This window comes from Arvicanthis niloticus, chromosome 10, assembly GCF_011762505.2.
Source record: "Arvicanthis niloticus isolate mArvNil1 chromosome 10, mArvNil1.pat.X, whole genome shotgun sequence".
In the NCBI taxonomy this organism is placed as follows: domain Eukaryota; kingdom Metazoa; phylum Chordata; class Mammalia; order Rodentia; family Muridae; genus Arvicanthis; species Arvicanthis niloticus.
This window is the reverse complement of record NC_047667.1, coordinates 59,402,722-59,546,900: the sequence shown is the minus strand read 5'-3', so window position 1 is coordinate 59,546,900 and position 144,179 is coordinate 59,402,722. Positions and strand designations below refer to the sequence as shown.

Genomic DNA, 144,179 nt, shown 5'->3' with positions numbered 1-144,179 from the left:
TGAATAATTTTGTCTCTCATACTAACTCTTTGTCTGGAATTATAAAATAATTGAGTCTAACACATGTGTAAAGCACCTTTGCAGGATGTGCTGAAGACCACGGTGTAGCCGCTGCTTGGGAAGAAAGGAGGTGCAGGTTGCACTAGCAAGATCCTTCAGATGAAGGAGGTTTCATTGCTGGTATAATTGATTCTGCTCACTTGATGCTGAGTTGTGGGATATCAAGGCTCCTTGGGGACTTTCTGCCACTGTGACTGACCCATGGGGAAGACTTCACTCATGAGCTCTCTGTTTAACAACTGAACTTAAACTTGGGTGGGCACTGAGTGGGACAGGATCTTGAAGGACTTGGGAGAGGAGAAGAGTAAGATCAAGTATATTTAAAATTTAAAACTGTTTAAAACAAAAATTGAAAAGGAAGGGCTGAGTACAGCAATGTGCCTATGTAACAGTGGCGATAGCTTTCATTTGTTTGCTTTTGCCCCGTGACTCTGTGTGTGTGTGTGTGTGTGTGTGTGTGTGTGTGAGAGAGAGAGAGAGAGAGAGAGAGAGAGAGAGAGAGAGAGAGAAGAGAAGAGGGGGAGAGGGAGAGGGAGGGAGGGAAGGGGAGGGAGGGAAAGGGAGAGGGAGAGAGAGAAAAGAGGGAGGGAGGGAAGGAGGAAGGGAGGGAGGGGGAGGGAGGGAGAGAGAAGAGAAAAGAAGAGAAGAGAAGAGAAGAGAAGAGAAGAGAAGAGAAGAGGGGGAGGGGAGAGGGAGAGGGAGGGAGGGAAGGGGAGGGAGGGAAAGGGAGAGGGAGAGAGAAAAGAGGGAGGAAGGGAGGGAGGGAGAGAGAGAGAGAGAGAGAGAGAGAGAGAGAGAGAAGAGGAGGAGGGGGAGAGGAAGAGGGAGGGAGGGAAAAGAGGGAGGAGGGAGAGAGGGAGAGAGAGAGAGAGAGAGAGAGAGAGAGAGAGAGAGAGAGAGGATGTGTAATTTAGTTACATTTTGAAATTTTAAAAGCAGAAAAGATTGGCCAGCTATCTGAAGTAAGTAGTATAAGATCCCATTTCTAAAACAGTGATAAAATGCCGGTACTGAATTCTTTAATGGTGTTTGGAGTGATTTACACCAAAATTTGTTGGTTTAATTTTACGTTCTTAGAAAGAGAGGGGAGTAAAATATAAGACTAAATGAAAACACACACGAACGAAAACTCCTGACAAACTGGGGTAGCATTTCCAGGGAGAAATTATCTGAATAAGATGGCTTCCATAGCCCCACATGTTATAATATTACAAGTATTATTTATGCTCAAGGTTAGCATCTGTGTGAGGAAAAATAGAATCATGAGGCAGAATCAAGCAGTTGTTATTACTCATTGGTTTGTGTTTTAAAGGCACACACACACACACTCCCTTTTTGTATCTGGCTCTGTTTGATACAGAAGACACAGTGTCAGGGGACTCTCTGGGACTAAACTTATATACAGATGTTTAAATCATAACACTGAAATATGGGAACAGTTTTGTTCCCATCCTTAGAGACTGGCCCTGGCTCTCTACTGACAAATTGACTTACTCAATCCCTGATTTTTTTAAAATTTTGGTTAAATTTTCCATATGCATCATAGCAATTGAAGGATTTTATTCTTGTATCTAAACCTGTTGTCAAAAACAACTCTTGCCTTGTACCCTCTATTTTGTTCAATGTGAAATGCCTGAGGTCCCTGGGGCAAGCACACATTGTTCAACTGGACCACGCCAGACCACAGAGAAAAGAAGCTCTGTGACCAGGCAGAACTGGCTGATTCAGAAGCAGAGATATGAAGCTATTCCAAGTGGGGGGGGGAGGAAAGAAGAGGAGAGGAAAGGGAGGGAGAGAGGAAAGGGAGGGAGGGAGAGAGGGAGGGAGGGGGAGGGGAGGGGAAGGGGGAGGGGGAGAGGGAGAGGGAGGGGGAGGGGGAGGGGGAGGGGGAGGGGGAAAGGGAGGGGGAGGGGGAGGGGGAAAGGGAGGGGGAGGGGGAGGGGGAGGGGGAGGGGGAGGGGGAGAGGGAGAGGGAGAGGGAGAGGGAGAGGGAGAGGGAGAGGGAGAGGGAGAGGGAGAGGGAGAGGGAGAGGGAGAGGGAGAGGGAGAGGGAGAGGGAGAGGGAGAGGGAGAGGGAGAGGGAGAGGGAGAGGGAGAGGGAGAGGGAGAGGGAGAGGGAGAGTTGAAGTAGAAGCAAAGTAAAATGGGGGTTCAGCAGCCAATAGCCTTCAGGAAGAAAGCAAAGTTCAGGACTGGAGTCATCCAGATTGGTCTGCAGCTGCTCACAAAAACAGTAAGGTTTTCTTTCCTTCTCTCAGAGTGGGAACAGTGTCAAGACATATGCATTTGTACAAGATTGTTGCAAGGGGCAAGCAGGATAGCTCAGTGGGTAAAGAGCTTGCCAGGCAAACATAAGGGCCAGGGTTTAGATCCCCAACCCATAAGTAGAAGTCAGCTATGGTGTCATTCACTGCACTGAGGAGCAGAACTAGATAGATGCCTAGGGCTTATAGACCATTTAGATTCATTGGTGAATTCCAGTGCCCGTCGAGGAGGGAATCTGTCTCATGATTCTGAGTAGAGGATGCCTTGACCCCTCCCAATGCAGAAACATGTTGCCATGTTATACAGATCAACATTCCCAAACTGTTCCTTTCTCTGTCCATGTGGTTCATCTGCCCTGTGCAAGCTCAGAACAAAGACAAAAATCTCACAGACTGCTTGTAAAGGCTTCATTCACGGAGGCTGGCCCCAGGGCTAAATGGGTAAGTCCTGCCAGCCACCAAACCTAGCCTGTAAACATGTGCAGCATTTTCCTAAGCAAATTGCTTCCTTAATATGGTAAAATCTGCAGCAGCCAAGGGGAAAAACCGGTGATCTCATAGCCCAAAACTGATGACGGAGTCACAGCCCCATATTCCTGAAAAGCACTTGGGCTTCTGTTCTGATCAAACCAGAAGCAAACAGGAGAGTCAGTGGGGCTTGCTATTCACCACTCACTCTCAACAAACTCTTTCTCCTGCGAGGCAGAGAGCACAGTGGTTTAATTCACAGCTTGTGGTGTTTTTTTTTTTTTTTTTTTTTTTTTTTTTTAAATACTAAACCATTCAAATGTTTTCTATATTAACCAGCGGATCTAAAGATCCACAGGGATAAATAAACTCAGTGAGCTGGCCTTTAGTGGCATAATGACTGCTAGTTATAAACAGTAAACAAGACATAATAACCACTGCAAGCACAGGAGATTGCCCAGTCACGCGGGGGCATAAATCATTAGCTGAATAACCTCAGCAGCAGTGTCTCCAAAACAAAATTAAGCCGACGGTTCCCCCTGTGGCAATAATGAAGTACTGTAATGCTGGTATAAAGAAAGAACCCAGAGAAGAAGTCTTTGTTGCGCCTTGGAAATGATTGAAAGTTAACGTCCCATAAATAACTGTGCAGCCCAGTTCTCATCTCAGCGAAGCCCTTTGCAGGGGAGGAGGGCTAGGGAGGAGGTTGTTCTCTACTCCTGTGGACACCGAGATAGGCACCGCGCCTGCTCCCCGCAGTCTCCACAGCTAGTGTGTGCTGTAGGTAGGGCATGGAGCCGCTGACGTATTACCAATCTCAAAATGACAAATTTCTGTCAACTGTAAAGGTAGACATTGTTCACTGATTCAGAAAGAGCCAAAGGAATGCGAAGCTGAACGCAGGACAGAGAGAGGACAAATCTCCAGCTGGCCAGGGGCTCTCAAGCTAGATGGCCAATAACCTGGAAGGGAACAATTTCCAGTTCTGACTTTGGCCACAGAACCCAGCCATATGTCTTCCACATTCATTTTGCTGAATGCTAAAGTTCCTTTAGAAAAAAAAAAAAATGAACTGGCTAATCACTTGTTTCTCTTGCATGAAATTGGCTATGGGACAGCATCACACAAAAGGACTCCAGGGAACATCTTGATCCCTGGCTGTGCTGAGTCAATATCTTGTATTTCTCACTCCAATTTCTTTATCTGTTTCACAAAGTCAATATAGATTTATCACCATCTCTAAAAAGGAGAGTTCTGGGCAAACCACTGCGAGCACACTGTCTTATAAACATAGACACATTTGTATCTTTCCACAGTGCCGGGCTTTATTAAATAACAATCAGTTCACAAGCTATGCTGGTTTTATTGGCAACATTTGTCAAGTAGTCCCAATGTCTCCCGATAGCTGACTGAAGAAATAGGTTCTTTTATTCTAAGCTCAGATCACACATTACAACAATAATTATGCTGTACACACATTACACAGTAAATATATCCATACTATATAGACACAAATATTTATGTTAGGTTACACATGGATACCACCGCAGAGTTCGCACTGGACAAATAGCAAGCAGAGAGAACACTCCAAACAGGCTGTGTCACCAGTGAAAGCAAACCAACCTGAAGACCCTGGCATGCTGGGACGTTCTCTGCCTGTTAGCCCTTTAAAGCTAACACCAGGTAGTCAGGTGACAGGTTAGCAGAGTCACCACGGACCACTACAGTATTATGTGTTCCAGGTGAGGAATTTCCCCTTTCCTAAGGCTAGGTTCTTTCCTGATATGATTGAAATAAGCATATGTGCTTAGATCATCTGGATGTACATTTATTGCATATGGTGGCACACTTTCTCCTTCCGGGAATAAATCATTCATCAGCCTGTGCCTCACAGGCAGACAGGTGATGCCATTTGTATGTACACTGAAGTGCACAATCATCCTTTATCTTCAGTTTGAAGTCAAAAACTGCTGGTGAAATGGTGTCTCTCAGGGCAGGGCACAGACTATTGTTTTGCACAACACAAGGTGACAGAAGCAGAGTGGAACCTGATCTCAGCTCTGGCAAAGTGTCTTTAAAATGTCTCAATGGTAGAGTTTACTTTAAAGTAGCATTTTAACAATAGACACTGATTTTAGGTTTCTACCTGTAGGCAGACTTATCTTCTATAGTGTGCCATCTGTAAAGTTAGCTACTGGCTTCAGAGTCTCCTTAAGTAAACTGAGATTATGTCTGATTTGATTGGATAGGAACCCAGACTACAGTTTTACAGATGGCTTTCACAGTACAGACTCTCCAAAGACTTAAATTCCTAACCCTGTCCTTCCTTCCCTGCCCCTTTCTATTTTGATGCTTCAAACATACTGTCACTAACAGATCAAAGCCTATGCTTCACTTTGTTTCTTTGAATATTTGTATTCTCCTTTATTAGTCTATAATGAGGAAATATAAATGGAAGTTTCACCACCTCTCTGTTCTTGTAGGAATAAGGCTTTTGTTCATGAGTTATGTAACCTCTGATCTTGCGTTTCCCTGTAGGAAGGGATCACCCAGTAGCATAACCACACCACATATTTGACTGTGGAACAGAAATGAACATTTGCATGAAATGGTGAGTAACATGCCCAACTTAGGCTCAAAGACAGGTCAAAGCCAGATTGTAGGTAAAATTACAAACAAAACGTTGTTCACCACTGCTCCCTGCTCACCTCTCCTAGCCTCTCAGAAACTGGAGGCAGGAGAATAAGGAGTCCAGGGCCAGCCTTGGCTATATATTGAGTTGGAGGCCAGGCTGTGTTTACAAGAGCTATGGATCCCTTCCCCCACATAATGGAAAAACAAAACCCACAATCTATCACATCAGGTCACACTTGTTAGTATTACTGCAATAGGGAAGGGAAGAAAGAAAAATAGTGAGTATTAAAGAGAATGTAAGACTTTCAGTGTCCACACACTGGTAATCAGAATGACAGTGTTACAGCTTTTTTGAGGAATAACTTGTTACTTCTCTAAGAAGTAAACATAAAGTTTCCATACAACCTCAAAAGTCTGGCTTGCCACAGTAGCACATGCCTTTAGTTCCAGGACTCTGGAAGTAGAGCCAAGTAGGCCTTCAGGAGTCCTAAGACCAACCTGGTCTAAATAGCAAGTTTGAGGCCATCCAGGGCTACACAGTATCTCATAACAAACAACCAAATAAATAAAAACAAAAACAGCCTAGCAATTCTATTCCTAGAAACATACACGTGATAAAGAAAATGAATGTCAAGCAAAAACTCTTGTGCAGATTTTGACAGCAGCACTCTGCATCAGAGTCAGAAATGACTCAAACATCCATGGGCTAATAAGAAGAACATTGTACACATGGCAAACAAAATCCATGGCAAAACATTAAGTAGCGGTATGTCTATACCATGGATGATTTTGAAAACACTGTGCTAAGCAAAAGAAGTCATACATGGAAGATCAAATAATGTATGATTACAGTCACAGGCATTGCCTGGAAAAGACAGACACACAGCCTCAAAAAAGGTGGTCACCAGGAGCAGATCTGGGAACATGAAAGACTGTGGTTTACTGATAGAAAAGGAGTTCAATTCTGAGATAAAAGAAACGTTTTTGCATGAAATGCTGATGGCAATTGTACAGTTTTATAAATATGTAAGAACCACGGAAGTCAATTTAGCTTTGAGCTCTTCTGCAGCTGAAGCCCTTAGAACTTTCAATGTCAATGGTCTTAACTTCTGCTTTCTCTCTGCTTCATTCACACAACCTCTCTAGTGCTACTGAGACCCACCTAAAAACCTAATCCATATTTCCCATCAAATGCCTGTTAGATAGCCTGGTTTAGGATTCTAAATGCTGACCTGAAAATAAGTTCTGATCAATCGTGTCCCAGCAGCCAAACCAAAAACCAAGGGTCTTTGCACTTTCTCGGATTCTTCATTTGAGATGCATATTTTTGCCAAGCAAAATAGTCTATTGCATATCAGAAGGGACATGTAAAGTCATAGTCTGAAGTCTTAGGGAAAAAACAGTTAAACAAGGAAGCAGGTTTCTAAAAGAAGACTCTATGGCTTCATTCCTGATGGTATTTCCATTCTGTCCTAAGCTTGATCTATAGACTTGTTTTTAAATATCACATTATAAGTCTGCATGGAGCCATACAGACCAGCCTGTTCATTTATAGCTGCCTCCCTACATTTTTGAGACCTTTATATTACTGGGTAAAACCTGTTTCATGTTTTTGTTTTGTTTATATTTCTGTTTCAGATCCTTGGACTAAAAGAACCAGATACAACTCATTTTTGAAAATGAATTATTTAGTCATTTCTGATGTAGAAGCTCTGCTGCTGTTTCCAGACTCTAACAAGTTGAGGCTCCTGGATTGCTCTCAGGGCCTCTCTGGCAGAAAGGAGTATTCTTTCTTCTGTCACTGGCAGCTCAGCACACAGAGCCCATTCATGACTTACTGTCATTAAAGCCTTGACTTCAAGATGGCCTCAACTAGATGTAAATGTTTGAGGAGAGGGGGGAGTGTGGAAAGACTGACATCCGCCTGAACCCTACAAACTTGCTAGTGATGGCGCTGATGACACCGCACATCTGGATGCTTTGCATCATCCTGATGATTGATTTGAGTTTTCCACTCCTCACCTAGACTCTTGGCACCGCATGATGGAGCTTTGAGACTCACCAGGCTTTAGCATTCTCATTTCTACACCTTGGCTCACCTTTCTTCTTGGCTGTCCTTACCTGTGACTCCACACATTCTCAGGCCAGCTGCACTGAGCTCAAGCCGTTAGTTCTTTGAGTATTAGGTCATGCTCCTGGTTCTGGTCTCACCCCTCCCCTAAGTCACTTCATGTTTAATCCTCATAGTTTTTATGATGCAGACATAACCAATACATAACAAACACCACCGCCCAGAGAAGCAATCACCAAGACTTAACGAATATCTCGCTTATGCTTAACATGTAAACAGTTCCTGAGCACGTGAATTATGAACTTCCTATCTAATCCTACAATAAGGTAGCCAATTCCATTTAGCAAATTTTATATTTCTGGAAAGGTGCAAAGATGTCTTCAAGGCTACAAAGATTAGTTAAGTCCCATTCATCATCCTCAGATCAATTCAGTACTACGTAGAAGTGAGTCTAAATTCGCACCAACTTGAAACTGTGGTGTTCAAGAAATGTCCATGCCTAATTTGAACAGATGAGAGAAATCCAATTCATTAAACTCTTCCAAAGCAGCATACGTTGACAGGAATTTAAACTGAAAATCATGATTATGCTATAGCTCCCCGGGAGCACTAGCAGGAGAAATCACAGACCCTCTTTTGTCAAGAGTTGAGATCCAGGAAGGAACACAACTATTGTCATGGTTCATTTTTTCCCCACACACTTCCACAGTGACATACCAGTTTGTTGCACTGTGCTGCGGCTAGGCTGAGACACAAACTCCAAAGCAACCACTTTTGAGTGCATGTGACAGCACAGCATGCTGGAGAACAACCAGCCACCGATATTCATGTTTTTATGTTGGAAAGAGCCCCTCAGCAAACTAATCAGGGAAACACACACACACACACACACACACACACACACACACAAAGAACTTCAAAGCAAATATACACTAAAATAACTGTAAATTGAAAGGTTCCAAAAAATGAATTCTCTTCCTTTGGAAAAATTTGTCTTGAATTATTTGCTTTTTAAGTTATGTGAGGTCTCCAGGAAAAACACTTGTCTCACAGGAAAAGCAAGAGCCCTGCACTAAAATTGTATTCCCACAGCTCTGCCTTATGGTCCGTAGGGTTTAGTCAGAAAGAGTTCTTTATTACGACACACATCCTCTACCAAGGAAACAGGATTATTCCTCTCACTATATCTTTTATTATGCCTCTCTTCCTGTCTTAAATATCTTCCCTCTTCCTACCCACTAATCCAAACACAAGGCCTAGCTTCAAAGGCCCACTCAAGAGCCACTCCAGGGCCAAGGGGGCACTGCCTTAGAGGAGAGTGTGTTTGAACTGGATCTTGGAGATTATCTAGCTCAAATATTTCCCAACTGTGCAGAGTAGGCCCTTTGGTGCCTTTGGAAAGAGCATTACAATGGGAAGGGGCGGGACAGGCAACCATGCCCGGGGAGAGGGGGAGGCTCACCTTCCTTACCATTCCCAGACAGACAATAAGTCGTTTCCAGAGCTTTGGGGTATAAAACCCCTAAGTTTTGTAAAATAAATAAATAAATAAATAAATAAATAAATACATAAATAAATACATAAATGATAGAATCGAGTCTGATGCATAGAGAACTTTTCCTGGCTTGACAAGGAATTAAGAAAGCACGGTATGCTTGCTAACATCTTCAGATCTGGGGCCTCCCACCCCAGGTATACTAGAGGTCAGAGGACAACTAGAAACTTGTCTTTCTCTCTCTTTCTTCCATCTTTTTGCCACTGTGTAAAACAGGCTAGTAAGGCAGTGGATTTCCGAAATCCCCAGTCTTTATTTTCTATCTGTGGGCGTGGCTGAATTGGGGTTAAAAATCCTCACGGAATGCATGGCTTTGACATGCTTTCTGGGGATCTGAAATCATGTTGCCCAGCTTGTGGCATGGGCACTGATTCATATGTGCCATTAGATAGAACAGCACTCAGAAAGCTCACTCGAGGCTGAAAATGTCACAAGCTGTATCTTCTTAGAAAGCATTCTTAGTTCACCAGTGGTAGTGAGCACAACTGTGTTTTGCATAGAAAAATAAATCCATCTTTCTGGCTCCACTTGTCTTTTTTAATCTTGTCATGTTTACAAATTGACATTTAACGAATAGTTAATTTCCCTGTCTGAAATTAATCTTTGTTTTTAAGCCTCAACTCTTGTATGGGGAGAGAACATTCAAAAATGCATCAAGGTATTTCAAAAAGTTCATCTGACTCTCTACTCCTCTTTCAGAACCTTAATCTTTCCTTGGTTCTGATCCTTTGGAAACACTTCCTTTGCTTTTAACAAATAAAGGGAACAGCACACTGCATTTTCTGCCTTTGTTGTATGTTTGTTTGTTTTGGGAGGGTTTTTGTTGGGTTTTTATTTGTTTTGTTTTGTTAAACTTTTTTTGTCCCCAGGTCCATTTTCTGATTCTGTATCACCTTGTTCTATAGAGTATCCACTATTGCCTTCTCTCTCTGATTCCTTGATATGCTTTCTGGTGGTTTGAATAAAAATGGCCCCCATAAGTTCATAGAGAATAGCACTATTTAGAGGTGTGAACTTATTGGAGGAAGAGTGTCACTGGAGGTAGGCTTTGAGATTTTAAATGTTCAAGTCAGTCCCAGAATCACTCTTGCTTTCTGCTACCTCTCCAGCACCATGTCTGCCTGCATGCCATCGTGTTTCCTGCCATGACGATAATGGACTCAACCTCTGAAACTGTAAGCCTCAATTAAATCTTGTCCTTTATAAGAGTTGCTGTAGTCATGGTATCTCTTCACAACAAAAGAAACCCTAAGTAAGACAGGTTCTTTATTTCATTTATTCATGGGTATACATGACTCTCAAATCAACTTTTCTAGGAGTGTTTTCTCATTAGTACTTCTAGATTAGAGGAAGAGAATAATTTTATAGATTTCAAGCATTTTACATATGCCCTGTTCCACACTACATTTACAGGACAAGTTGTTTGTCTACACCCTAGAACATGGCTGCTTGGAGCCTGTGTTGGCCCATCTATATTACAACCAGGGCCTTTGAATCACTTATTCAAATATTTCTGGTTGAATCTGCCTTCAGGTTTGGGTCACTTCTGGAATTTGAGAATATACTCTTGCTGTGGGCAGTGCATGCCCATGTCCTAAGGGTGGACTGTTAGTGAGAAGGAGGATACAGACAGAACTTGAGATTGTGACATGCCTGACGCATACAGGCTGATTTTCCCTTGTGTGAGGCTTGGTGAGACTTTGCCAAAGCTATCTACACATTTTAGCACAGATTCAAATGCACACACTTGCCTTCAAGACTGTTGGAAAAACATGTTTGTCATGAGGGGCTGAGTCTGCATGGTATTAAACAGTTTTCAGCTTAATTTACAACCTTTGCATCTGTAGCATGGCATGCGTGGTCCTCCATGTACATTCGGACTCAGAATCTACTTGGAATCTTGGAACAGGCAAAGTCTTGGGCCTTTTCAATTTCCTGATAGTATCTTCATGGGGATCTCACATGCCAAAGGAAACATAGGAAATTCCCTTAAGTTCTTCCTTCTCATCTTAAATTGCCTGCCCATGTTTGAGTCATCTTATAGTTAATGATACTGCTGTCTACTCAGCCACCTGTTAGAATCATGCTCTGCCACTAAGCCATGCTCCAGCCCAAGAGACAATCTGCAGTTTACTACCTGCATCCATGTCCTGCCGAAGCTGATGTCCTTTAATGTCCACTCAAGTCCTCCCGCTTCCTAGCCTCCATTTACTGTCCACGTTTTCACTGGGATCAAGTTCACATTCTCACCCTGGTCTCCACCTCCTCCCAATTACCCAGAAACAAATTGCTCTTCATCATTTCAAGGGTATCCCACAATGACCCTTGGCTTCCCCTCCAACACCTTCTTTCCTGTAATCGATTTTATCTCTGATTTTTTAATAGCCATCCTCTCAGTCATACGCATATGCTTCATTACCAACTAGTCCAGACCCCTTGTTAATCCCAGACTATTTGGGAATTTATAAATCGACATAAACCTTCACATGCATACACAGTTACTCACGATACCCTATCTGGATTGTTACTTCTTTTCTTATTCTATAGTAACCCACTTAACTATTCCAGGACATTCAGCCTTTGACACCTCCAACAGTTATACTACTACATCACTTCTTTTATGCTCAACCAATGTGTTTGTTATGAAGTTCTGATATTATATGCACTTTATGTATAAATGTCTTCCTATTTCTTAAATTCAAATTCTCTATATACAGTAACTATTATATTCATTTTTATGTATGAAATCATATATATTCACTATATATTCATATATATAGAATATATTATATATATTCATATAGAGAGAAAGAGAGAGAGTATGTGCTTTGCATATTACCTCATGCATAGTAAGAGTTTTATAAATATTAGCTTTGAGGGCCAAATGCAAACAGAGATTGCTTTAATAAAACTTGAGACAAGTGATGCACTGTATTTATTTGTAAAGCAAACTGAGAGCTTCTTTGTTCTTTCCTACCCCATTCTGCCACTCGCAAACATTGACCTGATCACCAAATTCTAAGATTTTTTTTCTCCAAAATGGGTTTAACATCCTCACTGGAAACCACAGTGGTAATGTCTGCAGAACCTGTCAAGAATTCTGATAAAACACAGAACAGCACTGCACGCCTTATTACAAAGACAGGTGTGGTCTTCCAGCCTGAGCCAGCACCTGCACAGTGTCAGTCCTCAGAGAAGACTCACACGTGTCCACCACAGCTTCTCTGAGTCACTTATCACCCATGTCCACCACTCCTCGGATGGAGACCATCTGGAATTGCAGAGTTCTCTGCTCTCATCTCTTGCATTTTGATCACCTGCCCTGACATAAGCCTGGTGTCATTCTGTGTTTATAGTATGTCTCCTGGGCAGTTTATGGATCTGTTTCTGGCATTTCCCCTAAAAGTCATTTTGGGAGTCACAGCATGAAGCAGGGATGGGGGGATCCAGCTTCGGCTGTTTAATTTTCTGTCATGGGATTTCCATATCCTTTTGACTTTGGGAACTGGTGTCACTAAAATGCTAGATGTTTATAGAATACACATGAGAATACACATGATCAGTAGAGCCCACTAAACATCTGGATAATCCCAAGAAGTGAATGGCTCCCCATTTCACAAAGGACTTCCACGTACTTGGTCTAATTTAATTCTTATTACAATCCTGTGAGGTACATTTCCTGTCTTCTACATTAAATAAAGATTCACAAATTGTTACATTCTTTCACGGTCTCCCAGAACTAGTAAGATTCAGTACTAGAGGCTACCTCGTCCTATAGCTGATGATCTATCCTATAGAGTAACATATAAGAAGTAGCAAATCATCAGAAAAGCAAGTAGTGTCTGTGTTTCAAACAAACCATGTGTATTTTTCTTATTTGCAGAATTAAGTTGTTTCAACATACATAATAAAATAGACTTGGGAAAAAGTACAGTGCAGTCAGAAACTTATCCAAACTGTAGTGTTTTAAAATGATCTTACTATTAACTGGTGTTTGTGATAAATTAAATGGTTGGCAGACCATAAGTAGAAAAATGCAGATTAAAGAAAAGGAAGGACTTATCCTGGTCCCTATGATGTGCTTTACAGCTGCCAGAACCAAATACTTAATTGCTCCACCCTATGTGGCAGTTGCCAAGGGTTATATACCAGGAGTCCCCAAAGCCCTGTGTTTTGTTCTGCTTCTCACACTATGTTTGGTTTGCCTCTGAGTAAAAGTTATTTAGAAACTTTGCCAATATATTTTTTCTTCCTATTGAGGATGCACGGAGATTCTTTAAACAGTGTGGACTTAAATCTCTTACAGATATTATCTCTCCCATTCTGATGGCTATTTTGCTCACTATTGTCCTGCACAAAGAATCCACAGGAGAAAATAACGGTGCACAGGAGACCTACTGAGTGAGCCCATGCTATCTGATAGTGACAGGAGTGAAGAACTGCTGCTAAGTGTTCTAGAAGCTTCAGGTGAAGAGTTGAGAATGTTTTTCTCCTCATAGGCATATTCCCATACCTTAATACACAGGTCAGATATGAGTTATGACTGTTAGTTTTAAAATGCTGTTGAAATCCCAGCTGTATTCCCAAAGTGCAGGGACCTAAATATTAATGAGCAGCAGATTGTAAGGTAAAGGTGTTTTTAAGCCTCTACCTCAAAGTAAATTCCTTTTTGTTATTAATGAGGAAAGAATAACTTCAAATGCATAGATTTGATAAAGAAATAAAATGAAGCATGAAAGAATAGTGGCATTTAGGTAATTATTTTGCCCAATGCAATCATGAAGTTTAGAGATGGAATTTGGAGACACAAGTCCAACTTTATTACTTTAGCAGTGTTATTTGTTAGCGTTAATGTGTAATGTAGTAGAATGCCACTATATTCAGCCCCAAAAAAGAAAGGAGACATGGGAACGACTGAGTCTTCCAGTTGTGTCCTTTTTTTCTTTCTTGATAATTAGAATTTATTTTTTATTGGATATTGTATTTATTTACAATACAGAAGTCATCCTCTTTCCCCATTTCCCCTCCCTAGAAACCCCTATCCCATTCCTCCTCCTTCTTTATGCTTTCATACCATTATAATTACATGCACGTATTAAAGTCAGTTCTAGGTTGAGGATCTAGCAATCCAATAGATGCAAATAGTCAAGGAACAAGCAATACAGTAAATGCAAATAGTCAAAAATAAAAAAGCAAGACATTAAACCCAATTCCGTGAATACTCCTGTGATCACTGTTTCTAAAGGCTTATCAGGATCACCAAAGTATCTGAGCCTACCTTCCCTCTCCTAGCCCAAGGTTATTTTCATGTCTGAAGCCTACTTCCTTGTTCCTAAAACTTGGATTCCTGTATAAAATTATTTCTTTGGTCTAGCCTAATATTTAGGTTCCTGCCTGAGATTACTTTTTTGTTCTAGCCTAAGATTTAGATTCCTACCTGAAATTACTTCTTTGTTCTAGCTTAATGTCAGATTCCTGCCTGAAGCCAACTTCCTTGTCCTTAGCCAGTGTCATATTCCTGCCATGGAGCCCATTTCCTTGTCCTTGGTCCATGTCAGATTCTTGTCAAGCAGACCCAAAGGCTCTCCACCTCTTCCCCTTTTTTTATTTCATTAACAAGACTGAGCCTGTCTTAGGTTGTTCTGACAAGAATGACTTTCTTACCCATCATGGAATATGCATCATCAAAAGCTGTGCACTTCTAGCTTAGGTTGGTAAGGCTCTGTGCAGAATCTTACCTGTCCTTGGCTTGCCAGCCTGTTAATTTAATAACTCTGTCTGGGGGTCCATTTTCAGGTTTGAGCCATGTACTTGGCTGCCAACATGTTGATATTGTTGAAGAAAGGTTTTAACACAATGGGCAGGAATAAAAGTATTCCCAGGACAAAAAGGGCTATCTTGATGAAGCTATATATGCCATTTAAGAATGCTGCTGCCCTGTGAGCTTGCTGAGTGCCCTGATAATGGTGACTGAAAAGCTGTATTGAACGTAAGTTCCCAACCCACCATTGCTTACCTATACCCCTGATCAGACAAGCTACCTTGCCTCAAGTTCTTTGACCTTGTGGAAGAGAGAATAAAAAAGAGAAATTATAGTGCCTCTTATATTGTTATTAAATGTGACTAGTTATTCAAATTCAATCATGGACTGGTCTAGAAATCAATCCAATATTGAAAATAATAGTCTTCATTTGAAAGTCTGGTTCAGGACATTTTCAGAGACATATATGGAAATTAGCTGAAGTTCTCTATGATGTTATGTTAGCAAGAGATAAAGTTGTGGCAGGATCTGGATTTCAAACAGGTGTTAGCCCATGTATTAAGACTCTTTTAATTGTCAAGTTAAAAATACTTTTGTTTCTTCTACAGTGTTTAATGTAAGTAGCATTGATTGTACACATTCTAATTGTGTTTGTGTTTTAAAATCCAGCATGTCAGTTATGGAGGTCTATCAACCAGCTTTTGTTTTAGTGCCCTGAGTATCACAGAATGTTGGTATTCTAAAAATAGCTTGCAAGTACTGAAAGAAATGAGTCAGGCTTTAAGCTGAAGCAAGAGGGTAGTGGGCTTGATTATTGCTGGTATAACAGCTTTAATTACATTAATTGCTAGCACCACTGCTTCTGCAATTGCAGAAGAAATTAAGACACAAGAAATTAAGACAGCCACTTTTGTTAATCATTTAGCAAATAATGTTACAAATGTGTTGAATATACAAGAGGATTTAGATAGGCATTTGGAAGAACAGATTGATGCTCTCTATTCTATTCAAATTACTGGAAAGAGGTTCAGAATTTAAGGGTAAGGAGCCATCTTGAGTGTCATGCCAAATAACATTGGATTCATGTTAGTTCTACAATTTACAGTGGTAGTCATTATAATTAGGAAGAAGTTTAATGACACTTGCAGTGGATTTGGCATAATTCTAACACCTCTCTCGGATGTTTTAACAATACATAGTGAGCTTATGAATTTCAAGAATGCTGCTCTCCTGAGTGTTGATGCAGTAGATACTGCAGATAAAATTACCCATGGCCTGAGGTCAGTATTTCTATTTTGGTCAAGCTTCAGTTGTGTCCTTCACCTCTTTCCATCTATAACTGTCACTCCTTCCTAAGTTTCTGTTTGTGCCCTATGTGTGCAGGACCAACAAATGCCAAAAGAGAGTGTCAGATCCCCCAGAACTGGAGTTACAGACACTTGTAAACCTCCATGAGTTCTAGAAACTGGATGTTTGGCTGATGACATTAGCCAAAGAAGAGCCGATCTATCGTTGGCCTTGTGGAGTCTAAGCCAGGGTGGAATAACACACAAGCTGTGGGTCATCAGCAAATATCTTATACCTTTTTAAGTTAACATATTTTCGATGTGCAAAACATTGGGTGTCATTATGGATTTTCTTGTGTGCATCCAATCTGCTTTAGTAGTCTTCAGCCATTACTCTGTCTTGCTCTTCTACCAACCCCTTTCCTCTTCCCCAAAAGTCTCTTTTCTACTTTAATATTTTTAAAAGTTAATTTCTGGGGAACCGGAGAGATGGTTCAGTGGTTAACAGCTCTGGCTGCTCTTGTAGATGACTCTGGGCCAGTTTCTTGAACCCATATGAAGGTTCACAACTGTCTATAACTCCAGTTCTGGGGGATCTGTCACTGTCTTCTGGCCTTTGTGGGTACTGCACACATATGACACACATACTTTATACACACAATAATAAAGTCTTCAAGATAGATTCTATATTACACACGAGAAAAAATGTAGTGATGTTATTCTTCTGTATAACTGAATAAAACACTATTCTGTATACGTAATCTCATTTTTTTATTCCTTTCACCTGTTGATGGGCAGCTGCCCTTGTTCCATGCCTTGACTGCAATAAACATGAAAGTGATGGTGTCTCTGTGGTGTGCTGACTGACATCCCTTCAGGTGTATACCTACAAGTAGTATGATTGGATACTATGGTAGTTCTGTTTGTAGTTCCTTGAGGAACCTCCATACTGATTTCCACAGGAGACACCATAATTTACATTCTCACTGTGAGTGTTTATATATTTCCCAGCATTTGTTGTCACTTGTCACTAGCTATTCTGACTCTTATGAGACAGAATCTCAATATACTTTTCTCGGAGACTAAGAATGTTGATTTTTTAATATACATTTACTGGATAGACCCCAATTTCAAAAAATTAGAAGGAAGATTACTTACAATCTCTCTTTCACACACTTATCTTCATCCCTCTGTTGGACCTTTCTGTTTTAGGATAGGTAAACAACATTCCCCAATTCATCACTGAATTAATAGCAGCAGTAATCATTGGGATGAGATATTAACACCTTTCTGCCCCAGTGGACCTAACTCCAGTCACTCCTACAACACATCTTGTGTTTCTACAACATATATTCATTGTGTGTCTCCTGTATTCTTTCAGCCACTTGGAAAATACCAAACACCAGTGCCCCTGCCAGAATAATTCAACCCATATGTGACAGCTAAAATTAACATAATCTCACGCTCTCTTTTAATTCTATGTTCTCATTCTCTGCCTCTCAATAAACAAATCCCTGTTGACAGAGAAGCGTTTTAATTTAATTTACACACCTGGCTGCCATTTGTGAAAGCTGGATGATTTCTTCCCAAGGAGGCTGGACCACTGATGCACAGTCAAAGTGACAGTAAGGAGGGAAGAGTACTTGGTACTTGTCTCCCCACAGTTTCCCCAAAGTCTCTTTTTCACTTATACATGAATGTATCACACAAGTCAACAACATCTTTTGCTAATGGCAAAAAATGGAATGCAAATTGTTCATGTGGGTTAGGGATGATTTGAAACCATATGAGCTAAGAGCTACAAGCATGCCCATGCATTATTAGTAGAATAAACTTCTTGTGTCAACAAAGGAGTCCAGTTTTTCCAAGGTAAATGAATAGATTCTAAAAGCAGTGGGCTTCTCATGATTATAATTAAAAAATGAAGGCAGAAACAAATTCAATCTTTTCAGGATTTTTGCTTTTAAAACCACTTTCTGTAAAAATCATGTAAGCCAAAGCATTGACTTACCTCTGATTCTGCAAGTTCAGTGGAGTCAAATTTAACCTGGACCCATCTTATATTTCTATAGCCACTTTATTATATTTATACAGGGCTACAAAAATTAATTAGATGATTTAAGTAAGTCCACTATCACATATATTATGAGATCTGTGTATGTGTATTACAAAGTCCTGCTGGCTGCAAGCTCAGCCTTTTATCCACTTACCATGCCAAGGTTTCTAGAAGTTACTCACTGAGCATGAACACACAGACTTTCAATAAGCTTTCAGTAGGGGAAGCCATCCATGACCTCAAAGAACCCCTCTGTTAGGCCAGAGAGATGATGAAGGGTGTCAAGTCACCAGCCTCTCTGCATGATGGTAGATCATGCTGCCAGTGTACACGTGGTAAAGCTGCAGAGTTTGGAGGTGGCTGGGTGAGTAAGAGGCCATGAGTTTCTACATCCACCTCATAGAATATACCAGCTAAGGAACCTGGGAGATGTACTATTTCCCAATCCAAATGCAAGAATGCATGAAAATTTGTAGCATCTGGACATTGACCTCTCAGTACCTAAGTTACTCCTTAGCTGCACTTGGAAATCTCCATTTAACCTGCCAGCTCACAGAATATCTGAGTGAAGAAGAAAGCTTTAAAATTATCTGTGAGCAGTAAGGAGCGGCAGTGCACAGTGTTAATTCCAGCATTTGTATGGCAGAGGCAGGTGGACCCCCATGAGTTGAAGGCCAGCCTGCTCTACATAGTGAGTTTTAGGCCATCCATGGCTATGTAGAAAGACCCTGTCTCACAATTTTGATGGATTGTGTGAAAGGGTGAATATTGGTGGCTTGGGAAGCATGTGGGGCTGCCGTGAGTTCTGATTCCATCACCTATAAGTTGGGCTGCATTAGGCAAATGGTTTAAATGCTTAAGGCCCAACATTGTTTTTATCTATGAAATGGGAATGATAAAGAAATGATATAAAATACAAAGTAACCTCTAGCCACTCCCTCAGAATTCCGCCTTTTACAGTTAGAATGTTTGTGGTCTTTAACAACAGGAACTGATTTGGGCTAACCTAAACAGAAAAAGGGATACTCTGGCAAGATGTCAGTGATGAATGAGCAGAGAGAATGGTCCTCTGGCAGAAGCCAAAGGAGGTGATATGCTGGAGACAGAATCCCAGATGCTATTGGCAGATGATTTTTTTTTAGTTAGTTATTGTTAGTAATATGTATGTGAGTGGAGCGTTCAGAGGTCAGAGGGCAGCTTTCCAGGAATCAGTTCTGTCTCAGCTTGCTGAGGAAGGGTCTCTCTTGTTTCTGCTATGATGTATACTCCAGGTTAGCTGGCCAGTAAGCTCCAAAGCAAAATTTCTGGCTCAGCCTCCCATCTCATCCTAGAAGAGCTGGGGTTGTGATTGTGTTCCTGCTTTGGGCTTTTTGTGTGAGCTCTGGGAATTAAAATCTTGTTTGCAGGCTTGCATAGCCAGTGCTTGATCCACGGATTCATACTGTCAGCCTCCACTACTAGATACTTGCAGATTCAGTCCCGGCTGCTCGGCCTTTTCATGTTGATTGGTAAAAATTTCTTACTCTCCATGCAAGAAAATCTTGTGAGGTAACCTGTGAGCATAAACTTATATGCTACACAACTGTAAATATAGATTCCTGGAGTTCCATAGTCCAACAGAAATCTGTTGCCTATTTGATAATACCTATAAATTAGAATGCAATGAGAGAGGCCAGATAAAAGCTGTAAGGGTTAGGAGAGACTGTAAAGGACAAGCATTTAGTTTCAGGCTACTATATTTTTAAGGGTCTCATGAGCTTCTACAGCTCCAATTTGAGGGGACCTGTCACCCTCTTTTGGCCTCCAAAGGCACTCGACTCACATGCACAAACCCATACAGAGTTGGGATTCCCAGACTGCAGGTAAATTCTGAGTTAGTGTGTCAGCCTGCCTGTAATTCTAGCTTTAGAGAGCAAAAGCAAGCTGGCTAGGAAGATTAGCTGTATCATCCAGCTCTGCATTCAATCGGGAAGCCCTAACTCACAGAATAAGACAGAAGAGCAAATAATCAAAATATTACTGATATCAATCTGAGGCCTCCACACATAGCACATGTATACATACACTACCAAACAAGCAAACATTCACACACACACACACACACACACAAGCATTCACACACACAAGCAAACATTCACACACATAAGCATTCACACACACAAGCATTCACACACATAAGCATTCACACACACAAGCAAACATTCACACACATAAGCATTCACACACAAGCATTCACACATACATACTATATATATATATATATATATATATATATATATATTAAAATTATATGTGTGTGTTATACAAATACAATAAGGATTTACAAAATAATACAAAATCAATAATGTATACCTGAGAGATGGCCCAGTGGGTAAAGGCACTTGCTGCCAAGTCTGACAACCTGAATTCAATCCATATGATGGAGGGAGAGAACCAACTCTTGCAAATTATCTAACCTCCATATACGGTGAATATGTGCACACACACACACACACACACAAACTCACAATGCCATAAAAATCAGTAACAATTTCAATAAATTGAAACGTTTTACTTGTTAAAGAATTAATTAGTTTAAAAAAATCTTGTCAAACTGATTCAAGATGCAAATCGATAAAACTGATGAAACCCCATGAGTATGGAAGGCTGGAGTTGGGTGTTAAATCTTCCCCAAAGTTAATACTATACTGGGCTTATCAAGCCTGTTTTCCTGGAGTATCCCAGTATACTGTAGCTCCTCTCAATATAGGAAAACATAAGCTACCTCCTAAGCCACCATTTGAGACCAGCACTTTTCTTCTCCTCAAACCATACAAACATGGCAGAGAACATACCTATGGTTCATTCTTACAAATAAGTCAAGTCTTTGAAAAATAAGCACACCAAACTGAATGAAACAATACTAAAAACATAATCCCCCAAAACAAAGTTCCACTTTAACATAAATTCATGAGTCCATTTACATTTTTTAAAAATGAACGAGTCCTACACATCAAACAAACAGAATAATTTAGTCTTCTATATGGACAAAGTAATGTGTAGAACATAACTTTATTCATAAGAGTGCTGCTGTGGAACAGGAGTCAAAAGGTTTCCTTAGACTCCTGAGATGTCTCTGGAATCAGGACATCATGAAGCACGGGAAAATACCAGAGGGATTCTCTTCAGAACAGAGGCAAGCATGCTGTGTATTGTTTGCCTGTTAGTCAATATTTACCTAAAGAATAGTATCATCAGGTAATGCAAAAATGCAAATATACACAAAAGGGTTAGAAAAATTTTAAATTATCATATCTTTAAATAACATCTGTTTTCAAGTATCAGAGAATTTAAAGAAATGATTAGGGAATATGGGATTCAGAAAGTGAGCAATAAGCAAGACCAGTGTGTCAAAAATGCACTGTATTTCTATAGATCACTAATAGTGTGGATTTATAATTTATATTTTTACGCGCCATTAACAGTGTAGATGCATAATTTTAAAATGTGAGATTTATTTTCATATCAGCAAAGAGTATCAAATAAGACTGGAAGCTAGACATAATGAGATAGATTCAAGAATGGAACATAGACAACCAATTTAAAAATCTACTAAAAATTACAGGGGGTGAGGAGATGGCCCAGTGCGTGAACTGCCCACAACATAACATGAAGGTCCCCAGCATGTACAGAACAATCAGGAAGGATAGCATGTACACCTGTAACTCTAGTACTAGGCAGCTGGGTCAGATCGAGCTTGAGGACTCAATGGTCAGCCATGCTAGCCAAACAAAGAGTTCCTGATTCAGTCAGCAACCCTGCCTGAAAAAAAAAAATAAGGTGGAAGGCGATAGAGGAAGATATCCAAGGTCAGCCACTGGCCTCCATAAATACACAGACAGACAAGTTGACCTCCACATACGAGTACATATACAGCATAAACCACACACACACGAGAGAGAGAGAGAGAGAGAGAGAGAGAGAGAGAGAGAGAGAGAGAGAGAGAGAGAGAGAACACTAACTGAGTCACAAGCATTCATCTCTGCTTCCTGGTCCCCTCGTCATACAGAGCTGTCTATTTTTCACATGCTCCCACCTGCATGAATCGCTTCCAATTCATCCCATGAATCTTTTCTGGCTTACATGGTCTCACTCTGGGATTCTGTCACAGTGGTGCAAAAGCTAGCTAACAAACACAGCATGACAAGGCCAGCGTTCAGAGTTTTCTGTCGAGCTCTGTTCAGAGGGATTATGCTGTTTAGCTTCTTCATGCACACTCCTCGCGTCTTTGTACTATCCATTTCCCCTGCTAATAGTCTACGGCTGTCTGTCATTGGGCTTTCTTAAGCTAGTTTTTCAAACTTGTTGCTAGCTGATTCAAAGATCTTCTACTTCTGTAGGCAGTCAGCTATTGGATGTGCTTTCCTGTTAATTGTGTCCTGTGTGCTTCATATCCTCTCAAAATCTGAAAGAACTGTGACAGCCACACGTTCTCCAGTCTTCTCAGCTCTGACTCAACCAGGAGAGCCCTTTTGTGGATAGGCACCACATCCTTGCACAGCATACTGAAAGAACAGGGTGTTCCTCCATCCATCCCCCACCTCAGAGAGGCCACGAGCTTAGAACAGTTCTTTCTAGATGCATGTTGAGCTCTGATGGCTGGGTCAAAGGCAGACACAAATAAACTGGATCCTGGGCTGAAAATTCCTGACGTAAGCACAAAATGTTCCCCTTACCTCCTTGCTCCCACTTGAGGATTCTCAATTCTTGTCCTTAAAAATTCTACTCTCTGTGGCCCATTCCAAAACATGTTTAATTTATCTCAGGATAAATTCCATGCACCGGTATTTGGCTAAACTACCCTAGGAAATCCTAATGGGCAGCCATAGGTAATATGTTGTCTACACTGAATCTTCAGTTTTCCTAAGACCCTGTATGGTATAGACTGTTGTTCTTTTCATTTTCTTAGAGCTCAGCGCTGCACTAGGACTCAACCCATTTTTCACCAGTCCCTTGCAACCCAAACTCACTAATCCTCAACATCCCTGCTCTCATGAGGACCAATCCACAGGGATCTCTGAACTCTGGCATCAAAAGCTTAATCTATAAAATGAAAATAATATACACACTTATCAAAAATGAGAATTTTATATGTCTCAAGAGGCATCAGTGTGCAAAAAGACATGCCATACACTAGGAGAAAGTATTTGCAAATCAAATATATGCACAAGAATTTGTACCCCAAATATGTAACAATCTTCAACTACCTTCCACAAGGAAAACAGACACCAAGTAGAATTGGAAAACTTCTCTGGATGAACAGTCATTAAGAAAGTGTATTCTGGGCTGTAGAGATGGTGTGGCAGTTGTGGTAGAGGACCAGAATTTGGTCTCAGCACCCACCCACAAGATGACTCACAAATGCCTGTAACTCCAGCTGCAGGGTTTCCAACACCCTCTTCTGCCCTCTGAGGGTACCACAGCACTTAATATACACACATAGAAGGAGGTGTACAGACAGACAGACATAAAAGTTACTAAATTAAATAAGAAACTCAGGAAAAGAAAATGAGAACCAAGCTTCTCCCAGACACCATCCACGTTGTAATGGCTCACCTTCCTCACAGTCTTGAGGACAGGGAATACGCAGGAGGCGCCAGAGAAGCACTTTCCTGGGTTTAATCCATGTTAACTAACTTCCTCAGATAAGAAGAGAGTTCCTAGCTTCCATTATCATCTTGTTATAATAGTCACGGAAAAGACTTAGAGAAAATAATTATATTCTACTACAAGTTATTATGTTTTCCTGGGGTGTATGTTTGCATCAATTTTATTATTGCATTCCTCTCCATAGGAATCCATGAGGGGGGACAGCTAAACGTGCAGTCATGGCTCCTCCCCTCCACATATGTTTCTGATTTTAATTTGGGTTCTGTCTGGATGAATGATGGAGCATGACTCTACAGCCTCAATTTTTTTTAGGAGCCTGATTATTTTATGACACAAACAAGCTTTACAAAACAAAGCTAATCTACACCGTATTGAACAGAAGTATCCCTTTACTTGTAACCATAAAGTTTAAATGATTTGTGCAAAGTGCACGCAACTGACAGCCGGGTCTCACATCCTTTTCGTTTACTCTTAAAGCAGAGCATGCCCTTCGATGCACCAGGCCTGAGTGTGCATCTTAAGGAGCTTCTCTCTGCACATCATTTCCTCGCAGCAGCTTTGCAATCTCCATCCAAGTTGCAAATCAGTGGATCTGTCATCATTTCTTAGAACGTGTTGTTTTCAACATGACCTGCTGATTTTCCCAAGTGCTCACTGTTATTGTGGAGTCATGGTAGCATGGCCCATCAACCCTTTTTCTTGCTTTTTGGCCCCTGACTCCCCAGATTTTCCTTTGACCTCCACCCAAGTATACAGCCTTGCATCATTCTTTTTTCCAGATCTCTCTCTCTCTCTCTCTCTCTCTCTCTCTCTCTCTCTCTCTCTCTCTCTCTCTCTCTTTGTTCTTGACTCAAGTCCAAGGAATTTTGCATTTCTTGACTTCTCCCAAGAATAAGAACAGCTACTGGAGAAGAGCCGAATCTTCAGAGTCAAGTCTTGGTAGCAAAACTCCCTCACACTCAGAGCAACCTCACGATGGCCCCTCTAGTTTTTAGTCGTCTGATGTGGTGCTATTGAGAAACTCACACTAGATCAAAGCAGTGGCATTGCTTGTGTGCTGAAAGACAAAAGAGAGAAAGCTCCTTATAGTTTTATCCTTTATTTGACTTATCTCTGTTACTCCACTAAACAGTAAAGTGAATAAATTACCTATTGGATGGATGGATGCATGGATGGATGGATGATTAGAAAGATGTGATACCTACTTTATCCGTCTCCTGATTTCTCTTAGATACCATGTCTAGGAACTATGAACCTTGACTTTAACCTGGGTGTACATTGGAATGAGTAGAGAGTATCTTTAAAACCACGATATGGAAACCACACTTCTCCGAGGTCTACAATAGAAACTGGTGGTAGAAGCCACGACTCAGCATTTGCAATACGGAGTATGGAGTATGGCCGAAGATGCAAAGTACATAGACTGCTACATTGGCTGTGCTGTAACAATGTCTGATGCTTTGCCAATGCTGCTTGGGAGAGAAAGGGGTTGTTCCGGCTAGTCATTGGAGGGGACACAGTCATTCATAATGGCAAAGGCACAAAGGCTCTGTGGCAGTGAGAGGAAGCTTCTCGCATTGTCTCTGCTGTCAAGAAGCAGGGAGAAAGATCAGCTCAATGACACGGAGGGACGTCACACAGAAGATCAGCACTTCAGGGGCCTACTTCTTCCAGCAAGCCCCTGCTTTCTAAAGGTTCTAAAGCTTCCACAAAACAGTGCCACCCACTAGAGAGCAAGTGTTCCAACCCATGACCCTGGGGCACATTTCCTATTCAAACCACAGTTGGTCCTAAGCACTAGCAGGGCCTTTACCACAGCAGTCAGCAGGTGCAGTTCCTTTCTAGGACTGCAGAGTCTTCTTAGTAAAGAATCATCATCTCTGGTATCTTGTATTTATTTCATTTTGTTTTATGTTGGGCCAGAGGCTTCAGACAGTATCATTTACATACAATAAGCACTTAATAAATGTTAAATTAATGAAAGAGGATTGTAAATTGTTGTTGAACCCCTCAGATAATTTTGTTCCTATTATTCTGGTCAAAAAAGGCTTTCCACAGCTGGTTGGGATAAAAGAATATAGTTAAAATTGATTTTTTCTCTTCTGAGTATTTAAAGTATTGGGTGTGACTTTTAAAATGCAGTAATGCCAATATATCTATAATAAAATATTTTCAGGATCAATCTTTTGCTAGTAAGAATAAAATAATTTAGCAAAAACTGAATTTTTGCTTGTTCTGAATATTTAAACTATTGGCTCTGAATTTTAAAAGATACTAAAGTTAGAATATATCTATTATGATAAAATGTTTTCAGTATCTATCTTCTAAGTCACATTGGGATAGTATTTTATTTAAAATAAATAAAAGAATATACATTCAGGTAACTAAATTACCCTGTAAATTCCACAAGACTGAATGAATATGATCCCAATCCAAACTAGTTGGAGCCTACTTTCCTCTCTAAATGTTTTTTTTTCCTGTCATACCCAACTCTTGATATTACACAATTTCTGTCCTCTCCAACTCCTACTAGCTGCTGCCATGATAAGTCCAATAAAAGCTGTTATCAGGAATACTCCTCTCCCCAGTGATAACAGAATCCACTGAATCTGCTGGAGAAGGGTGCAGTTGCTTTAAGAGATGCAGGTGATTGACAACTCCTGGGATGACACCCAGAATTTCACTCCAAACTGGTCCACCTGGGGAAGGGGATACCTATGCCAAAACAAAGAAGTAGCTTCAGAAATGTACCGAAACAGCTCTGTCTCAGGCCACTCAGACAGACCAGGGGTAAGATCCATTACCTTCTCTCTATGTAAATCTATTCCAGTGTATGTCACTGACTTACAAAAGCCATGGACCTCATAGGGATGTGAATAAAAAATGTCTCCACAGGGTCAAATATTTGGACATGGTGTTCCCAATTGATGGCACTGCTTATGAATTTGTAGAGACTTCAGGAGGTGGAGCCTTTCTGCAGGAAGTATCTCACTAGGGTAAGGGTTTGAGAGTTTAATATCTCACCCCTTTCTTTTTCATAGGTGTGAATAAAGATGTGATCTCTTGCTTCCCACCCCATGCATCTGCTGTCCGACCTCCTCTGCCATTATAGACTCTTCTGAAAAGCCCAAATAAGCTATTTCTTCTCTAAGTTCTTCTTGGTCATGACGTTTTCAATGCAGGCAGACCCTAAACCAATAATTTCAGGAGTCAATCAACCCTATCAGAGTCTGGAATGGATTCTGTTGGCTCCCTTTGAGATTGAAGAGAAAACCAGGGCCTAAAGAAAGTCTTGGTACTCTAAGACTAGTAACTTAGGATCTCCTGGATATAGGACACTGGCTCATCACTGCACAGTGAGAGCACTGAAGTGTCAGAGCAGCATGAGAGAAGCACTTTGTCTAGGACTTTGTAGTCAGATCCCAGCCCAGAATGGCAAGCTTACTGACAAAGGCAGAGAACAGTATTCATAGCTTCGAGTGGATAATCATCACCTAGGTCTCATCTCTTTCTTCTTTCCCCTACCTTTGTCTTTTGGCCATAAAAACTGAGCATTGGTTGACCTTGTCGAATCTGGAGTTTGTTGGACAATCTTGGATATTAGGCATTTTCTACTGAAAATTACTAGTTTGGGTGGCAGCACTATACCCAGACTATCAGAATTGAGGTGGTGACTAACCTAGCAGAGTTTGGGTAGAGGGAAGCTTAGCAGGCTGTTAGCTGGGATTTGTTGACACCTGTTAACCTGGATCTGTGCCTAAGCTGGTTCAAGGGGTTTTTTAACCATGAACTATTGAGGGTTTTTTTTTTCTTACACTGAATTTTCTCTCAATAACCACAAAAATTCAGCCTTCTTGGTGACCTCCAGGACTTCTAGTCAGTCTTACCTTTATGTGTGCCAGGATGGCCACAGGTTTACAAGGTTGTAACATACATTTTGTTTGCATCATGTAAGTTACATTTCCACACTATAGCTTTCTATTATATCCACTTTGTTGAGTGTGAGAGAGTGTATTATAGCACAAGCTGACCTCAAACTCACTATGTATCCCAAAATGACCTTGATCTGTGACTCTCTTCCCTCTGCCTCCGGAGTTCTGGAATTATAAATGTGTGCAAGTAGCCATGGTTAGTTTATATGGTACTGGTGATCAAAGGTCCCAGGGCTTTGCTGATGTTTCTCAAAGACTCTGGAAACTGAGCAATATTCCAAACTTCTATTTCTTCTTTGATCTACTTTGAAGTTATTTGTTCATCTATCTCATCCATGTGACGTGATGTTCATAAAATGTATCTTTATCCCCCATACATCTCCCAGTATTCTTTCAAACACTGTTTCTATGAAATCTTCATTAAATCCTTAAAGCTTTCTGCCACCCAGCAATGCCTTGCATGTGGGGCTTCTCAGACTGCATTGGAATATTTTGTTTTTACCTCTGAAACACTGAGACCTCTTCAATAACTAGCTTAACCCTTAACAGGTCTTTCCTCACTCCCAGCTAAGACCATCTGCACACTATAAAAGGTGTCCCTGGGGGGCAACTTTAGCATAGCATGGAATAGAACCAGAATCCAGCTCCATTTTTTTTTTATTCAAATCCCGTGCTCTAGTTTAAGACTCATGGATCTCATATCCGAGGGTTTTATTCCTAGATATTTCTGTCTTACCCTTTAAGGTTGAGCCCTCATATGACTCTTAATTTTGACTTAGTATTTGCCTCTATTTGAATGTCTTGCTTGCTCTTCTACATTCTGGCCAGAAACACTCAGCCCAGCCTCTAAAGACGGTAAGTACGGTCTTGTACATCACTGCAAGGCATTTTGACAAAGCAAATAAATTTATCTGATGTTTATAAAAATTTTCCAGTGAAAGAGAACAATGGCTCCCTCTCTATAAAAACCAGCTTCAGGTCTGTGCTCTGTAGTGTCTCACAGTAAGGCATTTGCTATTCAAACCATGAGGTTATCCAGGAATAAAACTCAAGGCGAGAAAATGAAAAAAAAAAAAAAAAAAAAAAAAACCCAAAGAACATTTCAGGTGCTAAAAAGATGTGAGCAGTCAGAACCAGTTGTAGAAATGCCCTGGTCATCCTTTCCTCCACATGCTGTCCTCACCTTCACACTGACCCCTCTGGGTTCTGCACATGCTGTGGTTTTCTTAGACCCTTGGGTGTGCTATAAACTCTACCCAGAACAGTTTTTATTCCATGATTTTTTTCTTGGTCATGTTATTTCCTCTTTCACATTTCTGGCAAGGGCCATCTCCTCCTGGAATTCTTTCTTAGCCCATAGTTGAATACAGTGTTCTTCTTGTTAAAGATACTTTTTTGTTGATTTGATTTAAATTCTCATTAGACTTTAAGTTCAATTCAGATAGAAATTGGGAGTCTAGACATACATGTATCTCATAGATGATGGTGCAGCTTTTATTTCATGCTCAGCAAAGTCTTTTGTTGAATGACTATTTGAGTATCGATGATGCATATCATTAACAAACAATATGGTCATCCATATGGAATATTAGTGGGTAGAAAACGGGGATCTAGGCAGGTAACAAACACTGGAGAGTGATAGCAAGTAGTGCAGCATCCTACACAGCACGGGTCTGGAAATGCGAGGCAATGAAGAAAGGATGGGCAGTAAAGAAATGACAGACATGGAGACACAGAAAAGCTGGGGTCATGAGGGCTACCCACACTCTGATGGAGATATACCACCAATGGCTATAGCCAGAACCTCACTGCATTGAGTACATAAAGCAGGGAGTAGGAGGTAGCTGGTCTCAGTAGGAGGCTATAGTCATGAGGGAGGAGAAAGCTGCCGTTGCTAGATTTTTTACGCACTGGTCAGTTGTTTATAAATACTTATAATTGGATATAGAAAAGCCCTGCCTTTCTGAACCTGGGGAAAGCCTTTCTTGAAGTTTTTGCTGACTTCTTATGAGTCTGATTGCTTTGTGTTAGAAAGAACGGAAAATAAGAAAATAAAGCTCCAGAAGATAAATAGTGATGGGCAGACAGACAAGATTAAACCAAGAAATTAAGCTCCTGCTCCTGTGGGTGGGAGACTCAACAAGTCCATAGGTAACTAACTCTATCAAGGGAAAAGGGACAGACAACATGAGCCATATGTCTGTATGTACATGTTGGGCCTTGGATGAGGTAACTCCATTTAACCTGCGCCCATCAACCACAGAGGACACAGGTAGAGGTCTCCACCTCCAGAGATTTAAATATTAATGAGTTATCTAAAGGCCAGGGGTGTAGCTAATTAAGTTATTCCCTCCCCTTTTCCCCCTCCCTATAAAAGTCAGGCTCCCCTGGCTTTTGGCGGGGAGCGCTCATCATCTACATCCACTTACCATGTCATGAACAATAAAAGCTTTGGGAAACTCTACGTGTCTCCTGGGCCTGCCGCCGCCAGATTGCCAGCTTCTGGAACCCCGAACAGCAGCCCCCCCCCCATCAGCCCATGTGAATGTGGGACCCTCCGCTGGCCTGCGGTGTAGGAAGCGCGCCCCTGACCCACTGTCAGACCACCGTGGAACCCCGCCGCCGGACCTCCCTTTCCCCGCGAGATTTCTTCCCTACATGTACATATGTTCTATATGTACATAGAAGATACCAGGAAGGAATGAGTTCTGAGAAATGTGTAGCAATGAGGCTTCACGTGGGCCCTGGTGTTGCACTATATGACCAAAAGCAATGCATGGGAGAAAGTTTCTTTATTTGAGTTTAAGGTATAAGAAGGAGACTCCACAATGTCCAGGGAAGCATGGCAGCAGGCAGACAGCCAAAATAGAAAGCTGAGAGATCACATTTTAATCGCCTACAGGAAGCAACAAGAGCTGAGAGTAGGTGAGACTATACACCCTCAAGTCCTGGCCCCAGTGATATATTTCCTCTAGTGAGACTCAACTTACTCAATATTCCATAACTTCCCCCGAGATCCACAATTAAAAAGAGAAATAGACTTTATCTCACCTATACATAAGGTTAGAATGACTTTAGAGGTCATGAAGTAAGAAAGTGCCTATAAGGCAGTGTTGGGAGTTAGGGGTCAAGGGTCAGGGGTTAGTGGTTGGGAATGGCAGGAAGAGACTTTAAGGGGTGAGGAGGTAGTAGAACATGTGTTCTATGACTGAGGGACTACTGAGGGTTAAAAGTCAGATGAGGATTGGGGTGGGGGTATGTGGAGGAGAAGGTAAAGTTGGGGTGAGATCACCAAAACTAAGACTGTATAACAAACACTGATGAAAACCTACTACTCTGCATGTTAATTTTAAAAATATGATTTGTTTTTAAAAAGTGTTTGAACAAGAATATCCTGCATCAGTGGACAATGCTTCCCTCATAAGACAAGGGTTATTAAATGAAAATCTCATTGCTCAAAGGCAGGGTATTTCACTGGGAGTTACTGGTCAACGACAGGGAAGGGTTGCAGGGCACAGATATCCCAAAACACAAGCCATTGTTGTTCTTGGCTCCCCACTATAAATAGATGGTAAGACTTTGTTAATAAAGACAACATTTATGGGTTACAAGACATGAAGAAAGCAATCTAGGACTGGCTTGAAAACTTCCTACCTGTTGACTAGCTTTCTACAGTGCCACAAGTGCTATGCAGGCCACTGGGAGAGAAAAGTCATCTATGGTACCCATCCAGCCATCCCTGCCTAATACAATATTGACCTGCAATATACAATATTGACCTTCCCAGAAAGATGTACTTGCTCGTTCAAAAGTGACATGAAGACTGTGTTGGGCAAGGGCGAACCAATCACTGTACTGTTGGATCTGAAGCCTGCTTCATATGAAAGAATCCTTGTCTGGTACTGAAAATTTTTTCAGGAGTTTGTGGCCCTAGGTAGGCAACTGGATATGGTGTCAAACTTCCTTCTAAATATTTGTGTATACCTACAGCTTCATCTATTCCTCAACCTGGGCCAGGAAGTCTTCTTTTGCGGTGGACTGCAGTTACTGCTCATAACTAATTGAACGTGCTGAAATAAGTTGCTGCTAAATGCTTAGTCCTAAATGTGTATCTCCATCCCCACCCACCATGCTCAGGGAACACCAAGGGAGAAGAAAGCCTGTGAGAGCAGAGAATGGGAGAGATGCTGTGAACTGCAGATGCCCTTAATGGCTTGATCTTGCGCAGATACCCATAGCTGAGGTAAGTTCATGCATTTGATCCTCAAAGAAGGCAGCATTCATTAGACTTGGTAGGTTTACATGGATGGGGAACATGTTGTGAGTGTCTGGAGGAAGTGGGAAAGAAGTGTTGGGAGTGGAGAGGAGCAAGGCACATTGAGTCCCTGCGAGGAAACAGTCGATGATAAATAAGAGATGTTTTCAAAAGAAAACAACAGTCTGTACATAAGACAACTAACTGTGAGTAGGTTGTCTGACTGACCTTGGGGAAGCACAGGGGACCCTGACTCCGTTGTCTGATGGCTTCTGGGAGCTTCTGTAAGAAGATGAAACATTATTTTGACTGTTAAGTACCCAGCAATCAAAATTGTTTCAAATTAAAACCAACCAGAAAAGGGGTATTTATGCTAGAGTTGGAAACTGGGCTGTAAAACTTTTGTGTTCAGGAATTCTCCAAAACTATAAAGCACCCAGCACAGAGGACGTGTCATCTGTGAAAGTGAACTGAAGCAGGGGAAGGACTTTGTGCTTTAGCAATGGGCAAAAGGACCAAATGCCAAACCACAAGGGAGACTTGCATGTTCTCCTGACAGAAGAGCACAGGTACAGGACACTCTGCCCAATACATTCTAACTAGAATGGGGACATTTAATATCAGTATTGTGAGAGGAGACAGGAATCTCAGCTCGCAACCCAGGGATGGTTGTCCTGGGGAAGGTGATGCAAGGAGAAAAACCAACACTGGGCATCTGCTTCTGGAGAACGCAAGAAAAGTTTGAAAGTTGGGTGGTAAAGGCTCCATTGAAGAGACTGGCAACTGATAAGTAAACACATACCTCAGGCCCAAATAACATCATTACTGGATTTGTGTCAGGCTGTGGCACTGCATCTAAACCTCTCTGGTGTAACTAAAGGGATCATTTAAAAGGATCAATAAAAGAACCCTTTAAAACAATAGAGCAAACACATTCCACATGTTTTAAGAAAAATAAAACAAAATTAGTTAAGATTTAAGCTTGTTTAGGTCTCTTATGCCAGGTTTGATTAGGAAAAATTCAAAACAGCAGTAAACATTATTCTTCATAAGTAGGGAGAATTTAAAACTCAAAAGGATGCAAGCAGTGTATAAGAGAGCTGATAGCCTTCTAGTTACTCTGTTTAGTATAGATACACTCAAGGTACATGCACGGGAGTGAGTCATGCACACGTGTGTGTGTGTGTGTGTGTGTGTGTGTGTGTGTGTGTGTGTGTGTGTATGTGTACAACTTGTGGTCTTATAATTAAGATTCTACTTTCTATAATACTACTCTTATCACAACCAACTTTCCTCTTTGAGCTTCATTAAATATATCATAAGGATTCTAATTGTATAATTTTATGTAATAATATACCAACAAGTTACATGATAAAACATACATTAAACCATTAAAATACACGTTAAATCTTGTAGCCACACATAATGATCAGAGAAAGCAGAAACTTAAAGTCCATGGCGTAAATCATTTCTTCCCTAGAAGTAAGTTATCCACCTGAGGAGTGAGGACACAGAGGCCTGGGAACTTCTGAGGCTTTTCAGGTCACAGAGCTTAGCACTTTGGCTTGCATTGGAACCTCTGGGAGCTTTGATCTCTCACCATTTATGTTACATAGCCATTGCGTGAGCAGAAACATGCATGCACACTGGTGAGATCTCAGTTAAAAGTGTGTTTTAAAGTACACCGTATGAGAAGAGGAGGCTGTACCTGACTTGCACAGGTGGCAGGGAGACGCTAGGGAAGCTGGGAAAGTCTTACCTGGAAGTGGAGATACAATTTGCTGAAGTGGTGAATTGGAGCAAGATAGTTCTTATAGAAATATAAATCCATGCTTGTGTGAGATGGCATGCAACTAGGGAGAGAAAGATAATGAATAGTTATCTGTGGTACTCAAAGGGGAAAGAGAGACAGAAAGAAAGTGAATGAGAGAGAGGGGGAAAGAGACAGAGAGAGAGAGAGAGAGAGAGAGAGAGAGAGAGAGAGAGAGAGAGAGAAGCTTTGCTACCTGGCCTCTTTGTTCCCATAATAATGACTCTGAGACTTTCTTATTTATGAACAAATGCCTAGGGCATAAGCTTTGGCCCCTTCCCTGACTGGCTTATAACCCATAGAACCCATTTAGTCTAGTCTATGTCTGCCGCACACTTGGTTACTCTCCTCAGTGTCATGCATCTGATTTCCTCAGAGTTCAGGGTGAATCTTCCAGTGTGACTCTTTTACAGAATTTCTATCTCTCTCCACCAGATGTCCAACCTTCCATTTCCTGCCCCAGCTAATAGGCCATCAGTCTTTTATTGACAGGTGATGCTCCCACACAGTGCACAAGAGATTCTGTCTCTCTATGAGTATGCATGGGTGTACAGACATGTGTAGAGAACAGAAATCAGCACTGCTGCCATCACTCACTGCCTGACATTTTGAACCAGGTTCACTCACTGTACCTGGAGCTCACCAATTTGGCTGAAGTGGCTGGCCAATAGTCAGTAGAGACCCATCAAAGCCCCTCTACTACTGGCATGATGAGGGTCTTGCCTCTGCATCTAGTTTTTACTCAGATGCTCAGGCTCATGTAAGCACGGAAATAGTTGAGCCATCTCCAAGACTGTGAATTAATTTATTTTCATGGTTTCCTGGAGATGAAGTGAGCATTCATTTGTCACATTAACCTCTTTAAAGTGTAATAAAAAATCATCCCTCTCAAGTGCAATAACCCAGCCCATTAACTTTAAGAGAACTAAACAATTGATATTTGTGGGAAGCGGCTCCACTCACCTTTACAAGGTGGCGCTTGGCATAGGCATTGCTTGAGAGAAAAGACAACTCCATATATGGAGTTGTATGCGCTAAGAGGTCTGGTTACCCGATCACCCCACCTCGAATCATTGAGAATGGCCAATCACCAGTGACTTCCTGGCAGCTGCTGGTAGGATTAAGGCAATGCTTATAAGGGGCTGCAGGAGCTGGGGAGAAAAGGAGAAAGAGAGAAGAAACTCGCTGTACAGTGATAGCTGAATAAACCGCTTGAAGAAGAACACGGTTGCCATTGCCTTATTCCTCGGGTCGGACATAGGTAGCGACAGATATTGCTCTGGAGGTAAATCCACAAATGGATAGCATGATCACCTGATCATTTCAAACTGAGCAAATGAAATGAAATATTGAACCAGGATCATCAGTTTGAGCTACTTGAAATTAGGTTTAAAATCTGTTGTTTTTTTACACCTTATCTGAAGAATTCGGTCTTAGAAATATTTTGTCTTCTTAGAGAATACAGATTCTTTGCTACTACTAACTCTCATGTCTTTTCACAATCCCTGACTTTACATCATGTGATATGGCCTGTTTTCTCACAAACACTTTTCAGACCAGGTTTCTCTTTGTTATAGCTTGTCTGTCTGTTTCTTTGTTTTCCAGAGACACAGAAGGCAAAGAGTTGTATGGATTTGGAGGTGGAGAGGGTCTGGGAGGAGTTAGAAAAGGAGGAGGAATTAGGGGAAGGGAAAACATAGTCAAAATAGATTGCATAAAAACATTTATTTTCAATAAAATTTCATCATCCATTTAAAAAAAAGAAAAGACGGGGTTTGTTTTAGCCCAGCTGGCCTCTGACTCACTAGTTCAGGATCATGCTGAACTTGTAATACTCTTGCCTCCACTCCCAAGCGCTGAGACTATAGACACTGCCAGTGCCACCATGCCCAATTTATGAGGTTCTGGGGGGTAGAATCAAGGACTCTGTACATGCTAGGCAAGCATTCGTCCAACTGAACAACAACCTCAGCCCAGATCCAATTCAGGCTGGCCTCAAAGTCATGATCTTCTTGCCTCTGTTACTACATCTCTTCCTACTGGCATGCACCACCATATCCGCCTATAATATTTAATAAGAATCAAACTTCAGATAACACTATAGTGAAGACAGACTGTTAAGATAGATTAAGTATCAACATACTAAACTCAGCCATTAACATTTTAAAATCTATCAGTTATCATGTTTAAAAATGCTGAGCTTTGTCTCATTTCTCCTAGATATGAGATTATATTCTTAGTAAAACAGTTGATGTGCTTTGAAGTCTCATCTAAGAAGACACAGCGGCTAATGTTCTGGTGTACAGTTAGTGCCCAGAATTAAATGAATTAGGCAGTTGATATTGAGATTGAGCAAATTTAATTTTTACTTCCCATCACTCCCTGAAAGTCAGCCAACACACCACTCCTATTTAACTCATTAATGTTTGCCTGCAATGAAACTGGACCTTGGTTTTGAAAGCAAGATGTTAGGGTATTTTCTATGTTTTATTTAGAAATAGCTGAGTGGAGTTAACAGACAACAGTCTAGGTTACCTTACATGGATAGTTGGTTTTCAAAACGTCAGAAGTCCACAGTATTGACGTTACAAACATTTCTGTATTAATGTTCATTTTGATTAGAGACCTGTCTGCTCCTGACAGCTTCCTGTATTGGATTCTAAGAAGAAATTTAGCATCTTTGGAGTTACTCCAGTTGTGGTGAGACAGCCACTAGGCAAGAATTGTCTCTTTCCATCTACAGACAAACTACTGTCCAGAAAAGGACACCCTTGCAGAATAGTTGACTGATTATATCTGCCTAGACAGAGTAATCAGCCCTTAATAATTCTGCATCACTAGGTCTGTCAGATGATCCTGGGCCAGAAGGCTGAAGATCAGATGCTCCAGCGTTTTGTAGTATAGGGAGTGTCCAGGTATTCAGAGGTCTCTATAAATTGGCTAAGTTTTAGAAGCTATGCTTTGTGCTTCCCATAATTTTAGTTAACTCAGCCATTCTGGATTTCTGACAGGGTTGAAAACTCATAGTCTCATAGCCAACCCTGGCTATTTACTTTGAGAGAAAAGATCTGAGTGGATGGTTTTCAGCTGACATTTATTCTAAAGCCAAGGAAAAAGCCAGTTTCAGAACTAAGTGTTTTAGTTAGGATAGATGACAGAGGTTCTGGTTAGTCAACAAAATGATGGACTGGGTATTAGGACTATCTTGTACCTCACTGGTACAAATTGGCATAATTATGCTCTAATTGTATTTTGAGAGAAAAGTTTTATTTTAACAGGAAGGGTGGGTGATATGTAGGAGGAGCTAAGGTGGGAGGAGTACCGAGAGGAAGAGAAGGAGTAAGGAGAGGAAGAGGAGAGGAGAAGCTAGGTGATGGGGGCGGGGGGGATATGGAGGCAGTTGTTCACATGTCTCCACCAGTCAAAGATAGTTGATATATCTAGGTTGGGTATTGGGTTACACTTCTGATTTAGCATTACCAAACTTATAAAGCCTTTGATTAACTTTTTAAAAAAGTGTATAAAACCAAAAAGGAAAAGGGGGCATAGGATAAGGGTTTTCTGGGGGGGCGGGGGGGGATGGGGAAAGGGGATGTCATCTGAAATGTAAATAAAATATCCAATTAAAAAATTTAAAAAACAGAATCTGAGTTATTTCTATCTCTGGAAAGCTCCTAGTTACCAGTTCACAGGAACTTCCACCCACCCACCTCACGACACCACCTCCCTCTCACACTCTGCCGCTGTCCAATATTTATAATGAGTAAAATAACAAGAAAAAATTCAACCTCTTGTCTGATTCTCTCCACAGACTGGGAGTTGGAGGGCTCTACCCAGTCACTCTGCAGGGCTGCCCCTTGGTAGGTCCCGGCCATCCTAGCACAGCCTCAAGCTGCTGGTCCCCACAAGTGGTTTCCATGACACTATCATCTCTCCAGGGAAATGAACCAGTCAGAACATATACTTCTACAACCACCAGTTTGCCTAGCTGTCAACCGAGGACAGATCCTTGTCAAGCTGCTTTGCTGTAACAAAATACTATGAGCTACATGGTTTACTGTGGAAGATCTGTTGTCTGACAGGGGTCTACATGTTGGTTCATAGTGTCTTCCCGTACCTAAGGTTTAAGGAAAGACAAGGAAAAGGCTCTCCCAGGTCTCCTTTATTACATTACATCCTATTTCTTACATTCTATTCCCAACCTCTAACTTTATCACATTAGTGTTATATCCCAAACCTGCTTGTGAATCTGGGTAGGATATAGACACATGTTCTTTGAATCCCTCATTGTCTACTAAAACTCAACTGTTTTTTTATGCATAGATGTTTTATGCATAGGATACATCTATTCCATCTCACCAGCTCTGACTTCAACCCTCATGTTGAATCCAGCTTCTCATTCATCTATCAACTCAATTAGACATGAGTAACACAAGAGCCTGATTCATCTAAGACACAATTTATCTTCAGCTATAAGCCTGTGAAGTGAAACAAATTGTGTGACTCCGAAACAGGGTAGTGACAGCAAGCATAGGACTAATTATCTTATTCCAAAAGAGAGAAAAGAAAAGAAAAACAGGGATAGCTGGTTCTAAGCAAGTCCCCAACCTAATAAGGTAAGCCCCATGAGGCTTTAAAGCTGGAGGATAATAATCTTTGGTTTGATCTTTGTCCCTGCTTTCTAGGCCTATTAGCACAGCAGTCTCTATATTTAGACTGTTCCCTGCTTACAGCACAGTCTTCCACATAAGACTACACATGCTTTGGTTTTCTTCCAGAGAAAGATCCCAGGTCCATTGTGTCTCTGAATTACCACATACACACACCTAAAGGGATTCAAATACAGAAGCTGTATCTATCATAGATCCTTGGCTAGTGGATATTGTTAATCTAAGATGTTGCTTTTGAAAAATATAGTATTGAGATGAAAAGGAAGCTGGTCCTTCCAGGACTCCTGGACTACTGTATTTTTGTGTGGAGTCAAGTACAAGAAACTTATATGTGTTTTAAAGCACCTTATCTTTAAGTTTGGACAACACCATGCTTGTGCAAAATGTACTATGAATCCATTCACCCTCCTCTGACCTCTAGAGCCCCTAGCACTTCTTCTGCTGATCCAGTTTCTCTCTCCCAACTAATCTGCCCCCTAGATGCCTCCTATGCTCACATCATATCGAGAGAGGAGCTGAGATATGTGTGTTTGTGGAGAGAAGTCCTAGAGGAAGGAAGACTACAGCACACATGGGAAGAAAGGGTTTAAAGGCAGGGAGAGATAAAGAGCAGGGAGGAGCAAGGGTTGACAGAAGTCCACAGAAAGCTAAAGATGGATGAAAAGGCAACATAGAAACTAATTTATAAACTAAATCCTCCTGAGTGAAAGGGAATCTCAAAGTAATTTTGATTTGCATTTCCACAGTAAGGATGTGGAACACGTTTTAAGTGTTTAGTAACTGATTTTACTTCTTCTGTTGAGAACACTTTGTTTAGTTCCATAGACTTTTTTTAATTGACATATTGGTTTCATTGATGTTTGGATTTTGGGTTCTTTGTATATTTTACATATTAATTCTCTACCAGACATAAAGCTAGTGAAGATTTCCTTCCAGTCAGTAGACTGCTGGACTGCCCCATCATGCAGTTGACTATTTCCTTTGCTATAAAAAAAACATTTTTAATTTCATAATGCACCATTTTGTCAATTGTTGGTCATATTTCCTGAGCAACCAGGATCTTATTCAAAAGGTCTTCACTTTTACCTATGTCTTGTGGTATACTTTCTGCTTTGGCCTTTTGCAGTTTCAGAATAAAAACCTTAAATCCACATCCTCAGTAAGAGAAACATGTTGAAGACTGAACCACACATTTATATAAATTATACTACAGAGGTATAGTTATAAAATCAACATGGCACAGAACAAACACAGACGTCAATAGACTAGAAGATTCAGGTGTAAGCCTATATAACTACAACCACCTGTCTCTCTCTCTCTCTCTCTCTCTCTCTCTCTCTCTCTCTCTCTCTCTCTCTCTCTCGATGCCAAAATACACATTTGATGAAGAACGTGTTGGGAAAGTTGGATAGCTACATGTAGAAGAATGAACTAATGAAGGTCTCTCACCCACCACAAAACTTAGCTCTCTAACATAGCTTTAAGTTACCTAGTATTCTTCTTCTTGCACAATCTAGCATTGTCCACCCAGGGTCGTCTGTACTTTTGAATACAAATTTTGGAATTTTGTTTAATATTCGTGTGAAGATTGTCATGAGAATTTTGATTAGGATTGCACCAAATCTACACATTACATCCTGCAGTTTGGACATTTCATGACATTGATTCTTTCAATCTGTGGCCATACCATCATCTTCTAGTGTCTTCTTCAACTTCTTTTTTCAGAGTTTTACATTTTCACTGAAAGGTCAGCTTGCTTTGTTAGATTTATTCCAAAGGACATATTTTTGTCTTTTATGAATGGATTATTTTATACCTGATTTATTTCTCAATGTGTTTGTCATTTGTACACAGAAAAGCTACTTACTTTTATATGTTAATTTGTTTGGCCTGACTTTTGAGACAGGATATCTCATTGAGTTTGAGATTACCATTTTGGCTGACCTGGTTGGCCAGCAAGCCCTGGGGATCCACTTGGTTCTCCTACTCCAAGCTCTGGGATCTCAGGGGAGCATCACTATCACCCAGGTTTTCTGTGGATCCTGGGGACTAAGCTCAAGTCTCCATGATTCTTAAGTTATTACTTTACATATGAAGTCCTCTCCTTTTCATGGTGTTGGGAATCTGATTCAGGCACATATGCTTACTAAGCACATGCTACAACTGAGTCACACCCTAGTAACCTTGGTATGTAGTCTCCTTATAGGCTTTAGTGACATTAGAAAGAGTCATCAGAAAACCCTTGATTGCCAATGACAAACAAAGCCTAGTTAACCCGACCTTCTTTTCCCCATGGAAGATCACTAGTAGAAGTAGAAATGTTGCATTAAGACTTTACAGGGAAGCTAGAAGTGAACATGATTATCTTCTGAAATATACTGTTACATGAATACTAATTATGTACATTACATCATTTCTACAGATTTTCTCTAGTAGAGTCTTCCCTACCTTAGAAAACCAACTCAAAAAAAAAAAAAAAAAAACCCTACAATACTACACATAATTAAAGTGTGGTAAAAATATAACATACATCCAATTTTGTAATAACTTAATGCAGGGGCATGTTCCTTTTAGTCATGATCCACATACTTTATTTATTTTAAATCTGCCCCAACTCTAGGCTTTAAACAAAATTAAGTAATGATAAATGAATCCAAAGAATATGTTCCCTTAAAATGATTTAAATTCAATGTACTGAATAACTTCAACCTCAACATTTTAGATTTTAGCTTCTTTGTAATTGGTCCAAATTCCCTAAGGTTTTAAGTGTATTTGAATTATTCTGTGATGAAGTTGATTACTTGAGATTAAAGAGCTAGATTGGTAACCTCATTGCAATACATTACAATGATCCGGGCTCCACACAACATATCAAAATGAGACAGTAAGGAAATTGAGAAAACACACTATTACAGAAGAATAAACTGGAACAGGCTCACCAGAAAACGTTCAAATATTTTGCTGGATTTGGGTTTTGTAAAATTCTTAAATATGTTTGGCCTAACACGTTTCCCTTTAATTCCCTTAATATGCCCTGTGGATTTCCACAGAAATTTGAACCATATGTTTCGGATTCGTTTATACTTAACTCATCAACATGTTTGGGGAGAATAATGTTAAGCACAAAAGCCTCACGGACACTCTCTGTGGGCTCTTTCATTTTATGGTAAACAACTGGAACTGGAACCCAGAGATCCTGGGTCTTCATTTAATACTCAGACTCCATCAAGAACAAGGGAGTTCTTAACTGGACCGGGCACACTTTGCCTTTGACAGTGCCTTGCTCCAAATCTCACAGCTGGGAGGAATTATTTGGATAGTTCACTCTGCTCTTGTCACTTTCGCTTTAGAGAATGTAAGTCTTTGATGCTGTCACACTTGTGGAGTCCAAGCTCAATGACACCCCATCATCTCTTTTTGTTTTTGTTCGGATAAATGCTGCACCTGCTCAGCTTGCTCTGCCGAAATGCAGAGAATTAAGCAAAACACTTTAGAAATCCTGTTCACGCCCTACCCTCTACAGTCTATTTGTGTTTGCAGAGAGGAGGGGACAGAGACAAAAATTACTACCTGGCTTCCTCTGGTGTCTGTTTGAATGAGTAGAAAATTATTTAATGGCTGTTTTTACAAGTTGATTATTCTCGTCTGACTCCATATCATTGTTACAGTATGGGACTGGTCTATTTCCTTCCCCTGTCAGCTCCAGGGAGCGTACCCTAAGGTCCATGTCTAGTTGTTTAATGGCCCAACATGATGAACACTGGCTGTTTGTTCTCTGCCTGTCATCTATCACTTTGCAAAGCTTTATTTCTCTCAGTAAGATGGCTGGCACCTCAGTGGTTATTTTAGAACTCACTCCTGTTTGTTTCTTCCTCCTGGATATTCCTCAAACAGCTGTAGATCTCAGCTTTTCTGTACTCTGTAAACAGTAGGGATAATCTGCTTACACTGGTATCTGCTTTGTCCTCTGCCCAGTCCCAGTACCTCCTCCATGATTGAACTTCAATCTGTCCCTGGTACTTCTAAAAAAAATCCTTTGGAAACAAGATCTGGGGTCTAAAAGCATTCCTTTCCTTCTGCTTCTCTCTGCAGAGGCAAAAATTTCCTCTGGCTTAGGTGTATATGTAATTTCTGTATAAGAAATGTAGAAACAAAGGATTAGCACACTGAATGAGAATAATCCAGAAGAAACTCTTTCACTAATTCTCCCAGGAATTAAAGAAAGATGAACCAGGTATGTGTGCTATATAGACAAAGAACAAAAGAAGGAGTCATTTTTCAATCCACAGCATAAAATTTACCTTCTGAGTTTAACAAATAAAGGTCTTAATCATCTCTTTTTTTATGAAAGTAGAGTAGAAAATATAAGGGGTTGAGGGTGTTGTGTGTGTGTGTGTGTGATTACAGTGAAGGAGTTTGCAGGAACAGGGCCTGAGCACCTCATGTAGTAAACATTTCTGGCCCAAGGTGTTGTGGAAAAATAAGACACCAGGGATGGAATTATACTGCCCTGTTGGGGTCCACACTAGCCCCACGTTGGGGCAGCCAAAATAAATGTTGCAGCCCAGGCAAAATGTTGAGGCCCGGGCCGACCCACATTTGGGCGGCCACTGTATCCCGGCCCAAGCTGCTGCTCCGGTCTGTGGGTTGGGGTTCAGCAAGAGCGAGGGTGAGGGCAGACTCAAAGAATGGAGACCAGACAGGGTGTGATTCAATCCCGTTTATTCTTCAGTCTCTCTTCCTCTAAGTGTCTCCTGTCTGATTCTCCCTCTATAGTCTCTCTCTACTGTCTGCCTCTGCCTTTTATATGTCTTACTTCTAAGCCACGCCTCTAAGTTACATCTTTAATCATGCCCTTAGGTCTTGTCTCTAACTCTGATCTCTATACTTCTAAGTCATACTCTTAAGTCACACACCTTTAATCTCACACACCTTTAATCTCAAGGTATCTAAACCAAGATTATCGGAGTGTGCTCAGCTGTTGTAGGCTATTGTAATCCAAGTCACATGTCAGGGTATATGGCTCAAGATGGCTGCAAAGCTGATAGCCGCTTTCTGCTAAAAGTCGGCCCCCAACACTGCCCTCCACTTATAATCATTAAGGAGTTATTTCCCCATCTCCATAAATCATTCTCCCTATTAAAATCGGATTCTGTTAGGCCCCACTCCTAAACAGGGAGAAACGAGTTCTAGAACATTGATAAGTTACTGTTATTAGCTTTATCTTTTACAAAAAATATTTTAAAGATACATTGTACAATATGATTAAAAACACGTCACTGTGCAGGTAGATATTATACACATGGCACACAACAGTGGGAAGATGGCATCGGAAACCTTTTGGTTATTATCTGTTTTGTTTTAATGAAGAGATGTCAAATGTATCACCATGCATGGACCTAAGCTTTTCTTTAATTCCTTTTTAGTATAGATCTTTATAAGCTCAGCCACTATGCCTCAAGATCTGGATTAAAGGCATGTATTGATCCAGATCAAAACCTGTGTCTTTCTTCCTGCCTTAAAATCCAGATTATATGTGCCCTCCATTTCTGGACCGTAGTTCATTCCAGATGTAATCAAGTTGACAAGTAAGAATAGCCATCACAGCATGCAAGCATGCAAAACCGACTTTGATGTCTTGAACCTGTATGAAAGAGCTAAGTGTGATGTTATACACTTATAATCCCAGTGCTAGAAGTTAGAGACCAGTGGATTCCTCATTTTAGGTCTCTAATGTTGAAGCAGAGCTTATCATAGTCTGCAAACATATATTTAAAATAGACGTGAGGGAATGAGGGACAAGCAAAGCAGAGTAGTAGCTAACTCAAATCTAGGTACTCCTCTCAGAGCGTGTTCTGTGCACTGTCTCTGTCACTCACACATGTTCAGTGTTGTTCAATATGAATTGTCAGGACACATCCAAACCTCTAAAGTCTTTCATATGTTATTGATAAGCATACCAAGAGATCTGTGAGACCTAAACTTTTCCTCTGCTTCAGCATTTTGTTTAGAAGACTGGTCATATCCACAACTCCAGACATACATGGGAATTTGACAGTAGAAGTTTTACCATAGTAGTGAATGATTAGGGACTCTCTGAAAATAGCAATTAAATAGAACTGGGAATTTCTTATACATCTGAGGGCTGAATCAGATCCTGGGCAAGTTACCAAAACAGAAGGAAAATGAAAATAGTCACTCTATCCTGTGTCATCATGATGGGCCTGGAGTCGGTTTTATGAGATTTCTTGGGCAATAGGGCAACTCACTCTCTTAGGCTTGGGCTAGAAGGACAGCAAGGCTCACAGCTGACAGGTGCTTTTCTTCCTCTTCTCAGAACAGGAAGAACTATGATCCATTTGTTTTTCTTGCATACAACAGGGTCTTTCTTACCTAACTCCCAGAGTTTCATCTGCCAGAGACTTAGTCCTCATGGTGACGCTACTGAGCTAGGATGGCACTTTAGGCATGGGCAACCTCAGTGGAAGTCTTTAGATGAGTGGCTAATATGCCTTGGAAGAGAACAACAGGAACACAGTACCTTCCATTTGCCATTTTATCTTTTATTGTGCTTTGCTTGTTTTGATTTCTGGCAATGAGATGAGGGATTATGCTTTATCACATCTCCCAAAGAACAAGTTAAGCAAACATGGGCGAACCTTCCAAAATCATGAGCCAAATAAACCTCTTTTTCTTCAAGATAATGACCTGAGATGTTTGTAGTTGTGACAGAAACTCACATAATCGCTACAGTGGTGACACCTAGTTATCACTACATGGGACACGCCATGTGTGTTTTACAATATGCTTGGTCTCAGTAAGACTTGAGGAGTGTCTATTTGTGTAACCAATATAATGGAGCAGTTGGGAAGGAGTTTTACTAATGTTGCCGACATGGACCACACACTTCACATCTTCTGCATGCACTTCCTGAAGACCCATTTCATGCCATGTTCTGTGGGGAAAATGAGGGCCAACACACGGGCGTGGATCTCTGTTGTGCTGTGGGTCCTGCGTGTCTTCTGTTCTTTATGGGTGCCATAGGGAGGCGTGCCTCTGGAGAGAAGCAGAAGTGCATATGGGAAGTTCGACTGAGGAGATTCCGTGCAGGGTACTGGGCAGATGCTGTGCTGTGAGAAGCGGCTGAGGACCCTCCCAGCGTGGAGAGTCCTCACTCAGTCTGAAGTTTCACGGGGGGTGGGGGCAGGTCTCTTGAGTGGGGATCCCTGGGCCAGAAGACACCCAGGGACCAACTAGCCTCCATTCTGAAGCTCCCAGACACCGTTGGGAGGCACGGTAGAAGGAAGACGAGGCCCGCAAGCCGAAAGAAGCGAGGGAGAGAGGAAAGGGGTGCCCCAGACTGCGCCCATGGAAAGAAGGTTTGGCTACTCGCTTGGCTGAAAGACAGCTGCTCGTCAAGCTTGCTTGATGAGGTGGGCCTCCACGGCAGAACTCCACAGCAGGCCCCAAAAGACACGCGAAAGTCCATAGTTCCATAAGCTTTATTTTCATGGGGGGATGTAGATGGTCTGGCGGTACCTCCACTTAGGTCAGGGGGGACCTGACTTAAATAGGGAGGGGAGAGAGAGGAGGATCTGGGAAAGAATACTTAATTAGCTATTCCCTTTGGCCTTTAGGTATCTCATTAATATGGGAATCTCTTGAGGCTGAGGCCTGTAGTCACGCCCTCTACCTGTGGAGGGGCTAAATGGAGGTCTTAGACTGCATATCAAGACCCTGGGTTCTGGGGACATCTGAACACCTCCCATTGTCCCTGATTTGTCCCATTAGGGTCCGGGTTCAAGACCTGTGCCCACTCAAGAACAAAGCTATCCTTACACGGTCCCACAATGCACCAGTATAATCCCTGCCATGTGGTGTCGGTCTCTAAGACATGTGGAGAGAGTGTGGAACTGGGCAAAAAGAAAGAAATCAAGGCAGATCCTAGCCACAAGATCTGGTGAACAAACTCAGGTTATAAAATCCACTATTCTGAGGGACCAACTGAGGCCTGACTAAATCCTTGAGGCAAGCTTTAACCAAATTCTTTCCCCCAACTCGATTAGACAAATTGTTTTCCAAAATAAACTCTTAAATGTGATTGACAGAGTGAAAAAAATATGAACCAAAATCTGGTTTCAAAGATGAATACTTCAGTACAACTCAGCATGTATTTAAAATGAAATGTGAAGTATTCCTATCAAGAAGCTTCAAAGCTCTACAAGTGAAATTGTTTGACCTGCCTGGCAGCAAAATAAATACAATGGGTGGTCTGTTTCAGGCCCCTGTCCAACTCCAATCACATTACATTTTCATAGTCTCAACATTTAAAAGCTGCATCGCTGTTGTGTCAACAATCACATATGGGAACATCTCCCAAACACATGGCAACCAGCATGCTATGCAAACACGTTTGCTCCATGAGCCAGAGTCGCTGATTTCTAGAAAATAAAACCTTGCCAAGTGACAGGAGGATCTGCATGTTACAGCTCAGAGCTCCTTCATTTGAAACATAGCACACGGGTGTGAAGAGTGAGGATCTGCTCCTTGAGCAGTCAGTCAACGTTCCAGAATCACGAGCATCTGTTTTCCACCTCAAATGAGAGAGCAGGGACTAAACTTCCAGGTCTCCAGCCTTGCAACCAGTCTGCTTCCCGCTGCACTAGATGCTCAGCTCAATATCTCATACCACTGAAGACTGGCATACAATTAGTATGGACCCACCAATGTTTTCCCCTTTTCATTATCTATAAAGCAAATAATGTCAGACAGAAAGCTTAAACTTGAGTCCACAAGCTTTCTGCCATGGATTTAAATTAATTGCTTAATTTCCCCAAACCAATTTTATAACCTAGAATTATTTATAACCTAGGTCTATTGAAGAGGTTTTCAAAGGTGTCTAAGAAGATTACAAATTATAAACAGTGTACAAATATATTAGTATTATTAATAAAAAAAACATTCTCCCCCACTGGGATTAAGAATCAGTGGGGAGTGGTAATTGCTGCCAAGACAGATAACCTGAATTTTCTCTGTGGACCCAGGTGGTGGAAGGAAAGAACCAAGTCCCGTGGACTGTCCTTTACCCTCCATGATGTACTGGGATAAGATTGCGTGTGTGCACGCACATACACATAAACAAATAAAAGAATTAAAAACTCATATTCGACTAAATTTTCTTGGGAAGCATAGGAATAATAATCAAGCGTGTAGCTTGCCCATGACTTCTGAGGCAGTGATCAGTGGCACTTTCTGTTTGCTGGTTCAGTGACGACTTCCTAGCAGAGGCTGGAACCAGACAGATGTTCACAAAATACGTCACTCTACTTAAGCCACAGATAACTTGAGCTACGCATTTTCCACAAATGTCCAAATCCTAGTGTACCTGCTGGCTTTGCTGGCATGAGTAAGGCCCAGTGAACAAATGCAAGCCTATGACACTTGTGTTACCTGTTGCTCACATGTTGGCTAGTTAGTGACAGATTTTGAATAGAAAGTTGAGCATTGTAACCTTTCTTTGGTCCAGTCTAGAGTATGAAAAGTTACACTTTAGCCTTCAGGGTGGGGCTTGCTTATTCTTTCCCATTTATTGAAAAGTCAGGAGACCATGGAGACACACAAGGCCAAGGAGCTTGCTGCAAGTTCATCCAGTAAATCCTCTCCGGGACACAAAGATCCTAAGGGAGGGCTCTCCTGCCAGACCACTTCCTGTGTTACATCCTGAGGCCTCCACATATTTTGGCCTCTCTCTCCAGCAAGCCCTTCCCTTTACAGCTGGTCTGGCTGACAAATTTTCAAACTAAAAAAAAAAATACATGTCAGAGACATTTAATTACCAAATTACCACTTGTTTTGAGTTGAATACTGCCTATTTCCTCTAAATGGATGCCTCTACCCCAAATGGCCAAATACCCCAAATCAGCCGCTATGTGAATAGATACGGTGTCTTTGCTGGTGGAATCGCATTGGGAATCTCAAGTAGAAAATGGTCTAGGATTTAAGAGTAGGGGCTACATAAGATGAATAGAGTCCTTACAAGAGGAAAGTGAAGGTTTGGGCATAGAGCCACAGAGGAACCAGAGATACAGAGAACATGATGTGAGTACAGATGCAGTCACTACCATGATGTATAATCCCTATGACATCATTGCCTGTGCAAAGAGAGAACATAAGTCTGTACATTTTGTCTTAGGGGCCAGGAGGGCCCAGCTGACACTTAGATTTCAGAGTTCTAGTCCTTAGGTCTGTGAACAAACACATTTGCCTGTCTAAGCCACTGTGGCATCTTCCAGGGGTCATGTCTTAAGGCAATTCAAAGAAATTAAGGCCTAACAAGACTGTTTATTCTATAAAAAAAAATAAAGAATCAAAGTAGAACAAGTAAATCATGTTCTACATGGAGAAAACCTAGCGTGAATCACGCTGTACACAAGGAAAGCACCAGCTAGAGCTGCCCAACATCCATTCTTGCTTTTGATGCAAGATCATCTAATAATTAGAGCCAAGTTGCTTTAAAGCATAGCACCCCTTACCATAGCATAATTCCATATAATTATGAAGCAACTGTTCTTCAAGGTCACATTGAATAGAGATCACATCTGATGAATAGTTCCATGAAAATAAAGAAAATATTTTAGGAAAACTATCAGAAAAGTCTTCCATGAAGTAATCATTTCAGAAATTGTCCTCCCTACTCTTGGTAACTGCTCATCTATGTTGCTTGGTCCGGTTATAAATCTACTGCACAGTAAATTTCATTTAAAATATCTATAAATCCACATATTCCCATAACCTAAGTAAACAGAAATCATCAACTAATTTAAAATTTTCATCAGGTCCATTCATACCTTGTTGAGTATATTCTCCTCTGTAAACACAGAAAAAGACCCTGGTTTTTAACTTCTTAGGAAGAAGAAAAATGAGTTCAAACATTTTATGCTTGGCACAGGTAGTGTCCTCAGCAGGGCGTCTATTACTCGTGCACAGCTGTGGCTGAAGAAAACCTCAAGGTGTGATTAAATGGTCTTTTCCTATTATCATCCTTTCAAAGTGTTCAGTTGGAGCACAGCCATTGTTCACAAAATCTGCTCACCAGAGGCCACTACTCCAAAGGACCAACCCCTGTCCTCTCCATGCCTTATAAAAGTCAGCTACTGATACTCTCTCCACAGCCCAAGGCTTTTCTACATGTCAGTTTAGTAAAGGAAAACATGACAGAAACTCTGTTTGTGTGCTTTTCACATCTTGTGACTTCCTATGAGAAGTTTTCCCCACAACACAAACAAACAACATCAGGGGAAGCCCTTCTTCCCTCCTTGGCTCTCTCATTCCTTCTTTCTTTTCTTTCATCTTCAGTCAAAAGATTTTTATCTGCTATCTTGTTGTAACCTCTGTAAGTCTCCTCTCTCTCTCTCTCTCTCTCTCTCTCTCTCTCTCTCTCTCTCTCTCTCTGTGTGTGTGTGTGTGTGTATGTGTGTTTGTCTGTGTATGTGTGTGTTAATGTATAGTGTATATTTGCATGCCTATGTGTAGTGTATATGTGTATACTTTATGTGTATGTATGTATGTATGTATGTATGTGTGTGGTAATATATTTGTGTGTGTGTGTGTGTTTGCATGTGTGTGTGTGTGTGCTGGTGTGTGTATGGTGGGATGAGAGAGAGAGAGAGAGAGAGAGAGAGAGAGAGAGAGAGAGAGAGAGAGAAACAGAGACAGAGACAGAGAAAAATCCAGTTCAGATGTTTCCTCACTTAATTATTTTTCCCCTTTATGTTTACACTGTTGAGATAAGATCCCTCACTGAACCAGGAATTTATTGATGACTAAAACAGCTGGCCAGTGAGCTGTCGGCATTGTGTTGGGATTACAGGTATCCAGCATTTTCCATGGCTGCAGAGGTTCCAAACTCAAATCCTCATGATTGCCCAGAAAGCACTTTAAAGACGGAGCCATCTCCCTATTCCCTCATGTGGCTATCTCTTGCTTGAAGTTGTCTCCATTTGCCTCACTGCCTGGGTTGTTTGATGAGTCTCATTGCAATGACTGCCATGGTCTCTGTCCAGGTAACTGTCAAAAGCACCATGCACCTTATGACATTTCCAGCTCAGTGTTCCCTCGTGGTTCCTCAACTGGTTCATGGATGAAGGCTGTCATTCTGTAAGACCACTTCAAACTGTTTATTCTTAGTGAGATATATCCATCTCCCTTAACTGCAGTACACAACTTTGCAATTGGTCACTTCGCTTGCTTTAGATTCAAATGTCCTTTCTTGTGTTTCATGAAGACTCTTTAAGTATCATCTTCCTCTTTGGTGTGAAACACAGATCATCTTCCTATCCCACCCTTACTAATCCAACCAGCTCTTGAGACCTCACACAAATACTTTCTTTGAGGAAGCCTTCGAATGCTTCTGACTCTCCCTCCTCTGATCCTCCCTGTCCTTTTTCACACCTCACTTTCTATCCTTCTGCTTCTCTCAATATCTTCTCAACACCAAACTGTTTCAGAAACCGTTTTAGAACTGTTTAGAAAGCCAGACATATTTGTCATTTTTGATTTAAATCTTTCCTTTCGAAGAGTACACAGCACAAAAATGGTACCCTTACCCATCCAAACGATGCACCTCACTTCTTCTCAGCATTCACATTTACAATCTCCAAAACAGGAACAACAAATCCTGTATTCTTTCTGGTTCTAGTTCTCTTTTCGTTATGAATTTGAGGACAACGTAGATTATCTTCATTGCAGTTTCTATATGCACTTATGATTAAGCAGTAGTGGTTCCTTCTCTTGTCTGTTTTCTTCAATCCTTTGTTTTTCTTAAGTATCAACCTCTTTTCCATGTCTTTTCTTCCTAGACTTGACAATGGAAAGATAGATAATAGATAGACAGGTAGAAAGAAAGAAAGGGGAAAAGAAAGAAAGAAAGAAAGAAAGGAAGGAAGGAAGAAAGAGAGAAAGAAGGAAAGAAAGATAAAGATAAAGATAATAGATGATAGGTAGGCAGGTAGACCAATAGATAGATGATAGGTAGACAGGTAGATTGATAGATGATGATAATAGATAAATAGATAATCCATAGATGATAGGTCAATAGATAGATGATAGATAGATAGATAGATAGATAGATAGATAGATAGATAGACAGATAGACAGATAGATACATAGATAAAGCCATCTGTCATTCATCTCTAATAGGATCTTACTATATAGCCTAACCTGGCCTCAAACTCCTCAGATACCCAAAACTCAACTTGAACCTTATGAATTTTGGTCTGATTCTGCCTTATAAATGTTGGTCTCACAAGTATGAGACCTAGAAACTCCTTGTAACATGTGCATCTTAGAAGGACCCTGTTGCTTTCTCAGCTCCTCCACTTCCTGCTCCCTCATTTGTGAGTCCTTCCTTGTCACTGTTGTGTTTCTCTCTATGCCATGAACTCTCCTGAAAGTTTACGTGATGAAATCATATTTTTAAATATCCATTTTTCCCAGACACAATTAGTGTTTATTGTCACCTGGACAAGATCTGGAGTCACCCAGGAGACAAGCCTCAAGCCTAGCTCCCAGGGTTGATTTTATTATGTTAGTCTCTAGCCATCTTGTGAGGGATTAATCTTGATGAAGGTATGACTGAGACCTTTAGGACTGACAACCACTCTAAAGTAGTGTGGCATCAGTCTCTGGACTTTGGTTCTAAATGGACTAAAAAGGAGAAAGTTAGCTGGTCACAAGCATTCATCTCTGTTCCTTCTGGCTACCTCAAGCTCCTGCCACCAAGCTCCCTCCTTGATGGAATGTGCCATCAAAATATGAGTTAAAATAAATCCTTTCTTCATTATCTTTGCTTCCTGTAGACTGTTTTGTCATAACAGTGAGAGGAATAATGAACATGGCAGCCTCGTCACTTTCTTGAGTTTATGTGTATAGAGCTTCAGTTGTACTTGCTACTTATACTCGTCCACTCACAGATTTTAGCTCAGGCTGTAATCTGACTGCTGTCCTGAATCAATTTTTCAATGCTCTCTAGGTCACCTTGCTTCCAGCTCCCAAATCCAATGGTCCCAGTTTGCCCACTTATAGCACCTACCAGCTGTTCCCCACTTCCCAAGACAGCTGTCTGCTTTCATGACAGCCCATCTCTGCCTTCCGACACCTGTTACTGTTCCCCTGGGCAGCTTTTCTTCCTAGGAATGCCCCTCAGATGAGATTAATGACTAATGCATTTTATTTCTACCATTAATCTAAGCTACAACTTTCATTTCTTACCTTCTACTGCTCTTTGGCATCTCAAACAATTACCCCAAAATTGAATGCATTATATCCACTCTGTCCTTTCCTTTTCTTTGTGCACTGTGCCCTGTTGATTCCTTTTAGAGCTATTTTCTAAGTTTTCCCAAGTGCACTGGGTCCCACCTTTCCTTCACCTTTTCCATCTGCACCTTCTTCTTTCCCCCTCTGTCTACTGAAACAGAATTCTAATGAGTCTCTCCTTATAGCTTCTTTCGATGCTCCCATAGCTTGGATGCTGCCATGTTCCTGCTTTGATGATAATGGACTGAGCCTCTGAACCTGTAAGCCAGCTCCAATTAAATGTTGTCCTTATAAGAGTTGTCTTGGTCATGGTGTCTGTTCACAGCAATAAAACCCTAGGACAGTAACCTTTATTTGTTTCTGTTGGCTAAGTGCTACATGTTACCTGTGAGCCTCTTTCTAATCTTTTCAGATTCAGTCTTTTGCTCAAATACAAACCTATGCCTCTCAGGGCTATAGACCAGCTACTTTTGCCTCTGGTTACCCTTTCTTACACCTACCAACCAAGCCAAGAGATACAACCCACACTTCTGAATGCTTTATTAAACATTCCACATTGATTTATAAAGAATAGTCTTTTAATTTGGCATTAAAATTAATGATGCTTTGAGAAATATCTCCCGAACTACCTTGTGTCTTGTCTTTCTGTCTAGACCAGCATTTCTCAACTCATGGGTCACAGATTGAGACCCCTTTCGCAGGAGTTTGCATATCAGATATTTACATTCTGATTCATAACAGTAGCAAACTTACAGTTATGAAGTAACAACAAAAATGATTTGATGTTTGGGGGTTACCACAGCATGAGGAACTGTATTAAAGAGTCTTCATCATTAGGAAGGTTGAGAGCCATTGCTCCAGACTAAGAATATGACTACCATAATCAAAATTTTCAATAGAACCTTCAAAGATTTCTGACTGTTAGTGTGCATTGCACATGCACAAACAAGCATTCAAGATAATCAACTCTAATTCAAGTTAATTCTGACCAGACTGGAAGGTGCTTCCTGTCTATCAGGGCCAGCATGGGCTTTCTGCAAGTTTTGATACAGAGTTCGACACTCCCACTGTTGTGGCAAGTAGCTGGGCATCTTTTGCAAGCCTTGTTACAGACTCTTCCTCCATTCTACCCTTGCATGGTGATGAGCATTTAGTAGATGGTTGAAAACCTGACCCTACATTGATTGATTGATAAGCCTATGACACAACACATACACAGTGTTATCCAAATATATCTTTCCTACCTCCCTAGAGATGAACACATGTTTTAAGAGCCTCTTCCTTGTTTTCCACATTTTAGGGTGTGCTTAAAATCAGAGATGAAGCCAAGGATTCAATTTTGATCTTAAAATTGTGAACTTGTCATCAGTTATTGAAAGGTCTCATACCTGTGGTAACTGTTTAATCACATTCTTTCTGGACAGGTCAGACGTCCGTGACATCAACCTTGCTTTGTCCTTTTGAACTTGCTCTTCCTGTTTGAACACTGACATGGAGTTCTGAAGCAATTACAGGGATAAGTGTGTCAAAAAGTTCAGCAGAGTTTGACTGCTGCATTTTTATCTTTTGGCTTACAACTTTGAACATATATTTTTAGGCAAGGTCCTCATTGATACATTGATATATTCAGGAATTGCAGTCAATGAACTCACTCATTAGGTAATTAGTTAATGCACTTCGTGCTTCAGTTCACCTCTCCTCTCTCCGCTGGTAACATTTCTTTAAAGGAGCCAAACATAATACCTCAATACTCATTCTCTTGAGTGACTGTTCCCTGTTATAGAGGCCATAATGGCAAAGTCACAACATCACAATGTAATTTTAAAAACCTTCCCAAATAAAAGCTACAAATTTAAGCTAATATAAACGCGTCTGGGTGCTCCCTCTTAGTATCACCCCAGGGCGTGGTTCTGCACAGCTGGGGAGCTGAGCTAATCAGTGTTGAAAAGTGAAAGTTCTGCCTCACAGCATCTCAGAAACTGGCAAACGGGTCTTTTAACCCACTCCATGCTTACAGACATGGAGATGCAGATACTGTGAGAGAGAGTCTCCATGGTAGCAGACTTAGAAGGCACAGAGAGCTATGGTGTGGGATTTTTTTCATCTTGTGGATTAATCGTAGTCAGAAGTGGTAAGGCCTTTATAAAATGGAATCTATTTCTCATTGCTGTTTTCAACCTCAGAGGGGTCTTTTCTAGGAAAGTTGTTGGAAACTCTCCACAGTGTCCTATTTATCCATGGAGAACAAGGACTGTACCTTCCACACAGTGACTGATCTCTCTCTAATTATCTAAATATTGGCACCCAAGTGCAGGGCTTGAGCCTTCCAAGGAACATTGAGTTCAGCTTCTCAACACTCAAATAACTAGGCTAAGAACACTCCTTAACTGACGTGAAGTTGTACATTCAGTACCTGCTGTTTGACTTGGCCGCTGTGTTTTCTAGTTGATGGCCACTCAACACATTACGTTCCTCACAAGTCAGCCATTCAACATCCAGTCATCTCACATCTAGAACAAGTGAACAATCTCTAAGCCACACATGCTTAATAAATCCAAGAGAACAATCCCATTATCATAGCAAGGTCTCACCAGTTAATCAGAGAGGCAATTGCTTTATTCTTGGGCTTGGGATAAAAATGAGACAGAAAAGAGGCAATAGAGTGTATTGCCAGACACATTGATTTGCCATAGAGAAACACCAAGCTTCACTGGAAAGAGGGGGTGTGGACAGCCATGTTCTCTGAGACCCCACTGTCCGAGAACTTCTACTACAGCACTGATTCTGAGGACTGTGCTGTTTATTGCATCAGACTCTTCTCTGATATTATATGGCTATAAACAAAGTGTTTCTCCTAGAGCCTCTAAAACTTGCCCTGTCCCCTCCTTTAGTATTTATTATTCCCACCATGCTGTTTTTCTTGCCACTTATCTCCCTGTTGAGTAAACTCCATAACTGCTGGTCTCTCACCAACAGTAATTAATATCAAGCATTGGAATAGTGGAGATTATATTTTCATTGACTGAGTAAAGTTTTCAATGGATGCAAGCAATGTATTACCAAATATTCATTGTACCATAACAATACTTATTACTGAGATGTGTAGTGGAAAATCTGAATGATAAGACCACCATTTGGGTAGAGGACCATTTGGGTAGTCCAAGTCCTGTGAGGATTCCTGTTTCATACTGGGGATACTTCAAAAAGGCACTCTAATTGCCAGAGGTTTGAGTATAACAAATTATATTAAGAAGCCTCTGCACAGCCCCACTTGTTAAGTTTCCAGAGGTATCTGTGTGTGACTGAAGATAACAGTGAACTGTGTGACAATGTTTCTCTAGTTATCCCTCTCTAATTTAATAACATGCACTGCTGGACCACTTTCTCAACAAATACAGATGCAAGTCCTGCACATGGTGGATGCCTCTCGGGGACAAATCTATTCTCATTATTATAATAGTTTTTATTGTTACATAAAGTATCCTGGAAATGTTAACTATAACAATTTTGGTGTCTGTAACAATTTTCAACTAATAAGCAGATAACAAATCTTACCCCTTTCTCATCCTGCAGTTTTTCTTTTCCTGTTTACAGCATTTTTATCCATCATCTCTTCTTTCATACATTTATACAAAGTATTCTGATCATATCCATACTCTGTTACCCTCCATCTCCTCCTAGGACCACTAACCCCAGCATCCCCTCAACCTCACATTCTCCTTGAGTTAGATTGGTGGTGCTCAGATCCACATGGGTGTGTGGGGTCATCCATAGGGCCATCTTCTTATGGCCTGGACTTCAATGAGTAATGAGTCTCCCTTAGCTTTCTGCACATTATAAAGAAAATTTTAAAAAGAATAGAAGTCCTTTAAGAGTACATGTTTGTAAATTGTAGCTTAACATACAACAGAGGACATAATTGGGTACTAACAGCTTAGCCCACTTGATTTAATTTAACCAATCCTCAGGTAATGATAACTAAGGTTGGTTATGCAGTGGAAATATAGAGCAATTAAGAGACCACAGGAAAGCCACTTGACCCAGCTTCTACGTCATCTCTAGAACACTAACTCCAGATCCCAACTTTCTGCTGGAAGGAATGGTTAATGAGTTAATATGTTTTGACACTTGAGTTATTCACATTTAGAAGATGGTAAATATGGGCAAATTTTGCATTTCTGGTTATGTTGTGCCAGTGCCAGTGTTGAAGCACTGTAATGGTGATGTTCACCCATTTGAAATCAGGTGACATTCATAGCTACACAATTCCACTGACCCTTAGAGAGCATGTGTGGCTCAACTGTAAACAGTAAGAACAGAAAGAGATGGAATAAGAACATTAGCTCCTTCCTCAAGCAATGGCATGAGGGGGCTGCTGGGGGAGATTGTTGGGGGCTTTGGCCAGGGGTGGCCAGGGCAGAGATGGGGGAGCAGGTGTATAAGACAGGAGCCATTTCACAACGGGCAATATAGGGACATCTGTGAGGAAAGGATTTAGTCAACCAGAGGGGGAAAAAAATCAAACTAAATAAAACACAGTAATTAAAACCAATAGTGTCCTTGGAAGCAAAGGCCAGAGAAACAGACTATAATCCTGTCTTCAGATTCAAAAATAACTAGCATGACACTCACAATCTCTGACCTTTAAGGACAGCCTATTCACCAAAAGAGACCACCAGTTGAAAGGGAAAAAAAAACCTGGGTTTTGTTCTTACTTTAAAAACACACACACAATATATAATAAATGTAGAAAACGCTAATTCTGATCAGATTGGTCCCATCCATGCATAAAATAAACACTGGTCACATTCCCTCCCCTCCCTCTTACCCTCTCTGCTCATGCCCCTGGTCCCCCTTTTTTCCCCTAATAGTGTCTTTCAATGTTCATGTCATTTTTCAGGCTCTCTCTATAAAAGAAAACATATGATAACTTGTCTTTCCGAATTTATTTTATTTCACTTGACAGGATGAACTCCAGCTCTATCCAGTTCCCTAGAAACCGCACGATTTAATTCCTCCTTGCTTCTCAATATCCCCTTGTATACATGTGCCAAATGTGTACACATGCATGTTTATTTTTGGACACCTATCCTGATGCTACAATTTGGTTGTTGTGGCAAAAATGGGCATGCAGGTGTTTATGTACAAACTTTGATTCCTTTGGGTATTATATATACTCAGCAGTTGTACAGTTTGATCATAGAGTGGTTCTTTATTTAATGCTAATTGATTTATTGTGTGTATATGCCTATGTGTACACCTGTGCAGGCATGTGTACGTGTGTAGACTATATGCCATGACTTGGGTGTGGAGGTTAGAGAACAACAGGCAGAAGTCAGTTCTCTCTTACCACTATGTAGCTCCTGGAATTGAACTCAAGTCATCTAGTTGGTGGCATGAACCTTTATTCATGAGCTATTTGGCTAGCCCTAATGGTTCTATTTTAAATTGTTGAGACACCTCCACACTGGTTTCCACAGTTTTATGTCATGGGCCCCTGCCTCCTGGTTATTGGGACAGAAAACAACTAGGCATCTTCTCTCTCACTTTCTTTTTTTTTTTTTTCTTTCACTCACAGACATCTTTGAAATACCACAGGATATGCACAGGGGACCATAAGGACAGAATGAGAACATGCCATCATTAGTGAACTCTGTAATAGAGAAATCCCCAGAGAGACACCTCTGAGAGATGCTGTCAGAGAAGCCAAAGAGGTCTGCAGACCACAGCTCAGATGGTAACTCTTGGTTGGGTCAGAGACTAGCTGGGCTTTTTTTTTTTTTTTTTTTTTATCATGGTATTGCTTTCCTCTATATTCAGAAATAGGCAAGTCTCTCAAATGACATTCTAAGAGACAAATGTGCTTTATCACAAAGCACTGGCTGTAGGAATGAAAGACATGTCTGTGTTTGTATCCAGGGTCAAATCTTGCCCTCAGTGGATAGAATAACCACAGGATTTCATTGCTGAACATTTCTAAGTCCTGTGCATGTTTGCTTGATGATGACAAACATAGTTATTGACCCTTCAGTCATTTCAATGGCCCAATGACTTAAAGAAAATGATGAGACCAAAAGTCTGAGACTGTTAGAGGAGACATGGAATTTACCCTCTCCTCTCCTGTTAGCATGTTTGCTCTGAACACCACAAATTGCTGGTAGTTATTACCTCACATGACCTCCAGATGTTAGCCATGCAACTGGCAGAACTAGTCTCCAACAAAAGCAGCAAGGCAATTCTTAGTGTACACGATCATTTCAATAACCATGGAGACTGTTCTGATATTCAACTCCACCTATGTGATGTGAAAGTCCCTTGTGAGCTGTGTGAGTAAGGTACCTTCCTGCAAGGAAAGCCAGCTTTAAATCTACCAAATACACAGTAATGCTTTGTTTTGTATACAGAAGAAACAAATAAATGAATGAAAACTAATTATAATTTATCATTTAATGATTTATGTATTTTGTATTACAAATCCTGTGTCTATGATCTAGACAAGTGGATTTCAACATGTGGATCATGACCCTTTTGGGAGTCTATCAACCCTTTTACAGGGGGCACCTAAAACTATAGGAAAATACAGATATTTACTTTATGACTCGCAGAGTAGCAAAATTATGGATATAAAATAGCAATAAAAACAATTTTATGGTTGGGGGGTGGGCACCACAACATGAGAAACTGTATTAAAGGGTTGCAGCATTAGGGTGGCTGAGAACCATTGATCTAGACAGAGGTAGAGGCAGGTGGAGCTCTGCGTGTTTAGCCCAGCCTGGTCTATATAACAAGTTTATATCTTATTTTTCTCTGCTAATTGATCAACAGTCCTTTGGCAGTTCTTTATATAATAGAGTCAAAATAATCTGAAATTATTTTCAGCTAAAATCAGTCATGATGCAGTTTATATTTGCTATTAGAAAAACTAAATTATGCATGCTCATGAAAATGAAGGTACTTTTTCAAATGACCTTCCTGACCTATTATTAAGAGCAGAAAAGAATAGGGTAGTCCAGGGATGGCACTTCTTGCAAGGAAGACACAAAACAACGTTTTTATTAGTACTAACCCACTGTCTTCTTAGGAAGCATTAAACATTTATGTGTATTTGGACCAGTCCTAATAAGAATATGCAAGTTGTTAGAAGACAGAGATGATCAGGGAGGATTGGACCATACCTGCAATCCCAGTAACAGGCAGGCTCAGAGAATAGACATTATAGGTCAGCCTTCACTGTGTAGTGAGAGACACGTACACAGACACACACACACACAGAGACACAGAGAAAATGAAAGAAAAGAGGAAAAGAGGAGGAAGGGGAGAATGGAAGGAGAGAGAAGGAAATAAAAGAGGAGACAACGATGGGAGGAGAGAGAGGAAGGTAGAGGAGAGGATGGGAGGGGTGAGAGAGAGGGAAGAGGATAGCAAGGGGAGGGGAAGGAAGGGGGAAAGAGTTGGGAGGAGCTAAGAGAAGGGAAGAGAAGGGGAGAAAGGGGAGACAGGACAGAACAGGGGGCCGGGCAGTGATGGTGCACGCCTTTAATCCTAGCACTTAGGAGGCAGAGACAGGCAGATTTCTAAGTTTGAGGCCAGCCTGGTCTATAGAGTTCCAGGACAGCCAGGACTATACAGAGAAACCCTGTCTCCAAAAACAAACAAACAAACAAACAAACAAACAAAAAACAAAAAAGGGGGAGAATCTCATTTTTCAAAGACATCACTGATACAAACTAAAACAGCTGAGCTTGCTACTTAAGGTTCTAAAAGCGGATGTTCAGATTTTCTACCAGGGTGTATTGTCTAAAATTTTCAAATAAATAATAAAAACACTATATTGGTTAAAAATTAATTTGGTAAAAATACAACAAAAACAAAACAAAAACCCTATCTAGTGGTGCATTTCAGGTTTTTTTTTTTTTTTTTTTTTGGTTTGTTTGTTTGTTTTTGAGGTTTTGTTTGTTTGGTTTTTTTGGGTTTTTTGGGTTTTTTACATTTTATCTTGAAGCAGCTGTAAGGATCAGAGGCTTTAACAGATGCTCATCTACTAAACATTCCATGATGTTTTCATGCAACTACATTGTTGGTAAACAAACAAGAGAGGACCAATGTAGGTACAGAAGGTAGACTATAAAGAAAATGGGCAAGGCTGGGGGCGGTGGTCCACACCCTTGATCCCAGCACCCATGAGGCAGAGGTGGGTGGAGCTCTGTGAGTTCAAGATCAGCCTGGTGTACAGAGCAAGTTTCAGGCCAGTGAGCGAAGCCTGGTAAGATTCTGTCTCAAGAAGCAGAGAGGACGTCACGCTGCCAGAGTGAGACGGAGAAGAGAGCAGGAGGCAGGGCACCATGTCTGGTCCACTGTTGGTGTAGAGTGTTGCACGAAGAGCAGGAGACAGGGCTGCAGACACAGCAGGGAAGAACGGCAGTCTGTTCCTAAAGAACATTGGGAAAACTGGCATCCATTCCTGGCAGCAGAGGCATTTCGAAGGCATACTTTAAAAAATGTGATCCTGTACAGATCTTTTCATATAAATTGGACATTAGCAATAGCAAGACAAAAAAGTCTCATGAGTGTGTAGGAAAGTTTCAGAAGTACATGAATAGACACTAGAGACACTATTATGTTTTCTTAAAAGAAGGCTTTCCCATGAGAGTGACTTCATAGCCTCTCCATTCTGTGCTTGGACTTGGGTGGCTCTGTGTGTTCTATGAATTTTACTACTTCCCATACCCGAGAGATGGAGTCACACAGCATAAACTGTCCTCTAGTGAATGACTTTATAAATCTGTCTCCATGAGAGCATGTGACAAGACTTCCTTTTTAAAAGCTAAATAACATCTCGCTCTTAGTTTATCTATCTGTGGACTTTTGGCTTCCTTCCAGCCTTTGGTGACTATATATAAATATGAATACATATATATTTCTCAACGACCCTCCTTTGATTCTTTTAGACCTATAGCCTTACATTCATTTTCAATCTATACAAAGACTACTTGTTCTTTTTAAAAATATATTTTATCACATTAATTAATTAACTAATTAATTAATTTGTCTGTGTGGGTATGAATACATGCATACCAGGGGTTACATGTAGGAAGTAAAGGAAAACTTGTGGCAGACCATTTTTTTTTTTTTTTTGGCTACCATGTGGGTTCCAGAAATCAAACATAAATCAGTAACTTGACAGCAAGTACCTTTACACACTTAGCCATCTCACTGGCCCAAGAATATCTACCTGCTTTTAAAGACTGACATTACATCATTTTATAAGAAAGCAAATTATTTAAAACGTAGTCTAAAAGAGGAACTGTATTGATTAGACTTCACAATGAGAATCAGTGATAGCTTCCAAAGCTTCTTTACTGTCTGAAGATACAGTTATGAGATCATAACTGTATATACAGGAAGTCCACTGTCATATCCTCACATACACTGTTGTCTAGGGGTCAGCAGTACACCACACACACACACACACACACACACACACACACACACACACACACACAAACACACTTGAAAGTAGTCCATGCTAGAATAAAATGGACAGCAAAGATACCAACAGATTGGCCATGTATTCTTCTTTTAAACCTTTAGACATCACCTTGGAATAGTGGAGATAGGTGAACATGTGAGTTTTCACTGTCCTAAAATCATTGACTTGGTGGAATTGTTAAGCCTGGTTCCTTTATTATGCAGCTGGAGAACATGTCCAGTGAGACCAGTGGCCTGTCTAATGGCACACAGCTGTCATCCCTGCAAGGGACTAGAGATCCTCATTCCTACTACACCATTTCAATATTCATGTACTTACACAACTAATCAACAAATCCAGCAGCGAGTGGAAGTCTGACCTGTACTGTCAGTGAAATGTCTTTTCCTTTTTTTCCTTTCTTATTTAATTTCTGGGATGCTACAGCTTCAGGGATTTATAGGATGAGACTCCTTCCCTCAAGGGAACAGGACCTGATTAGTAGTAGTTATTGCTGAGTCTACCTCTGGATTTGAATGTCCACCAAGAGCTATCATTAGAGATGAAATAATAACCCTAGACCTAGTAGGGCAATACAGTGAATGGAGAGGTTGCTGGGAATCTAGGTAGACTTAGAGGAGGTTGAATAAGAATATTTTGAGGAATCTGAGAAGAATTCATTAGGAAGTGATCAAATAGGAGAACCTCTTTCCTAAGGTAGAGAAGAGGCATGAGGTAAGGTGAAGAGCAAGACTTGGGTGCCCAGGTTATACACTGGTTGATCTGGAGGCACGGACTGGGAACTTCTACTGTCCTCTGTTGCATACTGTGAATCTCAAGACTGTGCTAGTTACTGAAAAAAAAAAAACAAAACCCGTTTTTAGTTGTGGTGTGGCTCAGTTCTTAGCACACAACTTTAGTCCCTCTGGCTGGAATCCAGACATGCCCTTAGTCCACACACACCTTGAATCCCAAACAATGAAGGTAGAGTTAGTTGGTAGAAGGAAGCATCCATGTTTGAAGGTAATGTCTAATTGAGGGGTGGACAAAGTGATGAATGAGAGAAAGATTTGACAGAATAGGATATGCCCTGTTGTCACAAGAAGAGAGAGGAAAGGGAAGGTACTTTAAAAAAGCGGTGTAGTCAGAGAACAAAGGAAGGAGAGAAGAGAGAAGCCAGAGCTCAGAAAGAACTAGAAGGCGTGAGTTTATTTGGCAGTAAGTCTCACAGGCTGAAAACCTAGGCCTAGATTAGATTGTATGGAGGCTAGAAGCTTCAGGACTAGGGCTAGGTTAGCAGACTGAGGGAGTAAGCCTCAGAGACAATTAATACAGGAGAATACAAGTTCCATTTACAATTCTCCCCAAGAGTCTGAGCACTGCTTCAGCATTTATCACTCTAACTTAATAATTGATCAGGAAAACCCAGCAGCACTCCAAGGCTTGACTTGAGCAACTCCCCTCTGTCTCCTTTACCAAAGCTTCCCAGCCCAGTATATGATGCCCCCAGAAGTGAAAGAGAAAGGGACCTTGCACTTGCACATCCAGAGAGTGCCACAGTGAGGAGGTGTTGAGGAGGGGAAGTCCGAATACCTGCACGTGGAAGGCCTAAGCTCTAAAGCTTAAACCCCTAGGATGAAGCCGAGAATTACTTTCAAGGTTCAGTCCCAGTTCAAAATGGTTTATTATCTGATAAGGATCGGGACCTTTAAGTTTCTCCTAATTTCCCTCAGTAAGTGGATAAAGGGAATTTGTTTTGCCAATTTATAAAAATGTATGAAGTCACCGATGTCTGGGGCTTACTGAGAAATGTGTATTTATTACATATATTTGCGTTTTTACAGAATGTAGAAGTAGATAAATAACAACCAAATTAGCAAGGTGGCTGAGCTGGTTAAGGCACTTTATTGTGCAAGCCTGGTGACTCACTCGGAACCCACTTACAAGCAGAAGGAGGGAACTTATTCCACAAAGCTGTCCTCTGATCTCCACATGTTTACTGGGGCATACACACAAACATGTTATTCACATACATGTACCCAGTAATAAGAATAAGTAAAAATTAATAATTAATTAATTAATCAATTAAAAACTTGAACCAACAGAGAAGACAAATTCAGATTCATAAAGGAGAAAAGGGGTGATCGACTGGATTTCATGTAACTGCCACCATCTCAAACATCAGATGTTGCACTCCGAGGGCAGGATCTTCACAAGTTCTGTTAAGATAACACATTCACTTTAATCAGTTCCTAAACACAGCAGAGGAAATTAAACTCTGACCTTGTATCTCCCAACACTTCCAGAGGGTGGTTCCTGGGACTCAGAGGTCTGCCTGCCTATGCCTCCCCAGTGCTGGGATTAAAGGCGAGTGCCACCACACCCAGCTCAACCTTGTACGTTTTTATCCCAATAGACATGAAAACTTGTGAAAAAAAAATGGAAGACTGTGTTTCTTATCCCCTTTCTTTGCTTTAGTTGTGTTTTCTATGGTGGCTGTTTCGGTCTATCAACTGATGTTATACAGTGTGGATGGACAGACTGGCTAAAAGCATGTGGGCAGCAACAAAGAAACAAGAACTTGTAGGAAGCGGGAAAGAATGTCGCAGTGAAAATCCTCTGTGGATATTCCCACAGCCAATGCAACTGAGCAAAAGACCTGTGGCAAAGCAGGCAGCCAGACAGCCTGCAACCTAATTACATTTCAAACTATGACAGGACCTGAGAGAAACACAGCCCCAACAGTGTGCCTACCAGATGGCATCTCCAAATACAGGAATAGAAACCGTTATGTTTGTTCTGTAAATATAAAATGAGAGGGATGGCAACCATAGCTCTCCTTCCAAATCATGGAAAGATGAAAGAGCACAGTAATTCTGTTCAGAAGAGTCTGGCTCTAACAGTGATTGTGACTCCAGGAAGGGTCAAGCTGCAGGTGAAAAGCCAATCCCTAGCCTGCAGGTAGCATTCCAGTCCCTTATTACCTACCTGTCATGACTGATTGTCATCCATTTGGAGAAAGAGAGCAGGAGCTAACATCAAGACATCTGAGGGGAGCTAAAGAAATGTTCAAAAATTAATAACATAGCTGGTGTTCTCCTGTGCTTTCTGTGGGTGTGATGAAGAACTCTGACCAAAAGAAAGTCAGAGAAGCAAGGACTTGATTCAGTTTCACTTCCACATCATAGTTCATCCTCAAGGAAGTCAGGGCAGGAACACAAACTGGAAAGGAAGCAGAAACCAGGAGGGTATGCTGTGTACTGGTCTGCTTCCAGGCTCATGTATGTATGGCCGGCCATCTTTCTTACACAGCATCACCTTCCCAGGGAATGGTGGCACACAGTGGCCTGGGCCCTCCAGCATCATCTAGCAATCAAGACAATCTCCCCACAGACATGTTCACAGGCCAAAGATATCTAAGCAATTCCTCAACTGAGTTTCCCTCTCTCCAGGTGACTCTTTAGCTTGTGTTCAAGTTGACCATGAAAACTGAGGACGACAATTAGGGTATTTCCTGGCTTACTTCTATGGGCCAGTGTGAGATTGTGGGTAAGGATTAAGAACCTGGGCCCTGGTGTGACACACATGTTAGTTACCCCGGGCTCTACAATGACTCTGGATTATATTGAGACAAGTTCCTTATCCAGTGAGCTAAGTTGTCATGCGTTGGTAGGCACAGTTCAGTTGTAGGGATTTACTTATGTCAGGGTTTAGCACCTTGTAAGGACTATGCATATGGGCCTGCTAATTAACAAGAATACAGATGATTGTAGGAAGCTGCTGTTATCTGCGCAGTTGCTAGGCAGATAGGCTTCCTTAGTCACTGCCAATCCCGAGGCATATTGGGTGGTGAGCAAACAGCTAATCAAAAGTGAATACGTCACTCTAGACTGTACTTAAGCGGGACCCCTTCCTCAGCTCGACCCTTCCGCGTCTCTCCACGTGGGTGATAAAGATTAAAAAGCCTCGTTTACAGTAACTACCTGATCTCTGCGTCTCGTGATTTCTCCGAGGACGCAAAGCTCTAGGGGGGGCGAGTTAGAGATGATGATGATGATGATGATGATGATGATGATGATGATGATGATGATATAGCTCCTAAATCGTTCTGTTCTTAATTGACTGTCTCAAAGTTATAAGCTAGGTCACAGCAAGGCTCTTCAGGAATGAGTGAAGTGTGAGGTGTGAGGTGTACCAGACTGCTCTCCTGCCTCCTGAGTGCTCTCTGGAACTGTTGAAAAGAGGGCAGGTCTACAGACAGCAGTTGCCTTCCATCCAGCTGTCAGAGCAGAGCTGGCCTTGTCCTGAACTCAAAGACTTCACTCTCCGTTCTCCCAACCACAGACTTATGGGATGCAGAGAACTGACTCAGCTTCTCTTTAATCTAGCTAATTAATAGCAATAATGGCACATAGAGCATCCCCACAGCAGCACTGGTACAAACCTGTGGTAGCATAAAGTGTATCCTAGCAACCAAGAATTGCTAGTAAGCAGGCTTGTTACTCCAGAGCAGGGCAAATACCTAAAAATTGATAAGATTTACTTTGTAATTGCTTAGATACAGTAGGTACTACTATGTAGTTTAGTCACATGAACTCCCTCCAGGGCTGCTTTGTCCAATTTTGCATGAAAAAAAGAACCACTTGCTGGAGCTACAGTCCTACTAATAAATTTTATTTATGTTTAAAATTTATGCAAGAGACAATTTCATCCTTTTGCCTATAATTAGACTTTTAGTGAAACAGTACAATAAAATTGACCATTGTAGCCATTTTTAAAGGTAAAGTTCCGTGGCATTAACTCAACAATTCAGGTAACAATCACTACTGCCCATTTCCTGAAAGATGTCAACACCATAAACAGCTTTGCAGTGACCAACTATCCACCCCCCCACCCCCACCCCCCAACCCCCACCCCCCACGCTACACATCCTGCCATTGTGGTCAACCCTAGTAAAGAAAGCCTTCTTTTACTGCCTGTCTTTTATAAATTTGTTCACTCTAAATAAGACAAATGGATGGAGTCAGTTAATTTCCCCTTTTTCTGTCTGGCTTTTTTAACCAAAGCAGTGTTTTCAAAGCCAGTCTATTTGTACACAGATCAGAATTCTGTCCTTGTTAGCAGTGATGGGTACTTACTGATACACACATACCATGCATCCTGTCCATCTGTACGGAGATGGGTTGTTCTATCCTTTGCAGACTGTGAATACCACTGTGGATAGGAATGTAGGAGCCTCTAAGTGCCTGATTTGATCTTTAGGGAGGGGATGCATCCAGAAATTGAAGTTGTGGGCCATTTACTTCCACACTTATTTTCACGTTACTTTCTGCTCCCATCAGTCACGCACAACCATCTCCAGCTTGTACCTATTCCGACCAATCATTGCCCACATTTTTGGTAACAGCCATTCCAAGGAATGTGAAGTTTTAGCTCATTAAATTAGAAAAAGAAAAATAAAGACACACAAAAAGAAATTATTGTATGGCTGGCTCACCTTGTGTGCAAAAAATCTTCGAACATCTGATGCAAGTCACAAAGTGGATGGTTATATAAAATATGATTATATCTGTACAATTTTAAAGGCAGCAATATTCTCCAAACGGGTGATCCTGAGCTTTAGAACTGCAGTTTAAAACCTGCAGCAAATTTTGGGGACAGGAATTTATTCTCAGTCATTACAATGGAAGAACCTGACCTACGGAATGCATTTCTCGGTACAACAGAGAGCCCGGCTCATTCTTAAATCAGATTAATGGGCAAGGCGCCTTTCGCTGCGCATGCGCACACCCATGCAGGCGCAGCTTCTCTGCGTGCGCGCGGCCCGTGACGCTAGGGGCGTGGCCGCGCGGCTTGCTCTCTCTCCGTCCTCCGACATGGGTGCTGCACCCAGTGCTGTGCATCTGCGACGTTGTGTGGTGTCCCCGGCCGGGAGACATAGTGCCTCGCTGATCTTCCTGCACGGATCAGGTGCATTACAGTCTCGTGGTCTCCGCCCCGCTCGCTACAGCTGGGGAAGCACCCTCTTCTCGATCCCCAGAGCTCCCTAGTGCTAGAGGCTGCCAGCGCCCAGGGTCCGGAGGAGGCTGCCACCTCCCCGAGGGTGTCCTCTTTCCTTAAAGCAGTCACCTTCATCCTCTCCCTTTCTTCGCTGGGGTCCTTGACCCCTCCACTCACAGCATGGTCTTCCGGGCAGTCCTTACCCCACCCCCAAGTTCAGGCATACCACCATATCGGTGTAAGTCTCCAGGCACATGGATTAACTACTGTTTTCAGGGCTGACCACCAGTGATCTGACACACGTACTCCGCCACGCACCCCTATTGCAGGTCATAAGTTGTTGTCTGCCTTTCATGTGTCAGAGAAGTTTGACTCTCACCGGCGAACTTGGATTGTATTTACACTGTCCTTTATGCTTGCCACCACCAGCGGGTTTTCCTTGCGCCTCCCACCTGTCCTTTGTGATGGTCCTCCACCCTGGTTTCCCCCTTTGCCCTCTCATGAAATCTCTGAGGTAAGTATAAAGTCAGCTTCATTTTGGGAGCGCCCTTAGAGGAAAAAACAAGAATCCCTGTCTTAATCCTTTAATTCACAGTGTTTGGTTGACCCAGGGTAAGTTACCAGGAAAGGAAAAAAAAAATTTTTTTTTTTTTTTTTTTTTTTTTTTTTTTTTTTTTTTAAATTTAAGAAATGAGATCCAGCCGGTGTCCTCAAGGGGCCTACCTAAATTTAAAAACAAAAACAATTCAGTTAATATGAGTCAGCAGTAGATAGGAGATCACAAGATGGTCCATGAGCTACTGCCAAGTGAATAGTAAGGAAAGAAAAAAAAATGGGGTTGGACATTGCGAATGAAGGGCTTGTCAGAGCTTTTCAGGAAGCCCCCCCCCCCTTTTTTTTTTTTGAGCTGAGGCATGTGTAGGCTTAAAGGAAATGGCAGTGAGAACATAGCGGGTTGGAGAATGTTCCCAGCGACAGACACTATGAGATAGATGTTCCTTCCATTTTGAAAACAAACAAACAAAAAACCCCAAGAGTAGAGAAGCTTACTTGCTGTTGATGTGAGTAGTGGTGAAGCTAGACTTGTATCCAAATGTCTGACTTGGAATTAATATTCTGGGTGGGAGGGAGAGGGAAACCCTCAACTATGATGTATCATTTTAGAAATAGCGTAATAAAAGTTGGGTAAAGGGAAGGGCTTGGGCGATGCCTTACACCTTTATAGCTAGCTGCCTAGTAGTTATTCAGGACCCAAGAGCATTCAATAACGAGCATCTAAATTTTCCACATAGTAATTCCTTCTCGTAATTAATTCAGTGTCTTTAGAAAGAACTAGAATTTGTTCTTTTTTTCTCCCTCTGGACCACTTTGCTTAGTGCTTCCTATTTTTCAGTTTCAAGTTACTGACATTTTTATAACCTATAATGTATGTCTGAAATCAGAGTCATCCATTCTGTATTTTACACATTGTGTGTGTGTGTGTGTGTGTGTGTGTGTGTGTGTGTGTGTGTAAAACTTGCTTTTGTACATTGGAAAAATTCATCTAAATAACTCTTCCAGATGTTCAGGTAAATTCTTATATAATTGGATCGCCATTGATGTATAAAAAGATCTTTTAGGAGTTGGCCTGTCCTGTTAATTTTTATTGTCACCTGGAACCAGGAGTCACGTGAGAAAGAGAGCGTCTCAATTGAGAGATTGCTCAGTTCAGAGTGGCCCATGACTATGTCTATGGTGAATGGTCTCGATTGTTGATTGATTAGGAAGCTCCAGCCCTCTGTTGCCATTGCTTCCCCTGGGCATATGGTCCTGGGTTGTATAAAACTGATTGAGTGATCGTGAGCCACAGGAACAAGCCAGTATCAGCTGTGCTGTGTGCTTCCTGCCTCTGCTCCTACTTAAGCTCCTGGCCTCCCATGGTGATGGACTGTTAGCTAGGAGAGTAACTTAAACCCTTTCCTCCCAAGTTGGTCTAGGTCAGTGCTTTATTACAGCATCAGAAAGCAGACTGGAAGAAAGCCTTGGCCCTCCAGATTGGAGGGTAACAGTTTTACATTGGACTTGAGCATGTGTTTGTGTTACAGGAACAGGAAGTGTTTGGCTTCTAGGTAATCCAAATATAAACAGACTAATTACACAGTTTTACCATGGTTTTGGAATAAGGTACTAACTTTTTTTTTGTCATTCAAAAAAAAATTTTTTTTGTGACTTTCCTACATGTGTATGATGTGTACAAGCTTTTTAAGAAAGTGAACTTTGTGAATGGTTAGATGAATGTTGTTTTCCAACATTCAGTTGTCCCTCTCCCCCAAGCCTGAAAATGTAAAAACAGATCCCATTTAATAAAGAAAGCAGTTTAAAAAGCTTTAGAGTCTGGTCTAAAGCATAGCTGCTGTAAAAAATAGATGGGAATATGCGACCACGTGTATTTGAACCTTTGTCTGCTTCCAAAATGTGAGGGGAAATGGCGCCTTTTATGTTGAGTGATGTAAATGGTTATCTCTGTTGCTGGCTTCAGCTCCCGCATGGGTCCCTTAGCTCCAGTGTTTCCTTCATGGGTTTCCATCATACTTACAATTTCTCAAGTGAATGTCTGTGCCCCATACTCACCTTTAAGGCTGATAAAGGCCATTCTGTGTGTCGCAGTGGCTCCCTCCCTTTATAATGTCTTTAGGAGGTTCAGTCAGATGTTGCCAAAGTTATAAGAAACCCTAGGAAGTGGAAGCCTTATCCAGTACACACTGCCTCTCCACCTCTCTTCATCCACCCTCCTTTCAGTGATATATAAGGCACACTTAGATTCTTTCTCTGTCTCCATGCAGATAAACATACATTAATTCTTATACTATTTATTTATTTATTTTTGGCCATGGTGTTAGGTTATGTAAATATTATCAATACAGTTAAAATCTGATTTCTTCACATTTAAATTTGAAATACAATGAATGCCTTGCCCACTCCTTGAAGACTTGCTTTCACCGAGAAAATTGTATTACGTCATGCCAGCTACAATGGTGTAAACCACAGTGGGATTTTTTTAAAGGGTAAGATGAGAAATGAGTAGTGTCAAACAATAGCTCAAAAGAATTCTGCTCTAGAAGAAGTTATTATATCTACCACAAACAAGGAGAACTGAGATTCAGTATAAGGATCGGTTTCTAGCTGATAAACATTGCCTTCACATGTGTAATAATAAAGATTGTGTGCTTAATCAACTGCTTCAGCTATCCGAACAGCTCTTTTTAGCATGTGGGGATTTGGGGGGTTCTCTCTCCCAGCCTTCAAGTGGCCTGAAGTGTGAAGAGTGCCTTTAAATGCACTGTGTTGTGAAGATGTTTATCTGACAGTGGATTTTGTAATTTTGTCAGGTGACTCTGGCCAAGGACTGAGACAGTGGATCAAGCAGGTGCTAAACCAAGACTTAACATTCCAGCACATAAAGATTATTTATCCAACGGCTCCCTCCAGGTACGCAACGCTCAACTTCACCTCTAAGTATAACTCATGGAATAAAATATACATATGCGCCAACTAGATGTTTTCAACTTTAACTCTGTATTTGAGATTTTAAATTAGGGCCCTCACCTCCCACCTGTAAAAATGCATGCTTTACTTTGAAATTTGCGTCCTTGGCCAAGCTTCCCCAGGTGGCTGACCTACCAACAGACCACAGATCAGCTCTGGGAATAACTCAGCTGTTCTGACCGACCTTGCCCCAGCCCACTGCCCGCTTCCTGTGACTCTGCATATCATTCATCTTTCAGACACCCCTCTCCACCTCACACACCCCAAAAGCAAACTAAATATTTTCAGCCAAGATAGTCTTTTTGACCTGGGTTCATAATCCCTGGAAAAGAATTTTATAACATTCTTTCCAGATTTCAAAGGATGTTAAGTCCTCTCAGGTTCTTTGAATCAGTAAATCAGGACAGACATGAGGTATGGAAACCTGTAGGTACATTTAATGGGATTCATAATGATAGGCATGAAGTAGTTCTGAGGTCATGAGCTGCTTTTTATAAATATTAAATAAGCATCCACATAGTCTTATTTTCAAATTTATTTTTTGCATAAACAAATATTGTCTTGTGTCATACAACCAAGATTGATTTCTCATGATCTAGTCTTTGTTTCTCTCTTTCTTTCTTCCTTTCTTCCTTTCTTTCTTTCTTTCTTTCACATCCTGAATGCTGCCCCCTCCCCATCCTCCTCACAGAGTCCTTTTCTGTTCCCTCTCCCCTTCTCCTCTGAGAGGGTGGGGTCCCCCTGGGTGTTGCCCTACCCTGGCACATCAACTTTCAAAAGAGCTTGTTTGTAGTTGGTTTCTAGGGAGTTAAAAGGGACCGCTGATAATTCTGAGGAAACTGGGAAGATTATGAGTTTCAGCCTAATTGTAAATGTAAGAGATTAAATAATGAAAAAGTTATTAGGGACATTATTCTACGAATTGAGTTGTTTTCATCTCTTGCTAAGAATATAAAGGTTTTCATCCCTTGGCTTTCATGCATTATCAGTTTTAACATGAATTCTGTATCCGTGCTTTTCAAACTTTAAACCAAGAGTACTTTATACTCCATGTTGCCATATGCTTGGGGTTGTCTGTGATGTTTGGAAGTGTTCATCCCTCCAGGTCTGTACCCCATCATCTATGGTTGTTTGACAGCACTTAGAGAACTCACCTGCACCTGAAGTTCTGGTGGGTGAGTTGTTGGCAATGAATTAGTTTTCTTTTGTAGAATCCACGTTTTCAGATTTTCTATGTATTTTTCAAGTCAGTGTCAGTGATTTGTATCTGCTGGGATTTGTCTCTGAGTTCACGATATTTATTTTTAATGTTTAAATTTCTGTTTATATATTTTATTTCAGTTCTCATAGTAATATTTTGTTACTATTTTAGTGTGTGTGTGTGTGTGTGTGTGTGTGTGTGTGTGTTACCTTGGCAGGGTAACCAGTTTACAAGTCTATTTTAGAACCACCTTAGGCTTGGTTCTTTTCTCTAATTGTAGTTTGGACATGGAGTTGCACGTAGCTCAGGCTGGCCCGGAACCCCTGGCAGTTCTGTCTCTGTGTCCTGAGTGCTGGACTGCAGGTGGTCTCCACCTTACCCAGCACCATTTTTTCTTACTCTTCATTTTCTGTTTCATTTATGTATGCCCATTTTCTTTTCCCTTCCTATTTATATTAGAGCAGTAATTTTATCACGACTCTAGCCAAATCTCACAATGTTTTATTTTTCTATTTTATTTATGTTGGAAGGTTTTCTAGCACCTTTGTGTTCCCTGTGTAATTCCTGTGTAACAAATTACCCACAAGCCACACTTTTATTATGGTCACAAATTTTGTGGTTTAGGAATTCAGAAAGGGCACGATAGTGGTGACTCAATTCCATTCTGTTGTTCTTGGGGCTTCTCCTGGGAAAGCTTGAAGGTAGGGTGCGGCTCCTGATTTGTCTGCTGGGGACTGGATCCCTCATCTGACGGCCTAGTCATTCAGCCAGCAGTTGATGCTGGATATTAGCTGGCTGGGGCTTTCCTGCAGTCTCTGTATTATGGCACCTCAATGGGTTTTACTATTTGGAGTTCATTTTATTTCTATTGTTGAGTGTGTATATATGTGTGCATGTTGATCTGTGTACATAGAGGCCAGAGGCTGAAGGCAGTTACCTGTGTCTTGCTCTCTACCTTTTCAGTCTCTCACCAAACCAGGAGCTCACCAATTTGACAAAACTTCCAGGCTAGCAAGCTCCAGGGAGCTATCTGCCCTTCTCTGACCTTTTCCCAACCCCCAGCACTGGGATTACAGACAATCCCAACACTCCTGCACTCAGATCCACATGCTTACATGGGACACATCTCCCCAGCCCACCATTTGGAGGCTTGGGCTGTGTTGTAGCCTGGAAGCTTAGTTCCCAGAGTAGATATCCTCAGGGAACAAGGAAGTTAGCAGAGCTAATGCAGAAGGCAGCCACGATGCAAAGGAAGGGTGTAGGCCTTTGCTTCTCAGCAGATGTCAGTCACTGTGGTAAGGGCTTGTGTGGTTACTGTTCTAACTTGACCTTCCCCTCCCTTCCCCCTCCCCAAAATCCTGGACCCACTTAACCAGGAAGCCATTAGATGTCTGTTGGTGATTTCGTGCATCGAGGGTTGGTTCCGTTGTCTCACAGTTGCTGATTTCTAGTTTCATTCCATTGCTATCAGATAAAATATCCTATAGAATCCCAGTCTCTGGCTTCTCACTGGGACTTTGTGGCTTATAAATTCTACCATGGTAACTCTTCAGGTATATTTTTATTTATACTATTTAAAAATACCAAGACAGTATAAGGTGGCTGATAGTATTAACTTATATTTTATAAATGGCCAATAATTATTTTTAAGAGGCTCTGGGAGTCATGAACAAAGGACTTTAATAATTACCTTTTTCTTACAAAATGATCACTCCTAACTTGTGGTAACAACCCAAAATGTAACTTGTATAATAATTGTATACTGCACAGCAGCTTTCCTACACTTATTTTACATTTTTTCATGACTTTATGTTACTTTGATTAGTGTTCATCGCAAACTTCCAGTCCTTTTATCTTTAGATTGTCTATCAGTTGTATTTAGAATGTATTTGTTATAGGCAACAAGTAATTGGGCTTTGTTTATATCTTCAATCTATTAAACAATTTTTGTATTTTAAATGATTTGTTTAGCCATTTATATTTAATGTAACTTTGAATTTATAGGCTTGACTGCAAATCTGTCGGTGTCTTTTCTCCTATGTCCTATTTTTCTCATTGTTTCACTATCTAAACTTTTTAATATTTCAGTTTAATTATCTCATTCCCAGATTGTGGTAAGGCTAAAAACAAATCACAGACTTTTCCCCATCTTTTTACTACTTTAACAGAATTTTAGAACTCAAGATTACAAGGTCCCCATTTCCCTTCCCCTGTATGATTCTCATGTCTTTCATTACATATGTTAAGAATGCAATCAAGCAAGGCTATAATTTTATTTTTCATAGTCATAAATGCCACCTAGAGCTTAAGAAGGAAGCAGTTGTTTACTATGCTGTTCAGTGGAGTCTATGATGGTATATCACTGTGTTTTCACTAAATCATTAATTAACCCTGTTGTTCATAAGTGTTCCTGTCCTCTACTATAAATCAGCTAGGAGTATATTAAATAAAAGTCAACAATAGTTTGTTGTGTTAATTAAAATGGAAAGGTAGAATAGTATTTTTCATTATGTTAACTTGGACTCATTTATTGGAAGTACTCAATAAATATTTTTGTTCTGTGGCATATTTTTTTTTAACTATTTACAACCACAGGTTTCCTTAGTTTGGATATAACAGAATTTCCATTAAAAATAATAATTTTTTATAGTCCATTTATAATTTTTATGATATAAATTCTGTTGATAATTTGAAAAATCCTAAAACCCATCAGACTTGCATGTGCCCTAACTGCTGACTGTGCATTCTCCCACCTATAAATGAGTGCTTATCATTTTCAGTAAATGTATACTCTAAAGCAGACTTAGACACTTATGTTATTTATCATGTTTTTACATGTTCACAAGGGGAATGTACAGATAAGGGTATGCACATGCATCTGTATTCATGTACATGTGGAGGAGGCCAGAGGCCCACTGCTCATATACAGGCTCAATTCAAACGGCAACAATTACAATCTCCGATAGCGATGAATGCTGTGAAGAGTGGTGACACTAGCGAGATAGAGTCCTTGCAGAATAGAGGCAGCATTGAGGAGTCAAAGGGATTCCTTTAGAAGGTGACTTCTCATTTGACACCTGAATAGTCAGTGGGAGCTCAGTACATGGAATGATGGGAAGAGATGGGCTGAGAGAGGACCCTGATGACATCATCTGACTGGAGCCTAGAGTCTGCACAGGGAATGGTGAGGAGCTCAGGGCTGGGAGAGGACATCTGATGTAATGCTCCTGAGTCACTGACAAGCTGGTCCAATAGCACTGGAGCCTAGAGCATGCTGGGGGAATTCTGAAAGGAGGACAAAGAGAGACCAGAGCCAGATTGCTATCCTAAAGGCTGCAGATGATCTTTTGACTCTTATAACTTTAGGGGAATACAGATGAAAACAGAAGTGTGTATTCAATTGAATGCCTTTTTATTTAAAAAAAAAAAAAAAAGGTTTAGATATGTATTCTAGTCTAATACTTCACCAGTGGGTAACAGGCTGATTGATTGATTGGTTTAGGAGCTGCACAGATGTTCTTTGCTGAACATATTTGTTTATTGTGGTAATGTCTGAACTGTTTTTATACCAGCTAATAAAGTGATTTATTTGAGGAAGAAAGTGAATGAATATAACACATGTGCCAAACCTTTTAGCTGTTTAAAAAACAATCTTTTATGTGTTATTTAAAGGTTATTCTAACATCTTTGGAGATTTATGTACTCTTGATTGTTTTCTTAGCAAAAAGAGTTCTAAAGCCTTTTTTATCCCATTAAATTATCTTAATGATCCCATTTAAACAGAATTTTTTTTTTTATTTTTTTCTTAGAGAAATGAGAAAGCCGTCCAGATGAGTAAATGGAGATTTACACTGGGCTCTACCTCAGTGGGGCATCTACCTAGATTAATCAAATAAGGCATTGTCAAAGGGGAAAGAGTTAGCGAGTATCATTTTTTCCCATTAATGGCTGAGTTCCCAGAATGATTCACATTTTAGCCTATGATATCATCCTTATTTAAGTGCTTAGACAGACAAATAAACAGTGAGAGAAATCGCAGGGAAATGGAGAGAGAAGCTGATGGAGCTCCAGAGGTCGACAGTCTGACTGGAACTCCAGAGTGAGGGCTGGGTATCAGCTCCAGAGCTGGGCTTCTCTGGGTCTTTGGTCTCAGTGAACTAGGTACTTTACCGTGTGACAATGACTGAGAACAAAGCACCTGCTTTCGTGTGCAGTGGACTCGGAATTAACCTTGAGAAGGTCTCTAGGAGGAGGAAGGCCTGGGTGCTTTCTGCATTCTCATTGTACCTGAGCTATCTCCTGAACAGAGCCGGGCAGCTTCTGAAGTCAGGAGGCTTAGTGGTGTGAGAGGAGAGCTGTGGGCTTCTATCTTTTCCACAGAAAGTGAGGGCCTGGATAGAGAGCAGTGGGGAAAAGGCCTGAGAACTTAGTCTACAGAAGCCTGCCCTCCTCCAAAGCTTCTCTCTTAAAACATTAACCTCTGGTAATAATGCATATTAGTTTAAAATCTCCAAAGACATTTAAAGAGAATTATTTATTTTTTAAACTTTCTAAGTGTTTTGAATGGCTTCTTGACTAAATAATGCCTAAGGTAGTAAGTATGACATCTAGTGTGATGGTGGTAAGAGGAGGGGGCAGGAGCACCCAGGGACAAATGCATAGATCAGCAGAGGAGTCTGTGCAGGGGCACCCACAGACAAATGCATAGATCAGCAGAGGAGTCTGTCCTTACAGAGGCTCAGAATGCTGGGATGTATTTGAGAGATAGTTTTCTAGATTTTCCCAAGCTCAGTACTGAATTTGTACTTTTCTATCAGATTAAACAAGAGGTTCGTTCCCTGTATATAGAGTGTACCTTACGTATAAGTTTCCACTTGTCAAAGAATGGCACCTCCTTCCTTCTGTCATTCCCTATCCCGCCTCTGTCTCCACATAGTTACCTGTCCATATTGGATAAAATGAATTTGAACTTCAGTCATATCATATATGAAAACGTTTCCCTAAGTTTAAGCTTTGAAAAGTGAAAGATGGAAACACAAGGCTATCAAGATAAGACCATGTTGGATAATACTATTTCTGTGTAAAAACCTGTGTACTTGGAAAAAGCATTTAAATCAGGAAATTCAGAACGTGAACTTTTTAATGAAGACATTTCAAATGCTTTCAAGTGTGAATTTTTTTATCTGATAAAAAGAATACTTTATAATGATGTAATCATATTCTAGTTAAATTATAAAGTCATTTAAAGGCTATTTTAAATGCATATGAATATGCAAAATACATTTAGGCAAAAAGGCACACTTGAAACAGAAGGCAAGTCTTTGCCCACAATATAGAAGTGTTCTTCTGAATGAGAAAAACTTTAAACCCTGCTAGACAAAAAGAGCTAATGGTGTCAGTCCTTGTTTCCATCGATATGATGATTTAGAATAGGCAAGGTTAACCTGCACTGATGGTTGGGCACTCTCTTGTCTGAAAGGGTTTGTAAGTGGGGGTGGGGGCTTCCTCCTTAGGAAAGGGAGTGCCTCCAGAAGGTAGTGGAAGGTGATTGCCATGTCAGAAGCATTTGTACTTCTAAGTTAAAACTGAGCACAGTTTTCAATGTTAAACCAATGACGTTTATTTTGTAAATGGATACACTCAAGTGAGAGCATGTTAGTACTTAGTACCTCCACTGGTACCTGTTTGCACAAATGCTTTGGGGAAAGGTAGTTTTTCTTGTGGTGAAGGTAAATGGTGGATTTTTACCACCTTTATGGAGGCAACTTTGCAACATGTACTAAGGTAAAAACTGTACCTCCATTCCAGCAATATGATTCTTGGTCTTTGTTCTATAGGAATAATAGTCCCGCTACATGAAAAACATACATCTATATTAACTATATATGTTTAGTGTTACCCTGTCCACAGAGGCTGGGATCTGTATCATGGGGAGAATGGGAGACTCTCAAATTGTCAAATAGTTTTATCTGTGAGCATAGAAACATTTATTTACATAATTATTTGATGCATAGCAAAGGGGGCTGGTAGGGCTGACAGGGACCAAAATGCCCAGTGACTCAGACAGAATTGTGGAAGACTAGCATTCACTAATGAGAAGGTGCATAGGTGAGAACTTTCCAGATGGATTTCCACAAGACATTGTGGGGAAGAGCGTTGCATGTATAGGCAGCGGACTGTGTTTTCCGGTTTTGAAAGGATGTAGCACTCAGGAGAAAAGTGGTGTTGAAAGGTTATGTCTTAGTATATGTGGAAAAGCACTGAGCGTGCAGTTACAAATGCTGAAGACTGATTGCCACTATGGAGAAAGAGTCTTGTAAAGGGAGAGGTAAGGAAATGAGCAAAAGTCACATCAGATCTATTGTCTCAGAAACCAAAGTGGTGTATATGGGAACTGGACCAATGTGTATGTGCATACTTAGTAATATAAAGTAACACACTACCATATCGGTAACATATTTTTATACATGCAGAAGGCAGGAGAAATTTGGTGTTTTGCATTGACAGAAATGTTCATTGCATGTATCAAAATACAAGAAGGCTCATTCCAAAGCAGTATCTGCTACGTGGTTCTATTAATATGTTGAAGGGCATTCGTGGACTTTTGTTACATTTATAGACTTTTGTTATATTTTAGCCAAGGCATCTTCCTTGTTTCTAGGTTTCTTTCAGTTTTTCCAGGGAAAGTTTTAAATACAACCAGGCTTCAAGGTTGAATGTCTCTTTGTCTGCTGCAGTGTCATCAGCAGGGGAAGTGGTGGTTTGTCCCTGTCCCTCAGTGCTACCAGGTGTGTTGCAAACACTAGAGAAGCTATTGGGTGTGCTGCACTTAGTCTTGTGGTCTCAGAGAAGAGTGAAGAAGCAGGTCTGGTCTGGTTGGTGTCTTTTTGTCCCTGCCTTTCACTTCCCTAAGCTACAAGTTTAATACTACGTGGCTTGGAAGGTGAGTACGTAGCTGAGTCTGAGAAAGGAAGTGAAGAGGTAAGATGAGAGTCACTGATTAGTTGAGATGCCTGTCAATCATGGTGTTGCTGGCTAGCTCATCTGTGGCAGTTTTGCATATAAAGCAAACCACAAATATTGTTGTTAGGTGAGAAAATGAGAATTTGTCAAGGAATGGGCAGCCCCTCTGGTCCAACTGCCTGTCTCTAATCTCAGGCAGCCCTTCCTTCTCCGTGTTTTAGTGCAGATGCCTCCTGTACCTTTTATGATTTCCACAAAGTGTTGGGAAATTCTTTTAATTAAGGTTGAAGTTCACCATGACTGGATATCTTCTGGGCTCTGCACAATATGGGAGCCTCCCTTCATTAGCAGGGCTTCTCCTTCTCTAACCTTCTCTGGGGAATTCTAAGATCGAGTAGGAATGTCCCATAGCCTCAGTTAGATTATAGGATCATTTCTCTTTTCCTGAGAAGAACCTGTTCAGCCAATACCTAGGATTTCTGAAATGCTTCCCCATGCTAATGAGGCATTTTAGTATCCTAAACCCTCAAACAATGACCTCAACAAAGGGACTGGATGTTAGTCCCGAAAACTTTATAAACCTTGAATCACCCTAAGTAAAGTTGATCTGCCTCCTGATAGTTGGTCCCAGTGTGGTCATTCACTGTATGTACGTACTCACGGTCCCAGTGTGGTCATTCACTGTATGTACGTACTCACAGGGCTTCTGAACCCCCTGCTTGTCCTCTCTGCTCCTACTGCCCTTGTGAATCTTATGGGCTGAAGAGCAGGTAGACCCACAACAAAGCATCTCCCAAATCTTCATCACACACACACACACACACACACACACACACACACACACCCGTACACCTGTTTAAACCTCTGCTAGCACAGAACTTAGACCTGAAACCTTTAACCACATTATAATTGGAATATTTGCAGTGTGCACAGCATGTGTATAGACCATGAAGTCCATTCTGTAGCATTAATGTACATGAGAGGGCAAAGAATCATACTAACATATTTGTTCTACCTCCTAAAAATAAACATTTAATGGGCTTGTGAGGTGGCTCAAAGGTAAGGGCACTTGTCACCGTGACTGAAGACCTGTGTTCCACCCCTGGAATCTTCATGGTGAAAGGAGAGAATTGATACTTGCCAATTGTGCTCTGACTTCCACATAGCCCATGGCACACCTCTCTCAAGTAGATGAATGTACCATTTAGACAGTTAAGTAAAAATGGTGACCCGGCTTTAGAAAATATTAATGGAATAAATATAAGAAAACTAATGTAGTATGCATAGGGCATTTTCCATATAAATTCTTTACCATAAGATTCAGCAAAAAAAAAAAAAAAATAGTATATCAATCCTTCAGAAATTAAAGCAACTGTTTTAACATTGCTCTCGTTTTGTTTTGTATTAAACAGGCCATATACTCCTCTGAAGGGAGGGCTCTCCAATGTGTGGTTTGACAGACTTAAAATATCTAACGACTGCCCAGAGCACCTTGAGTCAATCGATAGAATGTGCCAGGTGCTCACTGGATTGATTGATGATGAAGTAAAAACGGGCATCCAGAAGAGCAGGATATTAATAGGTGAGGACTTTATAACGTTGCTGATGTAGGTCACTTTCGTCCGGTTATGTTCTCTGAGTTGTGTTTGTTACATTGTTTACAAGTATGTGAATACCGCTTGACCCATTCACAGCTTTGGATAAGCTACATGTGCTGCTTTTAAAAATATTAAAGTCATAAACAACAGCTCATGAAACTTTCACTGATTTTCATTTCTAATAACAACTCTCTCTTGGCTTGTTTATTTGTTTTAGACAAGGCACTACTATATAGCCAAGACTACATCAAAATTCCAGTTCTCCTGCACTCAGCTCTCAAGTGCTGGGCTTTAGGAATGCACCACCATGCCCCAGCTAGTTTGCCATTGTTTTAATGACAAATGTTTTTCTACTTTAATTTTTAACTGAGATTATCCATTGCAATTAGATTTTTTTTTTTTCGTATAGCTTGGATCTCATGAATATAAGATAAAACTGCTCTTACTATGATAAAAATAGGTACATGGTGAGAGTATACTGTCAAATTCATGAGCACAAAGTCTTTCAAGTAGGTGTCACAAGACATTGATAACCTTATGTTGAATATGTCACAGTGAGCCCTGATTCCAAGGGCATTCAAAACCTTGTGTAAACTCTGTATTGAATGCTTTCTTTGTCTGAACTCATCAAATACACAAACCTGCAAAAATTTCTACTTCTCTAATATATACAAATACAAGACGAGATGTGTAGACTGTCAGTTGTACAGAATGGTTTGGTTGCACAGTGTACAAACTTGTAGCTGTATATCATGATGAAGTTATAATATAAAATAAACGTCTCCATCATGTGCTAAATAGCATTAAAATATACTCAGCAATCTTCCAGAGACTGGATTAAAGAACAGTTTTAGTACTATAAAATTCCTAGACACTCATTGAAGCCAAGGAGGTACTGAGCTGTTCAGTTACTTACCAGGACCCCATAATATAGTGGAATGTAGTGGCTAAGATGCCTTCTGTGTTTTACCGTTGCTTTCTACTTTAGTTTAAGAATTGGTATAGCATCCAGCCCAGCATCACCATTTCTAGTCCTCGGGCTCCTTGTCTGTGTTACTCTGTGTTTCTGTGCTTAGCACTGAGTAGAGCTATCCCTAATAGAGGTAACCATGGAAGATCGGGAAGCTGGGGACAGGCACAGGGGAGGAGATGCAACTCACCCTGCAACCTTAGGAAACAGCAGGGAGAAATCATGGATTCCACCATCCAATCATCAGAGTAGTCTCCCTAAGTCCCTGCTATTGTGGCAGGAAATTTTCTCTATACCTAAAGGGACAAGCAAATAAATAAAGCAAGCTCTGCATCACAGATTTCTTCCTCTAAGTTACTTAAAGAAGTAACTAATCCTACTGGGCTGTGATGAGCACCCTAGCATGGTGTAATCCACAGCTATCCAAAGGGAATGGTCATGGATTATGCCCCATCACACTCCCTACCCCTGAGCATCCATTACAAGGCCTAGCACTAAGTATGTGCTGAGGAAATGTGTACTCAGTAGACGACTGATGAGCAAACTTGTGACTGGAGTAATTATAATTGTAGGAATTTAGATGAAGGAAAGGTGACGTGCACATGGGGACGTTAGGTGAGGATCAGAGGAAGATGGCAGTGACACCAAAGGTGTGTCAGTTGTTAAAATTTAACTGTTCTACTGTGCAGTCCAGGCACAGTTCAGGCAGTCCAGACAGACGGTAGATAGGACGTGGAAAAGGTTAGGCTTACTGTTTTGATTTCAGACACAAGCCACCATGACAAAGTCAGCTGTCCAGCTGTGATGTTTGGTTGATGCTCTCTGCCAAGTTCCGAGTCTGAAGTGGTGGAGTTGGATAGTGACAATGACACAGATGTGTCCAAGACTAAAGTCTCACATGCCTGGCTAGACCAGCCCATAATTACTGTAAATATCCGTGATATCTGTAAAGTGGAGATAATACAACTATTTGGTAGAGAAATGGGTCTTAGGAAGTGTCTGGTTCATTCTTGACTCCCAGTAGATCCTCTTTTGATCATTCTGTGCATTAGGAAATAATCTGCCCATAGCAGCGACAAGCTAGGTATGGAGGTAGACAGATGGCCCATTGGTTAAAAGAGCACTGGCTGCTTTTCCAGAGGCCCTGGGTGCAATTCCCTGCACCCACATGGCAGCTCACAACTGTCTGTCATTCCAGCTCCAGGTGATTGGGTGCCATCTTCTGGCCTCTGTGGGTACCAGGCATGCACATAGTAATAGACACACATGGAGGCAAAGCACTTACACACAGAGTAAAATAATACTAAATATGTGTTCTGCACCAAGCATGGAGAACCGGTCCTTGAGTTTATCAGTGTTAGGTAATGGAACCTGAGGAGTTGGTAGCAGTAGGAAAATATCAGGATGAGAATTCTGTTGTAAAGTAAGACCACGGAGCCTTTGGAAGTAGAAACTTTGGAAACTGCCCTGCATACTTGAGATGAAGAGCTTGTCCCATCACAAGCTCACCTCTGCCTGTGTATCACCTGCCTGCCCTTCTTGTGTATCAGTAAGCCCAGTGTCTGTGGCATGTTTCAGTGTGTGCCATGAAGACCATGGATTTTGTTAAGGTCGTAGAGGAACACTTTGAATCTAGGTCTACTACTCAATTCAAAGCCCCATGATAAAAAATAAAAATTAAAAAAAAAAAAATTTGAAGCCCATAATTCTTCCATTAAACCCAAATATTTTTTTAAAAGTTCACGATATTTGTCAAAATCCCTTCACAAAAAATTATACCAATAGATGTCCCACCATCTGCATTAGAACTCTTTTTTTTTCTATTTTTTTATTCTTTAATCCTTTTCTACAATCCAGATTTCATTCCCCTCCCTGTCTGCACCCCACCCCATCCCGACCGATCCCCATCTCATACTTCCCCCTAAGTCTCCAAGAGGATGTCCCCACCCCCCACCCCCACCCTATCAGCCCTCTCCCCTACTCCCTGGGGCCTCAGTCTCTCCAGGGTTAGGTGCATCTTCTCTCACTGAAGCCAGACCCTTCAGTCCTCTGCTGTATATGAGTCAGGGGCCTTGTATCAGCTGGTATATGCTGCATGGTTGGTGGCTCAGTGTCTGAGAGATCTCGGGGGTCCAGGTCAGTTGAGACTGCTGGTCTTCCTATGGGGCCTCCTTCCTCCTCAGCTTCTTCTAGCTTTTCCACAATTCAATCACAGGAGGCCTCGGCTTCTGTCCATTGGTTGGGCACTAGTGTCTGCATCTGACTCTTTCCACTGCTTGTTGGGCCTCTCAGAGGGCAGTCATGCTTCCTGTCTGCAAGCACAGCACAGCATCAGTAACGGTGTCAGGGCCTCGGGCCTTCCATTGAGCTGGATCCCAACTTGGGCCTGTTACTGGACCTCCTTTCTCTCATGCTCTTATCCATTTTTGTCCCTGCAGTTCCTTCAGATAGGAACAACTCTGGATCAGAGCTTTTGACTGTGGGATGGCAACCCCATCCCTCCACTTGATGTTCTGTCTTTATACTGGAGGTGGACTCCACAAGCTCCCTCTCCCCATTGTAGAACACTTCATCCAAGTTTCCTCCCTCTGAGTCCTGAGAATCTCTCACCTCCCAGGTCTCAGGTACATTCTAGAGGGTCTCCCCACCTCCTACCTCCCTTGCCTGTTTCCCTTCTTTCTGCTGGCCCTCAGGGCTTCAGTCCTGCCCCCCACGCCTGCAATACTTGATCATATTCTCCCCTCTTTCCCTCCCTGTCCCCTCTCTCATCCAGGTCCCTCCCTCCCTCTGCCTACCCCCGCCTCTGTGACTACTTTCTTCTCCCTCCCAAGTGGGATTGAAGAACTAGTCTTGAGTGATTTTTTTCTTCTATAAGTAAGTTTAAACAAGCATTAGTAACTAATTTTAATTTACATTTAATTTGCTGTTTTTCTTCCAGTTCTGCTTTAGTTTAATAGAAAAGACTTTTCTCTTAACAAAATTTATTAGCTTATCCCTTTTATAACATTTTTCTCTTTTGTTCTCTATAACGTAAATGAACATTCATTCAAATTAATTTAATTTTTTATAATTTATTTTACATTTAATATTTGATTTACCTGGAATTTAGTTTCTTTTTCCTCCATAGAATGAAGGTTTTTTGAAATTATTTTCTGAATCAGAAAGAGAAATTTGTTAAAATGTTAATTTTTGTATAATTATAAGACAGTCTGTGATCAAATTAGTATTTCACTGGGACTCCACGGAATTTATGAGAAAAGAAAAAATGTTTTTGGAAGAGTTGCAGATATATGTGTGTGTGTGTTTGTATAATATAAAAATATATTTGTAAAATTTGAAGTTTATAATGAAGGCTTAACAACATTTGTAGAGTAATATAACTTACAAAAATCCAAAACAGAGAAAGAAGTACATTATTAGAATTTGTAATGTGAGCCAGTCAACTTGAGTAAAACATCTTTCCTGGCTTGAGAGAGAGATCAGAAGTGCAGATAGGACCCTGTTTGTTTGTCCTTCTCAACCAAAAACTAACTCTTTGACTAGTCAGTGGTGACAATAGCAGCTCCATAGTGGGGTGACATAAAACACACGTGATTCTTGACCGCATGTACATGAGAAGTAAGTTGCACCAGCCACTGCTCACACAGGAAGCACAGAGCGTTATACTCCTGTCTGCCTGTATTATGGTTTTCCGAATCACTGAGCTAGCTGTAGTTTCTCATCTATTTAAAATGTGGCACAGGGTGACTCTGAATCACTTGTACCCATGGCCTATGCATTGTGGACACTGCAACCATGGCCTCATGATTATGGACTTGAGCGCTGAAGGGCACCAGCCCAACTGACAGCACAGGACACAGGAAAGTAGGAGCTGGGCACTTGCACTCGGAGCTGCTGACCTTTGACCTAGCACTTGTAGGTGCTCTGACCTCCCTGAGGTTTGTGCCATGAGAGACCATTGCCGTGGAGTTCAGACGTGCGATGTTGGTGAGATACTTATAGATAGGAATGTATCTGGAATTTCCTGCTGAGATTCTGTGCTCTCCGTCTCATCCACTCTGGTGGACACCAGAAGCCTGAGTGGTTATCTAGGCATGGCACTGCCGTTCAGACATCTTGAATGGCTCACCGTTTCTTCCTTGTGGATATTTGTTTGTCTCTCAGTGTATAGTGCTTCTCCACCCTCTACCATTGTCACTGTATAGTGATCATTTAAACACAAATTACTACCAAATTACGTTTCTGCTAGCTTTACTCTAATGTGTCTGTTTGAGTATATACCAACTGTTAAAATCTCAGTGCTGTTTGTGATGCAGTATAGAGGGATTTAGTAGGCAGTCAAGAATGTGCACTTTGATTCCAAAGAATTTTTATTAAATATGCTCAAGTGAATATGCATTCACTTGTGTCTCTGTGTGACCTACACATTCCATATTGAAAAATGAAAGTTACAATGTCAAAGCAAGTAGTTGTAAAGTAGGAAATCTCTTAGATTTAAAGGGAATAAAAGGGAAGTACTAGCTATAAAGTGGTTCTCTTATTCTTTCTGTGCATCAGTGGCCAGGGTTCTGACTTATGAGATGATGTGTGGAATGGGACTGTGTCTTTGAGCTTATGACAGTTTGTAAAGAATACTGTTTCAGATCTGATGCCAGAGAGGAAAGGCCCATCCTTTCCTTGTGTGTTATTTTGATTGATGCTGTTTTATTGTTTTGAATGTAGTTAGAAACAGGTCCTTATTTTGTATATGGTCTGCCATCTCTTCCAGGGTCTTGTACTGTCTTGTATTAGAATGGTATTTGGACTAATTTTTATGCTCAAGTTGTTAATAAAACATAAGTGTTGGAGTAGTAACACTCCTCAGAAACTCTAGTGGGATAGAAATTGAAGTCAGACATTCAAATATAGAATTATTGTTGGAGAAATGAGTGGAAGATGTAGGGCAGGTAAGATGGAGGCAGCAAATAGATCTTACTGGTTAAGAACTTCTTCTTCCTAGAAAAATAACCCTCTACCTGATCTTAAAGCGTGGAAAGGATTTGGTAAGCAAGAGAGAAACCTGTTTGTGGAAGAAAGGAAGGGGTGCATCCCATTCCCAGAAAACACTGTGGCATGCACCCCAGCACTTAGCATTGCCAAGTGATACACAGAGAACAGGTGATATGATGGGATGTTCACTACAGAGGGATGCCAGCCATGATGGGGTGTTCACTACAGAGGGATGCCAGCCATGATGGGGTGTTCACTACAGAGGGATGCCAGCCATGATGGGGTGTTCACTACAGAGGGATGCCAGCCATGATGGGGTGTTCACTACAGAGGGATACCAGCTGTGATGGGGTGTTCACTGCAGAGGGATGCCATCCATGATGGGGTGTTCACTACAGAGGGATACCAGCTGTGATGGGGTGTTCACTGCAGAGGGATGCCAGCTGTGATGGGGTGTTCACTGCAGAGGGATGCCAGCTGTGATGGGGTGCTCACTGCAGAGGGATGCCAGCCATGATGGGGTGTTTACTGCAGAGGGATGCCAGCCATGATGGGGTGCTCACTGCAGAGGGATGCCAGCTGTGATGGGGTGCTCACTGCAGAGGGATGCCAGCCATGATGGGGTGTTCACTACAGAGGGATGCCAGCTGTGGTGGGGTGCTCACTGCAGAGGGATGCCAGCTGTGATGGGGTGCTCACTGCAGGGGGATGCCAGCCATGATGGGGTGCTAACTGCAGAGGGATGCCAGCTGTGATGTGGAGGTAACATGTGCAGGTAATTAGGGCAGCAGGAAGGAAACTACCAGATAAGGAGATTCCTGGACCAATAAACTGACATCAGGACACCGAGAAGACATAAATATGATGGTTTCAAAGAAGGTTACAGCTGATGGTGGAATAAGCTATGAAGAATGTATTTTCTAAGTTTTATGCAAAGGACACGTGTGACTGTCTTAGTAGGAAGCATTAATAAACTACTGTAAAGGAAGAAGTATGTAAAGCTTTGCTGGGGGTGCATGTCTGTCACACAGGTAAGTCAATACAAGAGTGGTCTCTGGAGACATTCACAAATCCTCATCAGATGAATTAAGAATGTAAGACAGTGTTTAGTTTGCTGTTTTTAGAATATCTCTGTATCATGTGAGCTATAAAGGTTATGCTAAAACTTAGAAGAAACATAAGCACGCAGTTATGAAGTTTCCAGTTACTTTCTGAAAGTTGACCAGATGTGTTCAGCAGAAGCAGCTCTAACTCTTGTACTGTGAGGCAACTCACCAGTGTGAGAGCGGCCTGCCTTCTGGAGTTCTTACACCATTCACTGTGAGTGTCTTGTGTAAAACAGAAGCACGTCTCATAGCCGGGCCATACCTCTCTCGGGTTTACGTCATGGTCTTCTGTATGTTTCTGTGTAAGAAGAGAAATCAGAATGGAGAGTGAGGCTGTGGTGTGCACTGATGCTGGAGAGTCTAGAGAGGACCCTGACTCTGCAGTTAGCTGCTGCTAAGCACATAGCAGCCATCGTATGCTACTCCTGCTTGTGTGGAAAGTATTCCTAAGCTTTTCTCCCATGCAGCTGTCTCACTTGAGCCTTGCAGGGAGGAGATTAGGATACTATTGTTTTCATTCCACCAGTGAAGGGACTAACATTCAGAGATTATGGGCAGCACAGAGAGAACCTAGAACTCAAGCCCCTTAATTTAGTCAAGAACTTTCTACCGTGATCAGAATCTGTTTATGGCCACTAGGTGGTGATAACTTGTTAAGAGAAGGTATTGATATAATTTAGGTTCAGTTTTGATCCAGGATGTATAGAATCTGACTCTTATCAGAATTTTGATACTAAAAGTGTATGATCAAAACTTTACAGTATGGCGGATGATGTACTTCATCCATATGTATGTCACATAGTTGATCTATATACTCACCATGAATGGCAGTTAATAATTATGATCCAATCATAAAATGCATATTATGCAGCCATTAAATTCACTATCTACACATAGAGGTCCCTCAACAAGTGTTCATCAAATTATGAATTTAGCTCTTAACTTTCATAGATTTCATAATCCCATGCAAAGACTTCTCACGTTATGGATCCACAAGAGGTAAAGCAGGGTACAATGTAGAGGGTGTTCAACAGTGAAAACAAAATTTGAAAACCTACTGGGTACTAAGAATCTCATGATTGGTTTCCTTTATTTGCTTTCTCTATGGAGAAAACACATTACAGAATGACTTATAATTACTATGTTAGCATTATAATTGGATTTAAAATATAAGATTTTAAATATAATTAAAACAGAGGCATTTGGAATCCACAAGATGCGACTATTTTCTGAACCTCGAGTCCTGCCTGGGGCAAACATGTGGGATGACAGCATTGTTCACATAACATTGTATAACTGCTGAATTACACAAGGGCAGATACATTTTTACTAATTAAAAACAACTCAAGATTCTTTTAGCAACAGTTATCAAGCCTCCAAAGGCTTGGTTGGAACTGTTGTCTGTAGCATTTGTCTGTAGAAGAGTGGAAATATCATAATTTGCGAGCTCTGTAGGAGAGGAAGTACAGAAATGGCCACAGTAACCATGAAATGTCTGTTCCTAGACGTGCGAGCCTTCTTGCCGTTTGCAGAGTAGTAAAGGACCATGGGAGTGAAATAGAAGGACTGGGATTTTTATTACCTTAAAAAAAAAAAAAAACTGTCCCGTTGATGCTGATAGCAAACTTCATGTTTTTGTCCTTAGGAATTGGCTTTGAGATAGGACATGTTAATTTTCCCAGTATAGAGCTTTTTTTTTTTTTTTTTTTTTTTTTTTTTATATATTGTTTCTGTTTTATTTTATACAAAGAGTTCATAAAGCCAAGTTTATTATTTTTTAACATGTTTTATTCAGCTTGTTAATCTTAAGTCTATGTTAAATTGTTACCTCTTACTACTTTAAATACTTCACCAGCAACTATAAATGCCCACCATAGCCATTACCAACAATGAATTTACTATTTTCTATTTACTTACTGAGTAGCATATTGTGGGCTGGAGTTTAGCTAGCCCCCTAGATGGAAAATTGACTCACATAACTGGTCCTTTGTGTTCAGTTTCTTCTCTGAGAGAAAGTATACAAAGTTCCTTTTCACAGTGCCCCATGCTAAAGGTGACAGTGTTGTCAAAGCCAGCAAATGGGGAGCTGTGATGACCTCACTGGACTGTAAATGGGTCAGGGACTTAAAAGGACATTTCAGTAGCACATGTTCTCCACTGTGAGATAGAGAAACACGGGTTAGAGCTTGGAGGAAACCTTGATGTGATTTCTTTTCTCTCTTTTCTTTTTCTTCGCCCCTCTTGCCCCACCTTCACCCCATTCCCATCCTGCACCCCTGCCCTCTCTCTCTTACTTTATTTCTTTCTCAGGCTAGTCTCATCAAAGACACTGAAGCCACACAAACTCACTAGATTTCCTACTTAATAATGAACTGTCAAAGGTGCCTAATGTGTAAGGTTTTATGGTTTTATAATCACTTTGAGACACATTTTGGCCTATTTGTTTGATTTATTATACTTTATTTTTTTTATTATCTTTTAATGAATTAATGAGTTGGATTTTAAAAAGCTGTTTTCTCTGGTACCGTTAGATGTTCTCCCGTGTTTAAATTCAGCTGCCACCAGTGACCACGGCTAAGTTTCAATTTAAGCTAACAAACGATTAAACACAAAAATTTGGTTTCCTCATCACACCAGCTGTCCTTGAAATGATCATGGAGTGTTTGGGGAAATGTAAGTCAAGGTCTTGAGTTTCTTAGAAAGAACAGCTGTGTGGCCCTGGTGTATACCCACAGCAGACTGGACCTTCTTAAATCGCTGCCGTGTTTGTACTTAACCCATAATGCTTAGTGTGGAATTACCACAACAGCTGAGCTTCCCAAATATCCAGTTCATGACAGATGAGCATCTCACATCAGACATATGTGATGAGATTTTTCTAGTGGTCTGGGACTGGGTCTCATATTTTTTTTTTTCAATTTTTTTATCTTTAATCTTTTTTACAGTCCAGTCATTATCCCCCACTCCAGACTTTCTTTTCTTTGATGAGCATTGTTGTTTGCGTTGCTGTGAAACTCACAGTTCCCCTGCCTTCTCCTCCCGAGTGCTTCAGTGCCACCTGAGCACCGCCATTTCTAGCTTCAACCATACACTTATTTTTAAAAGCTTTATCATCATATCAAATTAAATTGCCAGAAAATGACATTTCCTGACAATAAATTTGCCTCCTTCTGGAAGTATCTTTTTCAAACTTCAGTTTACATTAACTTCATTTATCCAGTGAATATTTATGAAGCTCCTGCTGTGTCCAGCCCTGTTCTAAGCATAGGGAGACCTTTCTTCTCCAGTGAATGCTAAGTCCTTATGCTCCCTACTGAAGACCTTATTAAAGTGTCAGTAGCAGAAGCAGCCGTGTGCACAATGTCTGGCTTTTGAATTTTATGTTTAATAAAGATCTACTTAATAAATTCCAGCAAGAAATTAAATGCTAGGAACAGTTTCTAGTATGATTTATTATGATTCTTCCTGTGAAAGTGTATTGCCTTGATAGAGAGGAACTGGTAAACCTCCAGCTACAGCTGAATTACCACTGTGTCCATCTGATGCCCTGCCTCCTTCCCTCTTCTCCCCAGCCTTGACTGTCCACCAGATTCCTCTCGCTGTCTCTGTCTCTCTGTCTGTTTCTCTCTCTGTCTCTCCCAGTCTTTCTCTTTCTCTGTCTCTCTATCTGTCTGTGTGTGTGTGTGTGTGCATTTGTGTATGTCTCCCTGATTCTCTGTGTGTGTCTATACATACGTGTGTGTCTCTCTACCCTTGACCCCCCTATACACACACACCACAGAATCCCTTTTCGAAGCATAGCTTAAACAGTGTATTTGCCTTTACAATGTGTACGAATGGATAAGACACAAAGGCAGAGCTAGAAGAGGTGTGCATTCCCAGCATCAACCCATGAGGGTAGGATAGTTGTAATTAATTCTCTCCTGAGAGAGATTGATTCTTACTCCCCAGTGAAGAATGGATTTGTATAGTTATGATAAGTGGAAACTTTGAAAGCCTTCAAAGATTCAAGTTTTAGTGCCGACCAACCACATACTACTGTTTAGAAACCTGATGGAAATTGTTAAGGCTATCTGCTCTAGCTCTCCAGTTTTCCTGGAAATTAAGTCCTAGATTTTAATGAATTTATTCAGACATTTAGGTAGGATATGTCTCAGGCAGACTAGAAGTAAGTTTCCCATATTTTCAGTCTAATCATCATTCTAATCCAAATTTTAAGTTGGGAAAATATTAAGAGAAGTTTGTACATTATTGCTAATCTGTAAAATATTAAATTGTCACATTTTTGGTTGGTTGGTTGTTTCTGAGGTAAGATCTCACATAGCCAAGATTGACCTTGAACTCCTGATCATCCTGCTTCCATCATTGTGCTGGCAATATAGAGGTATACCACCAAATGTGGATTTGGTTATACATACTTAAGGATTCAGTTGCCATTATGTGCCAGGCACTGTACTGGGCTCGGTGGTTAAAGATAAACTAGCTAATGAGTATATGCTTATGAGGGCAGAGACACCAGTCAGCCCATGAAGGTTGCAGCCAGCCAGCCAGTTTCTGACACTTGAAGAAAGAACTGCCTCTTCCACTTTCTTCAGCTTGAGATTTATAACTTCCAGCGAACTAGTGTGTTTTCAGCAAATAAAAATGAGAATTTTGCTTAGTTACTGTGTAGAGATTTCAGAAGAAGGAGGCCTGAAGCTAGAACCACAGCAAAATCATATGAAATAATAAGTCAGATTCCACTCTGCATACACACATGGTCAACTGCTGCAGATGCTGATCTTGTCTGTACTGAGTTCTAGATGTCCAAAGGAGGCACATGGGGGATGCATCATTGTACAGACACACAGCTATAGCCCACTAGCTCTTCCATTGGGGAAGGCTCACACATAGAGCCAAGCTATGCTTAGTGTCTTGAGCTGTGTGCATTCCCTCTTACTGCACAAAGCTGTTCCAGAAACTTACTTTGCTGTCTTGCATCTGGAGACAGTGCTGGGTCTATCATCCTTTAAGGTGTCTCTTGTTCACATTGGTCTAGTCACTAAACCTCAGGACTGTAGTGCTACCAGTGAGCCCCTGTCATTTCTTCTGGAGAAATTACAGGCAGAATATTCGTTCTTATTATGCATGATTATTATTTTACAAGTTGTACCTTTTAGGAGAAATCTAAACTTTGCAATCTGCTAGCCTTCTTTTATGTACTTGAATCCTGGGCCTTAATTAATACCAGTTGCCTTTCCCAGAGGAAGAAAATATTCAAAGGCTGAATAAAAGTACATTAGCTCTGTCACAGTGATCTTCATCCCAGAAGTCTTTACGTTAGACCTAAAATTAAGGACATATCTTTAAGCAGGCCACCTGTGCTATAGGATGTTTGATTACATTGTGAACCCCAAGACTGTGAACTGGAAAAAAACTTGTTTCTAGTTGTGGTATGGCTCAGCCCTTAGCATACACCTTTAATTACAAACAATGAAGGCAAAGTTAGTTTGTAGAAGGAACCACCATGTTTGAAAGTGGTGTCTAATTGAGTGGCAGACAAAGTGATGAATCAGAGAAAGATTTGACAGGATAGGATATGCCCAACTCCCACAATACAAGAAAAGAAAGGGAAGCTACTCCAGGGGTAATAAAGAGAGAGGAGGAGGCAGTTTTACTGGGAGAGTTGTAAAGACAGGTTTTAGAGAGAGAACAAGCTAGACACAGATGAAGACGGAATGAGCTAGAGAGTGAGAAAAAGCTAGATCAGAACAGATTGTCAGAATTAGTTGGTAGCCAAGCAGAGCAAAAAGTCAGGCCAAAGAGAAACCAGAGTAAATAAGTCAGCTTAGGAGTTTGAACCAGAATGGCTAAGTTGAATCAGCCAGCCAGAGATTAGAAAGAACCAAAAAAGGGCGAGCTTATTCAGCAGAAGGTCTCAGAGGCTGAAGACATCCTAGGCTTAAATAAGATTGTATAGAGGCTGGAAGCTTCCAGGACTAGCTAGGCCTAGGTGGAGGCAGTAAGCCTCAGACGCAGTTGCTTCATGCAGATAAATAAAGGATACTTTTACATACCTGCTTCCTCTGTCCACAGTCTTCTCAATGTAGAGAGGGAATATCTTGAAAATTCACATGATGCTCTCTGATGGGCTGTAGGTTGTACTTTACTATGTGAAACAGGGCAGTAGGCTGAAAATCAGGAGACTGAATTGTGTGCCAGAATGTAATTTTAAAGCCTGTAAATGTGTGGTTTATTTTCATTATTTCTCATAGGATACAAACAAGATGGCTTCAGTTCTCATTAAAGGCTAGGACCATTTGTGGAGCTCTGAGCTCTGGCCATGTGTGGCATCACCTGCTCTTTGCTCTTTCACCACACACCATTCCTAATCTGTGATGCATGTGTTTTCTCAGCTGCGCCCCTAAATAGTAGGGTCTCTCTGTGTCTTAATTTGCCTAGTTCTAGCCACTAGTGCAGTATTCTGCACTTAAAAAGACAGGGGCAGGGGAAGCATGAGTTCCAGGCCAGCCTGGGCCACATAGTAAGACTGTTCCAAACACCAAGGGCTGGCTAAATTATCTCAGCCCTTGGATCACTTAAATCTGTTAAGTAAGTAAATGATGTTTTTCTTGCATAGGTGAGTTTGTTTTATTCTATCTTGTCAGTTTGCAAAATAATACCAGTATGCCAAAAATGCTTTACCAATGTTTTTAACCATCATCCCTAATGCAGCCATTACCAGGCTCTGTCATGGGGAAGATAGCAGATACATACATGACTATCAGTGGAGCCCATGGCACAGCACCTGATACAGAGAGGAACATGGTGTTACCTGCAGGGTGGTGTGAGGTCTCCTGTAATTATGACCCAAGCTTAAGTAGACACTGGAAGTGTAACCAAGTCACATTCATGCTATGGCTCATACTTTGAATTACGATGAATACTTTTCTTGATGTATGTGATTTCTCTCCTAAGTCTGTCTTTGTATAATGCATCTCTTTGCTACTGATGTCTTGGCATTATTCGCTCACAACAGGATATGTTCTATGAGACCTGAAGACCACCTATGGTTTGATTAAGAATCATGCTGCCCACAGGCTCAGGTTTGAAGGCTTAGTCACCAGGAAGTGGAATTGTGAAAGGATAAGGAGCAGGAGGTATGGCAGTGTTGGAGGAACTGTATCCCTAGGCTGGTGGTGGGATTTGAGGTCTCAAGTGTCCACATCAGACCCAGGCACACTCCCCCACACCCTGTCCTCATCTCTCTGCTTGAGGATCAGAGTGTAGCTCTCAACTACTTCTCCAGCACCATGTTTGTCTGCCTGCCACCATGCTCCCCACCATGACACCATGATGATAACAAACTAACCCTGTGAAACTGTAAACAAGCCCCAATTAAATGCTTTTTTTTTAAATAAGAGTTGCCATGGCCATGGTGTCTCTTCAGCCATAGAACAGCGCCTAAGATGGAGACTGAAGTTCTTTTTAGGAGTCTATTTCCTTCATATCTCCAGAGTCTTTAAAATGCTTGTGAAAGATGGTACTGACCTGTTTTATTCCGAAGTACCTTGGAACCATGTGTGTGCTCCTCCTCGTCTGATAAGCACGTGTGTTGCTTCCTTTAGGCGGATTTTCTATGGGAGGCTGCATGGCGATGCATTTAGCATACAGAAATCACCCAGATGTGGCAGGAGTATTTGTTCTTTCTGGTTTTCTGAATAAAGCATCTGCTGTTTACCAGGTAAGTTCCAGATTAAAAAAATAATAAACAAATAAGCAAATGTAACATGAAACATAAACACAATGAAACTAAAATAAAGTTGATCATTAAGCAATAAAATGTGGTGCCTAGTCGATACAGATTAATAGTGGCTGGAATTCATGGCCAGAAGAGTCATGTCACATCCAGGAGGCCTCTGTGTTCAGCATGTACCTCATGAAAAGGACAGTTAGAGAGGAAGGATATGTTTAGTATTATATGAATTCTTTATACCAAACTAGAAGGTAGAAGACTATAGTCAGACTTTCTTGTTATGAGTCTACTCAAAAATTACTTATAAAGCCAGTACTTTGGTGTTACAGCTTCATGACCCAAAGTTGAACAGGGAAGTAGAATGTGGCTTCTCTCTCCAGTTATGCCTCAGCTCTGCACTTCTTCCTCTTAGTCTCCCCATGAAGAAGTCTGTCCTTGCATTTACATCCGGTTCTTGAAGGAACCCTTCACTGTCCTTTGAAGACCCCTCAGTAGTGTGAACACAGAGCACATACCCATACACCCCTCACAGAGGCCTGCTCACTGGCATAGGACACATACCTCGCTCTGCACCACCCCACAGCCTCTTCCTCTACATACAGGAGCTGTAGAGAACTAGGCGTGGTCTTCTCTGATTGATTGCCTAACTGGGTTGTCTCACATCTTCCTTTAGGATCTTCAACAAGGTGGCCACCCGTTCCCTGAGCTCTTTCAGTGTCACGGCACTGCAGATCAGCTAGTTCTTCATTCTTGGGGCGAGGAGACAAACTCAAAACTGAAATCTCTAGGAGTGAGCACAACATTTCACAGTCTTTCAAATGTTTACCATGAGCTCAACAAAACTGAGCTGGAGAGGCTAAAGTCGTGGATTCTCACAAAGCTGCCTGGAGAGACAGACGGGCAGAGTGAGTGACTCCTGAACACTAAATTGTTTATCTTACATCTAACATTTTTTTCTTATTTAATCTTCACAAAAATGAAGATTGTTGAAACAGCCAGCATCCCTGCATTATACAAATGGAATTGCATGTCTGTCTATTTTCATTCAACAGGATTGTCTTGAAAATCATCATGTGATGAACGTCAACTGTTTATTTTGTCGCTGCATAGGTGCCATTGAGGGGGCACACTGACATTTGCTTGTTCATTCCCCACAGATTTGGGTGGCTTCCTGTGAGAGGCTATCATAAATAGGGCTGTTATGAGGTGTTATGAGGTGTAAACATCCACCTTAATGGTGGCGAGCCTGGTGACTTGTTGCAGCATCACCTGAAACTGCCCAGCTGTTTCTCACTGTGGCTTCAGCATCTTCCATTCCAGCCAGCAGTGGGATAGCCCTCGATGCCCAGTTCTGCACTGGACTTTCATCTCGCCCATTCTAATGGCTGTGTAGTGTTCATGTAGCATTTGACTTCCATTTTCTTGGTGCCAATGATGGGATACAGAATCCTACACTAGGGGGTTTTCCCAGGTTTGTGAAAATCAGTTTACCCTCCCCAATCTGTTTCTAGATTATCTTTGTGAAAGTGATTTACTGCCAAGTTATAATGACAAATAAAATATGAAAAAATAATTTACTGATTTGCAGACGTACTTATTAAAATGTCTAGCCCCATAATGAGTAATTTAATCTTATTATAGGTAGAATGAATTTAGATCAATAGCTGTGCATTGTGTTTCAGATAACTGCTTATAAACATTTAAAGATCTTTTAAGTATTTTAAAGTAAGTGTATAATAATAGGTCTTTTGTGGTTTCACACACGTGTATTGTTCATTTCTCATAAATCTCCCTGTACATCTTTCCACTGGCCCACTTACCCTCTGCTTTCATTTTATGTACATGTTTGTATACATTGTGTGTACACGTGTGTGTGTACATTGTGTGTGCACACGCATGTGCTCTGCATTTGAGAGAACCCATGGCAGTGTGACACTGATCTTTTTCCCTTCTCGTCCTCCTCCCTCCCCTGGAGCTTCCTTTTCCCCCACATACTCCTGTTCTGCTCTCACACTGATCTGTATATAAACCTAGATTCTTCATATAAGAGAACATGCAATAATTCTTCTTTGCACATGATGCCTGTGACATTTAACATGCTCTCCACTTTTGATCACTTTACTGGAAATTAATAAAATTTCTTTTTACATCTGTATAATACACCAAATTCTTTTTACCCATTATCCATCAAGGCTTTGCACTGACTCCATCTCTGAACTACTGTGCATAGTGCTGCAGTGTGCACAGATGTGCAGCTATCTCTGGCAGTGATTTAGATTCCTTCAGGCATATGCCCAGGACTGGTTTTGCTGGAGCATATGGTAGCTGTATGTTTAGGTCTTGAGGAGGCTCTGTATTGATCTCCATAGTGGCTGCAGTAGTCTCTGTTCCACCCAGGAATATTTAGATCCTTGCCTGCATTTGTTAACATTTTTTTTATGACAGCTGTTCTTACTTGGGTGAGATGGAATCTCAGTGTTATTGTGAATGTAATGTAGCTTTTGCATCTGGAAGTGCTGGTGATGGGGGACTCACGGGGTTTTATGGGTTTCTACCAGGTCCATTTGATAAACAGGTCCTTTGAATACTTTTCTCTTCACCAGTCACTGAATGTGAGCTGGATTTTTCCAGTCAGGCAATAGGATAGAGTCACAGTTCTTCTGGGGTCAGGTATTTCAGTTCAGCCCAACAATAAATAAATAAATAAATAAATAAATAAATAAATAAATAAATACCTTCATTTCAAAAGTTGGAGTAACTGCCATCAAAGGGATTTAGTGTCCAAACTGTATGGGATAGCTCTAAGTGGAAGTCCCCTCCCTTTACCAGGTTGATACCTTTCTTAGTTACAGAGTTTTGTGTTCAAGGACTCATTGAAGATGTGAAGAGCCAGAGGTCTCAATACTTTGTTATACCTAGGTCTTCTCAAGTAATGTCATTTTGGCTGCTTACACACATTCTTAATAGAGACTTGTAAAAACTGCACAGTAGCATTTTTAGCTATAGAAGCCAAAAACCATAGCAGTGAAGCCACACAGGCTTACCTATCCTCTTCTCTCCCTGCCTGTGAAACCTACCTCCACCCTGGCAATTAAATATGAGTACACCTTCACTCCATGGAACTATGGAACAAATACCAACCAGTGCCTAGCAAGCCCTCCAGAATGAGATTTCCTCCTTCCCAACATTCTTTGGTTATTAACAGATGCAAGTGGTTTTTGTCCCTTATGGTCCCCAATAATCTTTCTCCTTCAGAGAGCCAGATTCTGAGAGAGAAGAAGGACAGATCAGGAGCACAGATCACTGGAGCAATTCCATGTAGGAAGCAAACCCCATTTCCATTCTGAGCTTGGTTCGACTGCTTAAAACCTATTCAAGTCTGGGAGGTGAGTTCCCTTACCTTTCAGAGGACCAGCTTCACTCCCATTGTAAACTTGGCAGAGGGTAATATTGATGTGGAGATTTAAATAAAAGTGGACCCCATAGGCCCATAAGGAGGAAAACTATTAGGAGGTCTAACTTGTTGGAATAGGAGTGACCTTTTTGAAAGAAGTGTGTATCATTCACTATTTGCTGCCTCTCAGCTCTTTCTCCAGCACCAACTCTGCCTACATGCTGCCATGCATTCCAGCCATGATGATAATGGGCTGAAACTGTAAGTTAGCCCAATGAAATGTTTTCCTTTATATGACTGGCTGTGGTCATGTGCTTCTCCGCAATGAAACCCTGACTAAGACAGTCATATCATTTGTGCTTTCCCATGACAGTCCATCTCAGAACTTTCTCTGAAAAGACCAAAGTTCTTAGGAAACAGTCAAGGCTGTTATAACAAAAATGTGACAAGGTAAAGCTGTTAAGCCCCTTGTACTATCTTTGAATGATCTCTGGTTAGTATGACAGGTGACAGGAGGGACACAGTTGGTGACCCTCTTCCTTTGGCTTTATTTATTTTGGCTCATAGCTTGAGGAGAGTAGGGAATGGCATAGTGGCAGAAAGAGCTGTTGGCTGTCTACACAGAACAGTGCTGCTTGCTCAGATCTGGGCAGATTAGGAAAAACGCCAGCATATAACACCGCTTGCTCTCATATTTATTAGGTAAGCAAGCTGGCTTTCCAGTGTTGTTTCTGGTCTAGATAACGGGGTTGTAAAGTCCCCTATTTGCACATGAAGAATTGGGTATGTGCCATTAGTCCATTTCTACTGTATAACAAAATATACTAGGCTGGAAATTTATAGAGAGCTGAATTTACATTTCCTAGGTATAGAAACTGAGAAGTCAAGATCAAAACACAGGCAGATTAAGTGTCTGATAAAAAAAAAAAAACTGAGTCTTAGTTCAAGATGGTACCTTTGCATCATAGAAGGGAGGAGACAACAAGGAGACAACAAGCACCAGGAGTTGTATTAAGTACTTGTTTCTTTACTGGACATGACAAGAACCATCTTAATGGGTGAAGGATTTATTTTGGCTCATAGCTTCAGGAGAGTAGGGAATGGCATGGTGGCAGAAAGAGCTGTTGGCTCTCTACACAGAAGAACAGTGCTGCTTGCTCAGATCTGGGCAGATTAGGAAGAAAGCCAGCGTAAGACACTGAGCTGAGCTGGGCTGGGCTGGGCTATAAACCCCAGTACCCTTCCTGCAGTGACTTATTTCCTCAGCTGTCAGTAGCCATCCAGGAAAGGCTGAAGGCATTTCTGGAGATGGCCCACTGTTTTGCATAGCCTGCAATGAATGAATTCTAAGAATGCAGGGACCTCAGAGACTTCATCACAAGATTTCTTCTTGGTGTTGATATGCATTTTTCTGTCACTATTACATAGCCTAATGGTTCCTGGGCATTAGTCCACCCTATTGGGCAGATTTCCTGCAGATCAACATAAAGATGAACTTTAGTAAATTAATGCTGTTTAGATGAATTAATGGTTTTATACAATTCTTGATTTGATTCAAATAATTTTAGGAAGAAAATTTTAAGATAATGGTTTTAGTTGTTTTGTCAGAAAGTATAATAAAGTTAGAATCAAGAATAGAATGTGCCCTCTCCTCATAGACTAGTAAGTAAAGTCTGCATAATAAAGAATACAATGAGTTTTCATTAATTACACTAAGAAGAGAAATAGGTTTGGGACAGATTTGTGATCAGGGAAGAACATTTGTTCTAGGTCAGAGCCAAGGATGAAGCCACAGGTGTGCACTATGATAAAACAAGGCCATGTGAAGCTGTTGCTTTGAATCTATTATGAGCTTGTAGAATGAAACACTGCTTTGGACTTAATATTGACAATCTTCTGTAACTCCCCTTTTATGTAGTATTTTATCTATGAGGTAATTCTATAGAACTTTTGTCTAAGAAGGAATATAAAGGCCAGAGAAAAGAAAGTGGTGGCTTGGGGACTCTGCCTCATTTATCCAAATATATATGAATATATCTGTCTGTCTATCAGTATGTACACACAAGAGTTAAAAGAATTCAGAGATTCTCACTTGGCAGTCATGCCAGCCTCAGATAGTTAACTTTTGTTCCCAGTAGTGCTGACCATGTAAATCACCTGTCAGTGGGCCCTCAGTCAGCTATCAGCAGGACCCCAATCACCAACTCCCTACTTCCTTTCACTGTCTGCCTGGTTAACCCTTTGATGTCAGATCTGGCCTTTGACATCCAGCTAGGCTGTACCTCCTAAAGGTACCATGACCTCTTGTAAGAGCACCTCCAGGTGGGGACCAACATTCAAACGTGATCCTGTCATGTGAAAGACATTTTACATCCAAGCCATAATAGATTACATCCTACCTCTTATAATATTACTAATCTATCACCATGGAATTTAATGTTTACAATAAGAACTTTAGAAGGATTTACATACTATAGCATTAACTGATACCCATTTGGGATGAATATGTATACCAATTACTGAAGGGTAGGCTCATAGGTGAGGCAGGCTGAGGTCTTCCAAGGGGAGTTAGAAACAGTACCATTGGAAAGCTGTTTGAGCCTCTTGTCTCAGTCTATACTCACCTCACTGGGAGCAGGCTTCGAGAGTAAAGGCCTCAGGTTACCTTCAGTTTACCATCTCTGGTTTGAAGATGAAGGCTTTCAGCCTTTCGTTCTTGCTCTGGTGCCTGCCACTTGTTGCTGTACTTTCCCAACATGATAGACTCTTCTTCAGTAATTGTAAGCCAAAATAGACTTTTTCTTTTATAAACTGCTTTTGGTTATGGTGTTTCACTACAGCAACAGGAAAGTAATTAATGGTGATAAATGCAGAGAACCTTACCAGGCCAGCGTGTAGAGAATAAGAGACTGTTGAGCTCTTGACTCTAAGTGGGACATCTGTATCATAACTTGACAAAGTCCTGCTCATCGTCACAGGGCTACCTGAGGCAGGCAGTGAGGGTGATGGTGGTGATTGTTGGGCGATAGGGGGTGTTGACTTTTGGTAATATGTTTCTTTTTTAGCATTTTACTATTCCATGGCCAAAGGCTGGTGGATTCTGGCAGTTTAACTCCACTAACTCTTTCAATACCTCTTTGCTATCCTGTGGCCAAAAGCTGCTGGCTTCTAACACTATAACTCCTGATGATAGCAGGAGGAGATTAAGAAAAAAGGTTTAGTTATTTGGGCTCTTCTCCTTCTGGCTTAAGAGTTCCTCACTGTAAGGATAAGAGGCTCAGAGTTCATTAACTCTTTGTGAGCTAGAGAGAAGATAAATGGAAGAAAAGAAGAATCAGACACACACACACACACAGAGAGAGACTCTGGCTGGGCCTGATCACCTGTTTTCATCAATTTCACAAGTGCACTTGCATACTTATACACACTCACATAAACCTACATATATATGTACATACATATAGGTAGACACACATATATACATTTGGTGGATAGAGCAGAGCCTCAGAAGCCACACTTTATTTCTTGTCTCTGGCAATTTATACGTTCTGAGCAAAAGTTCTTTATGAAATTACCTCATAGATAAAATGTTACAGGAGTTATACAAAAAGGGGGTTTTAGAAGGATGTTGATAGTTCAAAGTAGCATTTCATTCTATAAGCTCATTATAAGTTCAGAGCAGCAGTTTCACATGGCCTTGCTTTATCATAGTACACATCTTTGCCTTTATCCTTGTACCTGACCTAAAATGAATGTTTTTTTTTCCTGATCACAAATTTTTCCCAAGCCTATTTCTCTCTTTAGTGAAATTTATGAAAACTCATTGTATTTCTTATTATATAGTCTTTACTTACTATTCTATGAGGAGAGGGCAGATTCTATTCTTGATTCTAACTTTATTATCTCTTTCTGGCAAAACCACTAAAACCATTTCCTTAAATTTTTTCCTAAAATTATTTGAATCAAATCAGGAATGCTATAAGGTCATTAATTCATCTAAACAGCATTAATTTATGAAAGCCTATATTCTGTAGGAAATTTACCCAGTAGGGTAGGCTGGTGCTCAGGAATCATTAGACTATGTGATCATGGCAGGATAGGCACATCAGCAGTGAAGCAATCCTGGAATGAAGTCTCTGAGGACCCTGCATCTCGGGGCACACCCATCACATCCATGCAAAATGATTGGCCATCTCCAGAAAACTCACTTGCCATAGCCTTTCCTAGATGGCTTCTGATAATAACTCTACCCACGAGGCTCAGGGATCATGTTAGAAGAGGAAGAGGAAACATTGTAAGATCCAGAATTGGGGATCTACAGTAAAACATTATTTGCTAGAAATGAAAAGACCATTGTACACAAACTCATAGCCATGCATTCATAAAACCTAGCCAACAAAAAGTCCCAGCACGAATGGAGAGGGGTTCACAGAGTTCCACCCCTAGATAGGGAGATATTAGCAACTGAGAGATGTTGGAAATGAAAGTTTATTCAGGGATGCAGCCCTCAAGAGGCTACCTATGCTCAGGTACATCCTACACCCACATACATACAGTATGCACCTGTGCCAGTACCTAATTTTAAAATGAGTACATGCTGTTGCATGCTGTTGTGAGGGGAAAGTAGTGAAGGGAATAGATAGGAAGCAACTGGGAACATATTTTATCAAAACATACTATCTATCTGTCTATCTATCTATCTATGAAATTCTAAAGCATTAAAAAATTATTGAGTTTTCATTTTCAGTCTCCCCAAGCCAAATCTCAGTTTTCCTAGTCAGTCATTCACATGTCCAACTGAGAAGAAAAGATACAGTTGGTGTTTTAGCTACCTGACATGTTTCGTCTAGAAGTTTCTGGCATGCTTTCTTTTACCAGTGAACGTGTTGAAATTGAAGCTCTGGGATGGAAGTTTTCAAGAGATATCAAGCCCCCTTGGATATTAGATATTCTTGTATGCTTTCTATTATGTTACAAGAATGTTAGGGGTGTTCCAGAGAAAGCTGTATCAGACAGGAGCAAGTAAACAGCCCTCTTTAATATTTTCAAGAGCGATAAACCTGTAGTAAGTCAAAAAGGAATTTCTTAAACAGCAAATGGAAAATCCATTAATTTCAAATAGTAACTGACATGACTGTTTTAGCATCTTAATTATGCTATGAAATGTCAAGTGTGTTTTAAGGCAACTGGATAAGAATGTCTTACTTCTGCCATAGAAGTCAAGAGTATTTTATTGCTGGAAGGGAATTCAGAGATTATCATTTTACACGTGTGGAAACTTGAGGTACATAGAAGCATAGATATGCTCATGGTCCTGAATTTGCAGGATCTGCACAAGGTTGCCCTGAGTGGTGCTGTGTTGGCTATGCTACCTACCACGATGGGACGTATAGCTAAAAAGTTACATAAAATCAAGACTTTCTACAGTAGGAGCTATTTCTTTCCCTTTGTACATATTTTATATTCATGGTTTGGGGGATCCATGATCTTTGCTGGCTTGCCGAAGGGATGAGGTGAGTTGGTCTCCACGTGCCCTAGTGTAATCAGAGCAGGTTAAATTCCTATTTACAGTCCTTGTAGATACTTGTATATAAAGGTATTCTTAAATCTTATTCCTCATTCCTCTTAGAGTTTTAATATCTGAACTCCAGTGGGTCTGTAGAGACTGAACTAAAATGGTCCAGCAGTCCAGAGTTGTTGCTTTAGTGGATTGCCCTAAGCATCCTTCCCTTTTGAGATGCTTGCACAGCCTTTACATGATCACATCTCTATGCTCCCTACTGTCCTTCCTGTCTTGTTTTCTTCCTGTCAGTTAACAATCACTGAGACCTTTTCTTGAGACCTCTAAGCTCTACTCATTGTCCCCCTGAGTTTGGTTCCCTTATCCTGGGTTCAGTGGTTCCTCTGCCTCTTCTCTCTCAACCCTTCCTTTTATTTGATCTATAGCATGCCATTGAAGCTAGTGGCCTGTGCCACTACCTAGCAAGTTTTGCATGCTTCTAGTCTGTTCTGCCTTTGGAAAACATTCATATTCCCAGTGGAAAGTGTTCACCGTCTGACCCTTGTCTGTTTCAGCCTCTCCTGTCACAACACAAGCATACTGTAACTCTCCTCTTCCTCCCTGACCCCAGCCTTCCTCTCTCTTTCTCTCTACTGAGAAATGTCAAACCCCTCTACAGATTTGCCTATAGCATATTATATGTTCTGACTGGAATGTTATCATCTCCTCCAAGTGACAAAACTCATATATTTCAGACACGGATATTGATACCCACTTGTTTTGAGCAGAAATAACAAGTACGTTTTTGTTCTATATTTATCTTTAACATATCAATCTGCATTTACTCCAAATTAAGTTAGAGGGCAAGAATCGGAGTTCTCAGTGCCTGCATAGTGACTAACACACACTAGATATACAGTCATGGATGATGCCAGTATTATTATTTCTTTCTGGATTACTTGAGCATTGGTTTTAATTGTCCATTAGACTTTCATAAGAACTAGGCATGCAGTTGGTTATAGTTTATTTTTGTGGAAGCTTTGTGTAGCCAAGTACAGAATTCATAACTCTGCTTCTACCTTATTTCAGGTAAACACAGATTATCAGTCAAAAAGTTTTCTTTGAAGGATACTGATAGGTATAATCCCATTCAGTAGCTACTACCAATCAAATGCAGTTTGAAGCCATTGTGAAACTTTGGGGGGTGACATGCTATCATAAGTCAGAGTCAATATTGAATTACCCAAACCTTTGTCCAGAATTGTTGAAAACCCTGAGATGTATGCAATGACATTTTGAACAATGTCTGTGCACATCAATAATTTGCAGCCATTTGCTTTAATAGTTTATTAGTTATTTAGCTTAATTAATTAGTTAATTAATTTTTAATTATAATTCTTAAGTTATTTACTTAAATAATTAGTTAAAAGTTAATTTATATGTTAACAATTGTTTATTAGTCAATGATCATTGCTCAATTTTTTCCTATTCTAATTACAGGGTTATTCATTTCCATTTTACTTTGGTGGTTGTTGTAAGAATAAATAGAATGAGACCATCTCATTCCGGAAATTACCATTCTAGGAATTTTTGCATTCTGTGCCAGAGCTGTTATTGTACATCTGTTCTGGGCCTGGGCCCCGGCAGGAGTCTAAGACAATAATCATGGCAACCAAACATGGCTCCCACTCAGTGGAACTCACTCCTTGCTGAAAACAAACAGTGCAACAACTGGTAACAATATGTGAAGGGGAATTCCTCCTGTTCTCTTGATATTCTTCCAGAAGTTTTGATTCTGAGAAAATGCGAAAAGAAATTACGTATTCTTAGATGTCCTTAACTTGATTTTCTAAATAGGAGTGTATAGGACTCTCCGATATGTACCCAGCACACACCCAGATGATGAACATGGATTGAGAGAACTATAGAGTTGAATCCATGATGAGTATATACAAAATAATTCAGCAAACTAAGTAATAAGTAAACTATTTTTATAGTCCCAGGTTCTGTCTCTATACCTTATTGTACTTGAAGTTTTAATCCTCCTGTTTAAGTCTCCTTAATGCTAGGATTGCAGGTTTAGGGCACCATGCCCAGCTAAACAAGATAGTTATTAATTATAAGGAGTTCAAATTACACAGTTGAGAAACATTTAACCCTAAAAGACTACATATTGCAAGTCTCTATATAGTTTATATATGGACAGTAATATCATTAGTATTCACTGAGAAAAATGTACACAATACTAGCCCATGACTTGTAATGCTCTTGTGTTCCAAAAAAGTAGAAAGAGAAAAAAGAGAAGTTAATAGAAGAAAGGTACATATATGTGGTAACTACAGGTAAAGGAGAGATCAGGTATTATCTTAGAGTTTCATTGCTATAATGAGACACCATGACCAAGACAACTCTTAATAAAGGACAACATTTACTTGAGGCTAGCTTACAGTTTCAAAGGTTTAATCCATTTTCAAAGGTTTAGCCCATTATCATCATTTTAGGAAAAATGGCAGCATGCAGGTAGACAAGGTGCTGGAGAAGCCAAGAGTGTCACATCTTGATCCGAAGGCAGCAGGGAGAGACTGGATTCCATGCTTGGCAGAGCTTGACCATAGGATGTCAGTCAGTGGGCTGTGAGAGGCAGCTGGGTACCTGGTTGAGCACAGGCTTTAAACCCTGGAGACTCTCCGGGACGGTAGAAATATGGCCTTTCTCCTCAGCCCCTGGTTTCTTTCACATAGCTACAGCCTTCCACAGAGAGCTCTGTGGCCATCAGTCACATAGCACAGGTAGAGGGCATGACTACAGGCTGCAGAGCCTCAAGACAGATCTCCATATTGATGACATACCTAAAGGCCAGAGGGTGTAGCCAAATAAGCATTCCTTCCCAGACCCTCCTCTTTGCAAAAGGTATTTAACCTCAGGCCCTCCCTGAGAATACCAGGGTATAGCTTCATCCATTTTCCGCCATGACAATAAATATCTTAAGACCATGGGCTATCTCTCTTCTTTGGGGCCTGCAGTAGGGAACCATGGAGAAAGCCTTCAACTCCAGAGTTGTTGACCTCTCTACGTTCCACAGAGGCCACCAACTCAAGCAAGCGAGCCGAACCAGCCATGACCCAGCCAAGTGAGTTGCCATGACCAAGAGTCTCACCCCTGTGGGATGTGGGATGCAGCTGGAGCTCATCTTTCCCCCTCCCCCCTTTGGCTGCAGCTCAATCCAGCCTGTATGCTCCTGTCTTGACTCCATCACTCCCTTACTTAACTGCCTAAGAGGTTCCTATTGCCATTGACTGACTCGGTGAAGCTAATTCACTAATCAAAAAATATTGGTTCAACTAGTCTTATATTCCCTCAACTCAATGCTTCCAACCATATCTAAATGTAAGATACAAATAAGTATTTGTTAGTTCAATTCATGACTTCAATAACTGTAATTATAGCAAAAGTTTAGCAGAAACTCTTTAATTGCCAAATATAACAATATTACTTTGAATGCACCTCCTTTGACTACATTCAGTGCCTCAGTGCACATTTGCTTAGTTTAAATGCCCATGAGTTTTTATAATTATGGTAGGAGGGTATTTTTACAAACTGAAATTCTAACTGGAAAACTGAATTCTATAGGTGAATGCACCCACCCTGAAGCCAGACTCAGCCACCCCAGAGGATAGTCTCTGATTTAAAAGTCAGTTTCATGTGGCTTTGAAAAATATTTGTCAGAATTCAAGTACATAAATCTTTGAAAAGAGCTAATAAAATGACTGATAATGACAACGACAACTTACTGTACAGGGAATATTGAAGGAAATATAACCCTACTTTTAGAGAGTTCCTCTTGCCAGTATGTTGAAATGCTTGGAATTTTAAATAAATCATCTTTTAAAGACCCTTAGTGGTCTTTCCTAGGTTGGAGCTAGGTGGGTGAATATCTTGCATGCATTGGAATGATACCCATCTGAGGAGAGTGAGAAGATTGTTTGCAATACAACAAAGGAGAGCACTGAGCACACCAAACATTGTTGATTATGACAATGAGCATAGATGCTCAAAGAGCACAGGCAGGTAGAGATACCAAAATACACAGTATCTCCAGTCAATCTTTTAAATAAAAGTATCTGTATTTTATATCAACAAGAGATTAGCCTGAAAGTATGAATATACTCATACAAATAATTGTGTTAATATAATACACATATTACAGGCATTTTTACTTTGTACATACATACATACATACATACATGTATATTTACATATCCATGAGTTTTTAGGGATAGACGTGATCAGTTAGTAATAAAAGAAAACATGTCCATTAAGCCTGTATCTTCTAATTTTCTTGACAACAGTCCCAAGGTTATAATATATAAAATTGGAAATGATCACTATTTTTTTAAACATTTGGCAAAATACTCTCTAGGGAAGTACAAGCAGACTGATGTTTTGTCTGCATCGATTTCTCTGTGGACTATCTGCCACGCTTCGACAAGCCTGACTCACTTCCCTTACATGGTGAACATCAATATGTATAGACAACTCTTCATATGTTCCCAGAAGGACAAGGGTTACATCAAACAATTACTAATGTGAGTGTGTAATTACTTTCTAGCAAGCATGGAACTATCTTATTTTTATTCATTATTCAGTCTTTCCAGAACTAGATACTGTCCTCTATTTACCCAGGCTCTCCATAGCACACACCTTGCAAAGTTGTGGAGCAGTTGGAATCCTGCACTGTTGATCAGGATGTAAACTAATGTAGTCACTGTGAAGCAGCCTGGCAGTTCTGCAGACAACTAAAACTAGACTTGCTTTACTGTCTGCTGGCTCTTCAGGTATGTATCTGACTAAATTAAAAATTGGATCTCTGAGAAATATCTGTATATACATGTTTATAGCTATATCATTCACAATGACCCAAATATTTATCCAGTAGATGAATAGAAAGCAAAATGTGATAATATATATGCATATTATGTATATTATATATGTATATATACATATTTTCAACATTGAACAGGAAGCAAATTCTGACAAGTTACCTAACATGGATAAAAAATGATTATGTTAAGTGAATGAGTCTAATTACAAAGAGATAACCCACTATGGGAAACATCTAAAGTAGTCAAACCCTTAAGAAGGTAGACAGGAGAGAAGACAGGGTGCAGAGGGACAGAAGCACAGACATAAAATAGTGACAAATGAGGGAAGAAGAGGAGGGGAAAAGGAAGAAAAGAGGGGAAGAGAGGAAGGGAGATACCTGTGGGCAAAAGTCTACTTGTCAAAGGACTCCCCCGGTGATCTGTTTCCTCCACTGGGACCTGACTCCTAAAGTCTGCACCACCTCCCAACAGCCCACTAAATTATGAATTCATTTTACTGATATCCTCTTTGGACTGTTCAAAAAGCACTTAAATGGAAGAGAGGTTTGCTTCAGTCCCAGCTTGAGGGGTTATGGCTCATCATGGTCGGGAAGGCATTTGGGGATGTTGAGCTGCTTGCTCATTGTACCGGGAAGCAGAGAAAGGGAGATAGATGTCAGTGTTCTCTTCTCTTTCTCCTTCCCTGTCTCTCAAGTCTCGGTCATCATCCCATAGGTTGGTGCCCCACACATCCAAGGCAGTTCTTCCCACTGCTGTTAAGCTTCTCTAGAAACATCATTGTAGACACATCCAGAGGTGTGCCTCATGTGTGATTCCAAATCACAGCAAGGTGACAATGAAGATTAACCGGAAAACCCATCAGTGGATTGATGAATTGAAGCTCTCATAATATGATCTCTTTCTGAAAAACCTGTCATCTTACTTTGTATTGGGGACCCACCTTCATATTGGGGAACCACCTTCAAAAGACAAGCTCAGGGGTGGGGGTGGATTTTCATATTCAAGCATAACAGATACTGAGTTTTAATTTTCTAGTATGAAAAGTGTACACTACACATGTAATTACAACTACTGAACTATATACCTACATGTTTAAATTGCTTAGTTTTATGCTGTGTGTTATTTTAACACTCTTAAAAAATAAATAGGGGACTACAGTGCTGCCTACTTTCAAGAGTGAAGAAATGGTTCCTGTGGAATGATGATCCCTTCATGAATGTCCTGCCACACACAGGAGAGGAGAAGCTAGGGTAGAAGTTCCCAAAGAGATACTGAGGCAGCAAACAGTACAGTAGAAAGATGGTGACTCTTTGGGTAAACATTTACACTAGTTTAGAACTGAACTATGTCCATATCAAGTCCTTTTAAATCCCCAGATTCTCTCTTATGTGAAGACAATATATTAACTTTTAAGATTAGTTTGAGTGGGGCTGGGGTGATGGCTCAGTCAGTAAATAGGTTGCCTTACAAATACTAGTCTTAACTTCAATCCTCCAGAACATATATTTAAGATGAACTAATCCAACAGCCATGGCTTATGATTGTAATTCAAGCAATTGGGAAGCAGAGATAGGCAGATGCCTGAAGCTCACTGGCCAACAAGCCTAGTCTACTTGTCACCACTGGCTCTATCTAGGCCAATGAGAGACTCCATCTCAAAAGAACAAGGTAGATTTCACCTGAGGAATAAGAGCTGAGATTGTCCTTTGTCCTCCACATGCACATGGTCATTTGTATACACATGTGCCCCCCCCAACCACACAAATATATAAACACACACACACACCAAGGTAAAGCTGAATTAATAAATGTGTTTATTGGGTACCTAATACTCAGCCTAGAAAAAGGAATGTGGTAACAGACCATTTTTAATAATAAAGCCTTTTTTGTAAGGCATAGCATGCAAATTCTGAGTTGTTTTTATAACTGAGAAACATTCATGGAATGGTCCCTGAGGTAAGTTACGACTACAGACAGACAGTGGATAATGTACGTGGAGCCTTTAGGTAGAAGGAAGATTGAGTTTTATCTTTAGTTGTTTAAGGTTACTCATTTCTTTATCCCTGTATTTTATGAATATAAGAATGTAACAAAAATCAGTCACTTAAGATGATTTAAAGACAAGATGTTTTCACACTGTCTTTGGACATGTATCGTAGACAACACATGATCTTTCACTTGCATGCGTCGTAACTCACTTTGACAGTGATGTTCCAAGGAGAAGATTAATTAGATGTTATTGGGCTTGACTGCAAACATATGGTTTTAGATTGCTGACAGGACACTTTGCAGAAGCCAGAGAGTAACCACACCATGAAATCCCACGCTAACCCATGTATTTGCTCATGGCTACATCTGTAAGCAAAAATGTAAACATTTGAAACACCGAGGTGACATTCTTGAAACAGAAAACTCCTTTCACTCGAAGTATAAATGTTCTAAAGTTAATATTGAGCCATCTTTGATTACTACCAGACCCCACTGAATTTGAAGGAAGGCCATGAATCCAGCCTGTTGTTTATGGAACATAATCTAATTACCTATAGATCGATGTGGAAAAATAGTCCAGCATTCAATGCGAAATTGGTGAACTTTTAATACTTCAGAAGATGTATTTTATGTGTAATCTTTTAGTATATGTTAAGAGCAAAATGTTTTGCAGTCATGGAGGAACCAAGATTGCCATTTTTTTTTTCATGTATGCCAGATAGCTCACATTGTGTCCTAAAAGAATGTTGCTCATGTCCTGAGTAGTTTCTGAGATACATTTATTATGTATGTGAATCCCTGAATTTAAGTATAATCTTATACTGGGAAGACTTCTCGTTGCCAATATGGAGATTGAGTACACTTCCCTTGCTTCGGATAGGAATCTTTGCCATTCGACAGTGTTTCTATGTACCTTTCACCTTTGGATAAGGAGCCAAAAGAAACGGTTGCTGTTGTGTAGTTATCTAGTTGGAGAAGGGAACAGAGGCATGGTTCTCACGTCCAGCAATTGTTTAGAGTGCCAGCAATATTACTTTTATTATATTGCGTTTCAATCAACATTCGAAGCTTTTCTATCAAAGAAATTAGTTCTTATGAAAATGGCTAATAACTAAAATTGCTATAGTGGAAAAATAGGAGCATGTAATGAAACTCGACTTCCTGCCAAACAAACACAAGAACAAAAAAGGAAGAAAGAAAATGTGCTTTATATGGTCTACATGGGTCCCATGAGGTTTGGTGGGAGTCATTCACCTATAGGTATCTGGATTTCATTCATTTAGGAGGACCAGATTCATTTAGGCAGGAGACAGTTCTTACTGTCAAGGTCTGTTGGATTGAGAAGACACGGCATCCTGTGGAGTCTGGGAGAGGGGAAGGCGCAGTTTTCAATAGTGATCAGGTTTTGTTTAATGTATTTTACTCTACAGTGTGACTCTAAGCTTCATGGTATATCCCTTAATATAATTTTAGCATTTGTTACTGCCTCAAAGCAAGCAAGGAAGACCCCTTTTAAACAAGTCTAAACGAGACCTCATGTTTCTTTCAGCTAACTTTCTGGAGTTTCACTAAAGCAGCCCCTTCATTTATATAAGCTTGGGGTAGTCTTGTTTTTCCTTTTCCTTTTCCTTTTCCTTTTCCTTTTCCTTTTCCTTTTCCTTTTCCTTTCCTTTTCCTTTTCCTTTCCTTTCTTTTTCATCCTTTGTCTTTTGTGACTGTTTAGATATTTAATTATAAGTTTCAAAAGCAGTGGAAATCCATGTGAATATAAAAGAATATGTGCATTCATTTTGTGATGATAGTACCTAAAATGTATCTCTGGCTCCTTAGGAAATGCTAAAGAAAAGGTAGGGTTGTTAACTCCCACATGCTTGCTCAGTAGTGTGATTCCAGAAAAGGATGGGTTAAAAATAACATAGAAAGTCAAGCCAGTACCAAGGAATACTCATAGTCTTTGGAAATTCTCTGCCATTCACATGACATTCAGAAAACGCCCAGTGAGCTATTTGCTAAGCAAATCATTAGACAAGTAAAACACAAATCACTGCAAGCTTCAACTGTCATTGTTTAAACATTTGTTGTTTTGAAGTTCAACAGAGTTGCCTGTTTCCTCACAAATGACATTATCATTGTTGACCAATCTGAGTCTCTCAGCAAAATCTCTGACTGCGTGGAAGAAAGAAATGGTGCAAAGTTTTCAACAGCTACCAATGATTTCATCACCACATAAAATTGCTGATGTGCTACTGGGGCAGAGGGCATGACCTCAGTGCGGTCGCTCCTACCTCGGTTCTGTTCCTTGGGTTTTGGTGGGCCATTCCTGGTCCTTTCTTAGCCTGATTGTCTCCTGTTTTTGTTTGGTTGGTTTGAATTTCATCTCAGATTTTCATCCTCCCAGAAGCTTTTTCAGGGCACCGAGGCTGAGCTAGGCTTCCAGGCTTTCTTGTAGATTCCTCTTTCAAGGCTCTTAGTTTATCTTCCCTTCTTCATTATTCCCTCACCTATTTGGCTTCCACCTCACAGTGTGCTTTCTCCTGAGGCAAAGCAGCAGCATCTGCTACTTTATCCTCAGTATCTGATCCTTATGAGATGCTTGGTGGGCACTGGTTGAATAAAACTGTAAGTGTAGGACCATGAAGGAATGAGCTCTGCACATCAGTCTGAACCTTGCCATTGTGCACACAATGTTTGGAAAAACAAAACAAAACTCAGCCTTCATCGTCTCAAGTTCAAATGAGAGGGTGGGAAAGATGATTTCCAAAGCACTTAGAATCTCAAGTTTTTACTACATCTCTGTTGATCTCTGAGAGTGGTCCGTCTACCGGAATATCTCTTCCTTTGTCAGACCAATATTTATTGTACTCTGTGTACCATGACTAAGCTGGGTTGGCTTTGATAAGCAAATTAATAGCTAATACCTAAGAGTTATCATCTATTCAAATTCTAAGGAAAGATTTCAAGTTATTTTGCAGATTTAGAATATATTATCTACCTCACAGGGCTGAGACCATTGGAGAAAAAACCAATAGTGAAGGATAAAGTGTGGCCTGTCTGACTCACGCCAGCACAAAAAAATAACAGCACGAACCCCATTGCATTCAGAATCACCCTTACCTTGCTCAGTATGCTAGCGCATGCTCGTGGATAGCCTATAGGATGGATAGGAGGCTCTGGAATGAGGTTGTGAGTTCAAGGCCCTTCTTTGCTAACTGCAAGACCCTACCTAAAAAATAAATAAATAAATAAAAAGCTAAATCAGTGAAAAACCAAACAATTTAATATAAAGTAAGAGTACTAGAGGGTAAGAACTTTGGCTGCTTCTTTCTTTTTGGCCACTGGGCATAGGCGAGGTTCATCTGGGAAGAGGAAACCTCAAATGAGAAAATGCTTTCATCATCGTGCTGGCCTATAGGCGAGTCTGTGGAGTGTTCGGTTGATCAGTGATGGCTGTGGGCGGGCCCAGTTCACTGTGATTGGCAGCTCCTTGGACAGATGGTCCTGATAGGTATAAGTAGCTGCTAACCATGAGCCTAAAGAGCAAGCCAATGAGCTCCATCTCTCCATGGTCTGGGCTTCAGTTTCTGCCTCTAGGCTTTTATGTTCTCCCCTGCCCTGCCTTCCCTCTATGACGGTTGGGCCGTGTAAGCAAAATAAACCCTTTACTCTCTGCGATGCTTATTGACGTGTGGCTTACCGGAGCAACAAAAAGCAGCCAAATTCAAGGGGTAGCATACATCTTAGATGAGTGGGTTGTGGCTATGTGAATTCTCTGCGAAATTCACCAGAGAAGTTTAATTGAAGAAAAGACCATGGTAGATGTACTGTCGTTGTGCAACATACAACCTTGGGAAGATATTCAAAGGGGTCTCAACCATGCACTGGTATGGTTACAACACCACATGTTCCTAAAAGCATATAGCTATTCATAGAGAAGGGATTCGAATATTATAAATTCGATGTGTAGCTGGGCTCAAATCCAGGACATCGGAGCAAAACTCCAGCATAGGCTTTAGTTGTGAGCTACCTGCCATCCCTACAGGTAGTTCCAGCACAAACCATAGCTGCATACAAGTATAGATTCTCTGGTTATGTTTGTTTCTTACACATTTTGCAGGATTAGGGACTGAACACAGGCCTTACATATGCCAGACTATTGCTCTGTTCACTGAGCTATACCACCAACCTGTTGAGCAGATGCTTATTGACTTAAAAAAACTAGCAAATACGTGTACAGTTAGTCTTCTATAAAGAGGTGAAAACACCAAAGGCATGAATATAGTCTCTATGCCCATGAAAAAACCACTGACTGGGGAATATAGAGAGAAGTTTTTTTAGTCAGAGATACGTGTTCGTGATGCATTCTCTGTCTCTGTGTGAGTGTGTGTGTGTGTGTCTGTGTGTTTGTCTGTGTCAGTGTATGTCTGAGAATGTGTGTGTTTTCTAATGGCATACATAATAGTTTAGAGATAATAAATTTTAACCTTATAGTGATATTTAGATATCATATTCCAATTTACAGCTAAACTCAATGTGGCAGAATATCAGCTTCCCAGCAATAAGGATTATAATGAAAGTCTTGGCGGACATTCAAGTATGCTGCCTGGATTTTAACTATCACAGGATTTTAACTCTCTGTATTTAGCCTCAGAACAATGCTGAATTGGAACCTTTCCTGGTAGCAATTTAGTCAGTAATTATAAAGGATTCGTTTGTTCAGTTCCTTAAACCAATGTGATCCACACTGTTCCCTGCGTATCAGAAAGTAACCAATGGATTTGCAGAAAGTTTCTTAAGGGCCAGCAGTATTATGAGGGCAAAGAAAAGATTGTGGTGTTTACCCTGTCAAATGGCAAGCCTGACAATGTCAATGTCAGTGGGCATGGCAGTTCATCTGTTGAAATGTCCACCTTCTATGACTTTATTCCCTTCAAATTCTGTAATTACAAAATTATAGAAATTACAGAAAAAATTTATTTTGACTTATTTTTGTCCTTTCTTTTATATTGATATTGATATTTTAACAGTGTTTTCAAATACCTTAAAATATAAGGGATGTGCTGTATGCAAGCAGATGTAAGAATCCGTACATTTCCCACCTTTATTCATATATAGTAAAATCATGTGATTTTACTATAATAGATAATAAATCCTTTCAGAATCAGGTAAAACCATGAGTCTATTAATTCATGTGACTTGCATTTTAAATGTATCTCCATTTGAGAATTATAAGTCTTTTCAATAATTTATTAAATAGCATGAATAGAACATTATATCCCAGGACATAGAAGAAAACTACATTCTTTCCCTTAGAAACGTGATCAGATGATCAATCCTCAGGTCTATTCCTGATCCTTGAAATGATGTTTCTCCTGCCAATATGACTGTCCTAGAGGTGTCCCTAATGGGAGATTCATTAGTGTGAAGGATCTGGAAGGTTTGACTTATGATACAGAGAAGAATTACACAGAGAGAAGTCACCCAACCTCAGAACACTGTAAGGGGAGTGAGAAGCAGAAGGAACTGTATACCTATTGAATTTGGAACCAGGTTGTGTGAAGCAAGCCCGATTATCCTAACACTGACAAGAGAGTCCATATCAGGTAGAGTTGATGGCAAACAAAAGCCCAAGTGATACAGCACCTGCCTCAAAGTCGAGCATAAGATTTAAAGAAACAAATATGGTTAGAAAGTCCAAGACCTTTACCACTGTGAGTATTAAAATCTAACTACTCTAGACGTAAGAGGATAAAGGAGGGTTTTGACTGAGGTTTGCTCCTTTTCAGCTCCATAAAGACTCTGAAATCATTCAGTAGATTCAACCACTCAATATATGAACCAACTAACAAAACCTGAATTAATTACTGATCATGAGAAATGTGTGCTTCTGAGAGGATATGAGCACAAGACGACCTGACTTGTATATTTTGATTTTGAAGAAATGCAGAGTTCTGGAATGGGTGGGCTGTCAGAAACAGACCTGATCTTTAAATATAAACTGAGTTGTTGCCCAGCTATCTTTCAGGAGTGTGGTCACCAGGGTGAGGATGTTACTGAGTTGGCTAATTCTCGGGGTCCTAAACTTGATGCTTCTTAAATAGAAAAGGGTTAAAATGAGTCCATATTTTCACATCTTACAATGCCAGGGGAAAAAAAAATCCTGTCTTTACTGAATCTCATCCGTCTGTGATGGGGTGCTTACGCATGGCTCTAGGTAGTTCTAAAATAGTCATTACTCAAGTGTTCAAGAGAAGCATTAAAGTGAGGGTGCAAAAGTAAATTAGACCAAAGAACTTCACCTGTAAAAAAAACTTGGGCGTAAGTTATTGGTCAGTTCTAGCCACAAAGAATGATTGAAAGCAGAAATTTAGAAACCCACGAAGCTCTCTGTGTTGGCCAAGACACTGTAAGCATGAGCTTAAGTGAGCCCCAAGCCTCTGTCTTGTCATGTACAAGCTTCCACACTGTCTAATTTCCATCTCCTATGACTCCTGGGAGAAAAATGGACAGGGATGAACTGTAGGGACAGAATAAAGGATAAAGCCACTCCCTCTAAGCTACTGAAGCTAGCTTACACAGAACATGTCTACCCTTCCACAGTGGCAGTAGTCTAGTGCTGCCTTAGCAGATGCCACCATCTCTAAGGAACAGCCATAGCCCGTGTCTTTCTTTTTTTGAGTGAGAGGTTTTTTGGGTTCTTGTTTGTCTGCTTTTGTTTTGTTTTGTTTTGTTTTACAAGACAGGGTTTTTCTGTGTAATCCTAGCTGTTCTAAAGCTTGTTCCATAGACGAGGCTGGCCACAATATCAGAGACCCACCTCAGCCTCCCAAGTGCTGGGATTACAAGGCGTGCATTACTACTGCCTGGCTAAATGAGAGGTTTTAGTGGGCTGACCCTATGCCTTTCATTAATGTAGAGTAGTTGGTAAAAATAGAGTGTGCCGACACTGTGCCTACAGTGCACCTACAGTGTGTCTACACAATTGACTCCAGTGACTTATTGGAATAATTACTAGAGTAACTGTAACTTGGAGTCCGGGTTCCTCACATCCCATGTGCCTGGGTCTCTTGCCCATGGTTCTTTGAGGAATTAGTAAAATTAGTCATCTTTGTAACATGATAATAGAAGTTTATCACTCAGAATATGCCTTTGAGGGAACCAAAAGAACCTTCTGCTTTTCTCTTTTCATGGCAATGGTTGGTTGAATAAGAATGGCCCCCATAGGCTCATATATTTGAATTCTTGATTCCTCAGTTGGTGGAAGTGTTTGGAAAGGAGTAGGAGTTATGGCCCTGTTTGAAGAGTGCCACTGGGAACAAATTTTGAGGTTTCAAAACTCATACCATTCCCAGTGCCCCACCCCTTTTCTCTCTGCCTAGTGTTTGTGTATCAAGATGTAACCTCTCAGCTGCTACTCCAGACGCATGTCTGTCTGCCTGCTGCCATGCTGAAGACTATGATGGCCATGGGCTAACCCTCGGAAACTGTAAGCCCCAGATGAACTCTCTTTTCAGTAAGTTGCCTGGGTCTTATCACAGCAATAAAAAAAATAACAAAGACAATGGTTTTGCTCTACCACATTACTTATGCCACACTGTGCTTCCTGGCCACAGTTTTAAAGTGACAAGGAAAATTAGTGTGGGCTAAAAGCTCTAAAACTGTGAAACAATATGAGGCATTTCTCAGTAGAAGCACATTATCTCAGGCGGTGCCAAAGGTGACAGAAAGCTAATGCTAAAATATACATCAGAAGAAAATGATACATAGCCAAGAAAAGGGATGCGAAACTGTGATAAATCAATCCACTGAGAGTATATAATAAATACTGGTAATAAATGCCAGTACATAATAAATACTGCTATGACACTTTGACATATGTTTAGAGTATCTCTGGAGATAGTCATATACTATTTGGGGATGAAAATTACCAGAGCAATTGAGAAGGAAGCTGGCTAAAATGTTTCATGTTTTATTTACAGTTCAGTTTTTCCTTAGTCAATCTGTAAAGTATGTATAGGGGATGAGCCCATAACAGCAGCCAGTTGTGATTGAAGGTTGGTGTGTATGTGTATGTGTGTGTATGTGTTTGTGTGTGTTTGTGTGTGTGTGTGTGTGTGTGTGTGTGTGTGTGTGTGTGTGTGTGTGTGTGGTCTTGTGTCAAGCCAGATATCTGCAAGCTTGGACCCTTATTTCAATCCTGCTCATGACTCTAGTCAGATGGGAGAGAGTTGGTGAGACAGAGAGACAGCGTCTTGGATCCATGCACATCTTTGCCTCTCAAACACGTGGTATCAAGATGGCTCCATATGAATCCATTTTATAAATTCTCATCACAGATCCCAGTTTCTGGGACCAAATACTGCCTCTACATGTAGATGAAGGATAGATTTTTATTTACAAACAACAACAAAACCTTTCGATGGCCATGTTTGCCTTGGGGAATTGATGTAAAAATAAAAACACAAGTACATTTTGCAAGCCCAGAGGCAAAGAGGAAAACAAACAGTCTCTGGGAAGCTGTACAGATGAGAAAATGAAGCAAAGAAGAGCAGTGTTTCCTGATATGTGTGCTGCTCACACATATAATATGTGACAATGGAGTAGGAGCCAGAAGCATGAGAGGAGAGTCAACTAAGACTGGGCTTTCTACAATAAAGGAATTCACATGGGTTGCTGTGGTTGTGAGGAGATGGGATCTGAACTATTGTCATGGAACAAACTACATATTGAGACATGGCCATTTTCTTTTGTTTTTATTTTATAATGACAAGGGGGTATATCTGTTTTATTTTATAACGACAAGGGGGTATATTTGTTTTCTTAAACAAATAGGAAATCACAACTGCGGTTCAAATAACCAAACCTGAAGAAAGTAGACATAATTGTGAACGAATAGCCCAGAGCCCTTCACAGGAGTCACACTCCAGAAACTGTTGTTATGGAGACGATTGTTATGACTAAGAGAGTTGATAGCACAGATGGAAGCCAGTTCTTGAAGATGGAGCATTTTTATCAAGGGACTTCCACATTAACTTAGTTGAGAAAGGGAGGGATGCAGTTACGTCTTATGCTTTGAAGGAACTTGCCCAGAAAGACACAGAGAATGTCCAGGTAAGTTAAACATAGGGAAGGAGACCCAAGTAGAGATAGAACACTAGAGTTAATCTGATGGAGGATCATGTCCTGGGGAGATGGAGGACCATGTCCTGGGGAGATGGAGGACCATGTCCAGGGGAGATGGAGGACCATGTCCTGGGGAGATGGAGGACCATGTCCTGGGGAGATGAAGGACCATGTCCTGGGGAGATGAAGGACCATGTCCTGGGGAGATAAAGGACCATGTCCAGGGGAGATGGAGGACCATGTCCTGGGGAGATGGAGGACCATGTCCTGGGGAGATGGAGGACCATGTCCTGGGGAGATGGAGGACCATGTCCTGGGGAGATGGAGGACCATGTCCTGGGGAGATGGAGGACCATGTCCTGGGGAGATGGAGGACCATGTCCTGGGAAGGACCACCAATTCGTACCATTGAGATAACAAGCTGTTGGAGACCTGGACATTCCCCACGTGGTGAAGGAATTCTAGACCTTTGGACCTTCTGCACCTCTGCTGTGGGTTTAATCACTACAGGAGGCTCAGGTTTCAGATAGCAGCAGTAGCTAGCTTTATTCTTTTTAATTGGATATTTTATTTATTTACATTTTAGATGCCATCCCCTTTCCCCTTTTTCCCTTCCTAGAAACCCCCTATCCTATCCCCCCCTTCCTTCTTTTTGCTTTTATACCATTTTAATTACATGCATGTATTAAGGTCAGTTCTAGGTTGATGAACTAGTAATACAAGAGATGCAAATAGTCAAGGAACAAGCAAAGCAATAAACAAAAGTTCCTTGAACAGTCCGGTGATCACTGTTTCTAAGGGTTTATCATGATGACCAAAATATCTGAGCCTACTTCCCTGTCCTAGCCCAAAGTCATTTTCATGTCTGAGGCCTACTTACTTGTTCTAGCCTAAGATTTAGATTCCTGCCTGAAATAACCTCTTTGTTCCAGCCTAATGTCAGATTCCTGCCTGAAACACACTCCCTTGTCCTTGACCAATTTCATATTCCTGCCAAGCAGCCCATTTCCTTGTCCTTGGTCCATGTCAGATTCTTGCCAAGCAGCCCCAAAGGCTCTCCACCTCTTCCCCCTTTTTATTTTATAAATTGCCTTCTCAGCAGGGATGCATCCAGCTGATGTGTACTTGGGAAATAGGGGATGTATCCCTAAGAGCCTGCATTCCATCCCCACATCTCTTCACCTATGATGGTCTTTTCTCATCTGCCCTCTCTACACTTCTCCTTTATTCCCTGTATTCTCCTTCTGTCCTGCTCTCTCCCTCTGTTTTTCTCTTTTCCTCTGTCCTTTCTTCCTTCCCTCCTACCTTGACTTTTGGGTGAGTTAGCTCTTTAGAAAGAGTTCAACTTTTCTATGTTGAAAAGGCTTCAGAATTACAGACTAAAGAGGAGAAATCAAGCTGCTGCTTTGAGAACATTTAAATGTTCCGACAAAGTTTGCAGAATGCATTTTATTTTATGTCTGCCATCGCTACAGAATGCTATCCGTTCTCCAGGGTACTTGTTAAAGAAACCCATCTCTGCCAGGCTTCAGAGTGAGGTCCAAATTGGAGTTTAATTTTCACGTTACAATGCTACTGAACTTAACATTTAGTGACATTTAAGTTATAAGAAAGCAAGGGAACATTTAATATGTCCTGAAGGAATGATGCTGACAGTGACCTTGTACTCAAAGTTGAAGCACCTCTGTCCATGTAAGTGGAAGTTCTGTGTTGTGTCTTGCTGTGTTGTGTCTTGCTGTGTTGTGTCTTGCTGTGTTGTGCATTATCTCTGGTAAGCTATGTTGAACTAACCATGATATACTTAATTTACAATTGGGAATAGAAGAGAGAATTTTAATCCTGGGATAAAAGTAAGCCTGTAATTAATTTGATTTGTATAACGTTTGACTTGTTTCCACTCCTTCTACAAAATCTAAACTATACCACAGACAAAGGGAAAGAGAACATGGGATCATGGCCTCTGCATGTTGGAGTGGGAGACCTCTGGGGAAGCTTGCTAAATCTCTATTCATATTATAGATAATGACTCACATTAAAATTATAGAAAACGTTACCATGAAATATCCCTAGCATTTGTCTCTCAGTCTTTTACAGAACTTCTATTAACAGAGCAACTCTGGGGCCTGGCTATCCCTTCCTCCTCTATGAAAGAGAGTGGAGTATCTGACTGGAAGGGAATCCTTGCTTTACATTTCCTAGATGATTAAAACTCACCCAGTCAAAGGAGCAGGCTTCAAACAATGGGAAGATAAACTGGAATCTTGGGTTCTGGATCAGCCAGTGGGCAGGCTGGCCCAAAGTCTCCACTTGGAATGGTGCACAGCCCTTTCATTGACATAGCTAAAGGTATTGTTCTTCTCTCTCTCTCTCTCTCTCTCTCTCTCTCTCAGTCTCTCTCTCTCTCTCAGTTTGATTATGCCACTGAATCTGCATATGCAAGAAGGAGGGGTATCAGCTGTCAATTTTCTTCTATGCATCAGCATTATTACCCCAACAAGCAAGACTGACCACAGAACGTTCCTGTTTTTTTTTTTTTTTTTTTTTTTTTTTGACAAAGGCCTCATTCAAAGGAGGGTCAATCATAATTACCATTTCCATGGTTAATGAACATTCCAAGGACCAGACAGAACCCAGACTGATTACCAATGAATGAACCATGTTCCTGGGATTGGTTTTCTCTTTTGAAAGTGAAGAAAGGTCAGGTCGGGGGAAGTGGGTCTTCAGAAAAAGTGTTTGTGAGCCAGCATGAAGAGCAGAGTCTGGTCATCAAAACCCACTTAATCCAGATGCAGAACATACCACACAAACACCCATCTATACACCTTAGCCATACAAGCACAAAGATGAAATGGTGATAATAACATATATTCAGCAGAATGACTTTGAGTATTAAATTAGATGCATGCAGAGGTCCCTGATACTGCCTCATAGAACAGGTGCATAGCCATCAATCATTCTTGTTGATAACTGTGTGACATGTTAAGCCAGCACACATTTTCATGGTGTCTTGCAGTCTCTAGTACATTAGACACCATCAATAAACATCCAGCCCTTCTAGCTCCACCTGTGCTAAAGAATGAAGGAGAAAAAGACTCAAGATGAAGGAGGGCTTTCTTGTAAAAGTAAAAATGTGTGGTGCAAAAACTTGTGAAGGAACATCTGTCAAGTGAAATCCATATTTCCCCAAGAAAGTTCAAGCTTTTGCTCATAAATAAATATAAAATTTATGGTGCAGGTTTAAGATCATGCTGGGTGGCCCTCTGTGCCTCCTGTCTAGGCACTGAATATTTCTTAAGTCCAAAAGAAACAGGTCTCCCCATCAGGGTCCAGCTAAAAAACGTAGTCAAGAGTTACTGGACCAAGAACTGAGTGGAGCTGTTAGCAAGACCGAAGTCCTGCTTCTCCCAGTCTCATGATGTCTGTGGTTTACACTGTGACTGGTAACCAGCAATGCTCGATCTAGCCATCTGGGTTCAAATATATGCAAAATTATAAACACTGGCAGGGCCCCCGCTCAGGGGAGACACTGTGTTTATTCAAGAGCATGGCGTGATAGCCATCAGCAGCTGGCATATGAACTCTTTCTTAAGGCAAAAAATGAAATGACCCGTGTTAGGAGCCTTTTATTAAAGCCTCATGCCCTTGGCACTGGTTTGATTTTTTTTTTTTTAAGAAGAAACCAAAAAGAAACATAATTGGTGAGAGAAGATGGAAAGGAAAGGGAGAGTTAAAAAAATCATGAAAACATGAAATCAGCTTTAGATATTTCTTTTTAGCCTTGAAAGAGTTACATAACCATGGCCGATGATAGGCGTCTATAAAGAAAACACTATACCTTTCTTAATACGCATCTAAGGTTTCATTGTTAAAGACTCAAAGTTTCCAAATCAGAGAAAGTATTACTTCATGGTTCCCAAGTTTCCAATCACTTAACATATGAAACAGTGAAGTTTAGAGTCAAGTGCTGGGACTGAAAGCTGTTTGATGTCGGTGACTGCCGCACAAATGCAGCGAGCATTGAAACTGGGCTGTCTTTAAAAAGACATCACCCTGTAATAAAACTGTGTGTTCTGGTGCTCTTAGTGAGGAACTTGCTTTATGGACTTATGAGCGAGGGTCTGTTTGCCACACCAGGCTACTTGGGATGAGTGGCAGGTTGCAAAGACAGAATAAACACACAGCTTCAGGCCCCAATGCCAACTGAAGCACGCTAATTTTCTTTACCCTCAAAACTTATATTCCCAAGAAAGAAGATATCAACTTCTGAAGGATGCAAAGGGTCAAGGGCATTGAGGTATTTACTATCAAAGTAGCTAAAAGTGTCCCTAGGACACTAAGCAGGTCTTCAGATTACAGGGCACTTACTTCAGCCATTAGGAGGGTGGTTGGGCTGCCCAGGGAAGGGAGTCAATGGGAATGTTCTGTTATCCCATTTGCTTAGGGCACAAGGCTGAGGTAAAAGTGACCAGCTACCTCCACACTGAAGGACAGTACACAAACTGTCCTTTGTGGCTACTATGGACTCTTCCAGCACAAAGGATAAATTAAATCATGCTAGAAACAATCATGCCAGCCTGTCTGGACACACAACACACAGAAATATACAACACCACAGATAAGGTGTGTACATATAACTTCTATGAAAGAGAGACAGCTCAGTGGTTAAAAGCACATGATAATCTTGCAGAGGACCCCAGGCCAGTTCTCAGCACCCATAGTGGCGGCCTACAACTAACTCAAGGAGGATCTAATGTGTTTCTGCTCACACACACACATAGAGAGAGAGAGAGAGAGAGAGAGAGAGAGAGAGAGACAGGCAGACACACATATAAACACATACATACACAAGTACATATACACATATACACACTTGTACACACAGACACATGCATGTACATGTACATACACAACATACACACTCATAAAAACACATACATCTACTTACAACACATACACACGTACATATACATGATAGACACACACAACACACCTAATTAAAAAATAATTTAAGAGCCGGGCGGTGGTGGTGCACGCCTTTAATCCCAGCACTTGGGAGGCAGAGGCAGGTGGATTTCTGAGTTCGAGGCCAGCCTGGTCTACAGAGTGAGTTCCAGGACAGCCAGGGCTATACAGAGAAACCCTGCCTCGCAAAACCAATAATAATAATAATAATAATAATAATAATAATAATAATAATAATAATAATTTAAGAAAAGTAGCCCAGAGTCTTTCACACTTGACTCATACTATCCTATTTTTTTAAATCAATAATCTGTTGAGAGCCTCTTTCTCCCCTCTCCCGCCCTCCCTCCATGCATACAGGGATTCATTTCATTGGTTACATATTTCATTGTGTGATTATCTCACAGCGACGCCATCACCCAGTTGAACAACGCTATGGTTCCACTTACTTTCATCCAGTCTTCTCTATCCCATTCCCCGCTCCATCCTAGGAAGGGGACATCTTCCTGACTTTACTCTTCTTCCTTAAAGTAAACCAACTGAGGCTGAAGGGACAGCTCAAGAGACAACAGTTCTTGCTGCTTTCCAGAGGACCTGAAACTGTCTTCTCCCATGCTCTCTCTTACACTCCATGGTATCCTTTAAGGAAAGTGAACTTATATTTTAATACAAATTTACTGTTTTTTTCTTTCTGTATAACACCCACTAGGTTTCAGGAATATTTTTCTTTCTCAGAAGACATCACCTCTTAAAATGTTTGACAGTACACTGACTAATCAATGAATTATTAATAGACATTAAATCTTTTCAACTAAAAAAAAAGGATATTCCTTCATGTTTACTTCTCCAACTTAGCTGTATACTTTTATATTTAGATCTACAGTCTACCTGAGATTGATTTTGTGTGGAAATTTTACAATAATCAAGAGTAGTTCATAGCTGGGCAGTGGTGGTACATGCCTTTAATCCCAGCACTTGGGAGACAAAGGAGGATTTTTGAGTTCGAGGCCAGCCTGGTCTACAGAGTGAGTTCCAGGACAGCCAGGGTTATACAGAGAAACCTTGTCTCGAAAAAAAAAAAAAAAAAAAGAGTAGTTCATATGTTTAAGCAGTTCATCCCCCACTGGCAGCCATGCTGTCTGGGGGAGGTGGAGCCTTGTGAACCTGAGAGCAATTTATGCAGAAGTAGGACTGCTGGGCGGGGCTTGGGGATTATAGCTGGCTCTCTTTTGACCCAGAGCCCTCTTCTTCACTCACTATGGTATCACAAACTGAACCTCCAGGAGCTGTTGCTGCAGACAGCTTCAGCCACTGTGCCCTCCCTTCCCTGAGGGAATGAGTCACCCAGTTCTTAAATTATTGTGCTTGCTCCACCGCAGCAGCGTACTTACAAGATTCTCTTCAGAATTCTAACAGTTTGACCATAAACCATTGCGGTTTCCTATACCTGGAGCCAAAATTACTATATAATTTTCTTCTCCAAGCTTTATGTCTTCTATGTCTTTTTCTCATCATATAGCTCGAAATGGGACTCCGAGAGCAACGCTGAAGAGCAGTGAGAAGAGTGAACAGCCCCCTCTCTACCCCAAACGTCAAAGGGTTCTTTTGATAAATCACCTCAAACACGGTGATGTTTGTAGATCCCTTTTCTAGACTAAGGGAGCTTCCTGCATGCCTGGAATCTAAGTGGGCTTATCGTTAGGGAATGTCGAATCAATTATCTAACAGAATACACTTCTGTAAAGATACTGCCATTCAAACATGCATAGGACCTGATTCTGCTCCTCTTCCCTTTGAGTGTAATAGCATTTTAGAAAACATAACCGGCTCCATCCTGATATTCATCATGACCGCATTTCCTTTCCTGACTTTTATGGACAAAATTAAAATCTGTTTTCATAAGATAAACATGCTCGTCGTTCTCCTTAATTAACACATCCCTGTGGCTGTTTTCTCTCAAAGCTCCCCTGTCATCGAGTTGAATCTGTTCTAGAGGTGTTTTCTAATATTGTTTTAAATGTTGAGGAGGAACTGTGAATAGAAACATCTGTGCTTGGAGATTCTTCCTCAGAATATTTAGTGACAGGCCAAAGCCATGAAGGTAACTCTTTTGAGTTTCTGTATATTTTTGAGTTAGTCTTAGAATGGTGTATTTTTCCCAACTATGTGCATTTGTCTAAAAGTTCAAATTTATTTACATATGATTGTTTATAGTTGTCTCGAGTTTAAATGTTTGCATAAAATGTAAGAGCAAACACCTTTCCCAGAAATGTATTTTGAGTCTTTTTGTTTTGTTCTTGTTACCGTTGTTGTTTGAGTCTTGTGTTTGTTTGGACTTTTGGGTTTTGGTTTGTTTTTGTTACTATTGTTGTTTTGTTTGTTTGTGTTTTGGAGTGTGTGTGCATGTGTGTGTGTGTGTGTGTGTGTGTGTGTGTGTGTGTGTGTGTGTTATAGTCTGAGATAGACTCTTTGAAGCCTGGGCTAACTTGGGACTTTGTGTTGAGCCCAGGCTGTCTTAAGCACCAGATTTTCCTGTTTCACTGACCTGTATGCTGTCATTGCAAGTGTGCACTGCCATGCTTGACAAGTAGTTATATGCTAATGACCACTTAATTCTAGGTATTTCAAATTCATATCATGATCATTTTTGATCCATGAATTATTGTTCAGTTTCAAACATTTGTGGCTTTCCCAGATATCTTTCTTGTTAGTAATTTCCCTTTATTTCACTGTAATCAGAGAACATAGCCATGATGCAAGCCTTTAAAACAGATTGTTTTTGAATTTGCAATTGGTTGGGCTGCTGTAAGCTACATTGTAGCTATTACTGAATTTAAATACATGAGTGATTGTATAATTAAAAGAGTCCAAAGGTGGAGCCACACTTTAACCACATGATAGCCAGAGGGAAAAAGGAAAGACTTGGAGAATAGATCAAGGAAATCTAGCATGAAGATATTTTCTGAATAAGAAATAAATCACAAAACTGGAGAGCAAGTTTAGTAGTTCCGAGCACATACGGCTCTTGTGGAGGACCCTGGGTCAGTTCCCAGCAAAGACACTGATGACAATTGAGGGCCTGTAACTCCAGTTTCATGGAATACAATGTTCTCTTTTGGCTTCACTGGGTACCTGTACCGCAGGCACACATACACATACATAGCAATAAAAAGAAATGAATCTTTAGAAAAAAGAAACAAAAAGAGGAAGCAATTTAATATTGAGAACTTATCAAATTGGCTTATTTTTTATTAAGGGGAAAGTAGCTAGGCATGGAATTTAAGGCAGGAGGATTGCTATGAGTTCAGGGCCAGCCAAAGACACATGTTGAATTCAAAGACAACTTGAACTCATAAAATCAAACAAATAAAATAAATGAACTAAATAATAAAAAAGAGAAAACAGAAAGAAAACTTGCTGAATTTAAAGAGTTATTTCTTTTCTATATGTGTGCCATGTGTGTACCTGATAACTGTGGAGGCCAGAAGATGTTGTTAGTGCCCTTGGAACTGGAGTTATTGATGGTTTTAAGTTGCTGTGTGTCCTGGGAACCCATTTTTAATCTCCCAGAAAGCTTGAGAGCTCTCACCTGCTCAGCCATCCCTAAGGTACCTCAAAACAGTATTTCTTTAAACAATGAAACCCACATTTTATCATACCATAAAAAAGAATTTCTGAACTCAGAAATAATTATTTCTAGACTCCCAGACCAAATGACTTTACCAGCCATCAGAGAATAAAACATCAGAGGGATGCCCATTGATGTTCTTTATGACAGCTACATACAAAGAAACACATCCAGAAGTGCAGAGAGGAGTCAGAGAAATGAGGAGAGCACAGGTCCCTTATGCACTGTTGCAGGGATGTAAAATCAAGTGACTGCTTTGGAAATTTAGAATGCAGAGTAACCATATAACCCAGGGATTCTACACAAACTTACACACACTCAAGAGACACGAAACTCTGTCCACATAAAAGCATGTATATGAGTAAGAACCATTCCCTCCCCTTCATCATACAAGATAGAAAGCAGAAGCTCACATATCAGCTGATTAAACAGGACCTATTCATATGATAAAGTAAGGTTGAGAACATAAAAACAATGTCTTACTTCCTACTAAAGCATAAATGAATTTCAAACCATTGCAGTAAGTGAAGCACCTCGCCCACAAGGGACCTGCTGCTGCATGACCACCCACTATACCATGTTAAATAGGAAACTATGAAGAATGAAATCAATTAATGGTTGCTTGGAGCTGGTGGGGTGGGAGTGGTGGAGAGAGACAACATGACTGTAAATAAACTCAGCATTTTGTACAATATTTGGAAACATTCTAAAACCAACTTCTGTGCGTGACACATAACTCTATAGAAAGATACCAGGAAAACACAAAAAGAAACACAGAGTGGTGGTTCAGAGACTACAGAGTTGACTCCATGGTTATGAGCAGAAGCTGTTCTTCCAAGTGGTTGGTGTTCAGTTCCCAGAACCCATGTCCTACAGTTTCCAACAGCCTGTTAACTCCAGCTACAGGTCATGTGTGCCTCTGCAGATGTCAGCACTCGCTTACACACAGGCTCCCATACAGATACCCACGCATAAACATAATTAAAAATGCAATATATTTTTAAAAGACTGTCAATACAGATATTAGGATAGAAGGAAAGATCCAGAGGACTGGTTAGCATAAAGATATAAAGGACATCACAGTGACAGCCATGATATAGGCACAGTTCTATGATGAAACAGCTAAAGCTAAATAATCGTAATTATAAACAAAAGTTTAATAAAGGGTAAAGTGCCTGTTTCCCCTGGGAGAGAGACCTCCATTATTGTCATTGAGGAGGATAATAATATACGAAGCAATTTCATTTACTGTACCTAGACTTACAGAAAGAGCTCGTGTTCTGAAGGAGCAGGCATTTCAATGACACCTTTCAGGCTCCTGTCCACGATGATATCAACTTGAGCAGATCAGAAGGCCACACTAAGTTATAGTCACTGAAAGTTAACTGTCAGGTAAGTCCCTTCTTTTTTAAGAGGGTAAGATCTTGAGTCATAGTTATTTGGAACTTAAGAGACATGCCTTTTAAGGATAATTAGATCACAAAGAAAACATCATAAATGACTATAAACCACTCAGAGAGAAATGTAAAAAAGAATAATTTATGTCAGAATTCACAGGCCCTGGTGCTAACTCCATTCAAAGGAAAAGCAATAACTTAATAGTCTTCAGTTTTGAAGAAGTTGAAAATTAAGGAAATGTATTCAGCTTATAATAATAAATACATTCAATATGAATAATAAATTACATTCAAATTAATTCAGTTTTCTGTGCATAAATATTATAGATGTCCATATGCATGGGGGTGTTCATGTGTGTACTCATATGTTTTGAGGCCAGAGTTCGATGCCGAGTCTCTTTTTTGCTCATCTTCCCACTTTTTTTTCTTCTTTGGAGACAGTTTCTCACTAAACCCAAAGCTTGTGGGATTCAGGTAGGCTGGTTGGTCAATCAAGGCAAAAGATCTATTTGTGTCCCTCCCTGATTCCCTCACCTCTGGCTTGGGGATTTCAGGTGTATACAACCACAACAAACTTTTAGACGGGTCCTGCAGATTTGAACTCCAGATCCTCATGCCTGCACAGCGTGTCTTTTACCAACCAAAATTTTAAATCATCGCTATAGCTCCGGAGTCAGAACCTGCTCATAAAAAATTCTATATACAGGTCCATATCACATATTTCTGATGAAAACATAACTCTGTTTTAATAGCTTAAGTTTTATTATTGGTGATGATGTCAGAAAAAAGAAAGACAAATTCAATTTTCAAACCATCATTTGGTTAGGCAGAGTAATTCAGTTACATCATCTCTTTATTTATTTTTTTTCTCTTTGGTGGGAACAGCAGAGCCAATAGACTTTATGGGCTGTTGAATAAGTATTTTTCCTCTTAAGTCCTTTACGAACAGCTTGATGGAGTCTTGGTGAGCTTTCTTATTTATTTTCCCTAGATTTGCCCAGCAAAACTAACGCATGGCCACCTACTGGACAGCGTAATCCAAAGGCACTCTTCTTCACTGAACAGCTTCACAGTGTGGGTCTGTGAATGGCCCAAGGCTGGTTCCACTGTCCTGGTGTCTGGGCAATGGTGTCTAGTGGAGATGAGCGTTCAACTGAGCCAGGGTGGTCAGGAGTCCCGTGTGTGGGATTCTGGAGGAACCTGGGGTGTAAGATGTTCTTTCCTACTCTTTGGCTTTTAAGAGGTCAGCGTGTGAGCCACTTCAATGCCTCCCACTGTTGCCTGCATTTTACAATGCCAGCATGAGCTGCAGTGGGGAGCAGGTTTATGGTGCATGCCATTCAATTTAGACTCTACTAGAGCAAATGATTGCAATGATTGGAAGGAAAAAAACTGGAAAATAAGTCCCTGATGTAAAACTGGTCACAGGGCCAAAACAGTAGTGCCAGTTATGACCTCAGCGTTTCACTGATGTTATTTTGACAACAGTCTTTTCAAAACCATAGAGTCTATTATTAGTGAGGGTGAGCGTATTAAACCATATATTTCCCACCTCGGGAAGCCAGTTGTCTTTGCATTTGAAGTTTCCATTCGCTCCTCTTAGCTTACGTTTTTGTGTTCTTCCTTGAGAAGAAGCACTGGCAATAAACTGGGATGGAGAAAAAGAATGTCTGGAGGATGGTCCCAGCCTGCGTGCAGCCCTCAGGTACACATAGACCTTTCTCTAGCTTTCTGCCGAGTCTTTCTTTCCTTGATCACTTGGATTCAGAGCAGCAGGTTATTTTATGTTGTAAGCCAAACACTGAAACAATAAAGGTTTATTACATTTATGTTAAAGTTAGGAATCTGCCCCCTATGAAAGCTCTGAAGTAAGCAGTGTGATGTGAGCTCCTTTGTCAAGGAGTTCTTAAGAAGATGAGTCATAGGCAAATGAATACTAAACCATGGCTCAAGAGTGTGCAATAGTGTGGTGGGGGAAAAGTGATGATTATGAGTGTACACTGAATCCACAACAACTAGGATACAGTTTGGGGATACACAGAATATAACTGGGACCTGGCTTCTGATGCTCATTCTGTGGAAGTTCATGAAGAATGTATGGATGAACTGAGTCACTACTGGAAAACACTGAGCTGAACAGACTCTAAAAATGAATTCCAAGGTTCCAGGAAACTCCATTTTTATGTTGTTGTTTCCTCGGAACATTCGTAACTCCAGTGTTTCTTCTGAACACAGAACACAAATTCCTTTTTTATGCTTCATAAAACTTTAGATGGAGTTATCCTGAATGCCACATGGGAAGAACAGACAGTCATTTCAAACAGCACCACTCTTTAACCTCCCTGGCCCCACACAATAGACCACGTATCTAATTTTGAAGAAGCTGTACGCATCCACGTAAGTTTTTGACATATTCCCACAGAGATAATAACATTAAATGCACAGCCAAAATCAGTCACACAACAAAATAGCCTGGAAACCTCAGCTGACCCCCAAGTGTAGCAATGACAGTTCATTCCTAGATGAAGCCATGCTAAGTTCAGCCTTTGACAAACCAAGAGAGTTACAAAGGTGCCTATTTGTTAGTGGCAACTGTACCCAGAGGAAGCTAGGTACATAGTCTCTTTAAGGTTTGCATTACTTCCCTATGTTGTTTTGTTCATAGATCATTGCTCTAAAGACATCCGATCAATCCATTCCTCCACTCAGTTACCCAGTGATGACTCAGCATTTACTGCCATTTTACAGATGAGGAAATAATCTGGCAGAGAATAAATGTTAATATTTAATTTAACTAAGATCACACAGAGAATAAACTTCATAAAATCTACTGGGCTCAAGCTCATGCTGGTTGTAGCATTTGGAGGTCCCATCAGAACTCTACATTAGTTCATGGGAATTGTTGCTTTTTCAAAAAAAGGATGCTCCATAATTCTTTACATCTCCGACTCATTCAGTCATACATCAGCCAAATATTTGTGAAACCTGCAGTCTCCCTTTTGTGAGCTACCAGGTTAGGTGCAGAAAGCTCCCTGAAATTCATACCTTGGTCTCTAAGGTGCACCAGAATTTAAGAGCAATACATGAGGACCACTTGTCAGTGAAGTTACTATTTATTTATTATTTATCCACAGTCTAACTTCTTCTATTGTAATTAAAACCTTTCCTCTGGTGATTATCCTGATCACGGTGGTCACCATCTCTCTGTAACAAGTCCTGGAAGTGGCATGTTGGGAAGAAGAGACGTGGTATGTTCAGGTTTCTCAAGGGGTGAGTGGGTAGAGGCCATTGGCAGAGGTGAGAGCACTAGATGTTGGGGAGCAGAGCAGCCAAGATGGAGACATTTCTTATTTCCTGGAAAGGAAGATAGCAAGAAGGAGGTGCCACCTGGGAGTCCTGGGCAGCAGGGGTTGGGAGTGGGAGGGTTGATTCAGGGGCTGAGCTAATGGCTTTTATTTATACGGTGTGTATTTTAAGCTTGTTTTTATTGCCACTGAATAAGAAAATGCTTTAGATTAGCAAAACATGGGCTGGAGGAATGCCAGGAAAAAAAAAAAAACTTATATAATGACTAATTCTTTTGAAATGATCCAGCTCACAGACTTCCCAGGTAGTGGAAACAGTGTGGTCATGCATAGCCTAGCAGAAAAGTAGCCACCCCAGTTATTCATTCAGAAGAGATAAACACACAGAGACCAAAAATCTAATTACTGTACTTCAATAGATAAGGAAATTTTAGTGGCCACCCATAGATCTCTGACCTGTGGCCACTTCATGGCCATCATACCCTAGAACACTCAACACAAGACTTGTACAGATTATTGTTCTGAGAAAAGAGAAGAGCTTCCGAGGGCTCACTTTCCTCGAGGATCTATAACAATGGTTCTCCAGCTGTGGGTCACAACCCTTTGATCAACCTCTATCTCCAAAACCATTTACATTATGATTCATAATTGTAGTTAAAGTTATAGGGTAGCAGCAAAAACAACTTTATAGTTGTGGATCATTACAACATGAGGAACTGTACTAAAGGGCTGAAGCATTTGGGGAGCTTGAGAACCCCTGCTCCACAGGCAGCTAATAGTTGCTAGGAGAGAGACAGTTCCTTCAGGGTTGTAGCTGTGTGCGAATTGCCTCTGCCTGTAAAGAACTCCTCACCCATGTTCTTGTAAGCAACCCTACCTGAATCTATTGCTTCACCAAGCCAAATTTGAGTATAATAACTTCCCCCCAGTCTCTCCTTGTATCCTTTCTAGACCAAAGACATGTTTGTTCAAGTGTCTCCAACAAAAGCTCACACAGCGCCCCGTTTAAAATTGTTCTTAGTGTTTTAGAACCAAGCCAAACTATCTGTACTAACTTAATGGCATACTTACTTTGTTTTATAAATATATCAGCCTAATGGATGGTTGGAACAAATCTTGCCTCCTCCATTCAAAGTTTTTACTCCTAGAGATTTAAACTGATAAACTGAATTTTTACTTTCTATAAGCTGGGTTGACTATAAACATATCATAAATTATAAGCATAATCACGTGTTATGAAGAGGCAGCAAACTTCTGGCATAGATGGCATCATCTTATAAATCCACCCTTCCTGGATGTTTCTTATACTCAACAATGAATAAAAATAGGAAAGCAATTAGATATCATAAAGAACCAAAGTATTATCTCCCAGAAGTGACAAGGATATACTTGAGGGCTTGTTTGTTTTGTTTTTAGACTGTGCTGGGCTATCTTACTTTTTTAAGAGCGTAAGTCTGATAGAATGCCAGATATGAATCCTAAGCTATGATGTTCCTGATAGAATGTGGGACAGAAAGACTTGCTTCAGACCACCTTGAAGTTATAGGCTAAGTGCAGCTGGAGAGGCACCCATTCAGCACTGAGGCATACAGTTCTCTGAGCTGCAAGTACCAAGTAGTACTGTGAGAAAGGAGAGAGAAGAGAAGGAAAGCTGACAGGGCTGTGGTCTTAGTCCAGTGCTGTGGTGACTTATGAAGTGAACTTATGAATAATGTTTTACACTTGTGTTACAAAATTAAAAATGAAGCACAGGATCCATGAAGTCTAATGTGTGCATTTCCATGGTGTCTGGAGAGTTTCCGAATGACAGCTAATATATGCTCCCTATTTCATAGTAGTTGCAATATCTCTCTCCTGAAGGCATGCCTACTGTGTCATCACTGTGTGGGGTTTTATAACTATATAGCCAGCTCAATGAGTGTAAGAGATTATGGTCTATTATAAAAATTCAATTCTGTGCAAAGAAAAGCATTGCCAATTAAAAAATACATTTAATGAACTAGGGAGACTAGATTTCAATAGAAATCACTATGGGGGGCAGAGCATCTTTGGAACTGGAGAAGCTACCAGGAGTCTGTGGGGGGAGACCCTAGGTGAGACCTGTACCAGCAAGAGATATGGAGTTTGAAGAGTCTACCTCCTGTAGCCAGTCAGGACTTCCAGTGAAGTGAGGGAGACACTAACCCATCCACAATACCTTCAACCAAAAATGTATCCTGGCTACAAGAAGTATAGGGATAAAGATGGAGCAGAGCTTGAGGGAATGGTCAACCGATGACTGGCCCAACTTGGGACCCACCCCATGGGAGAGAGCCAACCCCTGGACACTATTAATGATCCCCCATTATGCTTGCAGACAGGACCCTAGCACAACTGTCTTCTGAAAGGCTTCTTCTGGCAGCTGATGGAAACAGACCCAGAGCCCCAGAGAATACTGTTAAGCAGAGCTCAGGGACACTTGGGAAAGAGTTGGGGGAAGGATTGAGGGGGGCCAGAAGGGTCAAGGACACCACAAGAAGATTTACAGAGTCAACTAACTTGGGCCCATGGGGGCTCACAGAGACTCAATCACCAACCACAAAGCATGCTGAACATAGGTCCTGTACACAGAGGTAGCAGATATGCAGCCTGTTCTTCATGTAGGTCCCCTGACAATTAGAGCAAGGACTGTCTCTGACTCTGTTGCTTGCCTTTGGATCCATTTCCCATAGCTGGGCTGCCTTGTCTGGCCTCAATGGGAGAGGATGCACTTAGTTCTGCTGTGGCATGATGTAGCAGGATGAGTTGGTACCCATGGGGAGGGGGGATGGGGGTTTCCCTTCTTTAAGGAAAAGGGGATGGGGAATAAGGAAGGGGGCGTGAGGATGGAACTGGGAGGAGAGGAAGGAAGGGAGCAGCAATCAGGCTGGAAAGTGAATAAATAAATTAATTAAACATTTTATAGACCCCAAAGCAAGTACTTTGTTCCCTCCTTAGACTCCTGTCTACTCACTGACCTTCTCTGTGACCACTTTATTGGGTAGCATGGGATGGTCACCTGCCAAGAACTATTAACTTGTACCACAAGTGAACTGAGGATAAAATTTAGAACTCCCTTGGAAAAGGTCTGCCCAGGTGAGGGGAAAACCAGAGCACTAGACAGGGAGGCCAGGGAATACCATCACAACCAAGGGCCTTGATAAGTAAATATTCATGTGTCCATGTGTGTCCTGCTCAGGAAAAGCTTCACTTATCTATTGGTTGACATCTCAAGGTGCCCAGCCAAAAATAAGACCTCGGACACATCTGAAACCTGCTCATTTACCAGGTCAAACACAGATCCTCTAACAGAGTGTAGAAACCTTGTAGACAAGAGGTGCCTTGAAGCTTGGCATTGGCTGGCTGCTAAGTCATGGAGACATGGGAATAGCTCCTGAAAACAAGAGAAAATGAGAATACATTTATATATTACATATTATAAATGTAACGAATGGACAGCCTTGTTGATTGTTTTCATTTCTCCATATGAAAAATTCTACCTCATCCCTGACATCAAACCAGGCCTCCATCAAGAGAATTACCTTCAGTTTACCCTGTGCTATATAAAATGACAGTTCTTGTCAAGGGACAATTTGATGATGCCCTGAGAAAAGCAACCATTAGTGTAGGAGTTCAGTGACTCCGAACAAGGCAGACAATGAGATGTCTCAATGAGTAAACTGTGCTTGGTGCACAAACTTGTCCTGCCAACCTGAGGTCAATCCTTGGGACCCACTTAACAGTGGAAGGAAAGAGCTGACCTCCAAAGGCTGTCCTTGGGCTTTTACACTTGTACCATGGCACAGTATGTCTGAAACACACTCACACATATGCACACACTCTCTGTGTCTCTCTGTCTCTGTCTCTCACATACACACACATACACACATATACATATACTCTATGCCACACACACACTCTGTCTCTGTCTCTGTTTCTCTCTCACACACACATACATACACACATATACATATACTCTATGTCACACATACACACTCTCTGTCTCTGTGTCTGTCTGTCTGTCTGTCTGTCTGTCTGTCTCTCTCTCTCTCTCACACACACACACATACATATACTCTGTCACACACACTCTGTCTCTCTCTGTCTCTCTCACACACATACATACTCTCACACACACAAATATACTCTGTCACACACAGTCATTCACACATACACACACACCTATATACACTTACATGCATAATAATTAATAATAAAATTTGAAACACATAAACAGAGATAGCAGCAACCACACACTACTAGCATGGTGGGTATTGTTGATTAAGTGTGGACTATTTGATTGTTTTAAAGATAAGGAAAACAAGGAATTAAGCAAAACTGTGTCAGTAACATGAACTCTCAGAAGAAAATGAGAAGACAGTTGGCACACCATTGATATCATTCAACAGTGACCAAGAACTCATGTTGTGTGCTGAAGAGCACAAAAGTGTGATCCAAACTCACAGTCAGAGTATCCAAAGGCCAGCAGAAGTCATTGGATTTCATAGACAAAGATGTCCAAGCAGCTACTGTTAACATATACAAGGATCGCATTAAAGAATCAGATGGCGAGGCCTAAGTGGGTAAGGAATGCCAAGACAGATGGGAAATCTCCATAAAGAACCTCACGGACATTCTGAAACTCAATACCATGTGCTAGGATTATTTACCACATTTTCTCCCCACATGAGCTCACTTTGCAAATTTGAGTAATTTCCAGAGAAGGTAAACATATATAAAGACCGTAGCAGGAGACTGACCTTACTTGATATCACTGCGGGTTAGATCAACATAAGATCTTCCTTGCATCTCTGCAATGACATCATGGGGGGGGGGGGTGATGGGGGAGCTGCCAGCTCACTCTTTTTTGAAGTTAGGCTTTTTCAACCTACCTCATTCAGAATGACAACCCTTTTTATGTGATTTCATTTTCTCCACCAAATCTCTGGGTAAATAAATAAAAGCGTGTTGACTTGGATTTAACTGTGTTTTTCTTAGGCACCTGATGACGGCAGTTCAGGAAACTTCAATTGACTCATGTGACAGAATTCAATGACTAATGGCTAGAAGGCAGGACACTTAGTTGTGAACTGACAAGCCTGGTACCTTCAGTATTTGAGCCCTCACTCTGGGCCTCGGTATACACTGTGTCTATTGGATGTTCTGTCTTTCAGCACAGAATTGTTCCTATAAGCAGGGATGATATGTTTTTCTTTAAGGTTTTGTGTGTTATGTGTGTAGTTTCTCTGTGTGTGAAAAGAGATGGATGGAAGCATAGATATACAGTTTGAGCTGGATCTTGAAAAGAGAGAGTATTTCCAACAAAAATGCCTGGAAGTGGTGTGGGAGAGTCCATTCTATCAGACTCTGCAAATATTACACCCAAATTCACAAAAAGGGGATGCACACAGCTTGGGTAGCCTGCAGTATCCTCAGAAATGACAGAGAAGAAGAGCCAAAGGAGACCCAAAAATGATGAAGAGGAAAGCCTGGCTGTTCCCATTTACCTGGAGAATCCAACGCATGAAAAACACAGTCTAGGGGCATGAGATGTGGCTCATGGGTTAAAACCGCTTGTTGCTCTTCGAGAAGAGCTGAGTTCGGTTCCCAGCACCCATGTTGGATGTCCCACAACTACTTAAAACTTCTTTCCCACAGAATCTGATAACCTCTTCTGACTTCTGTGGGCACCATACACACATTACTCACACATAACCACACCCACACCTATACACACACACACACACACACACACACACACACACACACACACACAGAGGCACCCATACACACACACATACACATATACACATATACAGACATACTCAAAGTAATAATAAAAACCAAAAATCTTGTTCCCAATTAAATGTTGCAGAAGACTGGAGCAAGGACTCTTTCTCCTTAGCCAATAGGCAACAACATCCTAATGTAATTCTTGAAATCTTTATGATGTGAAATATTTATAATAAGGTCTTATGGGCAGCTGTGCCTTTTCTGCCTCGTGCCCTTGAAATGCATTAATTCTCTCCTTGATTTGCCTCTCAGCTCAGCACATTCATCTTTGAGCTGGCCCCTCTTGAAGAAACAGCCCGCTAATTGGACTTGCCCTTATGTCTCCTACTATTTTCTGTGACAGGGAAAGAGTTGCTAATTCGTCGTGTAGGAAATGAAGGCCTCACAGCCACATCTGGTAAATTACTGCCTTCCTGGTCCTGGAGGTAGCAGCAGAACATAGCATTGTTTGCAATTAAGACAAAAAAAAAAAAAAAAAACCAGCAAAGGAAATCAATTTTTACATTTTCTCTAGACTTAGAAAAAAAATAAAGATCTACAAACCAAGCTTGTTTTCCTTATAAAAGCTACCTTTGTCCCAGACATAGACTCAAGTCAGCCAAATTGAGCAAAACCCCTCCTAGTGTCTTGAGGGGACTCTGAGGTGTCACTGTAGTTGGCTAACATGGTTTAGTTTCTTGACGCTGGGGTCGGGCCGTGTTTAACGTACAAAACCATGTAATGATACAATATATTCTATGCCTCTTAGAGAAATGACAAGTAAGACTGAGTTTGTTTTGAGTGGTGAGAAATTCATTTTAGCCCATTTCCAGTGACACCATGTACATCCTTTGAATTAAGGAACATAGACAGGGCTGTGGCTGGAAGCACACATGTGGGGTGCAACAACCTTCATTATGACAAAGCACAAGGGTTGCTGGTGTATAGATTCATGTTTTTGAGTCCGTGGTAGGATTGCTGGTGAATACTTTTTATCACTTCCATATCACAGTGCTTTGGATCAGGCATGTGTGACACCATAGTGGCTCCCAAGTTCATTTTCTAGCTTACAAACCAAGATGAACCTGGATGAATTCACAGTGGGAATACGAGAGATGGCTAAAAGCAGCTCGGTCCCAGCCATGATAGTCTATATCTGCAATCTCAACACACAGGAAGCTGAAGAAGATTTTGGATCAAGAGTCTAAGGCAAGTCTTGGCTACATAGTGATCACTTGTCTCAAAAATAAAACAAAATGAAAGCAGGGCTAAGCCAGGCAGTGGTGGCGCACGCCTTTAATCCCAGCACTTGGGAGGCAGAGGCAGGCGGATTTCTGAGTTCGAGGCCAGCCTGGTCTACAAAGTGAGTTCCAGGACAGCCAGGACTACACAGAGAAACCCTGTCTCAAAAAAACCAAAAAAAAAAAAAAAAAAAGAAAGAAAGAAAGAAAGCAGGGCTAATATTTGGAAAGGGCACTGGTTCTTAGAGGAGAGATTTCCTAGTTCCATCAGATCAGCAATCCATGGTTACAGCAAAAGACACACTCTACTGACCCTACATAATCCCCAGTTGGTTGGAAGTATCTTTTTATAAGGGGGGTCTTGTCTCTTTTCTCTGGTGTTGCTGTTCAGGATGTTGAGATGCGTCCAACAGTTGTTCATGTTAACAGCTCCTTGCACCTGAGGCTGAGAATGTTCAGTGACTTTTGTGGGTCAGTTTGTTATTGTTCATTGTCAGGGAGAGACATCTAAAGGAAATAGAATGTGCTTAGGTGGTGAGAGGAAGCCTATGGACATTGAAATCATTCTGTTTACCTAACTCCTGGACTTGTTCCACACAGACAAACATAGGCAGAGTGAGGTGACAAGGGCCACTAAGTGGACAGCGACAATCCTAGTGAGGAGATGCAGAGGATCTTCCAGCTGAAAAGCTGAAAGGTAGAATCTCTCTGAAGCCCCCTGCACTGCCTGTGTCTGATGCTATTTCTCATTTGGCTTGGACCCTACTCATCACTATGATTTAGATTTGTGTTTTTCAACTTTTCCAATGCTGCAACCCTTTAAAATACAATTCTCGTGTTATGGTGAACTCCACTAATAAAATTATTTTTGTTGCTATAGCTGTAAGTTTGCTACTGTTATGAATTGTAGTATAAATATCTGATATGCAGACTATCTGATATGTGACCCCTGTGAGAGGGTCATTGTACTCCCAGTGGGGTTGAAAACTGCTGGTTTAGATCTCAAGTGTTTACCAATGGCCTATGTGTTAGAAGGTTGGTTGCTAGCATGGCATTAATAGATGGTAATGGGACCATAAAGGTAGGGCATAGTTGGAGTTTCTTAAAGCTGAGAGTGTGAAGGATTATGAACCCATGATCCCTTCTTTCCCCTCACTTCTGGACAAGGAGAGCTTTTATTTAAAGTAACACTGCAGTGTGCTGCCTTGCTGCATGTCCCACAACAACTGTGAACCAAAACTGAGACCGAGTAAGCCATTCTCCTTTGTAAACTGATTAATTTTAGGTGTTTGTCTGATATACCAGGTAAAGGACACATTCTTATATCTGCTAACCCAGAAGCCATCTAACAAATTGGACACATTTTTCTCTGATGCCCCTATATCATAAAACCAGAAAAGGTACATTGTAAACAGAAATTCATGTAACTGGTCTATATTCACATACAAAGAAATCTTCAGGCTCCAAAAATGCCCATTTCCAGTAGTGTTGTTTTTAAGAAAATAATCCTTGTCATCAAGTTTCATAGAAAATATGAAAGTATAGGAAAACATAAACTATGTGACCTGAAGCCTTACCTGTCAAGGTCAGATCTGTGGTAAATTTTAGATGGTTTTACAAGTCTAATTGCTGAATTGCCCTTACAGCCTTAAGTACAAATCTCCCACTGTCTACATAAGGAAGGCAAGGCTTGAGTTGCTGCGTAAGGCATTTTTCAAAGGTTCCAAAGGATGTCAGAAGCAGGGCACCATAATGTGACCTAACCAGGTTTTTTTCCTGACAAACCAAACAGCTTTACCCTTTGTCTCACCCTACAAACCTTAGAGAAGCTAGGCAGTTTCTGTCTGAGAACACATGATTGTCCTACTCATATTAAATGGCAAGAAGGGATGTATCAGAAAGAGAGAGTGAGAGAGAGAGAGAGAGAGAGAGAGAGAGAGAGAGAGAGAGAGAGAAGCTGTTTACTGCGTTGCAAGCTTATTGGAAGTCTTTATAAACAGTTATTTATCTATCACAGGTTCATAATGTAGGCACTGTCATCCAGGGCACTGTATGCATCAGAGGGTGAGGGACCACTTGCCCAAGTTGATGCATCCCATGACTGGTGAAGATGACTCTGATCCTGGGAATCTAGGTCTTAAGTCTATGTTCTTTCTTGCTGTATTTATTTTTGTCACTCAAAGCTCAATGACATTCCTTTGGGTTACTCAATACTGAGCAGTACTTTTGTCACATAAAAAGCACCGGTTACTGTTGTGAGGGTTGGGAAGACAGGTGGCATCCTCCCATTGTGCATGCCTACCTTTAGGTCTGCAGCTGCATTTGTCAATCCTCTGCGGTGACATCTGCAGCAGATACTTCTTTGTTGTAGGACTCTCCTGAGTGTCACCTACTACAGCTTCTGTCCACTAGAACTAATTGTGTCTTCTCAATTTAAAAAAAAAGCAAAATGTCTCCAGACAATGTCAGTTATTCAAAGAAATGGAGGCAGATGTATAGCAAGATTACTTCCTGGTATGAGAAGTCTAGCCTAGGTATATCAAGAAGGGTCTATGCCTAGCTGGGGCATTCTGAGAACCCAGCTTTTTCCCTATACAAGCCCCCACACTCCATCCAAATAGGGCATGAAGAGA

The 144,179-nt window shown here is 40.9% G+C and overlaps 1 protein-coding gene and 2 long non-coding RNA genes across 4 annotated transcripts; 1 reads left to right on the top strand and 2 right to left on the bottom strand.

Moving 5' to 3' along the window:
* Window positions 1–64,127: 64,127 nt before the first annotated feature.
* LOC117716614 (uncharacterized) lies at window positions 64,128–68,060 on the bottom strand. Its single transcript, XR_004607753.2, has 5 exons — window positions 67,748–68,060; window positions 67,403–67,464; window positions 66,695–66,772; window positions 65,239–65,472; window positions 64,128–64,469 (listed from the first exon to the last, which is right to left on the bottom strand). It is a non-coding gene; the product is annotated as an uncharacterized LOC117716614 (long non-coding RNA).
* A 27-nt stretch (window positions 68,061–68,087) lies between these two features.
* On the top strand, window positions 68,088–128,245 carry Lyplal1 (lysophospholipase like 1). Its single transcript, XM_034513274.2, has 7 exons — window positions 68,088–68,220; window positions 71,619–71,718; window positions 81,352–81,521; window positions 96,210–96,325; window positions 97,011–97,242; window positions 99,593–99,723; window positions 127,705–128,245. The coding sequence occupies exons 1-6, from the start codon at window positions 68,127–68,129 to the stop codon at window positions 99,682–99,684; spliced, it is 804 nt and encodes a 267-aa protein (XP_034369165.2). The 5' UTR covers window positions 68,088–68,126; the 3' UTR covers window positions 99,685–99,723; window positions 127,705–128,245.
* LOC143443817 (uncharacterized) lies at window positions 84,484–90,645 on the bottom strand. 2 transcript variants are annotated; one of them, XR_013113110.1, is made up of 4 exons: window positions 90,520–90,645; window positions 88,772–88,900; window positions 85,606–85,659; window positions 84,484–84,819 (listed from the first exon to the last, which is right to left on the bottom strand). It is a non-coding gene; the product is annotated as an uncharacterized LOC143443817 (long non-coding RNA). The 2 variants fall into 2 exon arrangements; XR_013113109.1 differs by lacking the exon at window positions 85,606–85,659.
* Window positions 128,246–144,179: the final 15,934 nt, after the last annotated feature.

Coding starts and splice junctions, on each gene's coding strand:
- Lyplal1 (XM_034513274.2), top strand. CDS start 68,127: ATGGGTGCTGCACCCAGTGCTGTGCATCTGCGACGTTGTGTGGTGTCC. Junction 96,326..97,010: donor AAGCATCTGCTGTTTACCAG/GTAAGTTCCAGA, acceptor ATCTTCCTTTAG/GATCTTCAACAAGGTGGCCA. Junction 97,243..99,592: donor TGGAGAGACAGACGGGCAGA/GTGAGTGACTCC, acceptor TTTCTCCTTCAG/AGAGCCAGATTCTGAGAGAG.